This window comes from Camelus dromedarius, chromosome Y (genome assembly GCF_036321535.1).
Source record: "Camelus dromedarius isolate mCamDro1 chromosome Y, mCamDro1.pat, whole genome shotgun sequence".
Lineage (NCBI taxonomy): Eukaryota > Metazoa > Chordata > Mammalia > Artiodactyla > Camelidae > Camelus > Camelus dromedarius.
The window spans coordinates 13,873,374-14,009,309 of record NC_087473.1 but is presented as its reverse complement, the minus strand read 5'-3'; the positions used below and the strand labels follow the sequence as shown (position 1 = coordinate 14,009,309).

General features: G+C 36.7%; 1 protein-coding gene and 2 pseudogenes across 6 annotated transcripts; 2 read left to right on the top strand and 1 right to left on the bottom strand.

Annotated features, from left to right (window-relative positions):
* The first annotated feature begins 43,215 nt into the window (after positions 1-43,215).
* On the top strand, positions 43,216-51,508 carry LOC135320381 (ubiquitin-like modifier-activating enzyme 1; annotated as a pseudogene).
* Positions 51,509-65,864: 14,356 nt separating this feature from the next.
* Positions 65,865-111,989, top strand: LOC135320461 (lysine-specific demethylase 5D). Of its 6 annotated transcripts, XM_064483601.1 has the most exons (27): positions 65,865-66,135; positions 66,259-66,427; positions 67,309-67,386; positions 68,960-69,082; positions 69,550-69,720; positions 70,545-70,679; positions 72,842-72,965; positions 73,083-73,246; positions 75,227-75,385; positions 75,786-75,905; positions 76,022-76,180; positions 95,987-96,168; positions 96,264-96,426; positions 100,471-100,590; positions 100,712-100,906; positions 101,180-101,361; positions 101,446-101,570; positions 101,694-101,841; positions 103,459-103,555; positions 104,074-104,432; positions 104,826-104,964; positions 105,362-105,541; positions 105,704-105,841; positions 106,019-106,618; positions 106,885-106,963; positions 107,079-107,278; positions 107,387-111,988. In XM_064483601.1, the coding sequence occupies exons 2-27, from the start codon at positions 66,278-66,280 to the stop codon at positions 107,720-107,722; spliced, it is 4,626 nt and encodes a 1,541-aa protein (XP_064339671.1). In that variant the 5' UTR covers positions 65,865-66,135; positions 66,259-66,277; the 3' UTR covers positions 107,723-111,988. The 6 variants fall into 6 exon arrangements, with proteins under 6 accessions (XP_064339671.1, XP_064339672.1, XP_064339670.1 ...); XM_064483602.1 differs by lacking the exon at positions 105,704-105,841 and having other exon boundaries at positions 107,387-111,989; XM_064483600.1 differs by having other exon boundaries at positions 105,362-105,841; positions 107,387-111,989.
* Positions 111,990-112,725: 736 nt separating this feature from the next.
* On the bottom strand, positions 112,726-132,572 carry LOC135320380 (BCL-6 corepressor-like; annotated as a pseudogene).
* Between the last annotated feature and the right edge of the window lie 3,364 nt (positions 132,573-135,936).

Genomic DNA, 135,936 nt, shown 5'->3' with positions numbered 1-135,936 from the left:
TCCTTCCCCTGCTCTGGGATCTCAAATGTGGCTCCGCCATGGTTGCAGACACTTAAATGCAATTCTTTGCTGATCCTAAATAACCCATCTTTGCTGTGGAAATAGCTGGCAGTCTACTTGTTTCAAGTCGATACTCAAAATTTTCAGTTTTTTGTTATTCCATTTGTTATAGTGATCTGTAATCAATAGTCTTTGATATTACTACTATAACTTGAAGGCTCAGATGGTGGTTAGCATTTTTTAGCAACAAAGTCTTTTTAATTAAGGATTATACATTGATTTTTAGTTGCAATCCTTTTGCACCCTTAATAAAGTACAATATAGAGAAAACATAACTTTTATACATACTGGGAAACTGTGACTTGCTTTATTGCACTATTCACTTTACTGTAGTGGTTTGGAACCAAACCAGGACAATCTTTGAGGTATACCTGTATTGGCATTCAGAATTTGAGTTTCTCAGCTCCAACACATACCTGAGTCCTACCCCTCCACCAGAATCTTGCCCATCATTTACTTGTCTTGAGTTACCATGCAATGGGGACCACATCCTGTTCACTTGTGCTGACCTGCCTGGGCTTCATGTACAGTCCCCTGCAATTGATGAGCATTTATTAGTACTTGTTAAATGGATCCTATTATCTCCACTATCCATTTTATTACCTAAATTTATGACAAACTTGATTTGCTGAATCAATTTTTTCTTGATATGGAAATTTGCTATGAGGGCTTCTGAAGAATGCTATTTCCATTTGATGAAATCAGAGCTCCAAAATATCAAGAACTTTTTTTTGAGATATAAGTCACTCCAGAAAAATCACCATGTTAAAGTGTACAATTAAGTAATTATTGCTATACTATATTGTCACTGTATTTCCAGAGCATTTTTATCATTCTTCTATAAAAATCAGACTCATTAACAATCACTCTGCATTTTCCTTTCACTCCAGCAATAGGCAATTACTAATCTGTCTTCTCTATAAATTTGCCTGTTTTATTCATTTCACAAAGATGAATTATGACGTACGTGGCCTTTTGTCTATGGCTTCTTTCACTTACCATAATGATTTCAATATTATAGCTTCTGTCAGTTCTTCATTCCTGTTTAGGAATCCATAAATATTGTATTAATTGGATTTATCATATTTTCTTTATTCAGCCTGTTGATGGACATTTCGATTGTTTCCACTCTTTTTTGGCTACTATGAATAGTGCTGCCATGAACATTTGTGTACTAATATTTGAGTATCTGTTCGAATTCTTTTGGTTATATACCTAAAAGTAACATTACTGGATCACATGATAATTCTATGTTTACTTATTGAAAAACTCTCAGATGTGTTTTTTCACTTTTAAGTAGCTACACAATTTTATATTTTCCATTACCAACATCGAAAGATTCCAATTTCTTCACATCCTCACCAATACTTATTATTATCCACTCTTTTGATTGCAGCCATCCTAAAGGGTTGAGGTTATATCGTATTACGTTTTTTTATTTGTACTTCCATGATAGTACTATTGAGCATATTTTCATGTGCCTATTAGCCATTTATATCTCTTAGGGGAGATATTTGTTGAAATATTTTGCCCTTTTTGTCTTTTGTTATTGAAATGTAAGAGTTATTTTTACATTCTGGATTCAAGTCTCATATCAAATACTGTTTGCAAATACTTTGTTTCATTGTGAGTTATCTTTTCATTTCCTTTTGTCCTATAAAAGTTTCAAAACTGATAAAATTTTTAATACTAATTAAAGCCAGTTTATTTATTTTGCGCTTGAACTTTTGTATCAGACCTTAGAAACCATTGCCTAATCCTAGGACATGATGATTCATGGCTATGTTTTCTCCTAGAAATTTTATAGTTCTTATATTTATAACTTTGGCTCATTTTGAATTACCTTTGTATATGGTGTATGGCAAAGTCCAACTTTATTCTTTCACTTGTTGATAATCAGTAATCCTAGAACCATTTGTCAAAGAGCCTGTATTTCCCTCAGTTGAATTGAAAGTGGGGAAGAAAAGTCCTTCTGTTAAGGTGTTGTATTCATGCTGTCTCTCAGCTGCAGGCAACAAGATCAGAGCCAGCTCCTAAAACGCCATGACATAGGTGACTGTAGTTGGCAAGGACTTGTGTCCTGGGTGTTTAGTGTTCCAGTATGCCACCAGGATCTGATGAAGTGGGTAGCTAGTAGAACCTTCAGCAGAATAGGGATCTCTGATGGTAGATCCCTGTTTCTGAGATTGCCCTTTCAATCTCTTGTCAACACTTTAATAGTTCTGTATTAATTTCTTGCAGTGAGAGTAGCCTAGTGCACTCTTGAGCCTAAAGGTGCTTGGGATTCTGTGAAAAAACATCTATTTCACCCTGAAGCTTAATTTGTAGTTCCCAAAGACCTACTAATCTCCTACTGAGTGGAGTTAAACAGATTCACGTGCCACTTTCAACATCAGCTGCTCTAGTCATTCCTGAACCTGTTCACCATGTAAGGCAGATTTCTGCCTGGACAGATAGGAGAAAGTTGAGCCAGTGTTGCTAGCATAGAGAGAGGATCCTACTTCCCTCAAGGGAGAACCCATGGATTCTCCAGAACCTGAAAACCCACTCTGGCACTGCAATCCTTGCCAGTAATTGTTACTTTATGACTTCCTCTGGATTATGGTTCTTCATCCTACAAAACTGGAATAAACAGGTATGCAAAAGCACTCAAAACTTCGCTCTTCATGAGAACACTGGTCTCTAAGGACTCAGCAATATGGGTTGCCCTGTGTCTCCTTGCATTGTTTTTCTGCTTATAGTAATAAACTGAGATTCAGGTACAGAAAGCTGTGTTTCCACTAGCCCAGGCAAAATCTACCTACACTTTCGATTCCCATTCATTCCCCATGGGAATTATATCTAAACAGAGGGATCCCTCAGCCACACCAGGACTAATACTTGGGTTTCTCCAGGGATTAATTCCCTCACAGATCCAAAAAATATTTGCAGCATGCCAGAGGGTCTGTCCACAGGAATGACTTAAGATTGTTATCCCTGCAATAAATGAACAGAAACAGTTGTAAGACACAGCCCCTGCACTTCCAGGCTGTGGAAGGAGCAACCTAAAAATGTGTACTCCTGGGACTGCCTCAGAAACATATGATGGGGATTTCAAGCAGAGAAATCTCAGTATCTACTATATGGCACTAATCATCATAGCAAGTGAAGGCAGAAAGGAGCTAGTTTCACCTGGCTTCCAACAAAGTTCAATGAGGAATACCAGCTTCCTGAAACTTTTCTGGAGAGTTTCTTAATATATGTAATATGAGAATAATATCTTCATTCCCCAGACTTCAAATATATATTTGTCGTTATACATAAAGTTAAAGCACCTTGTAAACATAGCCTAACTTCTCCACTTCACTGTAATCAAACGTTTAGTCTTACTTATCCTGGAAAATGTCGTTTCCAAAGAAAGAAAGAAAGAAAACATAAAAGTTTTTGCAAATCTATGTGGGAATGTAAGAGATAGAGAATCCAAAGCAACTAATATCTTGAACCTCTTTCTATTACATTACTTTCAATTAAGTTTCTTAAGTAGTATGAGAGTGTATATGTTATAAGGACATTGGGGATAAACAAAAAGATCCCTGATGTCTTCAATGTAATACGAAGCAATATTTAAATTGCACTCTTGTAGGTTATCAAATTCTGTCCTTTCACTGTCTTGAGCTATTTTATGACTCTGTAAGTTATAGATAACTTATAGCAATGCAAAATAATTGTCACACAGATAAGTGAATTCTGTGCAGTGGAGTTTCCATAGACTTTCCCTCACTGTGCTAGCTATAAGCCCCAAATACCAAAGTTTACTAACAATTCTCTGAAAGCTGGGGAAAAGGCATGAAATAGATTCTCACTCAGAAGAAACCCACAGAAGGAACAACCCCTAACAACCCCTTAATTTCAGATCTAGCCACTAGAACTGTAGAGAGAATAAATATGTTGTTTTAAGTCACCTAATTTGTGATATTTACATGCATCTCAACATTCCTATAACTCTGCATTAAAAATGTGGTTCTTTGACTTCTCCTTTGAACTGTTTACAATCTCACTGATACCCTCATTATAATATGTTAACTACAACCTTTAATATGTTTTTTGTGTATTTATATAAACCATGTCTTTGTCCTTTAAAATATATCTTTTGACAGAATTATTTTTAAAAGTTTGTGGTAACAACAATATTTTATTTTTCATAAATAATAAAACTCATCCTAAAATTCATATGGAATCTCAAGGGATCCCAAGGAGCCAAAATAACCTTGAAAAAGAAGAAGAAAATGGAGTAACTCATACTTCCTGATTTCAAAATTTACCCAAAAGCTACAGCAATCAAAACATTGTGGTACTGAAATAAAGGTAGACATATAGATCAGTGGAATAGACTAGAAAATCCAGATTTAAACCATCACTATATGGTCAAATTATTTTGACAAGAGGGCAAAGATCATTCCATGAGAAAGGACTACTGGATATCCACATGCAAAATACTGAATTTGGACACTTGCCTAACACTATACATAATAATCAACTCAAAATAGATAAAAGAATTGAATGTAAGACCTCAAACAGTAAAATTCTCAGAAAACATAGGATTTGGCAAACACAACATTGGATTTGGCAATTATTTCTTGAACGTGACACAAAAGACACAGACAACAAAAGAAAAGACAGACAAATCAGATTTCATAAAAGTTAAAATTTTTCTGCATCAAAAGACATTATCAACAGCAAAAAGGCAATGACAAAATAATGGGAAATATTTACAAATTATATATCTGATAAGCGATTAATATTTAGATATATGGACAACTCCTAAAACTCAAAAAACTCCAAACAATCCAATTTTAAAATAGGCAAAGGACTTGTGTGGGCATCTCTCCAAAGATGATATGTAAGTGGTTAATAAGCACATGACATATGCTCAAATTATTAATCATCAGAAAAAGACAAATTAAAATGACAGTAACACTTACACTCATTAGGATGTCTACTATCAAAAAAATCACAAGTTTTGGCATAAGTATAGAAAAACTGGAATCCTTGTGTTCCATTGGTGGGAATATAAAATGGTATAGCCTCCATGGAAAATAGTATAACAGTTCCTCAAAAATTTAAAAATAGAAGTACCATCTGATCTAACAATTCTACTCTGCGTATATACCCCAAACAATTGAAAGCATGTATTTTACAGCCATATTCATAGCAAAATATGATATACAATGGAATGTTACCAAGCTCTCAAGTAGAAGGAAATTCTGAGACATGCTACAACATGGATGGATCTTGATGACATTGTACTAAATGAATTAAGCTAGTCACACACAAAAAAAAAAAAAAAAAAAAAAGACAAATACTGTATGATTTCTCTAATATGAAACATTTAGAGTAGTCAAAATCTGAGCGAGAAAGTAGAACTGTGGCTGCCAGAGGCTGGGGAGGGGAAATAGGGACTTATTGTTTTATAGGGTTTCAGTTTTACAAGATGAAAACAGCTATTAAGATGTATGGTAGTAATAGTACCACAACATTATGAATGTATTTAATACCACTTAAAAATAATAAAGATGAGGAGGAGCAGCCAAGATGGTGTAGTAGAAGGACACTGGTAGCTCACTCTCTCCCACAAGACTACACCAGGTCTCACATCCATGGGCCCACCCAACCAATCAGAATACCTGCTGAAATTTGAAAGAACATCGACTTCTTCAAAAGACAAAATATGCCATGAATCTGGTAGGAGAAAAGGAAAAAGAAAAGGAAGAAAAAGCAAAACAATGTGGACTGCTCCCATGGGGAGGGAGTGGCAAAGGAGGAATAGCACTTGCTCACTGGGTCTCCTTCTCTCCAGTGCAGAGCTCAGTGGGATGGAGGGGGAACCTCTGAGGCTTTGATCTGGTCAGAATAGCCTTTGACTGACAGAACTAAGATAAATGGGTACAAAGAGCCTCTGTGTCCCCAGTCCTAGAGGCACAGTGGAAAGTGGAGGATGGGACAGGATGCCCAAGCTGGGTGGAGGATTCCAGCAGGCTATACACAGGTGAACTCAGGTGACTACAGTGTACTTTGCACCATGACTTGGAGAGTATACAGAGCAGAACCTGGGTCCTCCATAAATTACACACACACACACACACACACACACACACACACACACACACACACACACTCTCTCTCTCTCTCTCTCCCACTCTCTCTCTCTCCCTCCCTCTCTCTCTCTCTCTCTCTCTCACTCTCTCTCTCTCTCTATCTCTATCTCTATCTCTATCTCTCTCTCACAACTTGTGTGCCCTGCAGAGAGGGATGCCCGGCCTTGGTCTCTGAAAACCCACTGAACTATTACCAGTACGTTCTCCAGAGAAAAGAGGCAGGGCTCAGCCATAGCCACCCTATCCTCTGGCATTTAGTGCCCAGGCAGGCTTGGGGTTGAAACCTGAATCCCTATCTAGCAGCTTGGAAACCTCATAGATGGGAGTGAGACTTGTTTATAGCCAGTGACACATAGGATCATTCTGCCCTGGTGCCTCTGTGAACTCACAAATCTGAGACAAAAGCACAAAATCTGCCCACCTACCATGCACAAGCACAATCCTCAACAGACAGAATTGTGGCATCAGGAGGAGGTGCAACCAGTCTGCCTACTGTGCAGGAGCTCAGCACCTGACTGTGGTGTCGAAAGAGGGTGCGACCTGTCTGCTGACTGGCACTGGGAGCAGCACAGACCACAGACATGAACAGAGGGCCTCTGGAACCAGCAAGCTGAGTTTACACAGCAAGGTGAGGGCAGGATTGGGGACAATCACAAAAGAAAGTGGAGTAACAAGGGCAGACTCTATCAGGTCAATGTCCACACCCATAACCAAAGCTAAAAAAGACTGGGCAGCCACACAAACTTAAGAAGGACCTACGGATAAAATCACTAAGACCATACTGTCTCCACGGGAACACATCCGCTTTTTTTTTCTCTGTTATATTTTCTTTTATTTTTTATTTTTAGTTTTTAGACAATTTTTGTGTCTCTATATTTAATCCCTTTAAAATTTTTCTTTTAAAACAGATATTATTTTTAAATTTGCCTCAATTTCATCTGTATTGCTATTTGTTCTGTTTTATTTTTAGAGACTAAACTCAGTTTACAAAGTTTTTTTCACTTTTAAGCTTTTTAATAAATAAGTCTCAGCTCGATTTTTATTTTCCTTCAATTGGTTCTTCTGTTATTGATTATACTCTGTTCTCAAGCCTTCTGTTCTTTTTTTCTTCTTTTTAAATTAAAAAAAAATTTTTAAACTTTTATTTCCATATCTGCTTTAGATAGATAAATAAATAAATTCCTTAAGAACCAGAGTAGATAACTGATACTCCATAAGCCATCCTGTCAGAATGAAATAAGCAAAATGAAGAAAAAGAACCAACAGCAATTAAAAGAATAAGAGAATCCCCCTGAAAGAATGATCAATGAAATGCACATTGATAGCCAACTTGATCAGGAACTCAAAAAAGAAGTGATCAAAGTACTGAAGGAACAAAAAGAGATAAGTGTTTAGAGACATAGAGTATGCAAAAAGTGAAATTGAAGCTACAAAGAGGAGCCAATTAAAATTGGAAAACCCATTGGCTGAGATGAGAGCTGACCTAAAGGCTGTACAAAGCAGGCTAGATAATGCAGAGGAACAAATAAGTGATCTAGAAGACAGGACAACAGAAAGCATCCAATCAGAACTGATGAAAGAAAAACAAATAAAAACCAATGAAAACAATATAAGGGACCTATGGGATAATATAAAGCATGCCAATCTGTGCATAATAGGGGTTACATAAGAGGAAGAAAGAACAAAGGGGGTAGAAAGGTATTTGAAGAAATCATGACTGAAAACTTCTCAAACTTAAAGTAGGAATCAGATATCCAAGTACAGGAAGCTCAGAGGGTCCCAAACAGGAAGAACTCAAACAGACCCACACAAAGACATATCATAATCAAGATGGCCCAGGTTACGGATAAAGAAATGATCCTAAAGGCAGCAAGAAAAAACAAAGAGTGAGTTGCAAGGAAACCCCCATAAGGCTCTCAGCTGATTTCTCTATACAAACACTACACGCCAGAAGGGAGTGGTAAGATACATTCAAAGTCCTGAATGGAAAGAAGATGCAGCCTAGGATACTCTATCCAGCAAGTCTATCCTTCAGAATAGAAGGAGAGATAAAGATCTTCACAGACAAGCAAGAACAAAAAGAGTTCAGCAGCGCTAAACACATGCTAAAAGAAATATTGACAGGTCTACTCTAATTAGAAAAGAAGCAGGATGCTGCAGAAATGAGAGACTCATAACTGGAAAGTGATCACTACCATGAATTACAAATGGAATAAACACAAAATTGTAAAAGAAAACATCTGAATCATTGGACTGGGAGAGGGAAGCAAGGAAAGCCACTGTGGAAAACAGTATGTAGATTTCTCAAAAGACTAGGAATAAATTTACCATAGGACCCAGGAATCCCGCTCCTGGGCATCTATCTATAGGGAATCTTACTTCAAAATGACACCTGCAACCCAATGGTCATAGCAGCACTATTTACAATAGCCAAGAAATGGAAACAGCCTCAATGTCTATCAGCAGATGACTGGATGAAGAAGAAGTGGTATATTTATACAATGGAATAGAATTCAGCCATAAAACCCAACAACATAATGCCATTTGTAGCAACATGGATGTTCCTGGAGAATGTCATTCTAAGTGAACTAAGCAAGAAAAAAAGAAAAAAGAAAGAAAAATACCATATGAGATCACTCACATGTGGAATCTAAAAAGAAGAAGAAGAAGAAGGAGGAGAAGGAGGAGGGGGAGGAGGAGGAGAAGGAGGAGGAGGAGAGGAAGAAAAATGCAAAACAGAAACAGACTCATAGACATAGAGTACAAACTCGTGTTTGCCAAGGAGGTGGGGGATGGGAAGGGACAGACTGGGATTTTAAAATGTAGAATAGATAAACAAGATTTTACTGTATAGCACAGGGAAATATACACAAGATTTTGTGGCAGCTCACAGTGAAAAAAAAAGCGACAATTAATATATGTAAGTTCATGTATAACTGAAAACCTGTGCTTTACACTGGAATGTTACACAACATTGTAAAATGACTATAACTCAATTAAAAAAAGTTAAAAAAAATATATATCGTATGTTGACGGGGTGTAATGTTCTGACAATATACACCAAATCTGATTTTTCTATTGTATCCTTTAATTTCTCTGTTGCCTTACTTATTTTCTGTCTGAAAGATCTGTCTGCTGATGTTAATGTGATGTTAAAATCTCTAACAATGATTGTATTCCCATTACTATCCCCCTTTCTCTAGGTTAGTAATTGCTTTATGTACTTAGGTTCTCTTATATTGGATTATATATATTAATGAATGTAATATCTTTATCTTGTATTACTTCTTTAATCATAAAATGTCCTTCTTTATCTTTATGTCCTTTGTTTTAAAGCCTATTTTGTATGAAATCACTATTGCTATTCCTGGTTTATTGGCTTTTCCAACGCATTGAATATCTTTTTCCATCCTTTCACTCTCAATCTATATGTGTCCTTCTCCCTAAAGTGGGTCTCTTGTATCCAGCATACTCAAGATTCTTGCTTTATTATCAAATCTGCCACTCTATGTCTTTTGATTGGAGCATTTACTCCATTAAGATTTACAGTAATTAAATAGATAGATATGTGTATATGACCATTTTGAACTTATTTTTGCAGTTGATTTGGTATTTCCTCTTTGTTTCTTTCTTCTTCCTCTTGTGGTATGGTACTTTTCCTTTTTATTATCTTGGATTTTATTTAGTTTTTGTGACTCACTTGTAAGTTTTTGGCTTGTGGTTACTCTATTTTTGTAAGTCTACTAACCCATTACCATAAATGTTTCTATTAAGCAGAGAGTAACATAAGCTCAAACCCATTCTAGTGAGAACAACAAATTTTTAAAAGAATGTATTTCCTTGCTTCGCTCTCCCACTCTTAATGGTTTAGATGTCTTCTTTTACAATTTTGTGTTTATTCCATTTGTAATTCATGGTAGTGATCACTTTCCAGTTATGAGTCTCTCATTTCTGCAGCATCCTGCTTCTTTTCTAATTAGAGTAGACCTGTCAATATTTCTTTTAGCATGTGTTTAGCGCTGCTGAACTCTTTTTGTTCTTGCTTGTCTGTGAAGATCTTTATCTCTCCTTCTATTCTGAAGGATAGACTTGCTGGATAGAGTATCCTAGGCTGCATCTTCTTTCCATTCAGGACTTTGAATGTATCTTACCACTCCCTTCTGGCGTGTAGTGTTTGTATAGAGAAATCAGCTGAGAGCCTTATGGGGGTTTCCTTGCAACTCACTCTTTGTTTTTTCTTGCTGCCTTTAGGATCATTTCTTTATCCGTAACCTGGGCCATCTTGATTATGATATGTCTTTGTGTGGGTCTGTTTGAGTTCTTCCTGTTTGGGACCCTCTGAGCTTCCTGTACTTGGATATCTGATTCCTACTTTAAGTTTGAGAAGTTTTCAGTCATGATTTCTTCAAATACCTTTCTACCCCCTTTGTTCTTTCTTCCTCTTATGTAACCCCTATTATGCACAGATTGGCATGCTTTATATTATCCCATAGGTCCCTTATATTGTTTTCATTGGTTTTTATTTGTTTTTCTTTCATCAGTTCTGATTGGATGCTTTCTGTTGTCCTGTCTTCTAGATCACTTATTTGTTCCTCTGCATTATCTAGCCTGCTTTGTACAGCCTTTAGGTCAGCTCTCATCTCAGCCAATGGGTTTTCCAATTTTAATTGGCTCCTCTTTGTAGCTTCAATTTCACTTTTTGCATACTCTATGTCTCTAAACACTTATCTCTTTTTGTTCCTTCAGTACTTTGATCACTTCTTTTTTGAAATCTTGATCTAGTAGGCCATCAATATCTATTTCCTTGATCATGCTTTCAGGGGATTTCTCTTGATCTTTTAATTCGGAGTCATTCCTCTGCTTTTTCATGTTGTTCATATCTCTCTGGCACCGGTGGGCAGGCGGTTCACTCCCCCTCCCAATGCCACAGTCAGATGATACCCTCAGGCAAGACAGGTGGGCAGATCGTGCCCCTTCCCTGCACCATGGTCAGGTGCTGCATTCCTGCCAGGAAGGTGGGTGCTGCCTGTCCTTTCCCGGCGCTAGTTGCTCTACTGCTCTGTGCAGCTGCCTGCTCCACCTTGGGTTGGCTCTCCATAGGTGGGCTAGGGGAAGACCACAGAACTGCCCCACCCCTGCTTTATGCCAAATCTCAGCTCCTTGTTTGTCTTGGCGGTGTGAGTTCTCTGAGTGACAAGGACAGAAAGATCCTATCTGCCTCAGGCTGTAAACAAGTCTCAGTCCTGCCTAGGAGGTTGCGGAGCCCCTGGGTGTGGTTTCAGGTCTAGGCCCCTTCCCAGCCCAGGCACCGCGCACAACAGGAGATGGTGGCTCTGGCTACACCCAGCCATTTTCTTGTGAGAAGTGCCAGTAATGGTGCTGCAGGTCTGAGGAGACAAAGGCTACAGCACCCCTCCCCTCAGGGCACACCAGCTGTGTTACTTTGCTTTTTTGTCAATTTATGGGGGACAGAGGTTTTTCTGCTCCGTATCCCCTCCCAGCCACAGTGTGCAGTACCCTGCAGTCTCCTGAGGCTGCCTCAGTGCAGCTGCCCCAGTCCTCCACCTGGCTTGTGTGGGCTGTCCCAGCCCCAGATGCTGGCTCACATCTCGGGCTGGGTTTGCGGGGACCCTCTGTGCCCATTTAACTTAGTTCTGTTGGTCAAGGGGTGCTCCAGGCAGATCTGAGCCTCAGAGGCTCCCCCTCCATCCTGTTGGCCTCTCTATTGGAGGGGGGAGACCCAGCAAATGAGTGCTATTCCTTGTTTGCTGCTCCCTCCTGGCAGGGTTGGTCCCACACTAGTTTGCTTTTTCTTCTTTCTTTTTTCCATTTCTCCTACCAGGTTTTTGTCATCTTTGTCTTTCCAAGAGGGTGATGTTCTGTTGGAGTTTAGCAGGTGCTCTGGTTGGCTAAGTGGGTCCATAGATGTGAATTTTGGTGTATTTGTGGGAGACGATGAGATATGAGCATCCTTCTACTTCTCCATCTTGCTTCTCAGGATATACATACTTTTCAAGTGCACATAGAACATTTTCTAGGATTGAACATATACTCGGGCACAAAAGAAGCCTCAACAATTTTAAGAAGACAGAAATCATCTCAAGCATCTTTACTGACTGCAATGGCATGAAACTAGAAATCAACTACATAAAAGAAAAGGAGGAAAAATAAATCACAGCATGGAGATTGAACAACATACTACTAAGATAATAAATGGGTTAATGATGAAATCAAAGCTGAAATTTAAAAATACCTTGAAACAAGTGAAAATAATGCAACCAACAAAATTTATGGGACATAGAAAAGGCAGTGTTAAGAGGGAAGTATACAGTGATACAGGCCTTCATCAAAAAAGAACAATCTCAAATAAACAATCTAACCCACCACCTAAAAGAATTAGAAAAAGAAGAGAAAAAAAAAAAAAAACCCAAAAGTCAGAAGAAGGAATGAAATAATAAGGATCAGGGAAGAAATAAATAAGAGTCTTAAAAAAAAAAAAAAAAAAGGAAAAGAAAAAATCAATCAAACCAAAAGCAGGGTTTTTGAAAGAGTAAATAAAATTGATAAACCTCTGGCCAAACTCAGAAAGAAGAAAAAAGAGAGAGCACAAATAAACAAAATAAGAAAGGAAAATGGAGAAATTACAACCAATAACTTAGAAATACAGAATATCATATGAGAAAATTATGAACAACTGTATGGAAGCAAAGTGGATAACCTAGAGGAGATGGGCAAGTCTGGAAATATACAATCCACCAAGACTGAATCAAGAAGAAACTGACCACTTGAAAAACTGATCACTAGAAGTGGAATCGAATTAGCAATAAAAAAAAAACCTCCCTACAAATAAAAGTCCAGAATCAAGTGGCTTCACTGGGGAATTCTACCAAATATACAAAGAAGAACTCATACCAGTCCTTCTTAAACTCTTCCAGAAGACTGAAAATGTGGGAATACTCTCAAATTCATTCTATGAAGCCACCATCACCCTGATACCAGGCAAAGACACTACCAAAAAGAGAATTACAGAGCAATATTGCTGATGAACATAGACACAAACATCCATACCAAAATATTAGTAAACAGAATCCAGCAACACATAAAAAAGATTACTCATCAGGATCAAGTGGGGTTCATCCCAGGGACACAAGGGTGATTCAACATACGCAAATCAATTAATATAATACATCACATTAACAAGAGAAATGACAAAAAATAAAATCTCAATAGATGCAGAAAAAGCATTTGATAAAATTCAACACCATTTATGCTAAAAACTCTCACCAATGTGCATATACAGGGAACACATTTTAACATAATAAATGCTATATATGACAAGCCTACATGAAGCACAGTACTCAACAGTGAAATACTCAAAATCTTCCCACTAAAATCTGGGACAAGACAAGGATGCCCACTATCACCATTTATATTGAACAGTCTTGGAAGTCCTAGCCACAGCAATCAGGCAAGAGAGAGAAATAAAAGGGATCCAAATTGGAAAAGAAGAGGTAAAACTGTCACTATATGCAGATGGCATGATACTATATATAGAAAACCCTAAAAGGTCCACACAAAAAACTACTAGAACCAATCAAAAAATTCAGCAAGGTTGCAGGTAACAAGATTAACATTCAAAAATCAGTTGAATTTCTTTACTCGAATGATGAATCAACAGGAAAAGAGAGTAAAGAAACAGTCCCCTTTAAAATAGCACCCAAAGTAATCAAATATCTAGGAATAAATCTAAACAAGGAGGTGAGAGACTTAGACACAGAGAACTATAAAACATTGATCAAGGAAATTAAAGAAGATGTAAAATAATGGAAAGATATGCCATGCTCCTGGTTTGGAAGAATCAATACTGTTTAAATGGTCACACTGCCCAAGGCAATCTGCAGGTTTAATGCAATCCCTATCAAATTACCTGGGACATATTTCACAGAACTAGAACAAATCATAATAAAATTTATATGGAACCATCAAAGACCTAGAATTGCCAAAGCATTACTGAAGAAAAAGAAAGAGGCTGGTGGAATAACTCTCCCAGACTTCAGACAATACTACTGAGCTACAGTCATCAAGACAGCATGGTATTGGTACAAAAACAGAGATATGGACCAATGGAATATAATAGAGAGCCCAGAAATTAACCCCCAAACTTTTGGTCAACTAATCTTCAACAAAGGAGGCAAGAACATACAATGGAATAAAGACAGTCTCTTCAGCAAATGGTGTTGGGAAAACTGGACAGCAGCATGCAAATCAGTGCAGCTAGGATACTCCCTCACATCATATAGAAAAATAAACTCAAAATGGATCAAAGACTTAAACATAAGACAAGATTAAGATAAACCTCCTAGAAGAAAATACAGGCAAAACATTATCTGATGTACATCTCAAAAATATTCTCCTTGGGCAGACTACCTAAGCAATAGAAATAAAAGCAAGAAGAAACAAATGGGACCTAATGAAACTTATAAGCTTCTGCATAGCAAAGGAAACCATAAGTAAAACAAAATGACAACCTACACAATGGGAGAAAATTTTTGCAAATGAAATCAACAAAGGCTTGATCTCCAAAATACATAAGCAGCTCATACAACTTAATAAGAAGAAAACAAACAACCCAATCCAAAAAAGTGCAAAAGACCTAAACAAACAATTCTCCAAGGAAGAAATACAAATGATCAATAGGCACATGAAAAAATGTTCAATATCACTAATTATCAGAGAAATGCAAATCAAAACTACAATGAGGTGTCACCTCACACCAGTCAGAATGGCCATCATTCAAAAATCCACAAGTGACAAATGCTGGAGAGGCTGTGGAGAAAAGGGAACACTCCTACACTACTGGTGGGAATGCAGTTTGGTGCAGCCACTGTGGATTACAGTATGGAGATTCCTCAAAAGACTAGGAATGGAATTACCATATGACCCAGGAATTCTGCTCCTTGTCATATATCCAGAAGGAACCTTACTTCAAAATGACACCTGCACCCCAGTGTTTGTAGCAGCACTATTTACAATATTCAAGACATGGAAAAAGCCTAACTGTCCATCAACAGATGACTGGATAAAAAAGAGTTGGTATATTTATACAATAGAATACTATTCAGCCATAAAAACAACAACATAATGCCATTTGCAGCAACATGGATGTTCCTAGAGAATGTCATTCTAAGTGAAGTAAGCTGGAAAAAGGAATGAAACTAACATATAAGATCACTCATATGTGGAATCTAAGAAAAGGAAAGAAGGAAGGAAGTAAAATGAACATAAACACAAAGCAGAAACAGACTCACAGACATAGAATACAAACCTGTGTTTGCCAGTGGGGAGCGGGGTGGGAAGGGACAGACTGGGAGTTTCAAATATGTAGATATTGACAGGCATGTGCAGAATAGATCAACAAGACTATACTGTATAGCAAAGGGAAATATATACACTATCTTGTTGTAGCTCACAGTGAAAAAGAATGCAACAATGAATATATGAATGTTCATGTATAACTGAAAAACTGTGCTCTACACTGGAAATTGACACCACATTGTAAACTGACTATAACTCAATTTAAAAGAGAGAGAGATAGAGAGGGTGTGTGTGTGGGGGGAGAGAAATTCCTATCATCTCCTGTTAGTAAAAAGAAAGAAGACTAATATGGAGTAGGAGGAGGGGACAGGAAGAGTGAGAGTGAGAATGAGAGGGAGAAGGAGAGGGAGAAGAGGAAGAGGCAGAAGAAGCGGAGGAGGAGCAAGAGAAGGGAGAAGGAGGAGAATGAGGAGGAGAAGGAGAAGGAGAACCTATGCCACCCTGAGCTAGTATCTTGCCTAATACATCTATTGCATTTGACTGTTCCTGAGTTGTATTTATATGATAACAGTAAACATAGGTGGCTATTGGCTGTTAGAGTATTGTCCCCTAAGGAGTGCACTGTGGGACTCCTTAATCAGCAGTTATACTTCTGCCTACACCTCTCCTTTCCTGGAAACTGTCTGCCTCATGCCTAGCCTTCTTTGAGTCTATGCTCACAAATTACATTCACAAAAAGTAACTCTGAAGTCAACCCTGAATCCTCGTATCTTTTCCTCATACCCTGCCTGTGTGCCATCTGAGGTAATTTTTATGATCCATTACCTTTATTGTTTATCATCCAACTGTCTCCCACTAGAATATAAGTATCTTGAGGGCAAAGCTGTTTCTTTCCCCAGGGTATGCAGAGTGCCTGGAAGACCATCTGGCATCCAGAAGCAGCTGATATTTGTGGATGTGGTTGTTAATATTGCCTGTTGTGTGGTAAGTGGACTGCAGAGGGCCAGTAGTGGTTAGGGAAACTCATTAGGAGATTATTAGCATTGTGTAGGCAAGATGTTGGATTAGGCAAGTGCTAAATTTAGAGGGAACGGATAACTCCTAGAGTTGCTTAGAGGAAAGTAAACAGGATTTGGCACTGGGTCATCAGGGGATTTGAGAGATGTTGGAAATGTCAGGGATAACTACAAGTTTCTTTTGTTGCATAACTAGGAGTTGGTGGGAAGGAGGAAGAAAAAGTTGGGTTAGTGGAAAGGAGGGACAAGAATTTTCCTGGAGGGGAAAATCCATGGGCAAAGATGGAGTTAACTGTCCTATTAATGGAATAGTGAAAAGCCCAGATCCTGCAAAGGAGAAGATGTGAAAGAAATACAGAGTTGGATTTCCTAAAATTAGAACTTTACTGCATGGGATGTACCTTCCCCAGATATTCCCTGTGTTCCACTCTGGCACTACACTCAAATGTTAGAGAGGGCTTCCCTGAGCACTTGTCTGAAGTATTAGCCCTCATCACACTCTTTCCTCTTCTCTATTCTTAATGTTTCTTCTTAATACTCATTACCACATACCATATTTGTTTAACCTTATGCACCACTCCCTCCATGGTTAAGTCCCTCAAGAGGAGTTCAGTTTATTTTGTTCATTTCAATTAATAGAATAGGGCACATTCTATTCAATGACTAGAAGGAAAGACAGCAATCAATGCCTCACCTAAACAAATTAGTGTGATCCTTAGCATTTTATAAGTTCATCCTAAGTAAGATTCTTTAGAGAGGCTTAGTCAGTTAAATGACTTGTCTCACTAATAAGAAAACTGGGGCCTAAAGACAAGCTCAAAGTCACATGGTAAGTATTAGAACAAGGATTCAAGTTCTGTACTGCATATCGTGTACTCATCCCCAAGTGCATGCTTTCTCTTCAGTTTGGAACATGCTGTAGTCTCACTCAACTCCATGAATGACAGAAAATTTTTAATCAGTTCATTCTGGTTGAAACTGGCTAACTAAGGATTTTAAGGGAAAAGACTTTATTTGATGTATAGTTTATTTAAAATCTTTCACTTTGGTATTAGAATGAATAAGGGAAATGATCACAAATGGTAAAACAGCTAACAGCTGAGATTCAAAGTCTCTGTCATGGTGTTACATATTTTACAAGGATCAGCATGATGATTACTCACAATCACTACCAGGGGCAGCACCATGGTCCCCATTTTACAGTTGGAGAAACCAAGGTCAGTGAAGGTTACATAATTTTAAAAGTAGCACAAGTAGCAAGTGATGGTCTAGTATCTGAACTTGATCAGTGTGCTTGCAGAACCAATGTTCTGTTGAATCAGAAAAGCTGCAGAGACTATTTACAATAGCCAAGACATGGAAACAACCTAAATGTCCATCAACAGATGACTGGATATAGAAGTTGTGGTGTATTTATATAATGGAATACTACTCAGCCATAGAAAAGAATAAAATAATGCCATTTGCAGCAATATGGATGGACCTGGAAATTGTCATTCTAAGTGAAGTAAGCCAGAAAGAGAAAGAAAAATACCATATGAGATCACTCATATGTAGACTCTGAAGGAGAAGGAGAAGGGAAAGAGGAGGGAAAAGGAGAGGGAGAGGGAGGAAGAGAAGGAAAAGAAGAAGAAGACACAAATGAACTTATCTACAAAACAAAAACTGACTCACAGACGCAGCAAACAAACTTATGGTTACCAGGGGGACAGAGGGTGGGAAAGGATAAATTGGGAGTTCAAGATTTGCAAATATTAATTACTATATATAAAATAGATAAACAACAAGTTTCTTCTGTATAGCACAGGGAACTACATTCAATATCTTGTAGTAAACTATAATGAAAAAGAATGTGAAAATAAATGTATGTGTATATATGTATGACTGAAACATCATGCTATACACCAGAAATGGACACCTTGTAAACTGACTATATTTCAATTAAAAAAAAGAGAGAGAAAGCTGCAAAATAAATAAATAAATCAGAGCTTTGGATCCAACCTGCATATTCTATTCTTTCATACTGGATTTCTGGGCCATGGGCAGGGCTGCTATGAAGCAATGTCATAAAATCTCAACACAAGAAAGACACATTCTTCTGGGTTACACTGTAAATAATTGGCTAACTTATGAAGCAGAGTTAATTTCATGTGATTTAAAATGTGTCCACAAATTGTTTGCAGAAAAAAATCACTGTCTAGTCCCTCTGCATTTCATATTCTACTCAGAATATCCATACCGTCCTTTTTATATACTGCATTTTCTTTATACATTCATTCATCAATAGACTCTTAGGAGTTTTTCATGTGTTGGCTGTTGTAAATAATGCTGCAATGAATGTAAGCATGCAAATATCCTTCCTTGGTGTTTTTGTTATAAGAGACCTCTATACTGTTTTCCATAGTAGCTGTATCAATTTATACTCCAGTAAACAGTGCACAAGTGTTCCCTTTTTTCTACATCCTTGTCACACTTGTTATTTTTTGTCTTTTTAATAACAGCCATTCTAACAGTGTATAGTGACATCTCATTGTTATTTTGATCTACATTTCCCTGATGACTAGTGATGCTGAACACATTTTCATATACCTCTTGGTCATCTGTATGACTTCTTCAGAAAAATGTCTTTTCAGATCTTCTGCCCATTTTTATTTGGATTGTTTCTTATTTTGCTACTGAGTAGTATGAATTCTTAGTGTATTTTGGATATTAACCTTTTACTAGATATATAGCTTGAAAATATTTTCTCTCAATCCTTAGGTTCTATTTTCATTTTGTTGATATTTTCCTTTGCTGTGGAGAAGCTTTATTATTTGGTGTAGTCCAGCAGTTCATTTTTGCTTTTGGTGCCTTTACCTTTGGTGTCAAATAAAATTTTTTTTTTTTTTTTTGCTGAGATCAATGTCAAAGAAATTACCACCAATGTTTTCTTTTAGGAGTTTTATGGTTTCAGCTCTTACATTCAACTCTTTAATCCATTTTTAGTTGGATTTTGTATATGGTGGAAGATTGTGGTCCAGTTTCATTATTTTGCATGTTGCATTTCAATTTTCTCAATACCATTTATTGAAAAAACTTTCATTTCTGTATTTTATATTCTTGGCTCCTTTGTTTTAAATTATTGTACCAAAAATTTGTTTATTTCTGGGCTTTAATTTCTGTTCTTTTCATCTGTGTGTTTTTGTAGCTTTTTCTTGCCTAATTGCTCTGATTAGAACTTCCACTACTATTTTGAATTAAAGTAGTGAAAGTAAGCATCCTTGTCTTGTGCCTGATCTTAGAGGGAAAGCTTTCAGTCTTTTGCCATTAAATACAATGTTAACCTGTATATGGTTTTTATTATGAGAGGTAGTTTTCTTCTATTCTTTGTCTTAATTACTCATGATTAAGAAGGACTCTTTTTGCTATCAAATGCAATGTAGATATATTGTTAATGTAGAAGTCAAATGGCAAAATTGAAAATACTCCAGTTGCCTATAGGTCAACTGTGATCAGAACCCACTCTTCTGGTTTTTGAGTGTCACAAAGAAAAAGACAATCTTCTACCATCAAATAAAGACCCAAGTTTGGAAATAGGCACAGTATTATGAAAAGGCTTTGATTTTTGGCTTCATTTTTCTCTTGGTTAGCATGTCCTTCTCTTATCTATTGGTCATGATATTCTGCAATAATAAGAAAAGATAGGGCTTTCAAGTAATCACATGTGCCCATGGGTGTCCCCTGGGCCTTCCCCAGAGGATCATGGATCTTCTGGCCTCAAACTTCACTTCTTACTTTTTTCTGATTCAATCCTTACAAGAACTACAAAAGCTTTGCCTGAAAATTCAGGCATTCCACTTTTCCTTTAGCACATATGTAGAACAAATTTTGTTTAGAACTCAGTTCCTTCTTTGCCCAGGGTTCATAAGCAATAGGTGAAATTTAAAGCCTCTGGCTTGGATGAGATGGTGGTGGAGGGGAGGAAGAAAGCACAAAGCAATGAGCAGAATTGAGAGAAGAGTAAGAAGGAGATTGAGAAGTGATCAGAAACCCAGGGAACAGAACTTAAAATAACTCTATTTCCAAATTTTGCAGTAAGACTACTTCTTGCCCTTCTTTTACATTCACATTTATTATCCAAGATGAATTTTCCAGCTGGTCTCTGTGTCACCCTCCTCTAGGAAACTAAAAAATTTCTTAAAAACATACCAGATGTACTGTCTCACTAGTACCCACTGCATTAGGAACATAATCCACAGTCCCTAGCAAGGCTTGCAATCTCTGCCACTTGTCAGCTTCTTAATAGGCTCTGAGAGCTCCTCCTTGGACAGTCATCTCACCAACAAGACTGGAAGCACTTCTGCATAATAGCAGGGTTGTGTATTCTGAAGCCTGAAGAATCAAATAATTTATAGAAGTAGTGGTCATGTACATTGAATGCTTCGCAAAGGCCACGTAAGGGGAGGTATGGGAGATGGGGCCAAGATGATGGAATAGAAGAATGCTGAGAGCTCACCCTCTCCCACAAATACACCAAGACTCACATCCACAGACCCATTCAGCCAACCAGAGCACCTGTGGAACTCTGACAGAACATTGCCCTCTTCAAAGACAAAGATGCCAAAAATCTGGTAGAAAAAAAGGTAAAAAAGAAAGAAGAAAAGGCAAAACAGTCTCTTCAGCAAATGGTGTTGGGAAAACTGGACAGCAGCATGCAAATCAATGCAGCTAGAATACTCCCTCACACCATACACAGAAATAAACTCAAAATGGATCAAAGACTTAAACATAAGACAAGATTAAAATAAACCTCCTATAAGAAAATATAGAGAAAAAATTATCTGACATACACCTCAGCAATGTTCTCCTAGAGCATTCTACACAAGCAATAGAAATAAAAGCAAGGAGAAACAACTGGGATCTAATTAAACTTACAAGCTTCTGCACAGCAAAGGAAATGTAAATAAAACAAAATGACAACCCAATACAAAAATGGGCAGAAGACCTAAACAAGCAATTCTCCAAGGAAGAAATACAAATGATTAATAGGCACATGAAAAAAAGTTCAATATCACTAATTATCAGAGAAATGCAAATCAAAACTACAATGATGTATCACCTCAAACCAGTCAGAATGACCATCATTCAAAAACCCACAAATGACAAATGCTGGAGAGGCTGTGAAGAAAAGGGAACCCTCCTACACTGCTGGTGGGAATGCAGTTTGGTGCAGCCATTGTGGAAAATAGTGGAGATTTCTCAAAATACTAAAAATAGACTTACCATATGACCAGGAATCCCACTCTTGGGCATATATCCAGAAGGAACCCTGTTTCAAAAAGACACCTGTACCCCAATGTTCATAGCAGCACTATTTACAATATCCAAGACATGGAAACAGCCTAAATGTCCATCAACAGATGACTGGATAAAAAAGAGGTGGTATATTTATACAATGGAATACTATTCAGCCATAAAAACTGACAACATAACACCATTTGCAGCAACATGGATGTTCCTAGAGAATGTCATTCTAAGTGAAGTAAGCCAGAAAGAGAAAGAAAAATACTATATTATATCACTCATATGTGGAATCTAAAAAAAAAAGAAGCAGAAGAAAATGAGTGAACTTAACTATAAAACAGAAACAGATTCACAGACATAGAATACAGACTTGTGGTTGCCAGCAGGGACAGGGGTGGAAGGGATAGACTGGGAAATTGAGATTTGCAGATACTGACTGGTATATATAAAACATAAAAACAAGTTTATACTATAGAGCACAGGGAAATATATTCAATATCTTGTATTAGCTCATGGTGAAAAATAATATGAAAATGAATATATGTATATTCATGTATGATTGAAGAATTATGTTGTACACCAGAAATTGACATAACATTGTAAAATCACTGTAACTCAATAAAAAATTTAAAAAATAGTAATTTCTGTGTCTTTTTGGTAACTTGAACCTTTAGAATTTTGCTAAATTAAATTATATGATGGAAATTCACTGGATGAGTGAATCAAAAGAATTCATTAAAATGAATCATTTAATGATTAATTAGCTATTAAAGGTGAATCATTAAATGATTAATCATTAAAATGAATCATGTTATGTAAAAACTATCATTTTTAATAAGATAAAATACTGAAACCTTGTTTCTAAAGAAATTGATGTTTACCTACATTACATTTGACCTCTTATTACAGAGAAACTAAACATGTTTGAAATTACTAATAAACAAATTTTGTCCTTTATTGAAAAATTTTAGTAGTAAATGATATAACTTTGTAGAAATTATTCTTTAAAAAAGAAAGCCTGAGAAAAAAGTTTTTTGAAATTTCAGGACTAATTAAAATTAGATTTAAATGTAAATTAGTGAAAGAATTTTAATATTAAAGGTAAAGTGGTCCAAAACTAGAATTTGGTTTTCCTTAAGTTAAAAGGAGAATTTTTTCTTGAAATATTGATACACCTTTGATAATATTATAAAATTTTATTACCCCTTAATGTATCAGTTGTAACTTTCTGTATTTGCTTTGAAATATTTTATTGTCACTTTGGTTAAGTAAGAAAAATTTCACAGTGACTTGTGACCGTACTTAACCATATATTTAAAACCTTTTGATATCTTTCACAACCTTTGTCAAATCAAATTTTAAATGAAGATTTTTTTACCTCTAGCTAACTTTGGGATGCTTCAGAGGGCAGCTGAATATCTCAAAAAGAGATATTAAACAATAGGCTCATTTGGTGTATTAAATTACATGGGAAAGTTTGTCAAATGAGTAATGATAAATCTTCCTAGGTTCTATTGTGGGTAAATATTATTACTATAAATATGCTAGAAATTATATGAAGTTCCAAAAATTTAAGTGTCCTGGTATGTTGTCAGTCATAGTTTTAGTTATTATCTTAAAATGTTGTGTCACAGAAATAATATTTCCTTGACAACTGTGTTGTAATGAGGTCTTCAACCATGCTTTTAACTCTTGTCATTTATAAAGAGTTATTGTCTTTCACTGTTTTTACAGAAGTTCTTGTAGAATACTTATTTTATTCTCAGAAACTAAACTAAATTCAGTAGCAAAGGAGTTGTCCCTAGTGTGAGGGTTTACTTTGATGTAATAAACTTAACCCTGAAACTTTTGCTTCCAGCATCACAGGAAGAAAAGAACCACAACTGCATTTTGCTAGCAGATTAACTTCTAGATCCCAGGAATGACTTATAAAAAGCCCCTATTGATAACAGTGGTGTAATCTCATTTACTGGTGTGTCCTACTTAAGGGATGAGCAGGGACACTACAAGCTGGATATGCAATAACATCCACAATGACATAATTGAAAGTGCTTATTTCCAGAAAGAAAGTCAATATCATAAGCTGAATTACTTGCCTTGAACTGAGCTTGTCTACTAACTAAAGACCACGTAACAAACATTTATACTAACAGTCACTATACCTTTGGAGTGGCACACAGTTTTGAGATGCTATGGAAACACTGAGATTTTTAACCTCTTCAGGACAGTCTATTTAAAAGGTAGAAAACAGGATGCAGAGTCATTAATTGTTCTACAATTGCCAAAACATTTAGCAATTATTAAAACATGAAGATATTCTAAACTGGACACAATGGAAGCCAAAGGAAATCAACTTTCTGATGTCACATGCAGACAAGCAGCTGTAAATACTCATCGTGTCCAGCTTTGAGAATGTACACTGCTCTCCATTAACCCTGCTAACTCCTTAAAATATTTCCTTCTACAGTCTCAAGAAATTGCCACTGAAGAAAAGAAACAAATGTGATAACAAAAAAAGGGGGGATTTTGACCTTATCCCATAAGCATGGTCTAGACTTCTTAAAAACAAAACAAAGCAATAAAAACTTACAGTGTCTGTTGGAGAACAATGACTATTACTTCATCATGTATATTCTTTAACTTGTTGGGCACTGATAAAATGGTTTCTGAGGAAAACAATATTTTTGGAAACATTTTTACCCACAGTAGTTCAAGAGAAATATATTTTCTCTAGAATTCTGTAATTCTCAATTTGATCTAATTGAGGCACTGAAAAGAAATTTAAAAACTGCTAGCTAATTTCTTTTGCAGCAAGCTCCTAGGAAACAAAAACCTTAAGGATTATGAATTACAATGTAGATATTTCATTTATTGGAAAATATTCTTGGCCACTATAATGGACTTTGACCCCTGTTTCTGATACCAGACTCAAACTAAGACATGCATCACCAAGCTAGGATGAAAGGAAGACAGAAACTATAGCAGATAGCCAATTCAAGAACCTGGACGAGACCTGTAAGTCCTATTCTACTATTTCACATTGTATTATTTACCAAATATCTGTCTGTGTGTCAAAATTGAAAGTTACTGTTTTATTTCTAGTTATACTTTCCCCCAAATGTTTGAGACTGGAGGAAAATTCCTTAGTAAAATTGTCACGAAGTGTATTTACTGAAGGCAATTTAACTGATTGTTGAATTTATCATCAAATTCCTTAAAAAATGCAATACCAATACTTGTGACTTATCTTTCAGATATTCCTAACATTATCACTTACTTAGATTGAACTTTCTGGAACCTAACCTCTCAGGTTCAAATTCTTCAATCTATTCATGTATCCCTCCCTTGTTTGATACTATCTTCAGTCCTTAGAGATCAGACGCAACTTACCCTAGGACCCCCAACTTAGTCCCTTACTAAATTAACAAATGTCTTGACAAATAAGTTGGGCCAACAACCTCCCTATGTCAAGTACCACATAGATGGTTTGCGACTGTACACTGGAAAGCTTGCAAGAGGAATGAGCTATGGTTTAATACTATGCTATAAAACCTCCAGTTGATGAAGCTATCAATGACAGCACTCTCAAAAGGGTTACCTGTTCTCTCCCAGGTTTTGTTTTTACATGCAATATTGGAATTGACCCACGTTTACCAAGTATGGGCACATAAATGTCCTAATAGCTGACAGGTAGAAGGTTTATGCTTATTGACACACTGTATTACTCCATCACCTATGCGGAGTTAAGAGATCCATGTTAGCAAGATACCAAGATACCTGATGTCAGTCTTTGGGGACTCTTGACTACTAATGCAAGTGTATGTGTATACAGAGATATGGTCAAAAATCTATCAGCCACCATTGCTGGCTGTAAAAAGCCTTGCAGCAGAACAAATATCCCTAAATTCCTTAGTGCAAGTTGTATTAAACAGCACAATTCCTCTATAAAATATGTAGCCTATAAAATGTTTCCCTATAAGCATCTATCTCTATTTGTTTACTATATTAATTTATTCAATTCTGAAGCTTGTATTATGGGAAAGTGGCATTGTAGAATCAACGCTTTTGGTTTTTAAAATAGCTGTGCAAGGGAAAACTTATTCTGTCGTTTTAAATGCCATTGCATTTAAATATAAGCTGAGCCCTCTAATATGGCTCATATAATGATTCACATGACAAATCTAATATCTGCTTTAGAGGAATCCCTTACTAGTCTACGTAAAATATTGGATAAATGATTCTGCTCTGGGATTTATAATTTAGAACTATTACATTGTTATATTTCTTGTCTATATAGACTGTGTTCTGTATTGTATATAGAGTAATAGTCTATTGTGCCTTGATGTATATTCAAAACTCCAGGTAAAATAATGATGTCTAAATATTGTGAAACTATTGATAGTATCTATAGTTCTATGTAATAATGGGCATTCACAAAGCACATACATAATAAAATTGGCGTAAGTTCTATTTACAGCCTGGGTTTGACTATCATTCCTTGCCAAGCATTCTACTAGACTAACTCCTACAAAGTAAAAAGTAGCCAGCTATTAAGACCTGGCATCAACAGACATAATGAATTTAGGGCAGGTCCGCAAGTGCCCTGGCATCAGGGACCAAATACTTGATCACCTAAAGCTTTCTATCAAAAGATTAATAATCAAAGGGAGGAAATTAATAAAATGAAATCTTATATCTGACTTACATCTTAAGTCAGAACAAGAAAATTTAAATCTAAAATTCTTTTTGTCCATTTGGGTCTCCTGCCACCCCTTTATGTGTACAATGTAGACATGCATTATAGATTAACCAGATCTCCTCAAAGATGGGAGGGTCTGCTCAACCATATAGATACATGTTTTTTCTTTCTTCTGTGACTAGCATTGTAACTTCCTAAAAGAATAGCAATCTTTCCACCTCTGTAGGGGACCATGGTCACTTGTTGCTTGCTTTGTACTTGCTTACTTGGACTGCATAACTTTGGTGAACTTTATGTAAAATTTCAGTATGTTATTTTAATGTGTGTTCCTTTGTCTCAAAATGTAAATTATGTGTCTTCAATTTCTAATGGTTGGAACAGATTTCAGAACTTTCTAAGTGTCTGTCTCCCTAGATGTAATCCTCAGTTTGGCGCAAATAGAAATCTCTTTTTTTCTCATTAATTTGACTGTTTCTTGAAATTGTTGTTGTCAACACTAAGGGATTTTATTCCTTCAAACCAACTATAAATGGGATTGTTTCCTTAAATTCTTTTTCTATTATTTCACTATAAGTGTATGGAATACAATAGATTTCTGTATATTAATTTATATCCTGCAAACTTACACAATTCATTGATGATAGCTAGTAGTTTTTGGTTGTGTCCTCAGGATTTTCTATGTGTCATGTTGTCTGCAAACAGTAACAGTTTTACTTCTTCCTTTTCTATTTTTTTAACTTTTTAACTGAGTTATAGTCATTTTACAATGTTGTGTCAAATTCCAGTGTAGAGCACAATTTTTCAGTTATACATGAACAGACATATATTCATTGTCACATTCCTTTTCACTGTGAGCTGCTGTAAGATCTTGTATACATTTCCCTGTGCTATACAGCATAATCTTGTTTATCTATTCTGCATATGCCTGTCAGTATCTACAAGTTTTGAACTCCCAGTCTGAACCTTCACACCCCCTGTCCCTTTGGCAAACACAAATTCGTATTCTATGTCTATGAGTCTGTTTCTGTTTTGTATTTATGTTTCTTTTTTTCTAGATTCCATATATGAGCGATCTCATATGGTATTTTTCTTTCTCTTTCTGGCTTACTTCACTGAGAATGACATTCTCCAGGAACATCCATGTTGCTGAAAATGGTGTTATGTTGTCGGTTGTTACGGCTGAGTAGTATTCCATCGTATAAATATACCACATCTTCTTTATCCAGTCATTTGTTCATGGACATTTAGGCTGTTTCCATGTCTTGGATATTGTAAATAGTGCTGCTATGAACATTGGGGTGCAAGACTCATTTTGAAGTAGGGTTCCTTCTGGATATAAGCCCAGGAGTGGGATTCCTGGGTCATATGGTAATTCCACTCCTAGTCTTTTAAGGACCCTCCATACTGTTTTCCATAGTAGCTGCACCAAACTGCATTCCCACCTGCAGTGCAGGAGGGTTCCCTTTTCTCCACAGCCTCTCCAGCTTCCTTTTCTATTTGAATTCCTATTATTTATCTTTCCTGTCTGATTGTTGTGGCTAAGATATCCAATACTATGTTGAATAAAAGTGATGAGAGTAGGCATCCTTGTCTTGTTCCTGATCTAAAAAATACTTTCAACTTTTCACCATTGAGTATATTAGCTGTACACTTGTCATAAATGGCCTTTATTATATTGAGGTAAGTACCTTCTGTACTCACTTTATTGAAAGTTTTTATCATGGATGGATGTTGAATTTTGTCAAAAACCTTTTTTTGCATCTATTGAGATGATCATATGATTCTTATTCTTCATTTTGTTAATATGATGTACTGCAGTGATTAATTTGCAAACATTGAAACATTCTTTCATCCCTTAAATAAATCGCATTTGATCATGGTATATGATCCTTTTAACATATTAGTTGGATTTGGTTTGCTTATATTTTGTTGAGGTTTTTTGCTGTCTGTTCATCAGTGATACTGATCTGTAATTTTCTTTTTTTATGACATCTTTGGTTTTGGTATCAATGAATTCTGATCTCAGAGAGTAAGTTTAGAAGTGTTCCTTCCTCTGCAATTTTTTGGATTTGAGAAGAACAATAATTTTTTTAACTCTTCTCTAAATGTTTGGTAGAATTCACCTTGAAGTCATCTGGTCCTGGACTTTTGTTTGTTGAGAGTTTTAAAATTACTGATTCAATTTCATTACTGTTTCTTCCTGTCTTCCTTGGGAGACTGTACATTTCTAGGAATTTGTTCATTTCGCCTAGGTTTTTCATTTTATTGGAATTTAGTTATTGTAGTAATCTCTTATGATTCTGCTAACTAAAAATTGGCCCTTGCCATCTGCCCCCACAGGGGTTAGATCATATTGGCACTTGCCATCTACCTCTGCTTAGATTAAATCACAAGCCACTGTAGCTGCTGACTCAACACACCCTGAAAGGAGTTCAGGGTGGAGATCAGGAATGAGGCATCTGTTCTGTGGGAAAACTGGGGGAATAGGCCTTCAGATAGTTAGATGTTTTCAGAAGAAGATTTTATGATCCCAATACTTGAGTCTCCTCACATCTAGAAAATCACTAAAATCATTAATGGTGACATCTGCTCCTCTTGACTAGCAGCAGGCCTCTGCCTAAAGTTATGTTTCCTTCAGCAAAAATAAGCAGCTTTGTGCATATTCTCTTATTTCCTTTCTTAAACAAAAGATACGATGATGTTTGCACTGTTTTTCACTTTGTAGTATATCCTGGAATTAATTCCAGATCAGTTCAGATACATCATCCCCATTTTGTTTTATCAGTGCACACACTTCATGGCCTGTACAAATAATGCTGTGTTGAAAAACTGTAAGCAGTTTTGGAGGTGATACTTTTTAGGGTAAATTTCCAGAGATGGGGTTACTATGTTGAAGGGTAAATCCATATGTAGTTGTGTTAAATACCGTCAAATTCCACTCCATTTCACATTTCCATCAGCAGTATTTAAGAATGACTCCCCACAGCCTTGCCAGATGAATATGTTCCCCAGCACATGAAATTCTACCAGTCTAAGGGACAAATCACACCACAGTGCATTTTTTTTAAGTGAAGTTCTATTATTCTGAGTGAAGATCCTTGTATATTAAGAATAAAATTAAGGGCCATGTATGTACAATGTGATGTGCTTGATTATTAACTGTTTTCAAATGGCAATTCAGTTAACTCAGTATGATTATTAAAATGCCCACTTTTACACCCAGTAATTTAAAATTTGCACATGTACTTAGGAGGCATTTTGGACTTTTAATTCTGTTCCACTGGGAGAAGTTTACTTTATTTTATTTTCCTTCTGTCTATCTCTCAGTAACTACCAAGTGTTCAAATATAGGCTTTGAATTCTGTTTGAGAAGTAGTGGAACTAATTTCTTCCATTCCCCTACACTTTCTCAAAGCTTTCTTTTTTTCATTTATTTTATTTATGTATTTCATTTACTCTTACATGTCTACTTTCATGTCTTCTTGAATACTCTTTAGTGGGATTTTATTTTTTTCTAAGTTGTAGTAGGATATACATAAGATAAAATTGTCTGTTTCAACCATTTTTTCTCTCTTTTCTTGTTTTTATGTGATACTTAAGAAAATCTTACTATTTAGTCATTTCTATGTTTAAAGTGGCATTAAGAACTCACACAGTGTTGTGCAACTATCACCATTATCCATCTCTAAAAATGTTTTATCATCCTAAGTAGAAAGTATGTGCCCACTAAACAAACACTCAAAGTTACCCCCTACATCTCTATAGTTGTTGTAGTTAGGTTTATTGGAAACATTTCTGCACTTTGCCGTTTCTCTTACTGGTTAAGTTTTTGCAAAAGTTGTGGTTATAGTATTCCAGGCTGTTTACCGTAGAGGTTGCAGTAGGATGCTGTTAGGCAAGTATTCCAATTACAGAAACCTGGTTGAGGTAAAAACAATTTAACAACAACAAAAAAAACCCAAATGCACTTTTTATTTTAGAATTAGTAGGATTTCAGCCCAAAAGAGAGATTCAGGAAGCACTTTGTACTCCACTAGTGTACAAAATGGAGGAAAGTTATAAATGCAAAACACGCAAGGCCATCGTTACATAAACTATTTGTCAAGAATTATAATTAGAACTAGCAAGAAATAAGCATGTTTGATAAGCAAGATTTTTTGAGATTTGAAACCTTTGTATAATTATGAGGGGGACCTTGCAATCATAAAGATGCAACTGGAAGATATTATCCCAAATATGTTTGGTGGTGTTCTTGGAATTAATACAGTTCAGAGAAAGTGTAAGCTCTCATGGTGCAGAGACATGTCTGAGACCAGATTCTCAAGGCTACCTGACTCATTTTGTGTGTGTAAACTGTAATTACTCCATTATAATATCCATCTGTCATCAGTGCATTGGTTAATTTCTCAAGAGGCTATGATTTAAATTACTTGACTGATTTCTAAAAAGATTGAAGTTTTGCTTCTTAGCCAGTTGCTGCAGAAGTTGTTTAGTGTTCCATTCTAGTTAGTACAGAGGTTGTGTTTCTTAGGCTGATTGCTTCAGAATTAGATCTTAGTCTTCCTGGGCCAATTGTTGCAAAGATTGTGTTTATGTCTCTAGCTCTTCCTGCAGAGGTTGAGGTTTGGTTCCTACCTACCTGCTGTAGAAGTTGTCATCAATTTTCCTGAGGATCACTGCAGAGTTTTCTGGGTCAATTGCTGCAAATGCTGTCATTAAACCTTAAAGTTTGTGGTCAAAGTGATTGTTGTTAGGCCTCCTATCTAGTTTATTCAGGGGTTATGGCTCACTCACAGCCACTGTACCAAAAATTTTTGGTTAGTTTTCCCGGGTAGATGGTCATATATTTGGTCTGCCCTCTTTGGCAGGTTGTTATGGCAATTTCTTGGTTTGATTATGTTTATATTCAATGGATATATAGTACAGAAGTTGCAGTTAGACTTCCTGTTTTTTTTTTTTTTAAATCTAGGTTTTATTATTCAGGTGTGGTTTGACCAACAGATCAGGAGATAACTGCCATTCAGGAGATAGTTTATTACAGTTCCAGAGAACAAGATCCACCCCATGCCTTAAGGAGGAGCTACTGGATACACATCATGCCTTAAACACCAGGGCTAGAATGTGAGCAAGAGCTTTTATTCTGTGGTTTTTATTCTGAGCTTTTATTCTGCAGGAAGAATAAGACAAGACAGAGTAATTGGCTGGAGTATAGTATTTTTCTTGAGTTGTCTGGTACTTAGCCCTGGGGTGATTAGGGCAGGGAGATATTAGCCTGAGTGTTAGAACTTGATAAAGGAGGTGATTGGGATATGGGCTTCAGATTGATTGGTTTCCATAAGGAAGATTTGTCCCTGGTCAGTGTGTTTGCTATCACTAGGCGGAAGCTAACTTTGGGAAGGGCAATCCCTTCCAGTCTTAGAAAGATCCTAAGATATCAAAGCATATGAGAATACAAAGAAATGCTTAATAAAATTGGCCCTGTGATAGTTTTACATCATATAAAGAATTTTTAGGGTATTGATATTATGTTCAGTGGTAAAGTTTTTGGCTGGGGTATATCATCTGAGGTGATACTCTCTTCAGTGGTAGTGGTGTCTGGGTTGTGGGAGTAGGTTCATTTTTAAGATACAAGGAGAAAAATCAAAAGGTAAATAAATAAATTATATATTAATATGTAATTTTGATATATATGTTGTATATAAACGTATAATAAATTTTATGTAACTAAATTAAAAAGATCCATAATTTCATAAAATTGGAAATCTTATATACTGAAATTTATGTAGTAAATATTTATAATAAATATATATACACAAATTCTTACATATGAAAATAGTTTATTTAAGGAAAGGTTACTTTTGTGTTTCTATGGCTTAAGTTCTACATTAACATTTACTTACACATATTATATGATAAAACTCCATTGACTTAATTAAGACGAGAGCTCTAATGCTTAGACTCATAGAGCACTGAACTTGGCTAATTTAGCCCTACAACCAAAGACTTCATTGACTTGCTAATCACCAATCAAACTAGTAAGTAAGGAAAAAACCTTTAGTAACTGACTAAATTTAGATGGTATTACCATAGAATAATGCTGGGCTCCAACAAACTCAGAGGGGGTCAATTTGTCAAAATGTGTAAGAATTATAAATATATGTTCACTTAACAAAAGTTCCCCTTTTAAAATTTCATTTTACGCTTTTAGCAAACTGAACTCAAGATTTTGACTTTTCTGTCTCTAGCTGATTGAAGGAAAAAGGGGATAGGAGAGAAGAATCCATTTGCCTGCCTCTGAACAGTGGTGTTTCTATAGAATGGCAAAATTAGCCCAAATCCTTAATATTAGCAACAGTTACATCAAGCACATGCCGGGAGTCAAGGGTACCCTGCCAAGCTACCACTGATGTTTGATAGAACCAGTGTAAGTCTGAAGGTAAACCATCCTGTTTGTTGCACCTATTGTTTTATATGTGTACTTTATTATTACATATGTATGCTTTATTATTACTCATGTGTAAGAATCAGAAGATGAAATCAATGAAAAGAGCTTGTTACTACTCATGGTTACCAAGAGGAGGGGCACATCATGCCATGCAGGATCACATATGGAGATATTAGGGTCAATCAAGAAACAGAAGGACTTAAGGGAAAATATAGGAGAAACCTTTTACTGAATGGGAATTCCTGTTAAGAAGTAGGTGAAGTGGGAAAAAAAGATTTAGGATTAGTTAGATTGAATAATTTCACCAGGTCTTGGAGCATAGGAACTATTTCTAGTTGTCTAGTAGATGGAAGTGGACAGTTATAGAGTAGCCTGACCCTGAAAAACTGAGTGGCTAGATATATCCTTTAGAATGGTTGGTTTCATTTGAAATGTGTGTTCCCAGGGGAGCTATTTGCTGTCTCTAGGAATTAGCTAACCATGAGAGAAGCAGTTCTTTCTGTGCTAGCTAGGCCCCAAGATGTCAAAACATCAGAACAAAATGACATGCTTAAAACACTGCAGTGATACACTGTGTTAATTACTACAAGTTCCTTTGTAGTTGATGACTCTGCTGTGGTCAACTTTAGAGATTGTAGTTGGTCCTCCTAGGCTTCTTGATATATAGATTGTGACTACCTTTCCTGGATTGATGCTGCACAATTTATGATTTGGTTAGTTCAGCTGGTTACTCTAGAGGGGTCTTCCTTCCTCCCTCCTTCTCTCTCTCTCTCTCTCCCCCTCCCCCTTCCTCCCTTCCTCCCTTCCTTCCTCCCTTCCTCCCTCCCTCTCTTTCTTTCTTTTTCCTTCTTTCTTTCTTTCTTTTCTTCCTTCCTTCCTTCCTTTCTTTCTTTTCTTTTCTTTCATCTTTCTTTCTCTCCCTCTCCTCCCCTCTCTCCCTCTCCCCCCCTCTCTCCCTCTCCCCCTCTCTCCTTCTCCTCCCTCCTTCTGTCTCTCCCTCTCTCCCTCTTCTTCTCCCTCTCTCTCTCTCTCTCTTTCTCTTTCTTTATTTCTTTCTCTTGCTTGCTTGCTTGCTTGCTTGCTTGCTTGCTTGCTTGCTATTGAAGCAGATTGCTGCAGAGGCTTTTGTTTGGGTCCTTGGCTAGTTGACACAAATGTTGCAGTTTGACTCCTGGGCTTTTTACTGCAGAGATTGGTGTCAGTTATTTTAGGGGGTAAATGCTACTGATTTACATTAGACTTCTTGGGTAGATTGCTGGAGAATTTGTATCTTGGCCTCAAAGCTGGTATCTGCAGACTTGCATGTTTGCTTTTTCTGGATGATATTCATAGAGTTGTGATTAAGCCTCCTGCTAGTTGCTACAGTTTGTCCTTGGTATTTACTACCAGCAGGATAAGGGCTACTGTAGTGACCACAACAAGGAGGTTTTCTATCCCATTGCTTGACCTGCAATGCCCTAAATGATGAAGACAGTATCACTTCCATCTTCTTTATAGTCTCTCTGTTCTCATCTCTATTTCCTATTTCCTTCCTTACTCTTCCTTAAACATTTCCAGGACACTTCACCCTCTGAACTTTTGTAAATTATTTTCCTTATCTGTTATGTTCTTCCCCAAGTATCTATATAAATCATCTACTCCAGATCTTTGCCAAAATGTGTTAAGGACTGAAAAGTCATCATCTGACTTCTCTGCTTAGATTTATAACCTTTCTATAGCATATTCCTTATCTCCACTCCATGATCTTTCTTAATTTATTTCTTCATTTTATGGAGTGTATGTTTGTTTGCTTACATGTTTGTTTAATGGAGGTACTGTGGATTGAACCCAGGACTTTGTTCATGCTAAGCAGATGCTCTATCCCTGAGTTATACCCTCCCCCACCTATGTATTCATCTTTATTGTCTGTTTTGCTCCTCATAATCAAAGCTCCCTTATAGATAGATTTTTTATCTATCTTGTTTACCACTATTATGTCACTGCCTAAAACAGAACCTGACATTCTAGTAGGGGTTTGTAATCAAATCTGAAAAGAATGTAAGTTATAAAAGAACATAGCATAACTATGCTATGAGTATTACTTTTATAAATTCCTGGAAAATGGCTAGTTTATAAAATATATTAAAAAACTGCAAAAAAAAAACTAAGAAAATACACAATTCAATTGGAAATAGACAAATAACATGACTAGTTTTGACAAAAAAGGAAACATCAATGACCTTTAATTATAGGGAGATGTTCAATTTCACTCTTCCTAAGAAAAATGCAAAAGAACACTAAGATATGAATTCTTGTTTATCAGATTGGCGAAAACTAAAAGCTTGACTGTTGACAAAGCTGTCACAAACAAGACTGCATGAATGACCCTATAGAGGACAAATTGGCAATATATACCAAAAATTACCTAGCTTTAAGTAAGAATAATGATCTTAAAAAATAATTAATTCAAATTATCTCTATAAATATTAACTTTTATGACACTTATCTTACTTCACTATTACTATGCCTTTGCACCATCTCTTCTCTTCATCAGAAATGTCTTCCTACAATAATCTTTTTAATTATAGTTGCAACCTGTTCCCTCAGATCACTCATACTTTATTCTGTCTTTTCCACAGTTAGTGTCCATATAACACACACACACTTAAACATATATTAACATTGATGTGTCAATAACAAGTGTGAATATACATAACATTTAAATATAAAAATACATGTAAGTAAAAAAGTATACAAATAAACTTACATAGTATATAGAAAAGTGAATGGTATACATTATAATAATGTATACCTAGGTTTTCTTCTTAAAATTTAATGTAAAAATACACTATATTACATGTATGTTTTATTCATTTGTTTTGTCACCTCATTTGGAATATTGCTCCAAGAAGCAGGGATATTTTTAATTAAATGCACTGCTGTGATGTTAATAGCATTGAGGAGCTGTTGGGCTGAACCTGACTGGCATATAAAACCTATACTCACCCAACTTCAAGACCAAAGGAAGAGCCTGGAGTCAGCAACAGGGACACAAATTATTCATGAGTGGGGGATATTACATATGTGAAGTGAGGACCTGGACTGAATCCTCACAGTGTGCAGGGGATGGTGGGTAGGACATGGTGGCAGCCCTCACTACTCAGGGAATTGACATCAGGTTGGCTCATTGGATACCAGGAAATCCAGCAGAGAAGCACATCCCTCACTGACCCTTTGATATGCTATCATTGTGGATTTGCTATAATCTAAAGCTAGAACAATTATTAATGGGTCCAGGGGCAAGTATGTAAGAAGGTTAGTCATGTGAGTAAGTACAGATGAAGCAGGGGTTGTGCAGAGAACAAGAGAACAGTCATCCTGGAAAGCCTGACCATATAGGAACCTATATGCATGTCTTCGTCTTCCTATCTCCTAGGCTCTCCTCATTTCCAAAAACACTTTGAATCCCCAGTCAGATACTTCACAAAGAGTACCATACGCAAAACGGACCATGCCCTGTGAAAGTAGATAGGTATGAAAGGACCAGCTTTAGGTCTCTTTTTGGTGGCAGTATGAAGGCACAATCCAGCCACTGAGACCCTCTTTGGCCTATTATTTAGAACCTAACTGAAACCAGATTCATGTTTTTAGTGGTGACAATGTTAGCTGCTTCTGTGCTGCTCCATGTTACCACCAATAAGAAGTTCAGCTTCTGACTTGTTAAAGCAGTTAGATGGAGTACAGGGTCTCTAAAACTCTAGACAGTATTTGAGGGAGGGATTAAAACTTCAGCAATCCTCCAACATATGCATTTAGGTCTATGGACCAGGCTGCCATATAGGGGATGTCTACTTTTTAGGGGGGACCTAGGAATATTGTGGTGGTACTAAGGGATTTTGGGGTGAAATTTGGGACTATCTTGGGGGGAAAACCCTTTTGAAATATGTTCTAGGGATATTTGGGGAGAGGTCCTTGGTTTTCACATTTCAATATCACACAATATTTGGGGTCTCCCCCAAAGGGACATACATTTGGGTAGAATTTGTGGTTTCTGGTCGAGGCAGGATTTTAGGAAGGTTTATTTTATTAGGATCATAGTGAAAATGTTTTAAAACTTACCAAAATGGACTTTGTGACCCAGGTTCCATGATAGGCTTCTTCTGGTATTTGGAGACCTAGAACAATGAAATTGGATACATGGGAACCCATTTCTTTTTGGTAAGACCAATCTTCAATTCAGGATAAGATGGATGCTGGAGTCCATTCCACTAGTATCTTGTTGATTAGCACGGTACCATTATGCCTTCATTGGCTAACCGTATTCACCATTCATAAGGTGATGGCACCCTACTTGTCAGGGGAAGAGAAAGAAGGGTTATGCTGAAGGGTCAGAGATATTATTGCATCAAAATATATGAACCAGTTGTTCATGATGGAGAGTAGGGTCCCAATTTAGAGAGCCTTTTTTAGATGTCTGTACATATGTCATGAAGAGTATAGCCTTTGCTTGTTCATATAAATAAACAACATATTTATTCCCCTAACAGATTATAGTTTTAAGCCTTGCGTTTAGTGAAGAGTGGATACTTCTGTATATAAGAAGTAAAAAGCCTAATGGTTCAGTACAATCAATTACCTACAAAGGCTCTAAATTACAAGTCCAGCTTTGTTTTTTGTAATGTGTGTAATCTTGGATATGGGGATGATGATAAGAAAAATAACATACACATTCACTTTACAATGTGGAGAAGTTAACCCTAGAACATAAGTCTTTATCAGATATCATAATTTCAACAAGTTTAATAGTACTTCAAATACTAACATTAATTATGTATCACTTACTGTGCGTCACACACTATTTTAAACACTTTATTTATATATACTCACTTAAACTCTACCATGAGGTTTAGTTACTATTATATTCTCATTTTATGGATGAGAAACTGAGGCCCAGAGAGGTTAGGCAATTGTTCCCAGGTCACACAGCTAATAATTATGGACAGAAATTACCATGAAGATCCAAGACACTTCTTGGGTCATATTTGTGATGAGACATGAAAGAACCTCTATTTCTTCCCCAGGAAGGAAAGCTAATAAGTAATGTCAGAAAATGATGGACTAAGGGCCTCTAAAAATTCTGTCCATTACAAAACTACAAAGTTGTCAGAATCTACTTGTTCAGATCTTGGGAAACTGACAAATTTTTGCATCACGTAGGGAAGTATTTATTTGTCGAAATAACTCAATCTTGGTAAAAGCAGTTAACTTTGTAGACTTTAAATTGTCCTAATCCCATCCTCCTTTTTCCAATGTCATGATACATTTGAAAAATAATAGCCTGCATTCCTTTTGCATTCAGGCAGCCACCAGAGGGAGAAGGTTAAAGCCAGAGCTCTTTTAGAACTTCACCCCAAAAGATTTTTCTGAGATGTTCATTGGGAGCCTCCACTTGCAATGCTGTCTATATTTTACCTGATTTGGAGTTTGTACAGTGCAGAAAGAAAATGTGAAGAAGTAATGGCAAGAAACATCCCCAATTTGATATAAAACAAACATACATACGTATGTACGTACATACATACATACATGCATACATACATCCATCTAATCTATCTATCATCTATCTATCTAATCGTCTATATTAAACCATCTAAACACATTGAAACCAGGATAAACAAAGAGATCCATACCAAGACATGTTATCATCACTCTATTAAAAATCAAAAACAAAGGAAGAATTGTGAAACTAATGTAAAGTAATCCATAACATACAAAATATTCTAAATTAGACTAACAAACTGATTTCTCATCTGAAACCACATAGTCAGAAGGCAATTGAATGACATATTTAAAGTGCTAAGAGAAAAAAAAAAAACAGTTAACCAAAAATTTTAAATCCAGCAAAACTACTTTTTGAAAGTGAAAACAAAATTAGGACAATCCCAGATAAACAAACAAACAAAGAAAAAAACAGAATTCATTGTTACAATATCTGAATTATAACATGCAGTAATTCCTAGAGGGGGTCCTTCAGACTAAAATGAAAGAATATTTTACATTAATGCAAATCCATAGAGAGAAAGAACATCAGTAAAAGTAACTATTTAGGCAAATACAAAAGATAATTCAAATGTATTTTTTGTTTGAATGATTGTAGGCTGAATAATCACTCTAAAATATGCCTATATTTTAATCTCCAGGAGCCCTGAATGTTACTTTTCATGTAGCAAAGGGAACTTTGCACATATGATTAAATTAAGAGTCTCCAGGTGGGAAATTATGTTGGGTTATCTGAGTAGGTCAGGTATAATGAAAATGTTTCTTAAAAGAGGAATGCAGGAGATATCAGAGTCAGAGGAGAAGGCAGTGTGATAACAAAAGTAGACAAGAAATATATTTGACACCATAGGGGACTCCTAGCCAAGGAATACTGGCAGCGACTAAGCAGAAGAGTGCAAGGAAATATATTATCCCAGCAGAACCCCATTTGGAGCCAGTCCTGCCAACATCTTGATTTTAGACCAGTAAAATGGATTTGTGATTTCTGATATTCAGAGCTGTAAAAGAATAATTTCTAATGTTTTAAACTACTGAATTTGTGGAAGTGTGTTATAGCATTAATAGAAAATTAATGTAGTTACTTTTTTCTCTTATCTGATTTAAACAACTCTGTAGAGAAATAATTGTAAATCTGTGCTGATGGAAACAAGGTATAAAGATGAAATTTGTGATAATAACAACACATAAAAAAGGGGAAGCAAAGTTTCCACATATTTTTGTAATTGAACTGGTATTAATGTGAACTAGATTGTTATAAAGAAAACTCTCAGTTGTAATTTCCAGAGCAAGCACTAAGGATCCTGTAAAATATATAGTAAAAGAAATAACAGTGTAATTAAAATGTTACACTAGAACATGTTCAGTGAAAACACAGGTCATCAGAATGAAGTTTTTAAAAGCATGACCAAACTACATGCTGTCCACAGGAGACAAATTTTAGAATCAAAAAGATTTTAAGTAAAAAGATGCAAAAAAAGAAAAATTTCAAGCAAAAAATAACCAAAAAACAGCTGTTGGGGCTATAGTAATAGCAGACAAAACAGACTTTAAGTAAAAAAATTTTACAAGAACTAAAGACATTATATATTGATAAAAGGGATGGTCAATTTGTCAAAATGTATGAGAATTATAACCATATGTTCACCTAACAAAAGTTCAAAACACTTGAATCAAAAACCGCCAAAATTTAAGACAGAGATAAGCAGTTTGACAATAAAGGATAGAAGAACACAAAATCACCGAGGAAAGGGAAAACCTAGACAACACTATAAACCAAGTGGACCTAACAGACATGAAAAGGGCACTCCACCCTAAAAGAGCAAAATGAACATTTCTCTCAAGTACACTAAGAATATTCTCCAGGACAGACTTTATCTTAGGCCACAAACTGAGTCTCAGACATACAGAAAATCAAGTATGTTCTCTGATCACAAAGGAGAAAAACTAGAAAGTAATAATGAAAGGAAAGTTTGGAAATTTGTAATTATATGGAAATTAAGCAACACATTTCCAAGTAACCAATTAGTCAAAGAATAATTCACAAGAGAAATTAGAAAACACTCTGAAGTGAGTGAAAATGAATACACAATACACCAAAACATAGGATGCAGCAAAAGCACAACTCAAAGGGAATGTGTGAGTGTAAAAGCCTACATAAAAAGGAAGAAAAAAATTCAAGTCAGTAGGTGAATAGTTTGTCTTGAAAAACTAGAAAAAAATAACTCCAAAGCAAAAAGAAAGAGGAAAGTAATAAAAGTTAGTGTGAAAATAAATAAAACAATATAAATAGAAAAAGAATAGGAAAAAAAACAATGAAAATCAAAAGCTGATTCTTTGACAAGATTAACAATACTGAAAAACCTTAGGCAAACTGAACAAAGAGAGAAGACTCAATTACCAAAACCAGAATGAATCACACGACATTATTATTAACTCTACAAAAATAGAGGATTGTAAGGAATTACTATGGACGAGCATATATGCCGGTAGAATTCTTAACCTAGATGAAATAGTCAAATTACTAGAAAAACACAGTGACTGAAACCAATTAAAAAAAAAAAAATCCAGAAAATCTGAAACACATGAAACAAACAAAAAAAGAGAGATTGAATTAGTAATCAAAGTTTATACAAGTAGAAGCAAGGGACCAAATCTTTATTTTGATGAACTCTGAAGAATATTTTCCTGAGGATGCCAATGGCAATATATAAAAGACAGGGCCTAGCATCTGGTAAGAATCAGTTAATATGATCTTTTATCATTGTGGGACACAAGTGCATTGGGTGCTTTCTGTGTATCCTGAGAATTTTTAAATGGTCGTGTGTGTGGTGATCTGGTATTCTTTCTTATTTCATGAGAAAGAATTTGTAAGATTAGTGTTCTGCTTTTCTAGTATTCTTCTGTGAGAATATTTTAAGGCCTTATTTTGAAATAAGGCTCCAAGTTGGGGGTTTCTTTACTGCCTGGACATATGTTTGTTGTAGCTCAGTATTATAGCTCAGTGTTATAGCTCAGTTGTGACAGCAACCTGGATCTGGGCAAGAGACCAAGCAGCTCTCAGAGGGTTGAACTCAAGGTTATTACACCAGCAGGCCCAGAGGAGTAAACATTCCAAGTTCTGGACCCTGTCTATAGTTTTACACAGACTTTTACAGGCTACCAGTCTAGACTTTGCAACATTTTGGAACATCATATGCAAATAAGGTATAACAAAGCTGACTAATTAGAAACAAGCTTTGTAGAAATGGATGAATCAGGAGTGAGAGAAATGGACCAATTAGGAGTGAGCTCTGGGAACCAATAGACTCTTAGGGGTAAGTTCCACTTTCCTAGCAGTAAGCCATTTCAGAGTTTAAAAAGCAAAATAACAACACTGGGCCAGGGAACCGAATGGTGCTGGCAGAAGGGTGGTGGCCTTGCCTGGGGGTCCTGCTGGTCTTTTTCATGGGGTTTCCCGCCTCATTCCCCACTTTGATGCCCTTAAACATCTGATGTGAGCATCAACCTTAGAGTGGTGTCCCTTATTCATAACTGGGTTTTTCCTGGTCCAGAGGCCTTTACTGAGTGAGTAGTAGCTGTAGCCTTAGTGACTCTATTCGTAAGCTAATGAAATGGGTAATGAGGTTAAGGATACAGGGACCAAACAGCAGTGCTGGAAGGATCATAGGGAGGGGGCTTGCTGGGGGAGGCGCCAGGAGGCCCAAATCCAGAGGTTATCCCCCTGTGCCCAGGAATTTGCCAACTCGCGGTTCCTGCGTTCAGCTCAATCTCGTAGTTGTTGCATCATATTTCTGATGATCCTGATTGATTTACATAGAAACAGCATTCCTCATTTAGGAAGAGACAGAGTCCCCCCTTTTTGGCGGTGAGCAAGTCTAAACCCTTCATGTTCTGTAGGACTATTACCATTAGGGATTCTAACTGGTTTAGTAGAGTCATTCAGGACTCAGCCACTTGTTTTAAGTCTTCAGTGACCTCAGTGGATAACTGCTGGTAATAGTAGGATGATGAGGCTGTTCCTCCCATTGCTGTGCCCACTCCAGTTGCTATTCCCAGCCCAGTGAGTAGTGGTATCAGTTGGATGGCCCATTTTGATTATGTGCCATCAGGGGTAGGGACGTCTCTGGTTATTAGGCATTATGTCCATCTGAGGGGTAAGGAAGGCCAGTGTGCATGTACCTGTCCAACTGGCTGGCAGGCACCGGTAGGCGTGCGTCCTGCATACAAAAAGGTTCCTGGGCTCGGTGTGCACCAGGGCTTGGCAGGCATACAACCGTAAACAGTTGTGCAGTTATGGGCTTGAGCACACTGGGCAGTGGCCAGACTTCCTACAGAATCTTTTGTCCCCAGGTTGTGGATGCAGTCAGGAGCTGCGTGGGCCAGCTGTACATTAACTGACTTGGGGCTTACATCTGCAGGGTCTGGGGACCACCCAGGGCAGCCATTAAACTTGGTTAGATCTGAGAGGCCTATTAGGCTGGCTACATGCTGAGGGGCTGGCACACAGGCAGAGCCAGCAATCACTTGCTGGTTGTGGGTTAGTAGCATTAAGAAGGTGATGGACCTTGCTTCATAATGGACTTAATTGGGGGTCCTGGTTATAAGGCATGGGCCAAGGTCTATTTCTTTTTTCCAGTCCTTACCAGGTGTATAGAAGGACCCTCAGCGTGTCGGCCTGGGGGTGTTTTCCTGGGGAGAAGGTCCCTGCCAAATGCAGATCGGTGAATGGGTCCCATTGGAACCCCTGCCACTGAGAAAGATATGCTTGCAGTTACTTTTACAAACAGCAGAAGGGTTTGGGGTTTCATTTTATTATTTTTTTTTTAAAAGGAAGGTATGGTTACTATAGCAGACACAGAATGACCATTAGGCTTCCTACTGTAAAGAGACAGAGTACAGCCAGTATTAGCTTCTGGCCTGTGTTCCAATCCTGGGGTGCAGTGGCCATAGGTCCTACAGCTAGCAATACAGCAACAATACTCAGTACTAAAAGTCAGAGCGGCAGTTCATTTTATGTCCTGATAGGTGGTTCCTTGAGCTTCTGCTGTGCGTTGACTAGCCTGCTTCCAAGCGTGGCTAGAGGAAGGCTGGGTGCTCTCTGGCAGGTGAGGAGGGCATCTCTGGTCCTGATTTCAAGTGGCTCCTCAAGGTCTGGGCTGATTCTCCAGATATCCTCATCTTGAGGTGGTGCTTTTCTCTTTAGTCTGGTGTGATGAATCCACGGGGTGATACCTGTCTCTTTAAGAGCTGTCAGGATGGTTGGTATAACTGAGTATGGGACTATCCAACTGGGTTCGAGGGGCTCCTTTTCCCAATCTTTAACCTAGACTTGATCTCCAGGCTCATTGTGTGTAACATTGTTCTCAACGAGGCTGGGATCCTGTCAGTTACCCACCTATGGACTTTCCACATAGTTTTTTCAAGGCCCTGCATCTGCTTATGAAGTTCTAAGCTTTCCACCTCTCTAAATTTTTCTCCTATTAACATTGGGGGGGGGGTTCCCATATAGGATTTCAAGAGGGGAGATTCCCATCTTGGACCGAGCGGCACAGCATACCCACCGGAGAGCCAGGGGCAGAGTGTCAGTCCAAGATAGTAGAGTTTCTCAATGGAGCTTTATCATCTCCGGCTTTAGGGTCTGGCCCATGCGCGCTATCCTCCCTGAACTCCAGGGTCCGTAGGCCACATGTAGATTCCAGCAGGTGTTTAGTGTTTTTGCCACTTGTACTATTTCCACCATGAATGTGGGTCCATTATCTGACCCTGTGGTCTGTGGCATCCCGAATCTGGGAATAATGTCTCTGAGTAAGGCCTTTCTTACTTGTCTTGTTTCCTCAGTCCGTGTTGGGTATGCTTCTGCCCATCCTGAAAAGGTGCAAAGACTTGTATCCTCTGCTGGGCCCCATTTCTGCAAAACCCATTTCTAAAGGAGCCTGGCCACAGCACTGGATTCCTCTTGGTCCAGTTGATCCATGTTGTGCATTGTTCTGGGCACACATGAGGCAGCGCTCTGAGACTGAGTCACAGAGGGACGGAAGTTGAGGGATCAGAGAGTACCATTCCAGCAGGGCCTCTAGGGCAGTCTTTCCCAGGTGGGTGAGCTCATGTTGCTGAAGGACCACCTAGCAGGCTAATTGTTCAGGTATATATATCCGTTCATCAGGCATCACCCATCATCTTTCCTTTCCACTGGTTCCTCCTTCAGTTTTGGCCCATGAGTTTTCCTTGTGGCTGTATGTCGGAGATGTTGGCAGCAGTTTGGGTGCTAGTCGAACCTTTGGGATGGCCCTAAGATCTCTGGCATAGCCCAATTCACTTGCTGCTTTGTGCACAGCCTGATCTGCTAGTTGGTTTCTTCTGTTTATGGGGTTATTTCCTTTTTTGGTGTCCTTTATAGTGAATGATTGACATCTCCGTGGACTCCCAAATTGCCTCTCACAGAATTCCATGGGGGAGCTCTCTGGGTTTGGGATATAACTTAAAAGAAATTGCAGGAATGTAAATAAAGCTTCACTCTTGTCATTGAATTTTTGTATTGGAATTTCTTTTCATAATATCTGTACTATAATGGAATTATTCCATTTTTAAGTAGAGTAGTATTTTAAGATTTCTCAGTTTAAATGTCTAATAGAGTAAATATTGACAGCTGTGCATCACATTAAAAAAAAACACCTCTTTTTAAGACCAGAATTTTTTCAGAATTGCTACAAACAAGAAATACAGTAGTAAAGTATATAGTTGAAACATCAGAGGATTAAAAGTATTGTATAGAGAGGCAAGAATGAAAAATAAGATAAAGAAGAATTGAATGTGCCATGGAAGGTGGTTTGCAGTGTGGTAAAGGAAGTTTTCATTGGAAAACTGGTATTTCCACAGAGAATTAAGGATGATATAGAAGAAGAGGTAGAAATCTCAGGGAAGAATATACCAGGTGAAGGTAACAGCCTGAGCAAAACCCTGAAGTTGGAATATGCCTGCCTGTGTTTAAGGAACAGAGATAGATTATGGTAACAGAGTAGGTTGTAGGAGTAATAGGGGCCAACTCATTTTACCCTTAGTGAAAATGGGAATCAGTATAGAATTTTGAGCAGAAGAACATTAACTGTCTTGGGCTTTCAGAGGATCCTGTTATTTTTGTAAATCAGAAGTCTTTGGGGTTTTTTTTCTGGGTGAATGCACCAGAAGTGTGCATTTCTTTTAAAAGAAACACTGGATTTTGGGTAGACAACAGATATTTGATTCCTTGTCTCCTGTTACACCATTGTTTTCTTTTTCTACTCATTCCCTGCTCCAACCCATGTGGCATCTGTCACAGACTGCAGAGCCTCCTGAATTCACAGCTTAGGTCTTGTCCATCATTACATAAATCAGTTCTCAGAATAGCTCTGTAAAGTTTATTGGGAGAATATATGAATGACAGTTCTGTTCATTCATTTGTACCCAGAAATTGAAGTCTGATACAGCTGTGCAGCTGTGAGCCAAATAAATCCACATATCCAGGTGATAAGCCATCAGAACCATGTGAGCCCTGACACAGAACAGGTCTATAATGATGACTTCTTCCAAACTTGGATGGTATGGCCAATGCCTTGGACAATGTGGATGTCCGTAAGCTTGGGGCATGGGTAAGGATGAAGGCAGAGTCGTGTGTGTATTTTGAGGAGTGTGTGTCACTGTGTTGTATTCTGATGTTATTTTCCCCACCCTTCATCCCCTCTCCCCACTATCTTCTTACAGGCATGTACGTGGACCACCGCTTTGTATACTACTGTAAGCCACTGTTGGAGTCAGGCACACTGGGTACCAAGGGTAATGTGGAAGTGGTTATCCCTTTCCTGACAGTCATACAGCTCCAGACAGGACCCTCCAGAAAAGTCCATCCCTATCTGTATATTGAATAATTTCCCCAGTGTCATTGAGCATGCTTTGCAGGTGATCAGCCTTAGAGGGAGAAAGGTGGCGTAGACAGGCACTGGGCAGTGTCTCAGCAAACAAGCCCTTGTTATTCACATGATGCAAACCTCAACATATGTAACATATGTCCTTTCTTCAAACCTCTTTTCCACACTTTAAACCCAGGAGCCTAAGCTTTTCAACATGATTCATTTTTTTTAACTTGAAATTTTTTTTTATTTTGGAAGCAAGTATTGTTTAGAATGTATAAAATATTTTATGTAATACATATACATCTGTAAAGTGAGAATATGTTTATGCAGAGTATACTTTATTTTCTTGAACAACATTAACTTCTCAATATCATTTCTGCTAGTTATTTAAATACCTCAAATATTAAGTCCATATTTAGGACTAATTTTCTATTTGTTTTAGCCATAATAAATTTAATGGGTAGTTTGTTGGGATAATTCTATTTATATCATGCACATACATACAGGGCAGCATACCTATTATCTAGATTGGTAATGTAAAAGCAACCCATTAACTGGCACTTATTCCAGTCCCCTTTCAACCCATCTTTATTATCAGAAGAATTCTTAATGCAGTCTTTCGGGCCATGTTTAGGAGTTACAGTGGTAGGAAGGAAATGAGAAAAAGAAACGGTTTAGACTATCAATTTTCCTTCCAGAAGGAATGAATTTATACTTGTGAATTCAGTATAGTATGTGTCTCTCTCCCAGTCCATGTCTTCCATGTTCATGTGTATTCATTTGTGTGTGTATATGTAGAGAAAGAGATGTGTAGATGTATGTCTGTGTATGTATTCATTACTATATATGTGTATGTTATTATATATTAAAAAGTTATATTCAGCTATAGTTTCATTCCTCTGGTACTCTCTGCCCAACATGCAGAAGGGCCAAATGCTTTTAAAACAAATAAACAAATAAAGTGACCCTTGGATTTAACCTCTTTATGTTTCTGATTCCTCATATGTAAGAGGAATCCTCATATGTAAGCCTCAAGCCTTTTGTAAATAAAGCATTTACCTCATAATATGTCCATGTCACTGTTCAAATAAAATTTAAATATATACATGTTTGCTCATTCCTTCTTATCAACCCAATGAGGTATAGATATTACTGATACAGCATGTGTTTTTGAAATGAGGATACAGAGGTAAAGTTATACCTGAAGGTCACAAAACTGTGGCAAGGCTAAACTTGAAACTTCAGCATTAATATGTCCCAAATCAGTTCACCAATGACTTTATTTATTGACCTATTAATTCTCAGAGGGCAAAGCCTGTCATAGAACCTGCAGAGAGATCATTCATTGTTTTATTGTTGGTGTGAACTTTTTTTTTAATTGAGGGATGTCACTTAGGGTAAGGTGTACATCTTAATAATAACTTTTCCATGAAACTACACTTGTGTAGTAGCCTCTGCCCAGAACAAGATTGTTGGGTTTTAAACCAAAGTCATAGGGGCTTGTTAAGTTTGACTGGTCACATTTGCAGGATTTTCTTCCTCTCTTCTTCTACAGCTGCCACGCTCTTCCTGTGTTCACTGGTTGTCTGTCTGATGTTGACCGAAACCAATTTTGTTTCCCATTACCTAATGTAATGTGTATTTGCTATGTCTGCAGTGGGCTTGGGATGAGTTTGAAGGACTCTTCAAGCAGCCTGCAGAAAATGTCAACTAGCATGTCACATGAGTAATACTCTCCAAATGCTCAGTCACCCTACCTCTGCGTGTCAGTCAAGGCATTCTGTAACCACTATTAATGCCTAGGACCTGGCCTAGTTTTTGGATAAATTAATGACTGCTTGAGCCTTATGCTTTTAGTGGTCAGGACTAGGTGTCCATGGACTCACTCTTGAGAACACAGTGTAATTCTGACTTTGTGACCTCTGTAATTGTTGAAACAGACTCCAAGTTTGTGGAGCGAAAACTGCAGCTAGCAGGTACCCAACCCCTGGAGGTGCTAGAGGCCATGCAGCACACGGCTTGGTGTTGCAGTGGCCACAGACTTGGGCTGAGTTTGTGAACTGGGCTTACCACCACTGGCATACTCAGTATTCGAAAATTAGACAACTGATGCACAACTTTCCTCCCAACCAGGTATTAAACACTTGTTGGATCCATTTTTCAGAATAGGTTTACAGTAAACAGGTTAGTATGGGATTTTAACATGATTCATTCCAGTTAATCTAGCTGTGTGGCAGGCACACCAAGACCTGGAGATCTCATAAAATGATTAAGCAAGTGATTTTTCAAGTCAAATACCTGTTTCTTTTTGTCCTCTCCTCCCCTAGTCAGTGTTCTTTTAAGGAAGATACTTAGTATATATCCACCTTAGGTTTAGGAAGAGTCATACCCAATTATCAGTCACGGCTATGGAGATTATAGAAGAGAAATTTGGGAGTTAAGAGCATAAGATTTAGGTAGGTTCAAGCCCCAACTGCTTTTGATTTTCAGAAAGTCATGTATTTCGTCTCTGCACCTCCATATCCTCATCTAAGAAGTAGAAATAATGATGACCTATTTCATGAGAGTTTTGTGAGGATTAACCGATAATTATTAAGTTAATAAGGTAAGTTAGTACAATGCCTGGAAATCTATAAAAGGTTCATAAACAGCTCTGCATCTAGTCAAAGTGAGTGGACAGGGATGAAGAGTTGAGACTTCTGGGCCTGAGGTGAGGAATTGTAATTCTCAGAGAGATTTCCTTTCTCATACCCTGCTCCCGAAAACCTTTTTATTTCACTGGCTTACAAGCTCAGGAGCTCCTTTCTGGTGTGGGCCTAAACACTGTCCACATCCATTCATCTTTGATGTTGACAATGTAAGTCTACTTTCCCGTGTCTCCTGGGGTTGAGTGGAAAGTGAGTGGATGGATGAGAAAGAGGCTGAGGCTCCCTAGGTGAGGACTGATGTACTTACTCCTCCATACCTTGCCTTCTCTTAGCCCTTGCATCTGGGCTACATGACAGCTGCTGCCAACCTCTTTGCCCAGGCCTATGGGCTGATGGGCTTTCAAGACTGAACTGCTGAGGTTATACTCAGTCTCTGCAGGTCCCCAAGTTCACACCTAAATTTGGCATCTAGATCCATGTGTCTGACCAGGAGCTGCAGACTAGTTCCTCTATGGGTGAGGGTGCCTTTACAGTTGGCCTGGAGTCACCACCCCTATTATTTCTCCATCTGTCCAAGCCTCTGCAGTAGTTTTTTGCCACTGGCTTTGTTCTTGAGACCTCAGGTCTGAGGTTTATCCACACTGTCCTTTGGTCCTTCCTTCCTCCAATTTAAAGTAAGGATGGTTGCTTGAGGTAAATTCTTTCATGCTTTCTGCTCTACCTTTCCACCTTCCTTCATTTTCACAATATCTCTCCTTTTAAAATTCTTTGTCTGCCTGAATATAGCTGCCTCATCCTGGACTTATGCTTTTACCTCAGACTGTGGCCTGGGATATAACATGTATTTAATGCCAACATAACTTCCCTTTCTACAGATGATAACCACCTACAGGAGCTCAAGACCATGCTTCCCAGCCTGGAGAACCTACATGGGTTCAAGATGTACCCCATCAACTTTTAGAAGGTGCTGTGAGAGGGACTCTTAGCAGGCTGGGAGGATGTGCTGGGCTATCCTAAGCTTTTGTGGGGATTATAGGCCTACCACCTGGCCCAGTTATCTTTTCTGGTCTGGCAGACTCTTTGGCTGGTCTGGCAGGTAATTAATGGGAATGTTCCTGAGTGCCCAGGAACTAGGAAAACTTTTATTCCTTTAACCCTGTCTCCCTTACTCTTTTTCCATCTCCACTCATGACACGATGATGACAGCAACTTTCATATGTATTTCATTGTGGCTGTATCCAACCTCCAGGCGGAGAGCTATAACATTCTCCCTGCAGATTGCCATAAGGTAATAATAGTCTTGAGCTTAGCTTTCACCCTTTCTCAAGTTTGAATCTCTCACATTTGATCTCTTTTGGAGACCATGAACTTGTCTAACAGCTACCTGTCCTGGTCATCTTCTGTCTCACAGACCAAGCTGATTGCAGGGAAGATCATCCCAGCCATTGCCACAACCAGAACAGCTATAGTTGACCTTGTATGTCTGGAACTATACAACGTGGTGCAGGGATATCAACAGCTTGAATCTTATAAGAACACCTTTATCAACTTGGCCCTGCCCTTTTTCAGTTTGTCTGTGATCCCGTTACCCCACCTTATCACCAGGTAGGGTCTTGCTTGTGTAGAAACCTTTGGTGTTTACCTGTCAGTGACTGAATCTGTGTGTGTGTGGGTAGGGTGTGGGTGTGTCTTATCTCTGTAGACTGGATCTCATTTTCATACCAGGTGAGGCTTTCTTTTATTGAAATACAAAATACGTATTTTGTGTATCCTTTGTTCATTCTTTGAACCTGACTAAAATGGAAGTGTAACTGACATGTTTGAGAAATAATGTGTAGAGGATACTCTGCGGTCACTCCCATTTTACTCTTTTACACTTTGTCCCACAGTACTATAACCAAGGGTCAACATTGTGGGATCACTTTGACATAGAAGGGCTGCAACCTAATGGTGAAGAGATGACCGTCAAGCAGTTCCTTCACTACTTTAAGGTAAGACCCCTTCTTCACTCACTGGGGTGATGATAGTCCACGTGACTGATAGTCTCATCCTAGTGACACTATTGCTTCTCCTTTCCACCTTTTGCAGATAGAGCACAAATTAGAGATCACCATGCTATGCCAATGTGTATCCATGCTCTACTCCTTTTTCATTCCAGCAAGCAAGCTCAAGGAACAGTTAGACCAGCCATGAGCTGGGCCACTCGGTGGGCTGAAAGAGGTCCTTTGTTAGGTGAGAAGTTTCAGTTTCTAGTGATGCAACTCATGTTCACATTTTCCCTGCTTTTTTGCCCCCATAAGTCCTTTCCTCTCTTTCTACATTCCTGATCCTCTACTTCCTCACCCCAGGATGGCAGAAATCATGAGTCAAGTGTTGAAGAGAAAGCTGGGTTAGCACATATGAGCATTGGTGCTTGAACTGAGATGTAGCAAAGAGAGTGGCAAGGATGTTAAAGTCCCCTATGTGTGATACACTATCTACTGAGCCCTCTACACCCCTCTACCTCATTTCTGGTTAAGTCATTCTGTTTCCAGTTCCCCTATAGTTGTATGCTAGAAGCTGAGCCCAGTCACACACATAAGCCTTACATCTTTTTGAGAACCTTTCCCCCACCCTACTTTCTGCCATTTAGAGTTTGAGTTCTTAATAAACAGTTATTAATCCAGATGTGTCATGTCCTTGTTTTGTCAGGGGCCCAATGCCCTGTTATTTTTAGGAAAGAACAGTCTTCCTATAACTCTGTAGTTTGAGGAGATAATTCAGACAGCTCAAGCCCAACTCATGAGCTTGGAATTTGCCACAAACTGAAGCTTTTGAGACCAGGTTACAACCAACTATTCTAGCAAGTCATGGGTTTGCTATTTCTTCCGTCCTCTCTGCTTAGAATGAATTTTGGGCACCAATAGGCCACAGAGCCTACCCTTGTCCTGTGTGTTAAATCTGATTCAGGTTTTACTCCAGGCTTCCCTGCCTTCAACTACTTGCTGTATCAATTTTGAGAGGTAGTAGAGATTCTGGACCTGGACTGTGGGTCTCAATACCAAGTCTTGCTGATCTGCATAATCTTTGTTAGATCTCTTAAAGAGATAAGGAGTTGTTAGGAGGAATAACAGGATTTAATATTTATAAGATGCTTAATACCATATAATATGTGTTACACATGCATTTTATCATTATTTGAGAATGTATTTTATCTTCTCTAAATTTTCTTTCTTGTGCTAAAGGTTGGTCCTGTCCTACCTTGCCTGATGCACTTAGATCCTTTATAATCATGGTTCTCTGCAGTAAGGGGACCTGACCTTAAAAACCCTACAGAAATTACATACCTGATTTACTTTACTCTGCCTCCCTCAAATCCAAGTCTGCCTGCTTTTCCCTTGATACTCTTCAGCTGTCTATCAGAGCCAATGGCAGGAGTATCAACATAGACCACACAGGTACTGCAGGGCACAAACGATCTAGATAGTCAAAGGCACCATTCTTTTTATCTATCTCCATATCCATGCTTTCCACTGGTAGCTGGCATCATACCGAAGCCTCACTCTTGTTCTCTCAGTTAGGCAGGTTTGACACTTAGCAGTGCATGTAGCAGGTTGGTCTTGGTGAGTGGAAGTCTGTGTTGCGGAGCCGAAGCATAAATTCTATCCCTGCCACTGAGGCCAGTTTGTTCATGAGTTCTGCTGGGTGATGACAGTAGGGCTGGGAAAAGGGATGATTGTATCCACAGGACCAGTCATCCTATGTATTTCATTACTGAAATTTTCCTCTTGTGAAGTAGCACTTCAGTGAGCATTCACATGGGATACAACATCTTTATGTTTTTGCTAGTTTAGACATGTCTATCCACAAACCTCTTTGCTGAAGATCCTGTCACCAATTTTCTAATCATGTTCCTTCCAAGACCCTGACTAGCCAACCATTGGCCACAGAGGAATTAGTTATTTAATTGCATGTCTGCTTATTTTTCCTTCCAAACACAAGCAGGTGCTGTGCTTGAAGAGTTGACTATTGAGATTTTGTTTAGCACTGTTCTTCAGAGATGTCCCACAGAGGGGCTCAGCTGTCCAACTTCATGATGAATTAGAATGAGGCTGAACCATGTATGCAGGCCAGAATCTTCTTTCCCTCTCCCTCTGTCAGCTGATCATAGGAAAGTTCTTATGGGCCATACATGCAGGCCAGGAAAAAGAAGGCAGTGTAGCAAGAGAGGGAGCAATGGGGATTTAGACCACTTCATATAATTCCTTGTGCCTCCAGGGCCTGTTGGGACCTGATCAGTTAAATACAGCATCTATTTAATGATGAAGTCTTTCTGTATATGGTCATATTTATGTTTTAATGGGTTAGATAGATCACACACTAACTTGCTGACTGATTGTTAAGTGATCAGTCTCTGCTAAGGCCCAGAAGAAGCCCAAGAGTTGTATCTCAGAGGGAAAGTAGTTTCCCATGGAGACCTGACAGAGCTTTGCTTACCACCAGAGGCTGCCAATATCTCTAGATAACTTCCCTGTCAGTCACTGATACTTGAAGCAGCATCAGATCTGCTAGATTGTGGTTGGTTAAAGGGCCATGTTCAAATTTTAAGGACTTCTTATGAGATTCACTCCCACTGAAATTCACTTCCACATGCTACAAGGGCTTCAACAGTATCATTATCAGGCCCCAATGCTTAAAACATTAGATCTGCTGCATATTCAGTGGATGATTATCAAGGCCTTGTCCTAAATTCCAGACTCCTGTGATGAGGTTCATATCCAGAGGGTGCCAAATTCTCCTAACAAGTTCTCTTTCAGCCACTGACAGATGAAGGAGCATTAGCACTGCTAGATTGTCTGTGGATGATTTTGAGATTAATCCATAGGACTGCCAAAGTCTCCAAATCTCATTGTATCAGCCACTGACAAGCAAGGCAGTATTAGACCTGTGTTTTTCATGTGGCCATTGCTTTTTCATAAATGAGGTATTAAAATTGTTATCTTTTTATTTAAAAAAAGAAATTAATGTATAAGATCTAAACATTCTTTAAATGAAATAAAATGTCTAAATCTAAAAGCCCTGTGTTTTATTGATCTTTTCTATTTTGTCTGTTCTCCATTTTCTTTATTTCTGCTTTGATCTTGTTATTTTCTTCCTCTCTTATTTATGGATTATTTTGTTCTTTCCTTTCTAGTTCCTTAAGCTGTAAGATCGTTAATAAAATTTTAATGTCATAATTTATCACTATAAACTTTTTTAGCACTGCTCTTGCTGCATCCTCCAAGTGTTGGTAGTGGTAGGCTGTGTTTGCATTTTCATTTTTTCAAGATATTTTAAATTTCTTTTTTAATTTTCTGACACATTTAATTGTTCAGAAATGTGTTGTTTAATTTCCACAAAATTGTACATTTTCTAATTACTCCTATGTTTGATTTCTAGTTTTATTATCTCCTTGGTCTAAAAAGATTCTTGAAATTATTTCAGTCTTTTAAAAATTTCCCAAGATTTGTTTTGACTTAATATATGGTCTGTCCTAAAGAAGTTCCACATTCATTTGGGAACAATGCATCTTCTGCTGCTCCTGGATAGGATATTTGTATGTCTGTTAATCCACTTGATCTAATATATAGTTTAATGATTCCTTGTTGATTTTCTATCTGGATAATTTATCCATTATTGAAAGTGGGCCTGTGAAAGTCCTCTATTTTAGGTCTATCCTGGTCTACTTATTCTCTCACATGTGTTATTATTTACTTATACATTTCAGTTCTGGAATATTAGGTGCATTATATTTACAATTCTTATATTCTTGATGAATAGACTACTTTATCACTGTATAGTCATCTTCTTTTTCTCTTACTGTGGTTTTGGATTTACTCTGTTTTTTGTTTTTTGTTTTTTACAGATATAATTTCCCCTCTGAAATTTCTTTTCTCCACCCTTCACTTTGAGTCTATGTGTCTCTTTCCAGCTGAAGGGAGTCTGTTGTTAAGTTTTATTTCATGGACATTTCTGAGGAGTTCAGCCTGGAATGCACCCACTCAGATTGCTCTGATGAACTGTTTCAAAGAGGTAGGGGATGAAACAGGATATATAGAAGTATTTTTTAAAAACAAAGACCAGGTAGTCAGAAGCTCAAAAAATTACTGTTAATTAAAGAAAACCAGGTATCTCGTTAAGGGATTTAGCACTTTTCTATGTATGGGAAGGAGCAAATGCCTGGGCTAATTTAAATCATTCCTTTGATCTGTACCTATGACATATCTATCAGCAATATCTTTCTATTTGTCATCCTGAGTTCCCTCAGGGGGCACTACTGGCAGTGGCAGCAGAGGCTGGGCTGCCCACTTGTCTGCATCCTGAGTTGCCTCTGCTCACTGTTAGGGATGGCAACAGCAGCTGATGACTTGATGTAAGCAGCATTCTTTGTGTACTGATATGGATGGCAATTATTTTTAATTCACAGTGCTCCCCCTTGGTCCTAAATTTGACCAATATTTTGGGAGACATGTCATGACAAATTTTGTCTCATGGTGCTAGAAATTCTCATTACTAGTTCAGGTTACCCAGCTGGAGAAAATAAATTTTGGAGGAATCAGGTAAAGAGAAAAAGATAAGTGTCTCATCCTTGTTTACAAAGGCATATTTTGTTGTAGGTCATGGCATATGAGAAAAACTTTTCTGGAAAGCAAACAGTAAAAGTCAGTGTGTTTCCCCAAAATTCATAATTGTGTTAATTGGTTTATTCAGTCTCATATAATTAATTCCTGTTGGTATGAATGAAATCATTGGGTTCATTAGAGTTTAGAGTTTTGTAACTTACCTGGCTCAGTGGTATGATCTAAAGATTATCAGAAACTTACATTTATCAGACAGTATATGAATCTTCTTAAAGACCTTCATTCTATAAAAGCATCAGAATAAAATAATTTTTTTGTAAATGACAAGATTTAAAATGGCATGGTTAAAGATTTGATTACAATGCAATTGACAAGCTACTTGGATATTTCTGTGACATACATCATTTTGAGATAATAACCAGAATTGTGACTGATAGCATTAAACTAGGACCTACTAAATTCTAAAAATTTTTATATAAATTTTAGAATATCTGTATTAATTACTTTCATCTATACAATATAACCTAAGGTTCACCTCAAATCCATTAACAATGTTTCTCAAGTAATTTAGCATACCAGATAATTCTATTTAGTTTAACATTCCTCTCTGAGATGTCTCAGGTCTCCTTTTACACAAACCTTCCGTTGTCTTCTGTGTCCACATATTTTGTTCATTAATTCTCCCTCTAGAAACAATCAACTCTTAGATAACAAAATGCAGTTCCATCCTTAATACCTTTTTTAATAAAAATATACACCTGATTTTCCTACTGGACGCTGAAATGATTCCTTTATTATTTCTAGTAGTTTTAATTACATATTTAAATTAGAATCCTTAACTCTTAAAATCCTTAATTTCCAGTGAAAACTAGGAAATAAACAATTATGAGCTGGCTTCTACTTTTGTGTTTTGTAGATTGGTAAGCATAAATATCAGTAATAATTTCTAAAAAACTTGAGGTTTCTTACAGAAACTATCTCAGGGTGGCACCAAATACATTTATCAGTATTCCTAAATGCCTATAGTTTTTCTGTAAAAGTTTAGCAATTATATTCTTTGGGAATTACTCACTATTCAATAAATTCCCATCATTTAACTTAATTTAGCACAACTCTAGAATTTTAAGCTACCAAGCATCAAAAGAGATCATGTTCAAGTAGACATTCCTAAAATATAGTTATTTCTAAAGCTCTTCTCTCATTTGCATTGGCATTTACTTTCCTATATTATGTATATAGTAGTGTGTGTCTATTAATCCCCAATCCCTACTTTATCTCTCTCCACATTTTCCCTTTGGGTACACGGTTTGTTTTCTATGTTTGTGAGTTTGTTTTTGGCTTATGAATAGAATTTGTACTTTTTATTTTTTAGATTCCACATATAAGTTATATCATATGATATTTGTCTTTCTCTGACTGACTTACTTCACTCAATATGATAATCTCTAGGTCCATCCATGTTGCTACAAATGGCATTATTTCATTAATTTTTGTGGCTGAGTAGTAGTCCATTGTATAAATATACCACAACTTCTTTATCCAGTCATCTGTCAATGGACATTTAGGCTGTTTCCATGTCTTGGTTATTGTAAATATTCCTGCTATTATCATTGGGTGCACATACTTTTTTGAATTAAGATTCCTTCTGGATATATGCCCAGGAGTGGGATTGCCAGATCATAATGTAAGTCAATTTTTAGTCTTTTAAGGAATCTCCATACTGTTTTCCATAATGGCTGCACCAAACTACACTCCCACTAACAGTGTAGGAAGGCTCCCTTTTCGCCACATGCTCTCCATCATTTATCCTTTGTGGACTTTTGAATGATGGCCATTCTGACTGGTGTGAGGTGATATCTCATTGTAGCTTTGATCTGCATTTCTCTTTAATTAGCTATATTGAGCATTTTCATGTACCTACTGGTCATTTGTATGTCTTCACTGGAGAATTGCTTGTTTAGGTCTTCTGCTCTGGATTAAGTTGTTTGTTTTTTTCTTATTAAGTTTTATTCTGGAAATTAAGCCCTTAGCAGTCTCATCTTTCACAGATATTTTTTCCCATTCCATAGGTTGTCTTTTTGTCTTGCTGATGGCTTCCTTCGCTTTGCAAAATGTTGTAAGTTTAATTAGGTCCCATTTGTTTATTTTTGCTTTTGTTTTCTATTTCTTGGGTAGACTGCTCTAGGAAACATTGTTCAGATTTATATCAGATAATGTTTTGCTTATGTTTTCTTCTAAGAGGATTATAGTGTTTTGTCTTATGCTTAAGTCTTTAAATCATTTTGAGTTTGTGTGTGTGTGTGTTGTAAGGAGTGTTCTAACTTTATTGATATACACGCAGCTGTTCAGTTTTCCCAACACTATTTTTGTTGAAGAGATTGTCTTTTCTCCATTGGATGTTCTTGCCTCATTTGTCAAATATTAATTGGCCAAAAGTCACCATTTCTATTCAATATAGTATAGGAAGTCCTAGCCATAGTTATTAGAAAAGAAAAAGAAATAAAATGGATCCAAATTGGAAAAGAAGAGGTAAAATTGTCATTATATGTGAATGACATGATACGATATATAGAAAATGTTAAAGGCGACACACAAAAACTACTAGAGCTGAAAAAAGAATTCAGCAAGGTCACAGGATACAAGATTAACATACAGAACTCAGTAGCATTTCTTTACACTAACAATGAAATATCAGGAAAGTAAAGTAAAGAAACAATCTTTTTAAAATGGAATGCCCCTGAAATAAAATACTTAGGAATAAATCTGACCATGGAAGTGAAAGACTTATACATGGAGAACTACATAACCAAGGAAATTAAAGATGACTTAAAGAAATGGAAAGCCATCCCTTATTCTTTGATTGCAAGAATTAATATTGTTAAAATGGCCATACTACCCAAAGCAATCTACAAATTAAATGCAATCCCTATCAAATTATCCAGGACATTTTTTCACAGAACAAAAACAAATAATCCTAAAATGTATGTGAAATCACAAAAGACCCAGAATTACCAAAGCAATACTGAAGAAAAAGAATGCAGCTGGAAGAATAAGACTCCTAGATTTCAGACAATGCAGTACAGCTACAACAATCAAAACAGAATGGTATTTGTACAAGAACAGACATTTGGATCAGTGGAACAGAATAAAGAGCCCAGAAATTGAGGTTTTTAAGAGTTGAAGACTCTATTTTAAAGACTTAATTAAAGCTATTAGGAAAAATAAAGGAAAGATTTCAGTATACAGTAGGAAAATAGGACATGTGATTCAGTAAAGAAGGTATGAGGAATGGACTTGCATTTTGTTAAGAGAAAAGTGCAAGTAGGTTTGTCCTATAGTTGACTGTTTCTGAATGGAGAAAAATTGGGAGTAAACTAATATGGGTATAGAAAGTGATGAAAGTTTTGTGGAAAATGAGGCCTAAGAAAAGAGCTTTGTGCATGATCGGGATGGGTTAAATTTATATTTAACTTAAGTAAGTAAACAGATTTGGTTGTTAAAAGTAAGCTGGTGTAAAATTTGAATTTACTTTTTCTCTCTGATAAGAGGACATATTTTTCTTAAAATGTTGATCTGTTTTTGATGATAGAGTATAAGTTTTCTTTTACCTTTAATTATAAATCTGTTATAACTTCACATATTTGCCTTTGAAGTATTTTACTATCACTTTAGCTAAGTGAATGAGTATTATTTTACAGTGATGTATGATCCTATCTGGCCAAGTGTTTTAAAATCCTTTTCATATTTTTTGACATACTTCTCAAATCAAATTTTAATGAAGTTTTTTGAACTCTGGCTAACATTGGGATGCTTCAAAGGGTACCTGAATCACCCTAAAAAGAGATATTAAATTAATTAAGTTCATTTAATATGTTAAGTTGAATGGGAAGTATTGTCAAATAAGTAACCTTGGGTTATATAAGGAAAAATATTAATATAGACATTCAAGAAATTATATGGAATTATTTTTTAAAATCTGGTATATTTTGGTAATTGCATTGTAATAAGATTTTTAACTGTGCCTTAAGTTTTTTTTACCATTCATAGATAGTTATGGTTTACTCTGATACCTTTGCAAAATGCCTCCTTTTCAAGAAGGTTTATAGAAAAGACTTCCTTGATAAGTATAGGTTTCTAATAACTTTCAGACCATAATATTGAACTGGATAAAAAATTAAAGAATTCTAATGGGAAAACTGATGGCTTTGTAAAACTGTTAACAAAAAGGATTAGTTACATAGGACTAAATGAACTGGTGAGTAATGGTTATAATTTTTTATGGTTCCTATCTGAAACATTACTGGCTTTTAATCTGTGCTTTTCAATATAAAGAAATGCTTTTGTTAAGCTAATTATGACTCAGCCATATGGTAAGTTATACCTATGTAAGCAGACTTGGATTAGTTATTTTTTCTCTCCCTTCAGAGATTGGAAACTCTTCGGTTCCCAGTGGATTTAGACCACCTCCTAACAGGCATAGGAATCTCACTGTATTTTGGGGACCTCAAAAAGAGAAGAATTCTCCTAAATCTGTAAGGTAGAATCTGTGACAAGACTTTGACATGGTTTTCCTAGCTTTAGGAGACCTTATTAAAATGGCAGCTAATTTAGAAGAGCCTGTATGATCAAATAATCATACTTAACTTGTGGACAAATTAATCTTGAATTGTCTATATTTGATAAAAGTGAGGGTAACTTTAGAGAGAAAAAGATTATTTCAGTGAATATTAAATTCTAGTTTTGTTAATGGAGGTTTGTATTTATGGTCTAAGACTCACTTCCCAGATAATTTCTTGCTGTTTTATTATATTACTATAAACTTCAATTGAATTATTAAAAGGATACTCTAAGTTTTTTTCTTTTTCTGAAGCTTATCTCAGAAATCTATCTTTGGATAAAGATCCAAGGCCTCATCATCTGCAATCAGAAGACTATGCATACTAGAAAGGACTCTCTCCAACTGAGATGGAAGGACCTTTGTCAGGTACTCTTAACCATTTTATGCACAATGGACTGAAGGAAATTGACTCTTGGATTAATGTTCCCACTTACAAAGGGCCTTTGCTTTGGAGTGGCCTATGCAGAGGACTACTGCCATTAATATCACCTTAAAACAATGCTCACACAAAGGAGAAGCTACCAGATCAGGATGAGAGGAAGACAACATCTAAGGCAGACAGCTGACCCAAAACACTGGACCAGGCCTGTATACCAATTACTTTGATAACTGCTCACACCTTTACTTATGAACTAAGTGTATTTCACAGTCTTATGCAGAGTTAAACTTAATCCAAGTATTAGGTTTGTGGTCAATTATCTATAACCAGTACTTCTGGGTTATGTTGGTAGGTTTCCCCTTTCAAGGCTCTAACTAGATAGTCCTTAGAAAATTTATTCTAGAAGAAAAAAATTATGGTTCTACTTACGCCAGTATTGATATTATTAGGTGGGATCCCCTCACCTGGCCAATTAATAAGAGCTACTCTGCGTCTGGCCATAAATATGAATTTTCTCTTAAGGTTTCTCAAGCCAATTCAAGGCAACAAGCAAATTTCAGCCAGAGAATATAACCTCTCTCAATTATGGTTAATACCAGGATATGGACATTTAAGTGTAAAGGTTCCTTATGTTGGAAAAAATTAAACTATACTAAGGATAACCACTCTAATAACACTAAGAAATTTGGCTGGGTGTCTTATGAACAATGCCTGTATAACATCTTCCTTAAAGATAAGGATCAGTACAGAACAGACTAAGTCAGATGGCCTGGGGATACAAATTCTTAGCTTAAATTCTTACTTATGACTTTACTAACAGTACAAACTATATTATTTATATTTTGGCTGTTTTACAAAATTTTTGTTTCTTGCATTACCAAATGTGTGACTGAGCATCTGATAAAATAATAACTATGTGACTTGAAGCAGTAGAATATATATATACACCTTTGTGTGAGACCAATGATTGTAATAGTGTAATTCTAAATATGGGAAGAATCAACAAGAGGGAATATTTTCCTGGATCATAACGTAGACTAGTAAGACAGGTGGTCCAGAGAATTTTAGTACTGTCAATAGGCCTAGTCCTGTAATAGCACAGTGGGTGGCTTATCAATGAAATCCTTGCCTCACCTAGGAATAAGCATCCCTAGCACTGTGGGATGAAATGGTCATGAAATGCCTCCCAAACTATGGTCCAATTTGTGACCATGAGGGGGCCCTGCTAACTAAAAATTGGCTCTTGCTATCTGCCTCCATAAGGACTGGATCATAGGATCACATTGGCACTTGCCATCTACCTCTGCTTGGATTAAATGAGAGCCACTGTAGCTACTAACCTTCAACACACCCTGAAAGGAGTTCAGGGTGGAGATCAGAAATGAGGCCCTCTGTGCTTTGGAAAAACTGGCTGAACAGGCCTTCAGATGGTTTGATATTTTCAGGAGAAGATTTTAAGATCCCAATTCTTGCATCTCCTTTTACCTGGAAAAGCACTAAAATCATTAATGGTGACAACTGCTCCTACTAATTGGCAGCAAGTCTCTTAAACATGTGTTTGACTGCACGTACCCCCTTCACTGAAATCATATATAATACTGACATTCCGCCTGTCTCTTTGGAACAGTTTCTCAGAGCTCTCTGAGATGTTGTCTTCTGGGCTATTTTGCCCCAAATAAAACTTAACCCACAACTCTCACATTGTATGATTTTATTTTAGTCAACAATATCAATGAATCATACTATTTTTGCTACTGGAGGGTTAGAAATATTGTGAGAATTACCAAAACGTGACTACTAATGAGTATGATGTTGCTTGTTGAAGTGATAGAATGTCCCGGGATTTCCAGAGTGCAATTTATTTCTCTTCTTGGATTCCACAAAGACTTGACGTCTGAAATAGCAACAAAGTTCTAAGAAATTTTGGCCTCCACTATGCAATAGCAGTTACATTCACAATGAAGCAAGGAAGGTCCTAGGAGAAGGTTTTTGGCTTGGAGGAAATGAGAAGTGGGAGATTTTTAAAAATGAAATAAATGTCATTTATAGCAAAATGGATGGAACTAGAGATTAGTAAATTAAGTGAAGTAAATCAGATAGAGAAAACAAGTATTCAGTGGAATCTTAAAAAATGATACAAATGAACTTATTTATCAAACAGAAAGAGACTCACAGACATAGAAAACAAATTTATGATTACCAAAGAGAAAGACAGGCTGGAGAGAGAAGTCAGAAGTATGGGATTAACAAATGTATAGTGGTATATATAAAACAGAGATATAACAAGAACCTACTATACAGAACTGGGAACTATATTCAATAAATTATAATAAACTATAATGGAAAATATTTTTAAAATAGGCATATATGTGTGTGTGTGTGTAAGTGTGTGTATATCTATATATCTATATCTATCTTTATCTCTATCTATGAATCACTTTGCTGGACACTTGAAAGTAACACATTATAAATCAACTATACTTAATTTAAAAATGAAATAATAAGTCTACTATTTGGAGATTTATGAGACACACTTCCAGGTGTGACATAGATTATCTATCATTTTGACAATATTCAAACATGAATTTGTCTCTGTTTGCTCATATTCAAATATTCTTTATATACACTAAAGGCTGTGGCAGCCTGAAAGCCATGTTATCCCCAGGTGCACATCCAGCATCATTTTGGAGTAATATGAGTTCAAAGCCAGCAAACAGCTTGGATTTTATATCTCATGATAATCTTCATTGAAACGGTCAATCCAAAGGCTGAAAATTTGACAAGTGATAAAATTAACTGTGGCCCAGACATATAGCTCAATGTAACATGTCACTTTGGTTCTGGTCATTTTTGTAATATGGAAACCTGAGGTTTCTTAGGCAACTATGGGAAACTTTGGGGGAAAGAATGGTAACTCCTCTTAGATGTAAATCTTTAGAGGCAGTTCAGGAAACTTGTTTCTTTTACTTTATTGGGAGTTTTGTAGCTTCCATAATCTTCAGACTATTTACCAACACATTTCATAAGAATCACTACAACTGTGCTTCCTAGAAGAAGAGTACGGGTGCCTGAGCCCCATCTCTTCAGAGATTCTGATACAGTAGGATGGGGTGAGAGCCACAGGGTGGATTCTGACAGGTAGTCCAGAGAGATGACAGGTAGTCCAGAGAGATGACAGCTTTTTGCTTAAGTGTTCCTTTGTAGTACATATGTATATTTCTGATGCATTCCTCTTATCTCCTGGACTTTTGAGCCTTTAAGTTGATAAGAAAGAAAAGAAAGTTTATAATGTTTTTTTCTTATTATGAGTTTTTTTTTAAAAAATCATTTTACTTATTATAAAAACAAATATGCTCACTGTAGAAAATTTGGAAAAATCAGAAAATTCTTTAAAAAAAATTACCAGTAAGCCCATACAAAAAAAAAGTTCTAAAATTTGATAATAGAGTTGCACAAGGCTGTAAATGTACTAAAACCACTTGATTGTATACTTAAAAATATATAATTTTATGCTATGTGAATCATATCTCAATAAGGCTGTTATTACAATTTTTCCTAAAATTATGAGAGGAGTAGATCTAATCATTTGAAAGATGAATAGAATTGGCTGAACTATGGTAAATGTGATTTTGTGAAACAAGAAAAAAAAAAGATAAAACTCCCACAAGATGAGAAAAGATAGAAACAAACATTTAAGTACAAACATTTACTCTAACCTAATAAGCTACTGATGTTAACAACGTAGGTCAAGTGGATAAACTGAAAAAAATTAAATGCCAAGAATGGTATTAAACAAAACAATATTCAAATCAGACCAACAAACTTTAAAGCAAAGATTTCTTTCCAGTTACCCTCAAAATGGAGACTAACAGTTAAAAATTTTTAAGCAATTCTTAAAAGAACCAATGGATACCTCCTGAATTTTGCAAACTATGCAAAAATATATAGGATAAGAAAGCAACACACAATGAATTTTATAATGTAAAATTGACTTTAAGCTAACTGGAGAAAAGCAAATGATGGCAAATTTTACTGATTTAAAAGGAAAAAACTAAATAAAATTATGTGTAACATGTGAAGTGTAAAGTGTAACATGTTTTAAAATAAAACATCATGAAGAATTATAATTTGTTTTCAGAAACAGGGAAGAATTCTGCATCAGAAAACTGACTACAGCAATTGCATCCACTTAAAGAATAAATTAGAAGTAACAAGGGACAAACTGTACTCTGAGTAGTCCATCTAACGTACGATTTCCTGAGGATTATGATCAGATCAATTTCTCTTTCATAAAAAATATAGTATTAGTATGAGAAAAGGAGGATCTATTTTATTTGATCCTTGAGATCTTTTGTTCACTATGTGGTCAGTTGCTATGTTTCATCAAGAAGTCTGCATGCCTGTCACAGTAAACAGGCAGTGGGAAGGGATAAATTTCGGAGTTTGAGATTTCCAAATGTTAACCATCAGATACAAAAATAAATTTAAATAACAAATTTCTTCTGTATAACATAGGGAACTCAATTATGCTGTACACAAAAAAATTGACACAATATAAGTGACTATACTTAAAAAATTTTTAAAAAGAAGTCTCTGGTTTTAGAGAATGGGAGCAGGGTTTTTGTTTGGTTTTTATTTCTTGCATTTATATCAAATTGTAAATTTTTTGGCAATGTGTTTATTTTTGTTGACTTGCGGACGACTACAACGTGTCTTTGAAGAGTGAGTGTCCTTACTTGTTCAAGTTTTTGAAAACGTTTTTTAGTTAAGCGTGTTCCTCAATAACTTTTAGGATTCATGTGTGGTTATAATTTGTTTGAAAGATTCTCGCGCTTTTTTGTGTGTACCATTAAGAAATGTAATGTAGCGCTTGCAAAAATAATAATAACAAACATGTCCACGGAAGGTGCGTCGTGTCTTTGTTGAGTAAAACAGCGTCCATGAACATAAGTAATTTATGTAGTATTATTGTCCCGGGATTGTAAAATTCTGTAACAGATTCTTCACCTACAAAGCCAGGTAGGTAAGTGATAAACCGATAGGCTCTAGGAACTGCTTTCGCACTAGCATTAAGGTGGTTTGTATTGGTAGCGAATAGAAACATTTAGGTTGTAGAGTCTTAGGAGTATTTCCTGCTTGGGGCGGGGCGGTGAGGTGGTGGACAATGGAGTCCTTCCTCAATAGCCGTGCGGTTTTTTCTCAGGTCTTCTTACTGATAGTGCGCAAGCGTAACATGCGCAGTTGAGACCTTAAAAAAGTTCCGGCCGTTCTGCCGTTGTCTCTCTGTTGCGTTGAAGAACTATTTGATATCACGCGAAGTGATGGATTTGTGATTTTACTGTGGTGAGCTCGGTTTTGCAGCTTCATCTTCTGTCTGGCATTGAAAAAGTCTGTGTTAGGTTTGGAGACAAGGCAACGCCTGAACAATCGATGCGCGGAGTAACACTGCATGTAAAGACACCGGAAAAGGTCGAGTGCCAAAGATGGTGGTTTTAAGACTCAGGCTTCACTACTGGTAAGCAGCTACACGGATTAAAATAACTTTGGAGTTTAGTAGAAAATTAAGTGTGCTTTAACCTAGTTTTTAGGTCGGTATGATACATGCGGCATTAAAGAAAGAGCAAATTGCATTTTAAAGATTACGTTTCGGGTCCACCATGGAACCGGGGTCAGATGACTTCCTGCCGCCGCCTGAGTGTCCGGTGTTCGAGCCTACCTGGGCAGAATTTCGAGACCCGCTTGGCTACATCGCGAAAATCAGGCCCATCGCGGAGAAGTCGGGCATCTGCAAGATCCGCCCACCTTCGGTAAGGCTCGGAAGCAAAATTCACAGTGAAGGAGGATAGTGGATTAAAAGCAGGTACACTGTACTGCTTACCAAGGCCTTACATTTAGAACAACAAAAGCGTAGCAGTTAATTGAATCCTCCACGTGGCTACTGATTTCTCATTTTTAAAAAATGTCTCACTAAAACTCGCTACTGTAAGAACCTAGTTATTCGGTCGCTAGACTGCATGTAGTAACAAGTATTTATTTTAGTAAATAAGTTATCTCATCCTATATTGGTTCTTAACAGTGGCACTATTACACTTACAGGTATTGTAGGGTATTTGTCTTTTACACTTTTCTCCAAGGACTTTTTAGTAGTCATAAGCAGTTGATACGTAACTGAAGCTAGGAAAATTTATATGAATTGTGATGTTACTGCGCATTGGTTCTTTCATTTCATTTCTTACAGGACTTGTGCTGTTTGTAAGAATCATGGGTAAAAACAGAGAGTTACAGAAATGCTGCTACCAGTTAAATTGCTATTATTTCACTTAAACACCTCATCTTGCTTTGAATTACTCAAAACTGCTCACTCAAACTTTTGTTTGGCTCAATTGTAAATGCAAAGTTAAATGAGCTTATGCTATCATTTTAAGCAAGTAATAAGATTCCTGACGTACATGTCCACTCCGCAGCATACTGCTTATTCGTCTTGTGCCCTACCTGACCTGACTATAACAGTTCCTTTATTATATTTCAGTGCTAATCTTTTTCTCTGTATAGTAGTTAACTTTTCCAGCCATCTTTTCCAGGCCGCCAGGAAGAGTCTTAAAAGGGAGGGTTATTAAGGTGAAAACGTGATTTTAGATCTCACAGTCTTCATCTTTTACTGTGCCATAATAACCAGGTTGTTTTACAGGACTGGCAGCCACCATTTGCAGTAGAAGTTGACAACTTCAGATTTACTCCTCGCATCCAGAGGCTAAATGAACTAGAGGTAAATGGGGATTAATTCTCCTAGGGTGCAATCTGACCTCTGTTCTTGTTTCACTTGTAGTGTTAATAGCAATGTAGCTAAGAACATGTTTTGAAATCAAATATTTTTTTATTGTAACCCCAGCTCCATTATTTTGCAGAATGTTGATCTTGTAGGAGTCAAAATGTGCACAATGACAGGATATTAAGACAACTTTAAATTTCTGGAGGTGGATGATATATTTTTTCTGCCACAGAATAGGCTAAAAGTAGAAAATAGCTACTACCTTTCTCGTTTTTTTTCTCCCCATTCCCACACATTTTATCATTTAGGATTTTTCCTGATTTCTTTAACAAAAGCAAAATTCAGGACAGGAATATGGCCTAAATTTCCACGTTATGGCATTATGGTATTATATTTATGACAGTATTTAGAAATGGGTCAGAGTAAGAGAATGCCCATATTCAGTTTATTATTTTTGGAATGCATATGGTTTTTCTTTTTTTTCTTTTTTTCTTTTTTTTGCTGGTAGAAGTTTTCATTCAGTCAGTGGCCAAAAACTCCAAAATGATTTAGGGTAAAAGAAGGATCATTTAAAAACTGACTTCATGTCTTAAATTTTTCAACATAGAAAGGAAAACTATTATACTCCCTGCAGGTGTGTTTCTATAAATTTTGTTGGTGTCTTAATACTGTCCACTTTATTCGGTTCTCTTTTCTGTGCTATAGGATGTTGCAGATTATAAATCTAAAGGAAAATCCAGTAACACAAATGAGGCGTTTTGTACTCCTTTAAAAATAAAGGAAGGGGGTGAAGAGAATTAGAAAGGAAAAATAATGAATAGAATTCATATCTTGTTCAGCATATGACTTAGAGGAAATGCTAAGTGAGCATCTCTGATTCTGAGATGTTATTCTGTTGATTTCACAGGGTTAACATGAATTATGCTAAAGTAATTGTTATAAGCTAATTACAGCTTTATCTAATGCTATATATTACACTTTCAAAGACTTTTAAAAATAAATGCTACCCATGTATTTTCTTTAAACATGTAATTAGCTTTAATGCAATAGGTATTTAAAATGTTCTATGAATGCATTCTTAATTTGTAAGACACATGTAATGTGGCCATTGATGGCTAACCTGAAACACATTGATGCATTCAAGCCCTCGTCTCATCCCTATAAAATACAGAGGAAGGAAAAGTTTGTTATTGCATAGAACATTTACAAATAAGACATTTCCAGACATTTTGTTAAAAGTGTTTGAGGATTTTTTTGGTAGCCATTATTCAACTCATTTTATGTGAAATTTTATTTCATAATTGAAGATGAAAATTGATCTTCTTTGGAAAATAAAGAGCAAATCCAAGTTATTACAAATTTAAAACTGTAATTTGGAGGGATATATTTTCAATCCCTCTTGGATTAAAGAATCATTTTATTTAAGCTTTTTGTAGACACCAGTGATGGGATAGGCAGTGTTCATGAAACACTTAGTAGAAAATACCAAACAGCTCTTACTCTTCCATTTCTCACTGGACCAAAGTCAAGATAAGTAGTAAGCAACCTTATAGGGCTCTCTACTCTCTAGGCTCAAACCAGAGTGAAACTGAATTATTTGGACCAGATAGCAAAATTCTGGGAAATCCAAGGTTCTTCATTAAAAATTCCTAACGTGGAACGGAGGATCTTGGACCTCTACAGCCTTAGTAAGGTAAGACTACTTCTGCATTCAAAAGGAATAACAAGTAAAAATCCTTGCCTTGGAGGCTTTCTCTGACTGAACATTGTGTCTCAGGCAGGAAAGGAGATAACACAGAGCTTGTCAACTTTCTTTTTTCCTTACTGCATTCCAGTAATGATTCATTAGATTGCTGTAGAGATCAGGTACTAGGGAGAGCCACTGGTTGCATGCACGTTTTCATTGTGAAGGGAATTCCTGTACCAACTAATGCTAGGTAAGCTAGTGCTCAGACTTCGAGATGATAACACTACTTTGGCTATTTGAAGTTTCACTTGGGACCTAGTCCTGCCAACATTTCCTGATACACATTTTGAGTCCTAAAATGGTTGATATTGGGTGGGTAGCATAAAATGCTGAAATACTTTAAGCCTCATTGAAATGTTTTAGGACTCTCCAGTCTGGTCACAGTTAATCTATACCCTTTCATATCCTTTCAGATTGTTTTGGAGGAAGGTGGTTATGAAGCCATCTGTAAGGACCGACGGTGGGCCCGCATTGCCCAGCGCCTCAACTACCCACCGGGCAAAAATATTGGCTCCCTGCTACGATCTCACTATGAACGTATCATTTACCCCTATGAAACGTTTCAGTCTGGAGCTAACCTTGTGGTGAGGGCCTTTAGCTGGTTTTGGGCCTGATGTGATTGTCCTCTTTTTTTGGGTTGACTTTGTCCCATACAGTCATGCTTTACAGAACCTCAAGTTCATTGACAGAACTAGAAGTTCCAGGAATGGCCCTGTAAAGCATTTTGTAGCCTATGTGAAGAAGGGTCTGTCCTTTCCCCTAACTTAGAGGGTTACTGTCTATTAGGATGTTTTCATGAACAGTGTTTTAAAGTATAACTTAGAGAAAACTACTCACTCTCCATAAAAAGATAATTATCTTAAGAATTACTAAATTTCCTGAGGGTAGTTTACGTAAAGAGAGTTTAGGAATAAAACTACAATGTTACTTTGGCATAGCTCAGAAAGTAGTTGAGAACAATTTAGCTGGGTTTCTTAAATAACGGTAAATTTTTAGGTTTTATTATTTGCAAACCACTTTTTAAATCTATGTGTATATATGTATAAACACCTTTAATTTATATAGTTCTATTATATTTGATGTTCTAATTACCCCTTTTTTAGACAAAGAAGTTAGAACAGAAAGAGAAATCCAGTGTATTTGCACAAGGAACACATATAAAAAGATTTTTTAAAAAATCCAGATTCAAATATTGTAGACTGGTTCCAAAGACTGTATCTTCACTATAAGCAAAGATGTACAGGAATTCTCACAGTATATTCTGTCATTCCAAAGAAGAGGGATATATGTATGTAATTTAGATAGAAGTATAGCTTTTGTTGACAGATTTAGGATGAAGGAATTACATAGTTGCTGACTGTGAGTATGACTCCATTCCTGATTTTTTTTTTTTTTTTTTAATCCCTAGAAGTGTGACACTCATCAATTTGACAGTGAGGAGAAGGACAAGGAATACAAACCTCACAGCATTCCCCTTAGACAGTCTGTGCAGCCTTCCAAGTTTAGTGGTTATAGTCGGCGGGCAAAAAGACTACAGCCTGATGTGAGTGCCTCTTTTTTTTCCTCCTACAAACTGCCAAAATTCATCTAGGACTTGCTTTGGACGGCAGTTCATTTCTATAAGAGATTCTTTTTTCTTTTTTTTTTAATCTATAGCTAGTTCACAATTGAATTAATTGAAAATGAGTTATGCTGTTTCACAGGCAGGGGATAAAGTTTTTTTGTTTTTGTCATTTGCTTTTACACAGTTTAAAAGGAAACAGTGTAATTTTAGGGGTTAACTTTTGTGCATCTTGGGATGGTTTTAAGAAAACATACTGCAGTTTTTTTAAACCATTGTTTTTCATACTCCGTGTTTTTTGATGAGATGATCAGTCAGATTCTGCCATGATAGTCTCAGGAAGACAAAATATATTATACTCAGGAGATGTGGCTTGGCACAGAGTGTTGCAGCAAAATGGGAGCATGGGGCAGTAGAGAGGTGTGAGCTTAACCCACAGCCTTTATTGGGGTTTCCAAGGGCAGGACAGGATAACAGGTTGGGATTGTCTAATTTGTACAATTTTGGTGAGCTTTAATCTATAGGGTGGTTACTAATTACTTGGCACCTGGCCCTGGATGTTTAAGGCAGAGAAATACTGCCTTTTGGGGTACAGGAACAAGAGATAGGAGGTATGTTTCTGGATTGGTTAGTTTGCATATCAAAGGCATGCTCTCTGCTGACTCTTGCTGTCTTGAAGAATTGGCTAGCATGAAAGAGGCAGTCTCTTCCCAGCCAGAAAGCTTTTCAAGATAAACATCATAATACTCAAAAATTAAAAATATGAATAGCATGTTCTTATTTTTTATCTTGCTTAGCCTCTTTTGTATGTCATCACACATTTTTATAAATTTTGAGCATGTTTTCTTTTGAAATACCTTAAATTAGGATAAAGTTGTTTATCCTTATAGGGGTTCTTCATCATTGTTCCCTGGCCCAGGGATTAAGTCAAGGCAGAGGAAATGCTGTCTTCATGTTTGTTAGATAAGGAGGTGGTTGAAGGTATGGACTTGGGTTATTTAGTTTGTATATGAAAGGCAGACTTACCTACAGATTGTTTACTGCCTCTCAGAATTACCTAGCCCTGGGAGGACAGGTCTCCTCAGACAGCAAGGCCCCCTAAAAGATGTCAAAATATATAGAAAATATAAAATATAATTAGTACAGTTAATCACATCAATTGTTTATAATACCAAAAAAAAAAGTAGGTTAAATTTTAACTGAAATAGTGTTACAATAGAATAATTAATTGTGGGACAGATGTATGTTGATGGTCCTTCTATTTGAAGTTCCAGAGTATTAAGTTTAGTGTCTTTTAATCATTTTTACTTGATCACTGAGACATAACCTTCTCTACCACCATCTTGTTCCCAGTTGACCATGTGTTTGTCATGAGTATTGTTATACAATATATATCGACTGCATAAATTATTTTGGAAATTTTTAAAAAACAAAATACATTATCATATGTGTCTGTATGTATGTGTAGAATAAAACCTTCAAAACCTCAGACTTACAGATGGGATGGAGAAATGTAATAGAACTTAAATTTAAAAATAGAACAAAACTAAATAGTTGATAAAACCTATTTTGCAGCGCTCACTAAAAAGTGATAATGCGCTGAAAATGGTATATGATGTATGAACTTTTCACACATGACATGTTTCCAATTTCTCAGGTCTTTGGTTACATTCTGTGGAGAAAGGAGTTGTTTCTGGTGATCTCAGTTCAAACAGAACAGTAGAATAGGATGAATCCTACTTTCCCATTTGGATCTTCAGTTCAGTTGCAGAAGGGGGCTTATTTACAATTTATTTATTGAATTCTTTAATGTAAGTTATTTATTTTATGATATTTAAGCTTAACTAGCTTTGCAAGTACAGAAGTACTGTGTCTTTTCTTTAAAGCATGAAAAAAATTGAGGAAGAGGTATTATGTCCAAAATTTCACCATTCATTTGCTCCTACCTGGTCACACCCTTACCCACAGATAAAAATACGTCATCAGTAAATAAAGTGGAGGCTGTTGATTGATTGTAATCTATGTAACTTCTTTCTCATTTATACAACTAAAGTAATTTGCAAACTTGAAAGTCTAGATCTTGCCTAAAATATTATTTCTGCTTGTATAAAACTCACTTCTTCCTTTGAACCGTCTTTCAATAGCCAGAACCTACAGAAGAAGACATCGAGAAAAATCCAGAACTGAAGAAGCTACAGATATATGGTGCAGGTCCCAAGATGATTGGCTTGGGCCTCACGGCCAAGGATAAGACTTTACGAAAGAAAGGTGAAGCATAATAGGCTGAGAGGCAAAGTGAGGGGTAAAGTACTTGCATAAGACAGTTTGTTAGTCCTGATGAAAGACAGATGTGTTTGTTTTCATGTTTGTTTCTGACACCCCTAGATAAAGAAGGGGTCATAAGCCCCTCCACTGTTATGATGAAGGAGGAACCAAGTGGCCATGGGAAAGTGATGTCAACAATGCCCAAGGAGGATCTGAGTCACAGCCTAGAGCCTGGCACCAAGATGACCATGCAGCTACGGAAGAACCACAGCAGTTCTCAGTTTGTAAGGACTCTTAACACTATTTATGAGCTGTCAAGACTAGATGGAACCTTAAGTTATTTTATCCCACCTTACTTTCTCCTTCCTTCAATTTACTTCTGAGTCCTTTATATATGAAGAGTCTGATGGCTGTAAGGGAGAAAGAACATATTCAAGGTATTGTAATAAGTTAAGAAGCAAAATTTATATTCTGTTTTTTTCTGTCAGAACTTTCCTCCAAACTGCTGTTATCTTTTTAATTCCAGTGATAAGCAGTTTCTGAACTTTCGGATCTTAATATTGTAGGAAATGATTGATTAAATATGAACTATGTAAAAGAGCTATATATTTCTGGCAAATACTTCAGGACTCTCACAGCATCACATTTTATACACTAGTGCCTCTCTTCTGTGATCTGTGTCACTTATGTTTTCTGTGTATATAAATCCTCGTTTTCCTTTTTCCTACATCTTACCTGGAATATTTTTTATAGTCTCTTTATTATGCTAACATTTCTCTGTTTTTATAAAGTGATAAATATCCTTTCTTGATTTCACTTTCATTCTTCTCTTAATTATCTCTACCTGATTACTGGGAAAGTATCTTTACTACCAGCATTGTGTCACCAGTTAACCATAGATCTTACAATGTCATAAAATCTTGTCATTCAAGTGTGAAATCTCATGGTCATTATGACTTTTTCATCCAGTTGGTCACTTAGTTCTGGTCTTTTTATTTTTATTGCAGTATAGCATACGTTCTCAAAAATAAATAGGTTAGTTTTGCTTCCTTTTATACTTTAAAGTAGCAATATCACAATATGTACTCTTGTATTGGCTTTTTGTTTAGTGTGCCACCTCAATTCAAATTCTTAATCTGTTACTGTTCATGGATATTTTAGCACTTTCTAGTTTGAGGCTACTGTGGATGATGCTACTATTAAAGTACATCCATTTAGGTAAGCTATGTAGGCACTTATATGACATATATAAATAAGGTTGCAATTCCTCTGAATGTCACTGCTACACATGTATATCTAAGTATATACAAATACACGTGTGTAAATATTTATATGTGTGTATTATGTATTTACATATGTATACATGTGTACATTCATGAACATACAGGTATACGTGACAAATTAGAACATCTACAAAATAATAAGAGAATTTACATGTGTCTGTGTGTGTTTACTTCCATACATTCAGCAAATTTTTTTCCCGCTCTGAGTCACCTGTTTCCTCTCTCTACTTACCACATTACTTCTCTATTTTTCCAATGTAGCCTATCCTCACTGCAAGTAATTTTTCTAGTATGTAAATCCATCCTACTAAAACTCTCAGTGTGTCTTCTTTTTTAACTTTACTTAATGCTAAATTATATCAATAATTTATGTAAGAATCCAAGTTACTTAACCTTGCCTTAATCTTTTTATTCTTATGACCTACTAGTTAGGTAACTATCAAATTCATTATATAAATTGAAGACACATTTTAGAATGAAAAGGACACCTGTTCAACTTCATATTAGAACAGGAAGTACAACTTACTGGTAATTTGATTATTTATATTCTACTTGCAGTCTGTACCAGTTGTTATTAACGTGTTCATCACCCAATGTGAATCAGGTACCCCTGAGGAAACACAACTGTCACCCAGATTTGAGTGACATGGCAATGATCATGTTAACTGTATGTAATTCTCAGCTTTATCCATGCTAATTTATACCTTCATCATTGGGGTTTGTGTCATTGAACCTTACATAAAAAGTATACTTTGTTGGACCCAAAGCATCTTAATCATGGTTTGTTTCTTAATATGTTACATTATTTAGTAATTAATTATTTGTCCTATTTTTCACCAGATAATGAATTGATGAGTCAAGTCATGAGTAGGACTCTGCATAGTATTTAACTGGTGGTATGTTTTCAAAACAAATGGTCTGGAAACCTGGAATAAAGTTTCATGGAACAAGCAGCTTGTACTATTTTATTTTCCCTGGTAGATTGACGCATATGTTTGCCGAATGTGTGCTCGAGGGGATGAAGATGAAAAACTTCTTCTCTGTGATGGCTGTGATGACAGTTATCACATTTTCTGCCTATTGCCACCCCTTCCTGAAATCCCCAGAGGGGTCTGGAAGTGCCCAAAGTGTATCATGGCGGTAAGGCCTGTCCACCACAGATGTTTTAAATTTAGTTCTTGGTAATTGTTTTTTTATCTAGCCTCCTGACTTTAGGGAAGAATAGAATAGGTTCCTCCCCTTTTTTTAGTTAATACTTTTATTAGGCTTTGATTAACTATCAGTGACAAAGTAAGTGACAGAATGATTGTACAGACTAGGTGTAGGATGGCAGTGACTTAAGGCAGACAGAAAGGACTAATTCAGTTGATGTGACTCAAAGAAACAAAAACAAATAGGTTGAGTAGGTAGAGAAGATTACAGATTTTTCTCAGAGAAATAAGAAAAGGTGGAGGTATAGCATAAAATACACTTCTAGCTGGTTTGGGGTTGGGGTTCTTTGCCTATTGTCTCTCTCTTGCTGAAGTGTTTTCTATTTCAGGAGTGTAAGAGACCCCACGAAGCCTTTGGCTTTGAACAGGCTACCCAGGAGTATACTTTGCAGAGCTTTGGTGAAATGGCTGATTCATTCAAGGCGGAATACTTCAACATGCCTGTACATGTATGTGATTATGGAGTTGGGGTATAGGGAATGGTGTCTAATAGTCTTAGTGCTTATGGAGACCTGGGGGCCAAAGTTCACTGGGCCGTGATCATGTTTTACACCTGTTATCACAGATGGTACCTACAGAACTTGTGGAGAAGGAATTCTGGAGGCTGGTCAGCAGCATTGAAGAGGATGTGACAGTTGAGTATGGAGCAGATATTCATTCCAAAGAATTTGGCAGTGGTTTTCCTGTCAGCAGTAGCAAAGGGAACCTGTCTCCTGAGGAGGAGGTAATATTGTTGGTAAAAGTGTCATATTGTTCACTTTAACAATATGACTACAGAGCTTCTGTCCTTGTAAGTCTTTCCTCATAATGCTATTTTCACATTATTAGAGATAAAGGTAAAATTTAATGGTACTGGAAAATCTGTCAGTGACCCAGAATTGACAGCTGCTGTTACTATCACATAAGGAACAATTGTTAGTTAGGAGCCACAGTGGTCTCATATTTTTCCAAATACAAATACTGGAAGGTTACCACCTTTTAGTTACCTGAATGATAGAGAAAAACAAATGCTATGACAGGCTTATTCATATTTGTAGTTTGGAAGGATGAAGAGCATCAAGAAATGTCCTCACAGAGCTTAGCAGTTTGTGTACATCATGTGTAACAGGTGGAATACAGAAAATACTTGTTTTATGTTTTAATACAAAGTTATCTCTTATATTGCCACAGACCAATTAGATGTTCTTAATTCTGACTAAATCATATTACAAATTTCTCCCTTAGTGGAAAGCCAAAAAATATGATTGATAAAGCAGCTTTATTTGGGGAGAGGAATTTAATTAATTGATTTTTAAGTTAATTTATTAACTTTAATTTGTACTACATTGCTGTATGTATGTGTGTGTACATACGTATAAGAGCATTTGAACTATCTGTTTTCACAGAAAAATCATTTCCTTAGTGGTTTTTTTTTTAAAATAGCATTATGTATCAGTTGTACAAAATTGAAAATTGTAACTGTAAAAGCAGAAAAATCACCCAGAGTCTTCCTTATTAACACTTTACTATTCATACTTCAAATTGCTTTTTGGAAATTGGAAAAAAATTGTGATATTTTGGAACCACACCAAAAAAATCTTGATATTTTGAAACCCTTTTCTAATTACAAAGCATAACATTAAATAATATTCTTCAACTATTACATTTGAATCTACTACTGATGATTCTAATATAATTACATGTATTTCCATACTTATCCCTGAGTCATATCTCCTTATCTGTCCTCACTGACCCCAAAAGGAGACAGTCAAGAATTTTGTTGTCATAATTTTCTTAAAATGATTTTACACATACCTCATTTCACAGATGGTGTTTTTTTTGTAAATTGGAGGTTCACATATGGTGTCTTTTTTTAATTAATTGAAGGTTTGTGACAATCTTGTATAAAGCCAGTCTGTTGGCACCATTTTTTCAACAGAATTTGCTTGCTTTGTATGTCTGTGTCACATTTTGGTGTTTCTCACAGTATTTCAGACTTTTTCTTTACCAGTATATTTGTATGATGATCTGTGATCATGATATTACAATTACAAAAAAATCAGAATTCACTGAAAGCTCAGGTGACTGTTACTGTTTTTTAGCAATAGTGTATTTTTTAATTGAAGTATGTACACTTTTTTAAGACGTTATGTATTGCACACTTAATAGAGTACAGTAGAATATAGATATAACTTAAATGCAGTGGGAAACCAAAAAATTTGTTATATTACCGAGTGTATTGCAATATGCACTTTACTAGTGGTGGTCTAGAGCCAAACCCACAGTATTTCTGAGATATGCTAATAATTATGTACGTATTTTTAAAAAGCACGTTATTTAATTTTTAAGTTTTTTAAATGTTAATGCTGTGTATACCTCTGACTTGCTTTTTTCAGTCTGTGTTGTGTTTTGAGAAATCATCTGTGTCATTTCTTATGCTTTCATTCATCAGGTTTTAATTATACTACAATATTTCATTGTGAGATTATATCATCATTTATTCTTCTGTTGGTTTGCTCCCAGTATCTGGCTATTACTGACAGGTTTGAGCACTTTTTAAATGTCCTGAAGCAAGAATTTCTAGGTTATATATTTGGGAGTGGATTGGAGATCTACCAGTCACTCAGACTGTGAGAGAACTAGCCATTTATTTCTTCATCCACTTGACTTTTTCTAAGGTTATTCCAAGTGTAGACTTCTAACACATACAATTTATATTGCTTATAAACTCTTAGGAGCCCCTAGGTAGTTATACATTTAATACTTACCTATACATGTATGTTTATATGTGTATATAAATATGTGAATCCATGCAGTATTTTGGTATATAATATCCCCTTCCTTGATGGATTGTAGCCCCATTAATTTTGTAACTTATGCAAACAAATACAGTGGTATCTTTCTTGACACCTAAATCCCATATCTGTAAGTTTTTCTTGGGTCCTAGATTTGGTTTTTACTTGGTACTTAGCTTTCTGTGTATTTAGGGTTTATGTGTTTTCCTTATAATTAAAAAAGAACTTAATTTTTTTTAATGCAGGTGAAGGGTTTTTTTCTTTAGAGTCAGTTTTCACTTACTGTGATGACTTCTGATTTGTTGCTATTTTTACTATCTTAGAATTTAATTTGACTACCTTTTAGGTTTTCTTTCTTTTATGCCTTTTGCTTATTCCATTTTCAATCACCTCTTTGTTTAGCATTTACATATATGTGAATATGTACTTCTATCTATATATATAGTGTGAAAATATATACAGTTTGTTTTAGGTGTAACTTAACATTTAAATTTATTTGGTATTTCCCACTCCTAGTCAATATTAGACTATTAACTATTCTATGCACCTTTCTCTGACAGTATAAAATTGGTGTGTGTATGTGTTTATTTATTTATTTATCTGAGTAAAGGCGGGTTTATTCAGAGAGCTACACACTCCATAGACAGAGTACACACTCTGTAGGCAAAGTGCAGGCTGTCTCACTCAAAAGTGAGAGGGGCTTTGGTGAGCTTTTATTATTTTATATTTTCAGGCTAGATTTATCCGTATGTATACCTTTTCTTTTTTGTTTACCATCTTGAAACTCAGATTTTCTTCTGTAGTCTGTTTTTCTGTTTTCTAAAATTCTTTAGAAATTTCTTAAATAGAGGTATTTATGGGTGTTTTTCTCTTTTTTGTCAAAAAATGTGTTCCTTTATGTTCATTCTTAGGAAGGTATTTATCTGGTGTACATAACTCTGGTTTGAAAGTTACTTTCTCCAAATACATTAAAAATATTTTTTGGCTTCTAGCTTTTGAGACGTCAGCTGTGAATATTACATTATTCTATAAGTAATTTAGTCTGTTTTTCTTCTCTGCTTTTACATCTATTTGTTTTGGCTTACTGCAGTTTTCTCTTGAAATAGAAGATGTGATTTTTTAAATTTAACTGCAGATTCATAGCATTTCTCAAATCAGAGAATTCAACTTTATTAATTCAGGAAAATTACTAGACATCAACCTTCTAATAAAATTTCTTCCCAAGTCTTTCTATCATAAGATTTTATAAGCTGGACCTTCTTATTCTAACTTTATCTTCATGATTTGTAATCTGTCTTTTATATTTTTTTCTTCCACTGCTGTATTTTGGGTGATTAGTTTAAACAATGTAAAAACTCATCAGCTATCCCAATAACTAATTACTATTAAGCCACTCCTTGAATTTCAGATTTCTAATACTAATTATATATTTTATTTTTAGAATTTCTGATTATTTTTCAGATTTTTGTAGTCAGTATTAAGGAACTCTTTCTTCATGCTTCTTTTAGTTTTTTTTTTTTCCTTTAGTATATTAATTTTTTTTATAGTCAGCATCTAACATATTGTCTGTAGTCTTTTTAGATCTCTTTCTGCAATTTGATGTTTGTTCAACAAATTTACTACACTCATTTCACTCACAGCCCCCTTTTTGTGGCTTTTAGTAGTATATTGTGAATTTGTGTTTCTTTGATGTATATGGGACTTTTGTCTGAAGCCTAACTTAAAATATGTTTCATTTAAGAATAATTATACTGTTTATGTTAAATGCCTAAGGACATTACACTGCAAGACTACAATACAATTTTAGCTTGATGTTTTCAAGTAAGTGTGATTTCTGTCCTGTACTTCTATATAGATAAGAACTCTTGTTTTCCTATCTTACAAAGGCAGAGCTACAGCAGGGAAGTGTACTCAGCACTTTTATCTTTAGGTGCTTTGCACCTTCTTCATTTCTTCACCGCCAAAAAAGATAGTTTTGGTGGGAAATGTCATAACTTTAATGTTGAATTCTCTAATACTTAAAATTTTGTCTTCTGTCTTAACTTTTGGCCGCCAAAGTCATATATGATACAAGTCAGTGCCAGAAATTTTCCTTGTATGTGTGCTTTCCATTGTTTTAGGTTTTGTTTGCTAAGAATTCCTCCTGTTTTCTTAGATGGTATCTGTCGTAAAGTATGTTATGATTTCTTTCAATATCTGACTACAGTGTAGTAGAAAATTGGAGTTATATATACTAAATTTTGTAACTGGATGTTTTTGAAGGTATATTGTTCAGGAATGCTGCTAGTGAGTGTAATCGTTTCACTTTTTTTAGTTTTTTTATTTTTTCTTTTCTCTGGTTCCTTTGGGTGGTGTTTCTAAATCAATGGTAGATAATGAAATTGTTTAACTTTGCTTTGATATTTAACTAAATGTATGGGGCATTTAGTACAGTGGATATTATTTTTATCAAGGAATTATTCATGTAAATTATTTTTAAAACGTTTTAGGCAGTATGGATATGAAATTCATGTAGTCTTGACTATCCTTAATTCTTTTTTCTCCCATATTTTTGTTTATTTTGGCTATCTGGTATGAAATTTGATTTTATGTTCTGTAAAATAGAGTCCAATTAGTGATCTTCAGTTTTGCTAATGTTTTTCTTTGTGTTATTAAATTACCGTAATTAAGTCTGCATTATCTTATTGACACCTGAAAGCAAAATGAACTATGTAAGAGTTGTTAAGTTTTAAGTTTCATTTAAGGGCCTTACTGCAGATTAGAGCCTGGGAGATAACTGCACAGTAGCTCAGTGGAATCTGTTTTGAAGATGTAGCGGAGACCAGTTTATATGTGATTTTTGGCTAGAGAATATATGCACTCAAGCATATACTTTGGCAAAAGATTACTTCTAGACACAATGAAAGAATATTCCAAGTTAATGGTTTTAGTGCTTCTCTCTGGGATGATGCAAGAATCTGGGTTTATTAAAATTCTTCCTGAGGTATGCATCTTAACTACTAAGGTTCCTGCTTGTCCAAAGCACAGAGCATCCTGTTGTCACCCTAATTTCCTCCTAGAATGCACTATCAATCAGTGACTGCAGAGCAATGCTCTTTGTTCTTCTTTGTTTACATTACAAGTCAAAAATAAAATGGAACAGAAAAATCTAAAGAAACTCGTCAGATCATGGGTAAGATGTGGTTATCTGAGATATTTACACATAAGTGCCACAGTCTCTTTTGGTAAAATAAAATCAAGAACTATATTGTATTATAAAACATGAATTTTCAGTGGTGCTATTATAGTATAATATGGACTAAGAATGTCTTATGTTTTTACTGATCTGTAGGAGCTGTGGAAAATTAATAAGTAAGAACATAAATTACATTGTTTTATCTTTGTCCAACTATAGAATAAACTGTCTCAGATGGAGAACTCAAGCTTTTATATAGTGAAAATGGGATATAGTTTTAATTCTGGCAGAGGAATAGTATTCTCCAAACCAAGAATACAAGATTAATAGTTACCTGATGGTATTGTTGGGTCAGATGTCAAGAGATACCAAAATATTTATATTCTGGTTGGAATTGACGTGCTGCAGTTTATCTGTTGAATGATACTTTGTTTCCAGATTATGACAGATTTAACAGAGCTTTAATAAACTTTCACTTATGGGTCTGTGTGTCATATAGTCTTCTCCCGTGGATAAATACCAGTTTATACTCAGTTTGAGTGTATTTTGACTATAAGAAACTGCCAAGCCATTCGTCAGAGTGGCTGTTCGCTAATTTTATTCTCCATCAGTAGTGTATGAGAGTTTTGGTTGCTATGCATCCTTTTTACCATATTTGGTATCATTGGTATTTAATCATTCTGTTTCATTGTGATTTTAATTGGCATTTTTGACATTTCTATTGAAATTGAGGAGTTTTTCACATGTTTATATTCTGTTTTTACATCTTGTTTAGGGAAGTGTCTATTATACTACTTGCCCATTTTTTGAAAAATTGAGATAGTTATTATTCTTTAGAGGCTTCTTTATGTATTCTGAGTAACATTTCTGATTACCAAATATTATCTTCCATTCTGTGACTTAAAGCCCAGTCTGTTACATTCTTCCTTTAGAGATGCTGCTTTTGATGACATTTCTAAAAGCTCATGTAAACCCAGATGAGGGAGTTTTAGCCTAGTTCTGTGATTCCTTGTAAGTTAATGTTTGTATAAGATGTGAGGTTGATTTGTTTTCATACTCTTTTTCATTAAAGATTATTACAAGATATTGAACATAGTTCCTTGTGCTATAAAGAAGAAACTTTTAAAATCTATTTTTATATGTAATGGCTAACATTTGCAAATCTAAAACTCCCAAATTTATGATTTCTGACTCCCCTCCCCAATAACCATAAGATTGTTTACTATGTCTGCAAGTCTGTTTCTGTTTTGTAGATGAGTTTGTAGTATCTTCTTTTCCTTTTTTTAAGATTCCACATATGAGTTATACCATATGGTATTTTTCTTTCTCTAGCTTACTTAGAATGATGATCTCTAGTTCCATCCATGTTGCTGCAAATGGCATTAATTTATTCTTTTTTATGGCTGAGTAGTATTCCATTGTATAAATAACCACAACTTCTTTATCCAGTCATCTGTGCATGGACATTTAGGTGGCTTTCATGTCTTGGCTATTGCATATAGTGCTGCTATGAACATTGGGGTGCATATATCATTCAGAATTAGAATTACCTCTGGATATATGCCCAGGAGTGGGATTGCTGGATCATGTGGTAAGTCTGTTTCTAGCTTCTTGAGGAATCTCAAAGAACTTTCCCGTAATGGCTGCACCAAACTACATTCCCACCAACAATGTAGTAGGGTTCCCTTTTCTATGCACCCTCTCCAGTATTTACCATTAATGGACTTTTGAATGATGGTCATTCTGACTGGTATAAGGTGATACCTCATTGTAGTTTTGATTTGCATATCTGATAATTAGTGATATTGAGCATTTTTTCATGTGCCTATTGGACATTTGTATGTCTTCATTGGAAGATTGCTTGTTTAGTCTTCTGCTCATTTTTGGATTGAATTGTTTATTTTTTTTCTTATTAAGTTGTATGAGCTGTTTGTACATTCTGGAAATTAAGGCTTTGCCAGTCTCATCTTTTGTAAATATTTTCTCCCATTCCATATGTTGTCTTTTTGTTTTGGTTATGGTTTCCTTTGCTGTGCAAAAGCTTATGAGTTTAATTAGGTCCCATTTGTTTATCTTTGCTCTTATTTCTAATGCCTGGATAGACTGGCCTAGGAGAACACTGCTAAAATTTATGTCAGAGAATGTTTTGCCTATATTTTCTTCTAGAGGATTTATCATGTCTTGTCTTATGTTTAGGTCTTCAAGCCATTTTGAGTTTATTTTTGTGTATGGTGTGAAGGAGTGTTCTAACTTCATTGATTTACATGCTGCTGACCAGTTTTCCCAACATACTTTGTGAAGAGACTGTCTTTTCTCCATTGTCTGTACTTGCCTCCTTTGGTGAAGATTAATTCACCATAGGTATATGGTTTATTACTGGGCTCTCTGTTCTGTTCCACTGATTCATATGTCTGTTTTTGTACCAATACCATGCTGTTTTGATTACTGTAGCTCTGTAGCATTCTGTGAAATCTGGGAGAGGGTATTCTTCCAGCTTCATTCTTTTTCTTCAGTATTACTTTGGCAGTTCTGGGTCTTTTGTGATTACATGTATGTTTAAGCTTGCTCTAGTTCTGGGGGAAATGTCCTGGGTAATTGATAGGGATTGCATTAAATCTGTAGATTGCTTTGAGTAGTACAGCCATTTAAACAATATGAATTACTAATTACTCCAATCCAAGAGCATGGGATATCTTTCCATTTCTGTAAGTTATAGTTAATTTTCTTAGTCAGTGTTTGTAGTTCTCCATGTGTCAATCTTTCACCTCCTTGGTCAGATTTATTCCTAAGTATTTTTTTGTTTTGGATGTAATTTTAAAAGGGATTTTCTTTATTTTCCTGATATTTCATTGTTAGTGTAAAGAAATGTCACTGATTTCTGTACGTTAATCTTATATCCTGCTACCTTGCTGAATTCTTTTATTAGCTCTAGTATTTTTTGTGTGGTGCCTTTAAGATTTTTCTATATATAGTATTATGTCATCAAGATACAGTGACATTTTTCCCTCTTCTCTTCCAATTTAGATCCCTTTTATTTCTTTTTCTTGCCTGTTTGCTGTGGCTAGGACTTCTAGACTATGTTGAATAGGAGTGATGAGAGTGGACAGCCTTGTCTTGTTCTAGATTTCAGTTTTTCACTGTTGACTACTATGTTGGCTGTAGGTTTGTCATAAATAGCTTCTATTATGTTGAAATATGTTCCCCTCCTACCCACTTTGGTGAGAGATTTTATCATAACTGGGTGTTGAATTTTATCAAATGCTTTTTCTGCATCTATTAAGATGATCATGTGATTTTTGTCTTTTTGTGAATGTGGTGTATCACATTGATTGATTTGTGTATGTTGAACCATCCTTGTGTCCCTGGGATGAATCCTACTTGAGCTTGATGTATGATCTTTTTTATGTGCTTTTAGATTCTGTTTACTAACATTTTGTTGAGAATTTTTGCATGTATGTTCATCATTGATATTGGCCTATAATTTTCTTTTTTGGTAGCGTCTTTGGTTTTGTCTTTTGGTTTTGTTTTTTGGTTTTGTTGTCAGAGTGATGGCTTCTTCATAGAATGAGTTTGGGAGTATTCCTTCCTTTTCAGTCCTTTGAAAGAGTTTCAGAAGGACTAGTATGAATTCTTTGTATGTTTGGTGGAATTACGCAGTGAAGCTGCCTGGTCCTGGACTTCTGTTTGTAGGAAGGTTTTTCATGTCTAGTGATCAGTCTGTTCAAGTGGTCTATTTCTTCTTGATTCAGTCTTGGACTGTATGTTTCCAGGAAGTTGTCCATTTCTCCTAGATTATCCATTTTGTTTCTGTATAGTTGTTCATAGCATTCTCTTATGCTATTTTGTATTTCTATGGTATTGTGTAGTTTCTGCATTTTCCTTCCTTATTTTGTTTATTTGTGTCCTCTGTCTTTTCTTCTTGGTGAACTTGGCCAAATATTTCTCAATTTTGTTCATACTCTTGAAAAACCAGTTGTTGGTTTGACTAATTTTTTTTCTATTGTTTTTAATCTCTGTTTTAATTATTCCTTCCTAATCTTTATTATTTCTTTCCTTCTGCTGACTTTAGGTGTTGTTTACTCTATTTTTTTCTAATTCTTTTAGGGAGTAGGTTGTTTATTTGAGATTAGTCTTGTTTTTTCAGGACTGGCTGTATTGGCTGAACTTTCCTCTTAGGATTGCTTTGTTGCATCCTATAGATTTTGTGTAGTTCTGTTTTCATTTTCGTTTTCTCAAAGTATTTTTTAATTTGTACTTTCATTTCATCATTGACTGATTCATTTTTTAGTAGCATGTTGTTTAATTTCCATGCTGTCATTTTTTTTCTTCTTTGTTTTTCTGTGGTTGTTTTCTACTTTCATAGCATTGTGATAGAAAAGATGCTTGAAATAATTTCTATCCGCTTAAATTTGTTGATGCTTCTATTGTACCTGAGTACGTGATCTGTCGTAGAAAAGGTGCCATGTGCACTTGGAAAGGATGTATTCCGTTTTGGGGACATATAATTTTCCGAATATATCAACTAAGTCTAACTGTTCTATTGTATCGTTTAATTTTTCTGTTACCTTATTTTCTGTCTGAAAGATCTGTCCAGTGATGTTAATGGGGTTTAAATCTCTTACTATGATTGTGTTCCCAACAATTTCTCCCTTCATATACGTCAGTATTTGCTTCATGTATTTAGGTGCTCTTATTCTGGGTTCATATATGTCAACGTGTGTAATATTCTCATCTTGTATTACTCTTTTATTCATTGTATAGTGTCCTTCTTTATCTTTCTTTATGACCTTTGTTTTAAAGTCTATTTTGTCTAAAATCGGTATTGCTGCTTTTGCTTTTTTGTTGTTTCCTTTTGCATGAGATATCTTACTCCATCCTCTCACTTTCAATCTATGTATGTCTTTGGCCATAAAGCTGGTCTCTTGTATGCAGCATACTGTAGGTTCTTCTTTTATTATCCAGTCTGCCACTCTGTGTCTTTTGTCGGAGCATGTAGTCCATTGACATTTACAGTAATTTTTGATAGATGTTAATTTAATGCTAATTTGAACTTAGTTTTCCAATTGATTTGGTATTTCCTCTTTGTTCCTTTTTCTTTTTGTTTTTCTTTTTGTGGCTTGATAATTTTTTTTATTGGCTTGATTTTTTTTTTTGTGACTCTTACCATGCCTTGTGATTTCTGTGTTTTTCAAATATATTAATCCATTACTATATCTGTGTGCTTTAAACTGATTATCATATATGCTCAAACACATCCTAAAAAGAATGAAAAAAAGAAAAAAGCCTATATTATCTTGCTCCCCTCTCCCACATTTAATGATTTTGATGTCCTCTTCTACATCTTCATGTTTATTCTCTTGCAGTTCACTATTATTGTATTTCCAGTTATGGCTTTCTCATTTCTATAGCTTCCTATTTCTTTTCTATTTAGAGTAGACATTGTAATACTTCTTTTAGTATGGGTTTAGTATTGCTCTTGCTTTTAGTTTTTGGTTGCCTGAAATCATAAATCACTTACATTGCTTTCATTGATTTTTACTTGCTTTTCTGTCTGCTCTTCTGTTGAATGACTTCTGTTATCCCATCTTCTAAGTCACTTATTTGTTCCTCCGCATTATCTGGTCTGCTTTTGACTGACTTGCTTGGCTTTTATATCTGCCATTGAGTTTTCTCTTTTTAATTGACTCCTCTTTATAGTTTCTATTACCTTTTTAGAGCATTCTGCACATTTATTTATACTTGCTCTTATTTCTTTCAGTGCTTTTATCACCCCATTTTTGAAGTCATGATCTAGTAGACTTTCAAGATGTATTTCAATGATTGTTCTTTCAGGGGATTTCTCTTGTTGTTTTATTTGGTAGTGGTTCCTCTGCTTTTTTGTTTTACTTATATTTCTCTGGTACTGTGGATTATGAAGTGTCAGTTATCTGCAGTGGTCTTAAAGGAATGTTGGGTTTTTTGTTTGTTTTTCTAAAATATGTTCTTGTGTAGACTGTGGACCTCTAATAATTTTGTTGCAAGGTCTATTTCAGAATGGATGGTTGCAACATGTATCTTCTGTCTGTGTTGGCTGTTATCCCTTTGACTAGGGGTGTGGCTGGTGTTGTGGCCAGAGTCAGCCCTGGCTGTTGAGTGGGGCCTCTTTTTGTTCTGTGGGTGTTACTGCCCTGACTGGGGAGGGTCTGTTTTCCTTTTGTTGAAATAGAGGCTTCCGGACCTGTTTCTGAGCTGTGGTACATAGTAGGCTGGATTGGAGTGCTTTAAGTACTCTTTGTTGACTCTACTCTTGTCTATTGTTTCGCCGCAGGAATGTCAGTGCACTGCCCTGGTGTCCCCCGTGTTCTCTGTCCCCAGAGCCACCAGTGCAGTTATGCATATTTCTGGGTCACACACCTGGACCGTGGTGCACTAGTCAATCAGCTGCTCTCCCAGTGCCAAAAATCATTCATGCACTTGCCCTGCTGCATGATCTCTGGTTGCTCACTCCAGAAGCCTGTGGGTTGCCCCACTGGGTCAGCACTACTTCCAGTGCCCTGTCCACACACAGTAGGCAGGCTCATAGAAAAACAGCTGCACCAGCCCTCGCCCCACATTGTGTGCCAGTACTCCATTCCTTGTTCATTTGTCTCAGAAGCACCAATGGAGCAGAAGGGTCCCATCTGCCTGGGGCTGTAAACAAATCTCAGTCCGGCCTACAAGGTTGCAGGGCCCGGGGTACGGATTCAAATTTCAACCCCACCTCTGCCTGGGAGCCATGAACCGCACTGGTGAATGTGGTGGCTTATGCTGAGCCCCTCAATTCTCCCAGGACTGTGCTGTAATGGTGCTGTGGGTCTGCGGAGACGAAGGCTGTGGTGCCCCTCCCTTCAGTGCACACTAGCCATGTTACTTGTTTGCTTGCTTGCTTGCTTCCTTCCTTCCTTCCTTCCTTATGGGAGAAAGGTAGTCTGTTCTGTATACCCTCCTGGCCACAGGACAGTACACTCCAGTCCCTGAGGTTGCCTCCTTATAGTTGGACCCAGTCTTTTGCCTGGCTTGGGCAGTCTGTTCCAACCCACCCCCACTGGCTTGTGTCTAGGGCTGGGGGTCACCGGGACCAGTTGTGCCTGTTTCACTTCAACCTCTTGGTCAAGATCTGCTGTGCACAGAGCTGAGCCTCAGGGGTTCCTCCTCCATCCCTGCTGATCTCTCTGTTGGAGACGGGAGACCCTGCATGTGAGCGCTATTCCTCTTTTGGTGCTCCCTCCATGACAGGTCTTGCACCAATTTCCTTTTACTTTTTTTTTCTCCTTGCACATTTGTGAGGAATTTGTGTTTTGAAGAAGGTGATGTTCTGTCAAAGTTCAGCAGGTGTTCTGAGTGAATGGGTGGATCTGTGGATGTCTCTCTTGATGTATTCGTGAGAGAGGGTGAGCTAAGAGCATCCTTCTACTCTGCCATCTTGGCCACTCACTTGTTTTCAGTTTAAAACCTCAAGGTTTGTATGTTGTAGCATGTGTCATAATTTCCTTTCTTTTTAAGAGAAAATAATATTTCATTATAGGTGTATGCCACATTTCAGTAATCTCTTCATTGGTTGATGGCCATTTGGATTTCATTTGAATTTTGGCTATATTGAATAATGCTGCTGTGAATATAGGTGTATAAATATCTATAAAAGACCATGTTTCTATTTTTCTGGGTATAGTATACCCAGATTTGGAATTCTTGAAACAAATTTTAATCCTTTGAGGAGCAACCGTATTATTTTTCATAGTGGTTGTGCCATTTTACATTCCTACCAGATGGTTTCAGTGTCTCCACATCCTTTAAAACACTTATTTTCTACTGCTTTAATAATAAGTATGTTAATGGATGTGAAATATCTCATGGTTTTGATTGCATTTCCCTAATTATTAGTGATGTTTTCAATATTTTCATTTGCTTTCTGGCCATTTGTATATTTCCTTTTGGGAAATGTCTGTTCAGATCCTTTGCTCAGGAAGTTAAGAATATAAAGACAGTCTCTTCAATAAATGGTACTGGGAAAACTGGACAGCTAGCTGTCAAAGGAAGAGATCAGAACTTTTTCTAGCACCATATATGAAAATAAACTCAAAATGGGTTAAAGACCTAAATATAAGACCAGATATTATTAAACTCCTAGTGGAAAACATAGGCAGAACACTCTTGGATATAAATCACAGCAGTATATTTTTGAACCAGCTCCTGGAGTAATGGAAATGTAAGCAAAAGTAAACAAATGGGATCTAACTAAACTTAAAACTTTTGCACAACTAAAGATAACCAACTAAACAAAAAGACCCTACAGAATGGGGGAAAATACTTGCAGATGATGTGACCAAGGGAGTAATTTCCAAAATATACAAACACCTTATACATCTCAATACCAAAAAGCAAGCAACCTAATCAAAAAATGGGCAGAAGACCTAAAAAGACATCTCTCCAAAGAAGACATCCAGATGGCCAACAAACACATGAAAAGATGCTGAGCGTCACTAATTGTTAGAGAAATGCAAATCAAAACTACAATGAGATATCACTTCACACCAGCCAGAATGGCCATCATTAAAAAGTCTACAAACTATACATGCTGGAGAAGGTGTGAAGAAAAGGGAACCCTCCTACACTACTGGTGGGAATGTAAATTGGTGCAGCCACTATGGAAAACAGTATGGAGATTCCTTAAAAAAAACTAAAAATAGACTTACCATATGATCCAGCAATCCCACTCCAGGGCAGATACCCGGAGAAGAATATAATTTGAAAAGATACATGCACCCCTATGTTCACAGCAGCACTATTTACAATAGCCAAGACATGGAAGCAACCTAAATGTCCATCAACAGATAACTGGATAAAGAAGTTGTGGTATATTTATGCAATGGAGTACTATTCAGCCATTAAAAAGAATGAAATAATGCCATTTGTAGCAACATGGATGGACCTGGAGTTCATCATTCTAAGTGAAGTAAACAAGACAGAGAAAGAAAAATACCATGGTATATCATCACTGATATGTGGAACCTAAAAAATAGGACAGAAATGAACTTACTTACAAAACAGAAATAGACTTACAGACATAGAGAACAAAGTTATGGTTACCAGAGCGGAAAAGGGGTAGGGAGGGATAAATTGGGAATTGGAAATTTGCCCCTCTTGGGGAGTGATGGAAATGTTAGCCCTCTTGATTGTAGTGGTGGTTTTATAGATCTATACAACTATCAAAATTCATCATATTGTACATCTGAAATATGTGATGTTTACTGTACAGGAACCATACCACCATAAAGGTGTTTTAAAAAAAATTTCTTTGCTCATTTTTAAATTACATTGTTGTTTTACTGAGTTGTAAGAGATACTTATATATTCTGAGTGTTAGTTCCTTATTAGATAATGGGGATTGCACACGTTTTCTCCTATCCTGTAGGTTGTTATTTTCACTCTTCATAGTATTCTTTCATGCACAAAAGCTTTAGTTTTAATGGAGTTCCTTTATATCGATTTTCTTTTTAGTTGTCTATACTTTTGGTATTGTATCCAGAAAATCATTACCAGAGCCAATGTCATGAAGATTTTCCTCTGGATTTTTCATGAAGAGTCTTACAGTTTTAACACTTACTTAGGTCTGTTTGGATCTGTTGGGAGTTAATTTTTGTGTATGATGTAACTGTCTGACTGCATTCTCTTGCCTGTGGATATTATTTTCCCAGTGCCCAGTTTGTTGAAGAGATTGTCATTTCCCATTGAATGGTCTTGATGTTGACACTCTGCCAAAGACCACAAGGATTTATTTCTAGGCTTTTATGTTGCATTGGTTTGTATGTCTGTCTTTGTGGCAGTACAACACTGCTTTGATTATGAAAGCTTCATGGTCAGTTTTGAGTCAGGCAGTATGAGACTTCCAGCTTTGTTCTTCCTTTTCAAGACTGTTTGGCTGTTTGGGATCACCTGCAATTTTATATAAGTGTTAAGATTGTCTTTCCATTACTGCTAAGAAGGTAATCGGGATTTTTATTGGGGTTGAATTTGAGTAACTTTGCTGTGTTGATGATATTAAGCCTTCTGACCTGTAATTGTCTTTGTCTTCTTTAATTTTGTCAACAGTGCTTTGTAATTCTCATTGTACAAGTTTTTCATCTCTTTGGTTAAATATATTCCTAAATATTTTCTGCTTTATAATTCTGTTATTAATGGACTTGTTTTTAAAATTTCCTATTCAGATTTTGTTCCTGGTATAAACACAACTGAGCTTTGTATTTGTGTATTCTGCAGCTTTGCTGAATTCCTTTATTAGCCCAGTTCTTTCTGGATAAATTCATTAGGATTTTCTATGTATTAGAGCATGTGATATGCAAATATAATTACACATCTACCTTTCATTTCCTTATTATTTTTAAAATTTTCTGCCTAATTTTTTTTTTTTTTACTGAAATTTATAGTACAGCTTTGAATGGAAGTGGCAAAAGTGGGCATCCTCCTGTTCATAATCTTAGGGGGAAATTTTCAGTCTTTCATCATTAAGTATGATGTAAGCTATAGTTTTTCACAGGTGCTTTTTAGTAGGTTGAGAAAGGTCTCATTTAATCTGAGATTTTTGAGAATATTTATTATGAAAGGATGTTGACAATTGTTAAATGCATCTCTGATCCAGAATCATGAATTTTTTCCCCTTTTATTCTATTTACATGGTGTATTACATTGACTGCTTTTTATATTTGAACCATCCTGCATTTCTGGGACAGTTTCACTGGATCATGATGTATAGTCCTTTTAATAAGCAACTGAACTTTGTTTGTTAGTATTTTGCTGAAGTATCTTGTTTTGTTTTGTTTGTTTTTTCCCAAAAAATTTGAGTCAGCTTGGTATGATTCTTCTTTAAACATTTGGTAGAATCCACCAATGAGATAATCAGATTCTGAGCATTTCTTTGTTCAGAGCTTTTTAGATTACTGATTAAATCTTTTATCTATCAGTCTTCTGATTTTTTGTTTCTGGAGTCACTTTGGGGAGGTTGTCTGTGTTTAGTATTTTGGTTCATTTTTACCTAGATTATATGATTTATTGGCATTCAGTTGTACTGTTCTCTTCAGCCCTCTTTTCTGTGTGGTTTATAGTAAGGTACCCATTTTCATTTCTCAGTTTACTCATTTGAATCTTCTATTTTTTTCTTAGGCTAGCTAAACTTTTCCAGTTGTGTTACTCATTTGTCTCAAAATATTTTTCGTTTGTCATTTCATTTTGGACCTATGATTTTTAAAAGTGTCTATCTAGTTTAGTTTTCACATATTTGTAAAATTTCCAGTTTCTTTTGTTACTGATCTCTAGTTTTGTTCCATTATGGTGAGAAGAGATTTTATTATTTCAATTTGTTTACAGTTTATTGAAATTTGTTTTGTGGCTTAACATGTTTTATTCTCAGAAATGTTCTGTTTTATTCTTGTGAAGAATATGAATTCTGCTGTTGTTGGATGGAGTAGTCTGTGTCTGCCTTGGTGCAGTTTGGTTACAGTATTGTTCAAATTTCCTATTTTCATATGGATATCTGCTCTAATGTTCTATCCACAATGCAATATTAAACACTCCAGTTACTATTGTAGAATTGTTTATTTGTCCCTTCAGTTCTGATTTATACTGAAGCAAGTTTTTAGGTGTATATGTAATTATTTTATCTTCTTGACTGATTGACCATATTTATGTATAACATCTTTTGGTCTTGAATAATTCTTAGGCTATCTTTTCTGATACTAATGTAATCACCCTATCTCTTACTTTGTTACCAGTGCTTGCAGTAAGTTTTTCATGTTTTTTTCCTTTTAACCTGTTTATATTTTGGGCTTTGATCTGAGTCTCTCCAGGACTCACTTTATAATACACCATGTCTTTTTCCTTACTCTGCCAATCTCTGCCTTTAGGTTGGAGAGTTTAATCTATGTACATTTAGAGTATTTACTGATAATAAAGAATTCAGTTCTGTTTTCTCTTAGATAATTTTTCTTCCCAATTCCCACATCTTCATTTTATGTTTAATTTTAAATTATTTTTCTCCTTTGTTACTTACCATTGCTCTTTTATTTTGTATTTGATTATTCGATTTTTTCCTTAGTGTATAATTTCCTTTTGTATATTTGTTAGCTTTTTTTTTTAGTGGTTACTTTATACAGCTAATATATTACACTAGGTTGAGTTAATACCATCTTAGTTTCAATAATGTACAAAAGTGTTATTCCTATACAGAGTCTTTTCTATCCCTAGGTTGTTATGTTATTTATGAATTGTGTCCCCATTAATGTAGATGTATAATTATTGTTTTATACATTAATATTTATATCACTAGGTAAAAAAAGTTGCAAATCAATAGTGAAATAGTACTGGCTTTTACATTTACATATGTAGTTATCTCTGTCATATTTTCTCATAGAACTTTGAGTTGCCTCTAGCGATTTTTGAATCTCTGTGAATAACTCTTATTTCTCATAATGCAGATCCCTTGGTTTTTGTTTAAGACTGTAAGCTTATCCTTAATATTTGAAGGATAGTTTTACCAGTTATAGAATTCTTGACTTATCTTATTTTTTCCTTTTGTGATTTTCACTATGTAATCCTACTGCCTACAGTCCCTTTAGTTTCTAATGAAAAATATGCAGTTTACTGACATTTAATTCTGCCTTTCAGATCTTTTGAACTCATGTGAATTTTTTACTTCAGTGGATTATACTTTACAGCCCTAGAATTTCTGTTTGAGAACATTTTCTTTCTTTCTCTTTTCAGTCTCTGTTTAAGGAGACATTGTTCTCCTGGTTTCCTTTAATTCTTTTGTCTATGGTCTCCTTTAGCTTTGGGGGCATATTTAAGATAGTGAAAGCTTTTATCTAGGAAGTCCAGTGTCTCTACTCTGTCAGTGACATTTTGTCTTTTTTTTTTTTTTTTTTAAACTTTCATTGAATGGTTCATGCTTTCTGGGTTTATTTTGCACACATCATAATTTAACAGGACATTTTGAATATTTTAATGTAACCGCTCTGAAAATCAGATTCTCATTTCCCTCTTAGTTTATTGATGCTGCTTCTTGGGGTGGTATTTCATTGTTTTAAGTGACTTTTCTAAACAATTTTGCAAAGTGAATTTTTTGTCAGAATTCTGAATACTCTTTCATTCTTTGCAGGTTGGCTCTGTGTATGACCTTTCAGTGCTTATATGGGTTATTTTCATTTCTTCCTACAACTTTTCACTTTCTGCTTGCTCATAACTTGAAGAGCAATGAGAGTTGAAACTTTAGTGACTTTTTCTGAGTTTGTTCCTTACTTGTGCCCTTCTAGTTTCCTTGGAATATAAAACTTTAAAACTGTTTTTGTCCAAATCATCTTAGTCCCAGTTTTTTGTCCAAGGTGTATTGTGGTGTCTGTGTTACTGCTATTCTTTACTCTTGGAGGGTTTGTTTGATTCATTTGCTTTTTAGTATTTTCAACAAATACCCTCCATAGCTAATTCTTAACTCTGAGATAGTTCTGAGTTAAGCAAAATTAAGATAAACCTTCTGCATCAGATCTTCAGTATATCCCCAAACAAGTCAAAACACATTCCTTTAAGAACAAGGTCTGTGTTCTTTTCTGGAACCAAGAACCCACTTGGGCAATATAGGCTGCTGTTTTCAAGATTACCACTGGGCCACAGGGTGGGTGGTGGACAAAGGTGAGTTAAAATATCACTAAGCTTTTCTGCTACGTCTACAGTTGTTTTGTTTGTTTGTTTCATGATTGTGTTGTGTTTTGGTTTGGTTACGTAAACCTTTGACTATTATTGAGAGTTGTGATAAAATGAATCTGCAAATTTTTGCCGGTTTTTTTTAGTGTTTCTGTGAAGGGATGGGCCATTGGTTTCCTCCTGAGATTTCACTGATGTCTTTCCGCAGTCAGCAGTTTTTTGATACTACCCCAAAATATGTTAATAACTTAGGTCCTAAAAGATAACACAGAAAAAAATGAGATGGGGTAAAAAGTGTTAATAGTTCAGTAGTTTGGAAGTAAGAGAGAGTCTGCAATATCCCATGACAAATACCCAGTTATAGTTCTAAGATCTGGGTAAGACCAAGAGAGCATAACATATTTTGTGGTGGTTTTTTTGTTTGTTTGTTTGTTTTGTTTTTTTTGTTTGTTTTTCTTTTGATAAATGATACAAAGACATGTAAAAGAAAAGTATCATAATAATATTTAGAAGATGTAAATAACCTGAGAACTAATACTGAGTATTGTTGTCTATAAATTTTAATTAGAGTCCTGACAGAATGCCTGGAGTTAGAGATAAAGGACTTTAAAGAACACTTATGAAGAGTATTAGTTTCAGGGGCAGCTGAATGTTAATGTGGATTATGGATAATTAATATTTTGAGTTAGTTTCTTTCCCCAGAAAAATGTTTTTGTTCAGATATCACAAGGGACTTCCTGAGGGCCTGTGACTAGTAGGTTTACATTCCCAAAGTAGAGCAAACAGCATTCCCTGTGAACACAGTTGTCTTCGTATTGTATTTTATGTTTTTCAGTCTAATCCTGCTCCTTACTCTGCCAAATCCCTGCCCTGACAGGAATATGCAGCCAGTGGTTGGAACCTAAATGTGATGCCGGTGTTGGATCAGTCTGTTCTCTGCCACATTAATGCAGACATCTCAGGCATGAAAGTTCCCTGGCTTTATGTGGGCATGGTATTCTCAGCATTTTGTTGGCATATTGAGGATCACTGGAGTTACTCCATTAACTACCTACACTGGTGAGTGGGGTCCAAATGGCTGGTATGGGTATCAAGACTCCTTCCATAAGCAAGGGTATTCCCAGAATTCGTATGTGTTGTCTTTACCTGAGCAGGGGTGAGCCGAAGACCTGGTATGGTGTACCTTCACTGGCAGCAGAGCATTTGGAGGAGGTCATGAAGAGGCTAACACCTGAGCTGTTTGATAGCCAGCCTGACCTTCTACACCAGCTTGTCACCCTTATGAATCCCAACACCCTTATGTCTTACGGTGTGCCAGTGAGTACCTGGAAATAACGGACAGATTTAATATCTGACCTAGTGGGGAGTAAATGAGGAAGAACTTGGCTTTGGAGGAGATAGTTATATGCATTATAATGTGGAGACTAGGTTTAGCATCACATCTCTCCCTTTACATGCTGCTGTTAAGCTGCAATCCTATATAGATGACTAGGATAGGGCATCCTTAAGGGGAAGAGAAAAGATGGATTAGATAATTAACAGTGTAAAACTTAAAATGTGATTTCTGGCTTTTTATTCTGCGTCCTAATTTAAGACTGGTTTTTTTGTTAACATTATGTTGTAAAAATTACAATTTTATAAAGTCTAAATAGAGGTGGAAGACGTGATCTCAGACTTGAGAGTTTCCAGGATTAATTTATATTAGCCAATTTTGCAAAAGATAGGAAGCTAGCAATTTGTAGGATGTAAAGTAGCACACTCCGTATCTCAGCAAGACTACACATTTTTTCATTTGTACTTCTATTAGATTTGGATTAACCTCTGTAGAACATTTATGAGCCTTTATGTCTGTCTGCCTCAGTTTTTCTATCTGCATAAAATGGACTTGGCAAGGTCTTACCTGAACTTTTTTCTTTCTTTCTTAATGTCAGTATAGTCTCATAGAAAAAGATAAGCCTTGAATATTGTTTATAATGAAATTATTCAGCTATCTAGTTATAACATTTGTCTTGCTACATGATTCTTGCTTATTTTTTTCCCCTACTCAGGACTAGAATCTGCATTTTATCTAGGTTATCTAACTTGCTGATGTACAATTGTTCTTTGAATTCTCTCACTATCCTTTTTCTGTAAAGTTGGTAGAAATAACTCCAGTTTCATTTCTGATTCTAATTGGAATCTTCTCTCTTTTTGTCACTCTAGCTAAAGGGTTGTCAATTTTGTTAATCATTTCTAGGACCTAGCTTTTGGTTTTGTTGATTATCTATTGTTTTCCTTTTCTCTTATTTTGTCTATTATTACTGCAGTCATCCCTACCTGGAATATATTTTTCCATTCTATTACTTTTAGCCTATTTGTGTCTTCATAGGTAGGCAATTTTCTTCTAAATAACTTATACATGAATTAAATTTATTCTTTCTGCTATTCTTTGCTTTGTGAAAGTTTAATTTTAAAGTTAATCTAATTGTCAGTGTGTAAAGTTTACTTCTATTATTTGTTCCTTTTGTGCATGTGCTGTATTTTTTGTTCCTCAATTCTACCTTTATTTCCTCATTTGTGATTAATTGATTGATTTTAGTTTAATTCTAGTTATTGCCCTTCTTTGTTGTTCATGTTTTAATTATTTTCTTAATGCTTACCTTGGAGACTAAAATTATTACTTTAATTTTTAACAATTTGGTTTGACTTAAATACGAACTAACCTTCATTAGTAAGTTTTAAAAAAACTTGGTTGCTGTGTAGCTCTGTCTGTCTGTTTGTCTTCATTTATGTTATTATTATGACAGATTACTGTTGTGTTCATTGTTTGCCTTTAATGTGGTTTTATAATTCTTTTATGCACTTTTCATTTGTAGAGAAAATAGGTGACATAAAAAATGCAATATGGATTTTTATACTTGCCAGTATAGATAGATGCCTTTTTCAGTGTTCTTACTTTGTATGCATTCTAGTTATATCTAGTGTCATTTAATTTCTTACAGAGCATAACTCCAAGAGGCAAGCGCCCTCAGCTTTTGATTTTCTAGAATATCTTTATTTCTCATTCATTCTTTTCTCTTTCATCACTTTAAATATGTTATCCCTTTGCCTTCTGGCAACCCTGATTTCTGATGAGAAATCTCCTGACAATTTTTTTTTGAGGATTTGTTGTATATGATGAATTGCTTCTCTGTTGCTGCTCTCAAGATTCTCTTTGTCCTCAGTTTTTGACAGTTTGATCATACTTGTGTCTCTTAAAATTTATTCTACTTAGAGATTTTAATTTTGCGATGTGTAAATCTTTGTCTAAAGTTTGGGAATTGTTCAGCCATTAATTTCTTCAAATATTCTTCCCACCCCTTTATTCCTCGCCTCTTCTTATGGGACTTCCATTATTTATTGTTTTGCCTGCCCAAATCTATTGAAACCAGCCAGTGACTTTTTCAGTTTAATTATAATTCTTCTCAACTTGTATATTTTTGTATTTGCTATTGCTGCTTCTTGTGGAGGTAGTGGGTGTTTACTGACTTTCCTGAAGAAAAATTTTTTGTAGGGGGACACGTTTTGAGACAATATTGACGTAATAAAAACTAACCATTATAAAGTGAATTAGTGGGTTACTACATTCACAGTGTTGTCAAAATACCATCTGTACCTAATTTCAAAACATTTTCATCACCCCCAAAAAGAAATTCTGAATGCACCAAGTCAGTCTCTATTCACTTTCTCCTTCTAGTCCCTGAACCACAGACTTATTTTTGATTTTTGTGGAGTTACCTATTCTGGATATTTCTTGTGAATAAGTATGAGGCTTTTTGTGTCTTACCTTCTTTCACTTACTTAAATTTCAAGATTTATCCATACTGTAGCATGTGTCAATGCTTCATTGTTTTTCGGCTGAAAAATATTCCGTTGTATGTATATATCACATTTTGTTTATCAGTTTGTCTTTTATTAGACATTAAGGTTGTTTCCAGCTTTTGGCTATCATGAATAATGCTGCTTTCAACACTTCTATACAAATGTCTGTTTGAGTCCTTGCTTTTAGTTCTTTAGGTTATATAACCAGAAACGGAAATGCTGAATCATGTAGTTCAATGTTTAACATTTTAAGGAATGTCCACTGTTTTCCATTGCGGATTCACCAGTTTACTTCCTCCCTTCCAGTAAGATTCTTGTTTCTTCACATCCTTGTCAATCTTGTTATTTTCCTTTAAAAAATTATTCTGGCAATCAGGTGTAAGAAATAGTGCCTCATACGGTTTTTTTGATCTGCATTTCCATAATGACTAATAATGTTGAGCATCTTTTAATGGACTTGAAGTAATATTGTAAAGTCTATTCTTTTTCTCCATTCTGTTAGCATGGTGTTTATCGAGTAATGAGATTTCTATAACCCAAAAGAAAAAGAGAGAAAGAGAGAGAAATCTTCCTAGGCTGGCTCTCGTTTGGGGGCCCATTTTTAGTGAAAGCTCTCCAACTCTTGCTTGAATGGAGCCTAGAAATCAGCCAGATGTGGGAGCCTTATTGTCTTCACAGTTCTTTTCTTAGCATGCATGTAACCTTCTCAATTCTGAGAAACAAGTGGCAGCTTTTCAGTGCCCTTATTTCCCACATTATCTCTTTTCTCCGACTTTTCCTTGCCAGGCATGTAAAATTTCTTATTTTGTGCTTAGTCTCTTTTCTCATTCGTGGCTATGCCTAATACATTTTCCTTAACATACTTTCAATAAATGGAGCTTGGGAAGCCACTTCTATTTTGGAAAAATTCTCAGACAGATAAAATGAGGTCAGATCTTTGAGCTGCTTTTTTTAGGAAGACATCTGATAAGTTGAAAACACACCACTTCAGTTTTTTTAAAACAATATTTACATTGTTTTCCATGGCAACCAGCAAGCTGCGCTGGAATCTTAAACTGAAACTGCTATTCTCAAGGTAGCTATTGAGGTAGGTGGAGGAGCTATAAGCAGAGAAGTGATGATACCATAGTGCACTCTTATGAAAATAAAATTTTCTTTTTCTTTGTTTTTGGGTTTTTTTTTTGGTTTGGTTTTCACACTAGTTTTTGTAGTTTGTGATTTTATTGCAGGGTTTTGAAAATGCTTGGACACTTTTTGCCAACTTAATCATTGTTTTACTAGACAGGCAAAAATTTGTTTTACCTTCCATCATTTGTGATGATATAATTTCCAGCATTTTAAATTTACATTTCTCTCTTTATTGAAGAAATTAAGAATTGTCTTCATACATATATGAATGAGTCGTGTGTTTGTTCTTGCATTGTGCATTATTTTTCTACATGCTTTTCTCTGACTGTCACTTTTAACCATTACATTGTCATTTTGTCCTGTAAGGCAACCCCTCTTGTCTCTTCTTTTTAGGTTGTGCGCACAAACCAATGTGCCGGAGAATTTGTCATCACTTTCCCTCGTGCTTACCACAGTGGCTTTAACCAAGGCTACAATTTTGCTGAGGCTGTCAATTTTTGCACTGCTGACTGGGTGAGTCTAGAATGTGGTAGATTTGTAGATAGAAAGGCATTAAGAATATACATAGCAGTTATTGGAGAAACTCAGCACCGTCGTCTCTAGGTGGCCACATACAGTTTTGAACTACTTGCAGCTACCTGTTGGACGCCAGTGCATTGAACACTACCGCAGACTTCGGCGCTACTGTGTCTTTTCTCATGAGGAACTCATATGCAAGATGGCTGCCTTTCCAGAGAAGTTGGACCTAAATTTGGCTGTGGCTGTACACAAAGAGATGTTCATCATGGTGCAGGAGGAGCGACGTTTACGAAAGGCTCTATTGGACAAGGTGGGTAGTGAGGAGCAGGACTTTGGGATTCAGTATAACAGACTATATGGATGGGAAACATAGACAGAAATTGAATAAGCATTCTGTGCCTTATCTCTAAGTCACACATTTTGAATTTGAAAGAGACTATATCTGTTTATATTTTTTTCTTCCGATTTCTCTACAGCTGTTCTTACAAGGTTGAGCTCACAGCAGGGCTCACTGTTGGCTGAGGTGGGGTGTCCACAATCCTGCTCCTAGTCTTTACAGTATATGTGGGTTGAACACCCCCAGGGCATCACGGAGGCTGAGCGAGAGGCTTTCGAGCTGCTCCCAGATGATGAGCGCCAGTGTATCAAGTGCAAGACCACCTGCTTCCTGTCAGCCCTGGCCTGCTATGACTGCCCAGACAGCCTTGTCTGCCTTTCCCATATCAATGATCTCTGCAAGTGCTCCAGTAGCCGGCAGTACCTACGGTAAGCATAAGCCTGCTTGGAGGACACTGAAGAGGTTATAGAGCTGTGCCAGATGATGTGCTTTTCTGTGTCCCCTTCCTCCAGATATCGGTACACTTTGGATGAACTCCCTGCGATGCTCCATAAGCTGAAGATTCGGGCTGAATCCTTTGACACCTGGGCCAACAAAGTGCGAGTGGCCTTGGAAGTGGAGGATGGGCGGAAGCGGAGTAAGTGCTAAGAGGTGTAAGAACCCTGGGGTAAACTCTTTCTTTTTCTTCAGCACTCCCAACCTGTCTTCTCCACCTGGACATGACACGGCCTACCTCTTATAATTTTAACTCTGTCTCCAGGCTTTGAAGAGCTAAGGGCACTGCAGTCTGAGGCCTGTGAGGGAAGGTTTCCTAACAATGAGCTGCTTAAGCAATTGACGGACTGCTTGAAGGAAGCAGAGGCTTGTGTCTCCCAAGTATTGGCTCTGGTCAATGGCCAGGAGGTCAGGTATGTTACAGAAAAACTCAAGAAGGATGGTAGTATGTAAAAATTGGTAAAAAGAAATGGGTACACCATAAATAAAGACTCTGCATAGCTAATATCGTCTATGTCATTGTATATATAATGTGTTATATATATTGGTGACCAATATTTCCATAGGTAACGTAGTTGAAGAAGGATGGATTCAGCACAGGGTAAATTATAGTGAGACATTATCAAGACATGAAAACAATGTAATGAAACAAGAAACTGTTGAAAGTGGACAGTTTCAACCAAGATGTAGTTCAGAATTTCATCATGAATGACAATGGGAATAAAGATGCCACAGAAAAATTGCACTCTTGCCCTACTGTTAGCAAATTTCATGAAAGTATTCAACCATCAGAATTTCCACAAAGTTTATTCTTGGCTAGGTAGATTTATAAAATTTTAGAGGTTAGAAAACCCTCACATTCTGTTTACCTATTGGTTGCCAAAAGTATGTGATAACAGATATACATCTGCTTTTATGACTGAAAAATCAACTGAATGATTATATATATACACTTTGTAAATTTTAGGTAAACTAAGGAGGAGCTATTAATGAAAATGTCAAAGTCATACTTGTTTTTAACTTAAAAGAATTTTTTTGGAAATTAAAGATAGTTGTGGTGAATTAACTTTATGTCATTTTTCCTTTGTCTACTTCAAAGAAAATAAAGAACTTTCCTATCTTGAGCAGGGATACTCATATTCAGTGCCTTTGGGTTTTAATACTTAATCTGTCTTGGTTTCTCAACAATCTAACTTGATGGCCTCTTCAGTTCTTTCCCATATAGACAGTTTATAGCCAACAGTACATTGTAGGAGTTACCATCACTTGCAGCTGTTTCACTTATGACACACTGAACAGTTCTTATTTTTCCCTTTTCTAGAGAGTATCTATTATTATTTAACTCATGTGTCATCACGCAACACTCCTGGCTTCTTAATTTGTCCATGTATTTTTAAATGCTGATACTTAATTTCAGTTATAATTAATAGGTTTATTATCTTTACCTTTATTGTGAAAGCTACTACTCATATCCTGTTGACAGTATACTTTTTTGCCTTCTCACTTTTCATATTGGTCTCCTTATGTCTTAACTGAATATTATCCAGAGGCCATCTCACATTTTTGTTCTGTCAAAAAGAAATCTGTATTTATTTTTATTTTACTGACTAATGATACTCACCCTAGACATCATACTATTAAATTTCCTCAAAAACTTGGATTCTCTCTTTGGTATCTTCAGTCTGTTACTTAACAGTTTCTATCAACTGTAAAATGTCTTCAGGTCTTTTTTTGTTTTCTTTTTTTTTTTTTTATTGAGTTATAGTCAGTTTACAATGTTGTGTCAATTTCCAGTGTAGAGCACAATTTTTCAGTTATACGTGAACATACATACATTCATTGTCGCATTTTTTTCCTCAGGTCTTTTCTTTTATCTTAACTTATAGGTTCAGAGTCCTAGAACTTTGAAAATAACTTTTGAGGTCATTTCTATAACATGGAATAGGAATAAGGATGATGTATTTTTTAGAATGCATGAAGTATAGCTTAGTAGGTTCACTGAGTCAATCCTTTTTCTCTGAGTCCTGCAGGATTAAAACTCCACAACTGACACTAACTGAGCTACAGGTCCTTCTTGAGCAGATGGCCAGCCTCCCCTGTGCCATGCATCAGATTGGGGATGTCAAGGTGAGGAGTTACCTGGCATGAAATCCTTGTTAACATCAGATACTAGCAAAACTGAGATACCATGTAAGCATGAAAAGTGATTATTTTACATAGCTCCTTATAATACATCTTTCTCAGAGGCTATGGAGATAGCTAATCCAGTACTGTCTATTCTGATAACTTGTATAAACAGATATCCTTCCAAATAGAAGCTAATATAGATACTAAGCAGAGGGCCACATAGAGGGGTGTAGGAAGGATTTTTTTGGACTTCAGAGTCTCAAGAAGCTTTCTAGAAGGTAAATAAGATGGCGTTAATGTAAACTTGGAAAAGTAAATTTCAGATAATTAAAGGAGAAGCATATTTATGGTAAGTAAAGTGCTTTTATTGGTGTCAACTAGATTATGTCCTAGAATATGGCTGAAATTAAATGGAAATCAACAACATACACCTAAGAAAGAAAATGAGGAGATCAAAGCTGGATGATAAGAGTATATAGATGACTAAAAAATCTCTTCTTTTTACTGTACCTCTGCAGAATTTCCTGCAACAGGTGGAGGCCTACCAAGCTGAGGCCCGGGAGGCCCTGGCCTCATTGCCTACTAGTCTGGGACTACTGCGGTCCCTGTTAGAGAAGGGACAGCAGCTGGGTGTGGAGGTACCTGAAGCCCAGCAACTCCAGCAACAGATGGAGCAAGCACGGTGGCTAGATGAAGTAAAGCAAGCACTGGCTCCTTCAGCTCCAAGGGGCTCTCTGGTCATCATGCAAGGGCTGTTAGTTACAGGTGCCAAAGTAGCTTCCAGCCCTTCTGTGGACAAGGCCCGGGCTGAGCTTCAGGAGCTGCTGACCATTGCAGAACGCTGGGAAGAAAAGGCTCACTTTTGCTTGGAAGCCAGGTGGGACCCATCCTTTCTTCAAACGTACTGTGACTCCAGTCCTTGGAGTTTGACTCCGGTGTGTTAACCTCACACCAGACTGCCACTTAGGCATGTGCTAGACATGTTGTCTAGTCCCATACATATACTTCTGCTGTTTAAAGGCAGTGATTGAGGAAGTACTCCTGGGCTGAGCTAGTTCATGGATCAAAGATACCAGGCATGACTTCTAACAGACTCACATGTCTCCTACCGTGTTTAGAGAGTTCCTCAAAATTGGGGAGTTGTTTCTCACTTACTCTGTCAGACTTTTTGTTGCTTGTGATTTTGGTAAAAAATCTAGGATGCAGCCCGAAAAAGGTGTATACTCATTAATATTTAATGATATATTCATTTTTTCCCCAACATTCTTAGGCAGAAGCATTCACCAGCTACACTGGAAGCTATCATTCATGAGGCAGAAAACATCCCTGTTCACCTGCCTAACATCCAGGCACTCAAAGAGGCTCTGACCAAGGCACAGGCTTGGATTGCTGATGTGGATGAGATCCAGGTGAGGACCTTGTTTCTTTCCTTCTGCTGACTCGCAGTTAGAAGACAGACAGTTTTTATCTTAGACATCTCAGTTGGGTTATACCAGAAAGTGAAAGCAGCAGGTTGGAGGGAGTCATGAAGGAGCTAAGGATACCAGCATTAGAACAGTAGAAGGAGAAATGTATTTATGGGCCTAGAGCAGAGAGTGTCAACATGGAACAGGGCCAGACAAACCAAACCAGAAAGACTAAGTGGCCTGTTAAGTGGCTGTCTTTCTTCCTGCAGTAGGAAAAGTACTTCTGGGAGAAAAGGAGTTTCTCATGGCTATACAGCATGACACTCAACATTACTGACTATGTCTAGACATAGCAGTTGTTGACACTAATCACCTGACCTTTTTCTTGCATCCATGCCAGAATGGTGACCACTACCCATGCCTGGATGACTTAGAGGGTCTGGTAGCTGTGGGCCGAGACCTACCTGTGGGGTTGGAGGAACTGAGACAGCTAGAGTTGCAGGTAATAAAAGCGCACTCCTGGAGAGAGAAGGCCTCCAAGACTTTCCTGAAAAAGAATTCATGGTACACGTTGCTGGAGGTGAGGCCTAGGACCCTGACCCATAACCTCTTATGTCCCTGGCCTGGCTATTGTGAGATGACTCATATGAGAGCATGCGGGTTTGAGGGATGCTGGGACAGGAGGAGAGGAAATGTGAAGCAGGGGAATCATGGCCATTCCCCCTCTGTCTGCCTGCCTCAGGTGCTCTGCCCATGTGCAGACACTGGCTCAGACAGGACCAAGCGCACCCAGTGGATGGAGAAGGAGCTGGGGTTGTACAGATCTGATACAGAGCTGCTGGGACTGTCTGCACAGGATCTCAGGGATCCAGGCTCTGTGGTAAGGAGCTTGGGCAGAGAGAGGGTGAAGAACCTGCTGATAAACACCTGAGCTGTGTCACCATAGGTGACCAGCTGCTTCCTGAGCCTCAGTACTCCTGGCTTAGGGTGTAAATGACACCAGGATAGGTAGGGACTACACTTCTAATCTACTCTCCTTCTGTCCTGGGCATGGCAGATTGTGGCTTTCCTGGAAGGGGAACAAAAGGAGAAGGAGGGAATCCTGCAGCTGCGTCGCACCAACTCTGCCAAGCCCAGTCCACTGGCATTATCAACCACAGCTTCCTCTGCAACCTCCATTTGTGTGTGTGGGCAGGTGCCAGATGGGGGGGGAGCTCTGCAGTGTGACCTGTGTCAGGACTGGTTCCATGGGCGATGTGTGTCCGTACCCCGCCTCATCAGCTCCCTGAGGCCCAGTGCCACCTCATCATCTCTTCTGGCCTGGTGGGAATGGGACACCAAATTCTTGTGTCCACTGTGCATGCGCTCACGGCGTCCGCGCCTGGAGACCATCCTGGCACTGCTGGTAGCGCTGCAGAGACTGCCTGTGCGGCTGCCTGAGGGCGAGGCCCTGCAGTGCCTCACAGAGAGGGCTATCAGCTGGCAAGGCCGTGCCAGGCAGGCTCTGGCCTCTGAGGATGTGACTGCTCTGTTGGGACAGCTGGCGGAGCTTCGCCAGCGGTTGCAGTATGAACCCAGGCCCGAGGAGCCCCTTTCCTACGTTTCAGCCCCTGCTTCTGGCCCTCTCAGAGAAGGCAGTGGCAGGGACATGACTAAGGTTAGCAGCCCACCCCTAGCTCTTATCCTTAAATTTTTATCTCATCTCCATATCCCTATTTAGGATTCAGCCCTCTTTTCTCTGCTATTCAGTCTCCTTAGTTTAGCCTCGATTCCCCATTCATTTTGTCCACATCCTTAGACAGCCCTATTACATTAGTCTGTGATTGCCTTCCTGTTGCAGAAAGTGGAGAATCACAAGTTTGGGGTTTGGGGAAGAATAGGGCCTGGTACTACCATCATCCTTTTTCTTGCTCCCCATGGCAGGTCCAAGGATTGCTGGAGAACAGAGACAGTATAAGCAGTCCTGAGAAGGTAGCCCCTGGGCAGGGCTCAGATAAGAGAGGTAGGTGTAGGTGTATGTAGGCTGTTGACCAGAGTAGAGTGGGCCTGAGCTCTGTTAAGGTGTTGACTATAAGAACAGGAACTGCCTCTAATCCAGCCTGTCTCCACAACCCCAGACCTGGAGTTGCTGTCCTCACTACTGCCACAGTTGACTGGCCCGGTACTGGATTTGCCTGAGGCAACTAGAGTTCCCCTGGAGGAGCTCATGTTGGAGGGAGATCTACTTGAGGTGACCCTGGATGAGAACCATAGCATCTGGCAGCTTTTGCAGGCTGGGCAGCCTCCAGACCTACAACGGATCCACACACTTCTGGAGGTGAGGGGATGGAGGTCATGCACAGGGGAAGGAGATCAGGCAGAGCAGGAAGTCCAGGCCTGACCACTGATCCACAACTCCTTTCTGCTTGTCTGTGTATAATTGTAGCTGGAAAAGCCTCGGCGTCAAGGAAGTAGGATAAGGGGCCGGATACTGGAGAAGCGACAGCGACGGCAGCAAAAAGTAGGTCTGGGTAGAAAGAGTGAGGATATTGTTCAAGAAGAACTGGCATCAAAAAAAGCCCGGAGCTCAGATATCAAGCATGAGGAAGGCGAAGAAGAAGAAGAGTTTGAGGAGGAAACAGATTTTGAAAATATATTTCTGACACCCCCTGTAGAAGATAACCCCATTTTGAAAGTGAACCAAAATAACCTAAAACAAGATTCAGGTACCACAACATATTTTCCTCCTGTAACCCCTTTGGCTACACCTGTCTTACCCTGAGCAGCAAGAGTTATGACAGCAACACAGAACATTTTTATGTAATGTCACTGCCTCCTGGACCTTCCTAGATCCTGTACCTTCTTTTGTATCAACTTTTGTCACCTCAGAAAGTTTTGAAATGCTGACTCCTAAAGGTGATGTTTTAAAGGTGATGTTTTAAGCTCAGTTTCTGCAGACAGTGCCTGTGTCCTCTTCCCAGTAACGTTTACTGAGACTACAATACAGAAGATAGTTTTTTAAGCCAGTTTTTTTCTAAACTGAGGCAGATAAAACTTGAGAAAGGCAAATTATCATGTTTCTTCTGATTTTTCCCCCCTAACTTCCTCTATTCTTTTTTTCCTCCTCCTGATACCTTTGAAATATTTTGGTGCTTCAAGGCTTCTTAACATCTTAATTCTACCTTGTTTTTGTTTCTCTCCTTTATTTGTGTCGTAAGAAAAGACATTACTGATGTGTAATTACTTGTTGAGGCCAAAAAGAATAGAGCAAAATAAGTTCTTATTTCCAGCTACAGTCTGTTTTTAATTCCTTTAAAATAAAACAATGGCTGTGTTTTAAAAATGTGAATTTTATTTGCACTTTTTGGAATTTAGAAGTGAAGGACTCAAGTTGGGAAACAAAAAATGTTTTAGAATGTATGATGTCTTATTTGGTAGGGGTGAAGGAGTGAGTGTTCATTTGTAAAAAGGTATGAGAGTTTTGTGTCGTTTCTTTTTTTTCCTTATAGATGCCAATTGCTTCAGGTGTATTTATTGAGAAGTAATTCTTTTTCCCTTAAGTTGCTTTATTCATTTTGTCAGAAATGTTGGTTGTACTGTCTCTGTATCTTGATCTATTCTATTATGTCCATTATCCCTTTGCCAGCATTCCATTGTTTTCATTAATACAGCTTTCATTAAGTGTAACAGTAGGGTAGAATTGTTCCTCTCACTTTATTGTTTTTCAGATAGTTTTAAGAGCCTGATACCAATCTCTCTTTTTCCACATGTGGTTGGTTTTGAATTCTATGTCTGATAGATTTGAACTTGAAAAGAGTTATTTAAAATGATAAATATAGTATGTGATTTAATAGCATTTATTATAAGAATTTAGTGAGATCACTATGTTAAGTATTTCAAGCAATACCATCACTCAGTTTATTTTCTTCTGTCTCCCTGAGTGATATAGACATATAGGCTGTATGGTACTTCTGTCATTCCCTTTCAGGAATCAAATTCTGTTGACCTGTTTTGAATCTCTTGTCAATGCTTTCCCCTCTCTTTCTGGTACCCCACCCAGTGTAGGCTCTTTGTTTCTCTGTATAAAATTTCATGCCACCGTCCCTATTTTCCTGTCTTTTTTTTTCATGTCGGTAGGTGATCCTTAAGCATAGCTTTGTTATCAAGAAACCTATTCCATCTCCTTACCTCGTTTTTAGCTTTTTTACCGGTCAAAACAAAGTAGAAAACAAACAATATCCAAGCGTTACTCTACTGCAACGTAGGAATCAGGTCAAATAAATAGAAAGTCTTAATGGTATTTCATCTAAATATAAGAATTACTCCTAAACTTCAGTGTCTTTTCTCCTTCACCACAATGTGGCAAAAGAGTCTGTGATTCTCGATGGGCCTCTGAAATTTTATATTCTCCCAGGAGTATCTTATATACATCATTTGCTCCCTGTATTTGTTCCCTTGGAGTTTGTATATGTACCTCAGCATTTGAAAATTAACTATTTAGTGGAAAATACTGATAAGGTGAAAGAATTCAGGTTTTGTCTACTCATAATCTCACTAAGCACTTCACAAATTATTTACCTCCTCTCCATTAAGGAAACAACTCAAGGTCAGACAGTTGTGCATCTTTTCTTAGGTCACCTCTGCTCATAGTGCTTTATTTGTTTTACTTCATGAGTAAGTTGTAACAATTGAAATCAGACACAAATGCAACATTAAATGTTGTATGTATGCTAGTTTATCATGTGACTATAGGTTGAATTAATTAAGAAACATGACCAAATCTGCAGCAAAATCAATATACAGAATCATTCTGTAATACTTATTGAGGATAATTCTTTTTCAGGAAAATTTTAATCTTGGTCTCAAAAAAAGCATACTAAAGCTTCACTATGCCATTAACTGCAGTGCAGTAGAGCAAATACCTATTCAGCTTCTGTTCCTGGTAAAATTCATGAAACTGATGATTTTCACATTCATGACTGAGTTAGTGTCACCACTGACATTAGTACAATAACACATGATTCACATATTTTCTGCATAGCATCTGCAGATGACTAATACAGTAAATAACCAATGACATTAAACATGTTGTATTTTCTAGTTTTGTAAATTTGTCTGATTCCACACACTTTTTCTACCACCAGTTGTAGCACATCTTAGAAGATTCTAATTTAGGTTGCACTAAATTTGTGTTTCCTCAACTACTGAAAAAATAATTGTTACCTATAGTGGTTCCATACAGACTATTATAAAGGCCCAGACTTTAGGTACTTCCAGCTTGTTACTGGTTTCTCAAAACAACATACAAGTATTAGTAATACCTGTCACCTTAGCAATTAAGTCAACCCAGTTGAAATAATTTGCTTGTTTTAATTGACTGTTGGTGCTCCCACTGTCCTCAACTCCTTTACTATTCTGAAAGACTATCTTAAATTTACTTTCTCTCAAGATTTTTCTTCAGCTGCTGCTGTCAAACCCAATAAACTCAACATTGGTAAATGGCCTTCTTTATCTGCTTATCAGATGAGCCATTGAAAACTTATTTTGGTCCTGGTCATTCTGATATTTATTATTTTTATGAAGAAGTTCTGCTGTGATGAGATATGCTATTTAAATGTTCTACTTTTCCTGACTATTATTTTTGTGTGGTTTTGAAATAGTAAGTGCTTAATCTGATAAAACCAACATAAATGCTTTTCTTTTAACAGCTATTTTGTCAGTGCATAATAAGCCATACTTTACCATCTAATTCAATAACGCATTCCTGCACCATATCTGACATTTGGCATCCACTTTTCTTTTTGTGATGTTTACAGTAATAAGCAAAACATAAGATGAATCCCTATAGCAATAGATAATGGTATTTGAAAACACTATCTAAACTTATAACTGCCTGTGATTTGCAGTATGCCAAGGAATGCATACCTTCATATACTCTTAACTACTCAGTTCTCCACATGTAAATGAATGGGAATGGCTATGTACCAGTATAATTTCATAAAAGGTTTTTGTGACATAAAATATTTTCCCCCAAGCACTTAAAAATGTAAAAGCAGCTGACTGGCTTTAGGTAATAGCTTGCTGACCCCCTTATCTAAGAGGCCAGAAAAAAGAATGATATAATTAAATGTGGCTGAACTTTTCTCAAAAGTCCAGATTTCTTAAACCTACCCACTTTGTACTGTTTGATATTTTGTTTTGTTTTGTTTTGGTTTTTTTTGGTAGAACTAACAAGTTGTTTTGGGTTATGGGGTTTTGTTTTGGAACTTTTATCTTCACCTTTTTTGTATCATAATTGGACACTTTTGTGTGCAGCTTTCTTACATAATTATTTTTACCTGCAGTTGAAATAGATGTTTTCCTTGCCCTTGACAGTTGCTTCTCAATTTTTTCTCCTCTAAGTATCCCTGTCTTTTTAGCTTATGCCATAAATTCTGCCCTTTCTCATTCTAATTATCTACATATAATAAAATCCCAACTCTATTTCTGCATCCTTTATTCCAGTCTTTACCACTCTTGCTGTTTTCCCTCTATGATAACACTGACCAACCTATTTATCCTAGTCTATGCTGTGTTCCCTATCCTACCCCTGACTACCATTCTGTTTATCACTTCCAATATAACTTGTTACATTAATGAACCGAAGATGTTCTTTGTGTTTTGACTCCTTTATTTTTCACTATGGTAGCTTAGAAGCCACTGGTATCCAAGTTAAATTCATACACATCCTGTTACTTTTTTTTAATACCCAAAATAAGCAGAATTTAGCCATTTAGATTTTTCTAGTTTCTAGGTACTGTAAGTCTTCATCCAGCATCTGCTGAGTGATAAAATAGGAGCTTTTGGATAAAATTCCCTGAGCCATAATTGTCCTTTGCAACTCTCTGATGCACAGAATTCCTGCAGCATTGCTGAGGAATTATCACCTACGCATATGCACACAGTCCTGAGAGTTGAGATTATACAATCCAAGTCTAGAACTCCTAGGACAGGATAGGAGTATTTCCTCTGAAATCTCCAGTTTGCTTTGATTTATATAGACAGATTTGATTTATACTGACAGAAATATAATTTTAGAAATTTTATCTTTTTAGAAAAGTAGTAAAAAAATCATATATTTTAGGAATTCACAGCACAAAAGTCACTTAAATTTTCTCATTTGCTGAACAGTTTTATTGCCTTTTCAGGACATTTTTTGGTAAAATTATCAGAAAGGCATAAAATTTACTTATAAAATTAAAGTAGAAGTTAAAAATACAATTCAGAAAAGGCCAGTTTATATACATTTTAAGCAAACTTCAACTTAGAATAATTGTCAATATTCTATTTAGTAGATAAAAAAGAGCTCTTGAGTTTTCTTTAAGACAATAAAAATACATAAGCAATCCACTTAAGGCATGAAAACTAATTTCATAACTTTTAAGTTACAAAATATAAAGTTTATACAATTGTTACTTACAGATGTGGTTTTAATTTGAATTTGTATCCAACTTCATATACCTGACCATTAGCATACATTCTCTAAACAAAACAAAATGTTCTCTCAAATCACCTTTTCAATTTTGATGACCTGACTTAACTGCCTCTGTCATCAAGACTTTATTTGAAAAAAGTTAATGGATGAGGCTCTGATGTAATTTTTTTCCTTAAAAAAAAAAAAGTTTCAAGTAAAAACAAACTTATTCCAAAGTAGCCTTTGTATATTTAAAACACTTAAGCAATTCCATGAAAAAAAAAAAAAAAAAAAGACAAGCTTGTAAGTCTTCCAAGTGGAGTCTAAAGCAGAGAGAGATTTTCATACATAATAATGTCTTTTTTTTTTTAAAACAGGAATAGCTGTGTTTAAACAATTATGTACAGAGTTAACAATACACTGTACACGTGGTATCAGACTACTCATCAGTATTTCTCCAGAGTCACATCACTGGGATTTAACCATTTCACAGAGGAGCCAAGCAGAGTCTGAAATTCACTTGTAAATTCAGCCAAATATAATAGCTCTTTGCTTTTGAGATTAAAGGCTTCCAGGTCTTTGGAGCAATAGAACAGAGACTTGCTGAAATTTGCCTGTAAAACTGCGTCTGCAACTGACAATTTCCATATTTGGAAAACTGCAGTGGAATATACAAGATGACATTTTCAATTTTTTAAAAGCACATTAGAAAGCAATAACTAGTTTTGCAGCCTACAAAATAAAATTGATAGTGGCTCAAGTTTTTGGCAAAATTACAGGTGCTCCCAATAACTGATTACCATCCTGAGAAAACCGTAACAGGAGTCCTGTCACCGGACCATTACTGACCAATGATATCTTTCTAAGGTGAGAAGTTTATACTTTCAGTGGGAGTAACTTTGGACTCATCTAGCTTTAAGAGAGAATCTAGAAAAGGCTGTCTGATTTTTAGAATGCAAGAGGAACAGCTTTTCTTTTTTTTTTTTGTAAGAGGAGATACCAGGGATTGAACATGGGACCTCATGCTTATGAGGTAGGCGCTCTACTGCTTGAGCTATACCCTCCCCGTAGGAGGAACATCTTAATAAGATTCATCAAATGCTCTCTTCATTGCTCTCCCCGCTAATGGAAACTGGTTAAGTCCTATTCAGTCAGCTCTGGACACAATTTAAGTTCTAACTCCAAATATGTCCTGCTGTAATCACTGAGGCAAATCTGTATCCCAGTTTAAGAGGACTGATTATATGTTTTCCATCCCGCCTCCTCCCCTGGCAAAAGTAAATACCCACTTTTAATACCACATTTCCTTTCATACCACCCCAATCCTCATCTCTTTTGGAATTAACTAACTTTAAGTGATTTGTGACATTCCTTATGTACGCACGGCAATGTAATTTTATGATTTCCATCACTAAAAAAAAATTCACTGTTTATAATGACATACACACTTCCATAGCTTCATAAAATGAAAAGGATGTTATTTATTAAGAACATTTGTTAACACACAGCAGAGGATTATTCTGTGTGTATACCCCAAGAGACTGGGCACAAGGGCACGGTGGCTTAATAATGCAGAAAAGACCGGATCTAAGCAAATATAATGATATATAAAGTCTCCAGGGACAATAATTAATGCTTTTCCTTATCCTACATGAGAAGGGATACTGTCACTACTGTGGCATGTTGGGAGCTTCTAGGACTTTTTTCCAAAGATTTAGTGACTGAAGCCTTAAAGGGACCAACTATTCTGTAAAATTCCAGTGAATGACAACTTCAGCACTTTGGGCTCTGGGGTCATAATTTGCCTTGGCACTGTTCTGTTGAGGACAGTTTATACTGTGCTATTAATTTGATCCCCAGTACATATAATTTATCTTTTGCAGAAAATTTCATTAAGTGAGGTTCATGGAGACTTACAAACCACTCACCTTCATCTGCTTTTTAAAAAGGGTGAAAGAAAACTACGCTAAGAAAACTACGCTAACATATTTTTTCTACGACATGATATCCATGCTTACCTCTGAGTAACAGACGCTTGGATGTCATAACATGGTAAGAGAGGACTATCTGGAAATTCAAATTCAAACACATCACTTAAGCCTTATCTTCATCATCCTGGTCCTCTGCTTCAGAAGGATTTGTCAAAACACTGTATCCAGCCTTATTATCTCACTCTAATGAAGAGTAAAAGAGAAAGCAGTCAGTATGCTCTCCAGGATTTCATTCTCACAATTAACTACCAAATTAAAAGCACTCATGACCCATCACCCCCAGAGAAATGTTTTGTAACTCATTCACTTTCTAACAAATTCAAACAAATAAAATTGTTTCTCACCACATACAGACCTTCCATAGAACTCTTAAGGGCCATTAAATTCTTCATCATTGTGATTCTATAGGTCATTTAAATAATCTAGAGAGGAAAAAAAATTAAATTTTTTAAAAATGTTAAAAGTAATAAATGATTTCAGAGGAGTTGCAGGATACCTAGTCCATGTATAAAAATATACTATAAAAATAGTCTATGTATAACAATAAACAATCCAAGAAGTAAATACAAGATTTTTTCCAAAAATAGAAAAAGTTCTAAAATTCATATGGAACCTTAAGGGATTCTGAATAGCCAAAATAATCTTGAAAAACAACAAAGTTGGTTGCTTCACAGTCCCTGATTTCAAAGCATACTGTAAAAAGTAATCAAAACAATACAGTATTGTCATAAAGACAGACAATATACTAAAGAGACAGAACAGAGACACTAGATGAATTTGGATCCTTACCTTATACCCTACACAAAAATTAACTGAAATTGTATTAAAAGACCTAAAAACAAGACCTAAAACCATAAAGTAAATGAAGAAAGCTTCAGGAAATTGCATTTGGCAATATTTTCTTCGATATGACACCAAACACAAGCAACAAGAGGAAAAGCAGATAAATGTGACTACCTCAAACTTAGTAACTTTTGTGCATCAGAGGAACTGGAGCAAAAAGACAACCTACCTACAGAATCGAGACAATATTTACAAATCATATATCTGATAGAAGTTTAAACCCAGAATACACAATTAACTCCTGTAACGCAACAAGAAGTAAATAACCTAATTTTAAAACAGACAAAGAACTTGAATAAACATTCCTTAAAAGAAAATGTGTAAATGGCCAACAAGCATATTAATGATATTCAGCAACATTCATCATTAGAACAACTGAAAATAAAAACTAAGATATTGCCTCACGTGAGTTAGAATAAATCATGAAGCAGCCTAGAGAGAGATGAGCAGTGAGATTAAACTTGTGTGCACATGTTTGTTTCTGGAGTTATTTCCTTTGTCAATAGCAAAATAAGGAGTGTGTACCATGTGTGATAAGCCACCTGCATGCAATATTTCACCAAGTATATACTATATTTTCCTTTTTTTAAACATTTTTTAATTGAATTATAGTCATTTTACAATGTTGTGTCAAATTCCAATGTAGAGCACAATTTTTCAATTATACATGAACATACATATATTCATTGTCACATTTTTTTCTCTGTGAGCTACCACAAGTTCTTGTATATATTTCCCTGTGCTATACAGTATAATCTTGTTTATCTATTCTGCATTTTGAAATCTCAGTCTGTCCATTCCACCCCCATCCCCTTGGCAACCACAAGTTTATATTCTATGTCTGTGAGTCTATTTCTGTTTGTATTTATGCTTTTTTTTTTTTTTTGATTCCACATATGAGCGATCTCATATGGTATTTTTCTTTCTCTTTCTGGCTTACTTCACTTAGAATGACATTCTCCAGGAGCATCCATGTTGGTGCAAATGGCATTATGTTGTCGGTTTTTATGGCTGAGTAGTATTCCATTGTATAAATATACCACATCTTCTTTATCCAGTCACCTGTTGATGGACATTTAGGCTGTTTCCATGTCTTGGCTATCATAAATAGTGCTGCTATGAACATTGGGGTGCAGGTGTCATCCTGAAGTAGATTTCCTTCTGGATACAAGCCCAGGAGTGGGATTCCTGGGTCATATGGTAAATCTATTCCTAGTCTTTTGAGGAATCTCCACACTGTTTTCCACAGTGGCTGCACCAAACTGCATTCCCACCAGCAGTGTAGGAGGGTTCCCCTTTCTCCACAGCCTCTCCAGCATTTGTCATTTGTGGATTTTTGAATGGCGGCCATTCTGACTGGTGTGAGGTGATACCTCATGGTAGTTTTGATTTGAATTTCTCTGATGATTAGTGATATTGAGCATTTCTTCATGTGCCTATTGATCATTTGTATTTCTTCCTTGGAGAATTGCCTGTTTAGGTCTTTTGCCCATTTTTGGATTGGGTTGTTTATTTTTTTCTTATTAAGTCATACGAGCTGCTTATATATTTTGGAAATCAAGCCTTTGGTTATATTTGCAAAAATTTTCTACCAGTCCATAGGTTGTCATTTTGTTTTACTTATGGTTTCCTTTGATATACAGAAGCTTGTAAGTTTCATTAGGTCCCATTTGTTTATTCTTGCTTTTATTTCTATTGCTTAGGTAGTCTGCCCAAGGAGAACATTGCTGAGATGTACGTCAGATAATGTTTTGCCTATATTTTCTTCTAGGAGGTTTATCTTAATCTTGTCTTGTATTTAAGTCTTTGATCCATTTTGGGTTTATTTTTGTGTATGGTGTGAGGGAGTGTTCTAGCTTCATTGATTTACATGCTGCTGTCCAGTTTTCCCAACACCATTTGCTGAAGAGACTCTTTATTCCATTGTATATTCTTGCCTCCTCTGTTGAAGATTAGTTGACCAAAAGTTTGTGGGTTCATTTCTGGGCTCTCTATTCTGTTCCATTGGTCTATAGGTCTGTTTTTGTAGCAATACCATGCTTTCTTGAAGACTGGAGCTCTGTAGTATTGTCTGAAGTCTTGGGAGAGTTATTCCTCTAGCCTCTTTCTTTCTCTTCAGTAATGCTTTGGCAATTCTAGGTCTTTTGTGGTTCCGTAAAGATTTTATTATGATTTGTTCTAGTTCTGTGAAATATGTCCTGGGTAATTTGTTAGGGATTGCATTAAATCTGCAGATTGCCTTGGGCAGTGTGACCATTTTAACAATATTGATTCTTCCAATCCAAGAGCATGGGATATCTTTCCATTTTTTAAAGTCTTCCTTAATTTCCTTCATCAATGGTTTATAGTTTTCTGTGTAGAATTCTTTCACTTCCTTAGTTAGATTTATTCCTAGGTATTTTATTACTTTGGGTGCTATTTTAAAGGGGACTGTTTATTTACTTTCTTTTTCTGTTGATTCATCATTAGTGTAAAGAAATGCAACTGATTTTTGAATGTTAATCTTGTAACCTGCTACCTTGATGAATTCTTCAATCAGCTCTAGCAGTTTTTGTCTGGACATTTTAGGGTTTTCTATGTATAGTTTCCTACATGTCATCAGCATATAGTGACACTTTTACCTCTTTTTTTCCAATTTGGATCCCTTTTATTTCTCTCTCGCCTGATTGCTGTGGCTAGGACTTACAAGACTATGTTGAGTAGGACTGATGAGAGTGGGCAGCCTTGTGTTCGCCCAGATTATAATGGGAAGGTTTTGAGTTTTTCACCATTGAGCACTATGCTGGCTGTAGGTTTGTCATATATAGCTTTTATTATGTTGAGATGTGTTCCCTCTATACCCACTTTGGTGAGAGTTTTTATCATAAATGAGTGTTGAATTTTATCAAATGCTTTTTCTGCATCTATTGAGATGATCATGTAGTTTTCGTCCTTTCTCTTGTTGATGTAATGTTTTACACTGATTGACTTGTGTATGATGAACCACCCTTGTGTCCCTGGGTTGAACCCCACTTGGTCATGCTGTATAATCTTTTTTATGTGCTGTTGGATTCTATTTGCTAATATTTTGCTGAGGATTTTTGCATCTATGTTCATCAGTGATATTGGTCTATAATTCTCTTTTTTGGTGGTGTCTTTGCCTGGTTTTGGTGTTAGGGTGATGGTGGCTTCATAGAGTTTGGGAGTATTCCTACAATTTCAGTCTTCTGGAAGATTTTGAAAAGGACTACTAGAGTTCTTCTTTGTATGTTTGGTAGAATCCCCTGGTGAAGCCACCCAGGGATTGGACTTTTATTTGTAGGGAGGTTTTTTTTAATTGCCAATTCGATTTCATTTCTAGTGATCAGTTTGTTCAAGTGGTCAGTTTCTTCTTGATTCAGTCTTGGTGGACTTTATGTTTCCAGAAATTTGTCCATCTTTTCTAGGTTATTCATTTTGGTTCCATACACTTTTTCTTAATATTCTTGTATGATATTCTGTATTTCTATGTTATTTATTGTAATTTCTCCATTTTCCTTTCTTATTTTGTTTATTTGTGCTCTTTCTTTTTGTTTTTGTTTTTGTTTTGTTTGTGAGTTTGGCCAGAGGTTTGTCGATTTCATTTACTTTTTCAAAAAACCAGCTTTTGGTTTGATTGACTTTTTTCTATTGTTTTTAAAACTCTGTTTTATTTATTTCCTCCCTGATCTTTATTATTTCCTTCCTTCTGCTGCCTTTTGGGGTTTTTTGCTCTTCGTTTTCTAATTCTTTTTACTAGTGGGTTAGATTATTTATTTGAGATTGTTCTTCTTTTTGAGGAAGGCCTCTATGCTATAAACTTCCCTCTTAGCACTGCCTTTGCTTCATCCCATAAGTTTTGTGTGGTTGTGTTTTCATGTTCATTTGCCTCAAGGTATTTTTTAATTTCAACTTTGACTTCATTATTAAGCCACTGGTTTTTTAATAGCATATTGTTTAATCCCCATGCTTTCCTTTTTTTCTCCTTTGTTTCTCTGTAGTTGATTTCTAGTTTCATGGCATTGTGGTGAGTAAAGATGCTTGAGATGATTTCTGTCTTCTTAAAATTGGTGAGGCTTCTTTTGTGCCCAAGTACATGATAAATCCTGGAAAATGTTCCATGTGCCCTTGAAAAGAATTTATATCCTATTTTGGGGGGCAGTGTAATGCTCTGAAAATATGCATCAAATCTATTTTTTCTATTGTATTATCTAATTTAACTGTTACCTTATTTATTTTCTGTCTGGAAGATCTGTCTACTGATGTTAATGTGGTGTTAAAATCTCCAACAATGATTGTATTCCCATCAACATCCCCCTTTATCTCTGTTAGTAATTGGTGGGCCTATATTGGGTGCATATATATTAACGTGTGCAATATCCTCATCTTGTATTGCTCCTTTAATCATTATAAAATGTCCTTTATCTTTCTTTATGGCCTTTGTTTTAAAGTCTATTTTGTATGAAATCAGTACTGCTACACCTGCTCTTTTGGCTTTTCCATTTGCATGGAATATCATTTTCTACCATTTCATCTCAATCTGTATGTGTCCTTCTCCCTAAAGTAGGTCTCTTGTATGCAGTATATTGAAGGTTCTTGCTTTATTTTCCAATCTGCCTCTCTATGTCTTTTGACTGGAGCATTTAGTCCATTAACATTTACAGTAATTAATGATAGGTTTGTGTTTATTGCCATTTTGAACTTATTTTTGCAGTTGACTTGGTATTTCCTCTTTGTTCCTTTCTTCTTCCTTTTCTGGTTTGGTAATTTTTGTTTGTATTATCTTGGATTTTATTTAGTTTTTGTGGCTCCCTTGTAAGTTTTTTGCTTGTGGTTACCCTTTTTTGTAAGTCTTTTAATCCACTACTATAACTGTTTGTATTAAACAGATATTAATATAATCTCAAACCCATCCTACTGAGAACAAAAAATTTTTTGAAGAAAGAAAAACAATCCCAATATTTTCTTGCTTCCCTCTCCCACTCTTAATGATTTAGATGTATTCTTTTACAATTTCATGTTTATTCTATTTGCAATTCATGGTGGTTATCACCTTTCCAGTTTCTCATTTCTGTAGCATCCTGCTTCTTTTCTATTTAGAGTAGAACTTTCAATATATCTTTTAGCATGGGTTTAGTGTTGCTAAACTCTTTTAGTTTTTGCTTGTCTGTGAAATTCTTTATCTCTCCTTCTATTCTAAAGGATAGCCTTGCTGGATAAAGTATCCTAGGCTACATCTTTTTTCATTCAGGACTTTGAATATATCTTGCCACTCCCTTCTGGCCTGTAGTGTTTGTGTAGTGAAATCAGCTGAGAGCTTTATGGGAGTTCCCTTGTAACTCACTCTTTGTTTTTTTCTTGGTGCCTTTAGGATCACTTCTTTATCCTTGACTCTGGCCATCTTGATTATATGTCTTGGTGTGGGTCTGTTTGGGTTCTTCCTGTTTGGGACCCTCTGAGCTTCCTGGTCTCAGATATCTGATTCCTTCTTTAAGTTTGAGAAGTTTTCAGTCATGATTTCTTCAAATACCTTTCAATCCCTTTTGTTCTTTCTTCCTCTTATGGAACCCCTATTATGCATAGATTGGCAAGCTTTATATTATCCCATAGGTCCCTTATGTTGTTTTCATTGTTTTTATTTGTTTTTTTCTCAGCTGTTCTGATTGCTTGCTTTCTGTTGTCCTGTCTTCTAGGTCACTTATTCGTTCCTCTGCATTATCTACCCTGCTTTGTACGGCCTTTAGATCAGCTTTCATCTCAGCCAGTGAGTTTACCAGTTCTACTTGGCTTATCTTTACAGCTTCAATTTCATTTCTGACATACTTTATATCTCAATACTCTCTCTTTTATTTCATTTTTTATTTCTTTTTTCTTTCAGTACTTTTTTGAAATCTTGATGTAGTAGGCCATCAATGTCTATTTCATTGATCATTCTTTCAGGGGATTTCTCTTGCTCTTTTAATTGGGAGTGGTTCATCTGCTTCGTCTTGCTCATATGTCTCTGGCACTGTGGCTTATGGAGTATCAGTTATCTATTGTGGTCCTTAAGGAGTTTATTTATTTATCTATCTCACACCTATGCAGGAATAAAACTTAAAAAAGAGTGAGAGAGAATTTTAAAAGAAGGGATAAAGAAAGGTTTGAAAACAGTGTATAATCATTAATAGAAAAGCAATTTGAATCAGACTAGCAATCAAGTTGAGACGTCTTTTAAAAACCTTTAAAAAGGGGGAAGAGGGAAAAAAAGTATTTGAAACCCCTGTATAATCAATAACAGGAGATCAAAACCAAGAGAAATAGAAATGAACTCAGATGGATTTTTAAAAATATTTTAAAAGAAAAATTTTAGATGGATTACAACTGGAAGCATACACAATTGTTTAGAAAGTAAAAATTAAAAAGGTAATAGAAAATAACACAGATTAAAAAAGATTGTTTTAAAAAGGGGGGGGTGTTCTCATGGAAACTGTGAGCTCTTAATGATTTTTATCCAAAAGTCTTTCTGTCTTCACCCTGTTTTGCAAACTCAGCTTGCTGTTTCCAGAGGCTCTCCATTGGTGGCCTCGTGTGTGCTGCTCCCAGTGCCTGTAGGCAAGCAGATGGCGCCCTCTCCCAGCACCGTGGTCAGGTGCTGGGTTCCTACCAGGAAGGCAGGTGGCCACCTGCCCTCTCCTGGCACTGGTCTGTCTGCTGCTTTGTGCAGCTGCTTGCTTGCCTTGGGTCCGCAGTCCAGTGCTCCATAGGTGGGCCTGGGGAAGACTGCAGAACAGCCCCGCCCCTGCTCCATCCCCAAACTCAGCTCCTTGTTTGCCTCTAAGGTACCAGGGCAGAAAGATCCTATCTGCCTCAGGCTATAAACAAGTCTGCATCTGGCCTTTGAGGCTGCTAAGCCCTTAGGTACAGATTCAGGTTTCAACCCCACCCCTGCCTGGGTGCTAAGCATGGGAGGATATGGCAGCTGTGCCTGAGCTCCACTTCTCTTCACCCAAAAACCTTCCATGGGTTTTCAGAGATGGGGATATGCACCCTTCCCCCCGGGGCACATCAACCAAGTTGTTTTATGGAGGGCCCAGGTTGTTCTGCCCTCAATACCCACTCATCCACGGTGCTCAACACCCTGTAGTCTCCCAAGGCTGCATCAGTGCAGCTGCCCCACTCCCCTACCCAGCTTGTGCAGCTTGGCCCATTCCCTGGCTGCCAGCTCACGTCTCAGGCTGAGTGTTGCAGGGACCCTTTGTGCCCATTTACTTTAGCTCTGTTGGTCAAGGGGTGCTCCATACAGCCTTGGAGGTTCCCCCTCCATCCTGCTGGCCTCTCCGTTGGAGAAGGGGAGACCCAGCGAATGAGCACTGTTCCTCCTTTGCTGCTCCCTCCCCATGGGACTGATCCCACAGTATTTTACCTTTTCTTCCATTCTTTTTTCATTTTTTCCTACCAGATTTTTGGCATCTTTGTCTTTTGGAGAGGACAGTGTTCTGTTGGAGTTCTGCAGGTGCTCTGGTTGGCTGAGTGGGGACATCGATGTGAGTTTTGGTGTATTTGTGGGAGAGGGTGAGCTATGAGCATCCTTTTACTCTGCCATCTTGGCCCCCATCCTCTATACTTTAAAGTCATTCTATAAGTATGGAAACTGAAGTGTGATGCCTGATCTAAGATCAAGTAATAAATTACTGTTATTTCTATACCAGTCATTTATAAGACAGGTAAACAATTTCAGAACTAATTCTCAAGTGCAAATTCATTTTAATCTAAGACCTAATTCAATGCAGAAATGAAAAATTTTTGAAGAACTTAATTAGTGACAGACTGTATAATGGTTAACTGATAGGGTAAAAAAATCCCATTGTGGAAACCAACTGTTACACAGTTTTTGAAAATGCATACTGTAGTTTTAAAAGAACCAGGGTACAAAAGTCAGTGATTAGTGGAGAGTCTCTTAGAGCCTGGGATATAGGAACTTATAGAGTTTAAAGATCAGCTGACTGACTCAGAAACTTAGGAAATGATGGGGAGAGAATAAACATAGTCCAGTATCAGCCTAGAACCAGAGTAATGGTGAATTCTCATGAGGGTACAGACTTCTCCCATCCATTCCTACTAGAGGATAGAACATTGCCTGCATTCCACTCTGAATGAATATTATTTTGAAATTATGAAATACTACAAACATTTCAGTTTCACTGATAACTGTCAGAAGTCCTAGTACATTGCCTCTTGGTAGCATTCCATATACACAAGTACAAATTTGGGCTTTGGGCTAATAAATTATGATCATGACAGGGTGTGTGTCAGGCCTGAGGATGTGGGTTATGACAATTGGTTGAAGACAAAGCCAATAGTTTTCTGTACTCTGTGGGTGACATATATTTTAAATGAAGTAATTTAAATAAAAGATAAAGATTCATGGTATTGAAAGGTAACACCAGTATTTATTCATGTAAACCTTGAGAATTTCTGGCATTTTTAAGCTACAGGAGCATTATAAGACTGTCCTAGATTTCATGCTTTGCCTCTACTAGCAAAATGAAGAGAAGAAACACACACACACACACAGAATTAGATAGAAAGCATACTGCAAATTGCCACTAAACGTCCAAGAGGAAGCCCCAAAACAAATGTTGAAGGCAAAGGCTGGAGTGAGAGCTTAGAATTACTGAAAGCATAGGCATAAAGTGTGGAGAAGAACTGTGAAGCCCAAACAGGTCTCATGGAGCAGGAAGTTCTGCTGGACACAGTGGAAAGTTAAGGAAATTTTACAAAATGGGCAAAATAATTTCCCACTGTGCCAATCTAAACTGTATGTTAATTTTTTATTGGTTTTGAACAGTAGGATAGCTTAGTCACTGACTTTTGGGGAAAAAAAATTCAAAGACCAAAATATGTAAGTAAAAATTTCAAGGTTTAAAAAAAATAAACACTAGTATTATAAAAATAGAAATAAAATTATAAATTATAAAAAAAAAATCAAATTACTTAAAGCATAACAGTGAAGCATACCCAACTGGCCTGAATAAGTACACACACACACACACACACACACACACACACACACAAACAAACTTAGCAACTTAGAAACTATAATCAATCCTATGAGGTATGTATGGAATTCTCTTTATCAATTCTTTTTAGATGTAAAGTTTTTAAATAATTTCTCCTGTTCTATTCACACTTGCTGATTGTCCTTTGATGAACAGAAGTTGATGTACTCACATTTATCTTTTTTTGCTTTTACTGTTTACGCTTTTGATGTCATATCCAACAAATCAACACCAAATCAAATGTTGTAAAGCTTTATATTTATCAAACATTGTAAAGCTCTATCCTCTAAGAATTTTATAGATTTTTGTCTGATGCTTTGGTATTTAATGCACCCTGAATTATTTTTTGTATATGGTGTTAGTTAAGGACACTATTTCATTCATTTGCATGTGGATATGCAGGATTCCTTGCACCTGTGCTTGAAGAAATGTTTCCATCACATGACCAATCTGGGCACATTTATAAAAGATCATTTGCCCATTTACACAATGGTTTATTCTGAGTTCTCTACTCTATTACATTGGACAATATGTCTGTCTTTATGCTAGTAACACATTGCTTTGCTTACTATAGCTTTGTAGTAAAATTTCAAATCAGGAGAAATGAGGATCAAAAAACTTTGTTTTTTTAATCAGATTTGTTCTATTATTCAGGGTTCCCTGAGATTCCATATGAACTTCAGGATGGCTTTTTGTATTTCTTTAATAAATGCTGTTGGGATTTTCATAAGATTGCATTAAAAACATACAACTAAGTAACATATACAGGATGGAGGAATTTGAAGTCTCAGGCCTTCATTCCCCCCACCCAGAGACACTGACGTAACAACCATATACAGACCTAACTGCTTTTTTGAGAATGCCAGAAATCAGTTAAGAGGTTGCACCAACCCAGGGAAGGGCAAAGTCAAGAAGAACCATGGTGAAGCAAGTAAGAATATTTGTTGCATTTACATGTGATAGCACCTCCAACCCAGACTCAGCACCATGCAAGTACAATGAGGAAAAATTTCTCAGCTTGTCCGTAGAGATAGAAAGACAAGAGTGGAATGTGTGTCAAAGGTTTAGTATTGTAGGGGGGATATGTGATGGATTGGTTGAAGGACTGAGTGAATATTCCTGACTAAGAACACTAAAGTGAACAGAGGTATTCTTTGGATGCTATATTAGTCTGACCAGGCTAGTTTGACTGAATAAAGTAGACTGGGTGGCTTACTTACAGCTATGGAAGCTAGGAAGTACAAGATTAAGATTCTGACTGATTTATTTCCAGTGAAAATTCTCTTTCTGACTTGTGGGAGGCCACTTTCTCACTGTATTCTTACATGGTGGAGAGAAAAAGAGATTCCTCTTTTTACAAAGCCATAGTCCTATTGTATTATGGCTCTACTCATAAGACCTCATTTCCTTTTGTTTATCTTCTATTGTTTTTTCTTTGTTTCCATGGGAATTACATCTTCAGTTGATACCATACAAAAAATGGATGACATGAAGAGCTGGTTTTTGAAAAGATCAACAGAATTGACAAACCCTTAAGAAGACTCAAATAAAATCAGAAATGAAACAGAAAATGCTATCACTGATGCTACAGAAATAAAAAGAAATAATTTGCTTTATAATTATTTAATATAAACAGTTAAATGTCCACAAATTGAATAACCTGGGGGAAAAAGATAAATTCCTAGAAACACACAACATTTCAAAGTTGCATCCTGAATAGGAAATCTGAACAAACCAATAATGAGTGAGTAATCAAAACCTTCCCATCAAAGAAAACTCCAGCATCTGATTACTTTATTGGTGTATACCACCAAACATTTAAAGTCAAATTAACACCATACTTTAAAACTCCCTCCAAAAAAAGGAAAAAATGGATCAATTCCAAATTCCATGGCCTGGCTTCTCAAGATCAAGAGAAGACATAAAGCTTAAGAATTCTCTATTTTATATAATTAGTATGTGCATTATTCTATACACCAGATGTTGATACATTGTAAACTGACTATTATATATATATATACATATATATATACACACACATATTTTCTTTTCTCCTTCCTTTCTTCTTTCCTTCCTTCCTTCCTCCCTCCCTCTCTCTCTCTTTCTCTTTCTTTCTTTCTTTCTTTCTTTCTTTCTTTCTTTCTTTCTTTCTTTCTTTCTTTCTTTCTTTCTTTCTTTCTTTCTTTCTTTCTTTCTTTCTTTCTTTCTCCCTGCATCTATCTATCTATCTATCTATCTATCTATCTATCTATCTATCTATCTATCCATCTGTATATCTATCTACCCAAAAAATAAAAATTAAAAAATTCTGCTGCAAGAAATATGTTGAAGCATGGAAGTGTATGCATATAAGGTCAAAGGAAGCATCAGAACCCATAGCAAGACTGACTAAAGGTTATTTCTACTCTCAAGGCAATGAGGAAAAGTTGGAGGACTAGACTGCTACTTCAAATGTGAAATGAGCACCATAAGATTCCAAGGAATGTAAAATTCAAGGAAACAAAACATTACCAAAGGAGCTCAGTGATTTTCCAGTAATGAACCAAAAGGTACAGAGATGTGTTATTTACTATTTAAAGAATTTAAATGAGCTGTTTAAGGAAACTCAATAAGCTATCAGGAAAAATAGGAAAACAATTCAGTGAAATCAGTAAAACAATACACAATCCAAATGTGAAACTTAACAAAGATAGATATAAAAAGAATCATACAGAAATTCTGGAGCTGAAGAATTCAATAAATGAAGTTTGAAAAATGCATTAGAGAAAACTAATATCAGTAAAGACCAAACAGATGAATCAGTGAGACAGACTTACTGATAGAAAAAAAAAAAAAAAAGAACAAACCAAGAGAAGAAATCCTACATGATCTAAGGGACACTGTAAAAACAATGGTGATATCCAAATCATTGGAAAATTCAAACTTGAAAGAAAGGGAGAGGGAAACAGAATACTGAATCACTATGCTGTACATCTGAAACTAATACAACATTATAAATAATATACTTCAATAAATAAATGAATGAAAGGCCAAAAACTTTGCAAACCTGAAATCCAGTGTCATTAAGATAAATATCACCTCATTATTTTAGTTCAAAATGATCTTCTCTGAGACGGATTCTAACAAACTGGCAAAAATCAAAGACAGCAATTCCAAAGAGGGCAAGAAAAAAAAAATTGTAACCTAAAGGAAACCCCATTAGGCTACCAGATTTCTTTGCAGAGTCATAAGCCAGGAGAAAGTGGAATGATGTACTCAAAGAGCTAGAAGAAAAAAGTTGCCGATTAGAAGTACTGTATCCAACAAAGTTATCCTTCAAAAACAAAGCTAAGAGAATTCATCAGCTCTTGATCTTACAAGAAATGCTGAAAGGAGTTCTTCAGGCAGACATGAAAAATGCTAGCTAGTAATGAAAACACACGAAAATATACAATAAATTGATAAAGGCAAATAGATAGATTGAGATACCCTAATACTGTAACATAATTGTTTGTTAATCATTTAATTATAATAAAAAGACTAAAGATATCAAAAATAATTAAAGTTACATAAACACTATACAGTATAAAAGGCAAACTGCAACACTAAACACATAAGAGAGGGCATAAAAGAATAAAGTTCTTGTATGTGATAGATGTTATGCTGCTATCAGTGTAAAATAAACTGTGATATCTATAAGATGTTTTACGTAAGTTTTGTGGTAACTGAAAAGCAAAACTTACTGTAGATTCACAAAGATATAGACAAGAAATCACAGCATACAAAAAAGAATCAATAACTCACAAAGACATGTACTCAAAGAATAAGAAAGGAACTAAACAACATTCAGAAAACAGTAAGACGGCAATAGTAAATTGTTCAATGAAAATGTACAAAGTGGATGCATGCATAAAAACAAGACTCACCTGCACACTGTTTATAGGAGAGTAACTTCAATTTTAAGGTCACAAAAAGCTCACAGTGAAGGTACTGAAAAATAAATTCCATACAAGAAAAACAAAAGAGAGCAGTGGTAGTTATACTTACAGAAGAAGAAAAAATATCTCCCAAAAATGTGTTTGCCTGAAACCATCCACAATTTATGAAATGAAGCTCTTTTACCACATTCTTTTCATAAAATGTGGCATGTAAATATATATGCTATATGTATGTATATTAACAAATAGACTGTGCAAAGAAACATTCTCTTTTGGAGATAAATAAACAAAAACAATCAAAGATAAAAGAGAACAGTAAGAAGAGATGCACAATGAACAAAGATGAGCACAGACTGTTAATTTCAACTTGAATATTTAGTAATAAAATTTAATTCTAAAGGTTTATGTAATAGTCTAGTAAAAATAATCTTATTCTGAAACTGACTTTTGGTGACCAGCAGATATAAGATACTGGCCTTCTATAATCCTTCCATTCATGTAATTTAAGTTCTCAATGGGTCACTTAAGTGGCTTCATGCATTTTTATAAAAATGAATCAACTTTTTTCATAACATTAGAAAAACAATTTGGTTTTATTCACCTTTTAAATAATAATAAAAGTCTTGATAAATTTATGTATGAGTCACAATTCACTACCTAGCTAATTATATAGTATATCTCATACAATGGGCGTGTGCTATGTGAAGGCTGTATGAAAGCCACAGACATGTAGCTGCAATACACCAAAACCAAGTATTATGTAGGGCATTATAAACAGCAATTCTAGGTATATTAAAACTCAGTAACAACAGAGAAATCAAAGCAATTAATACATAAACATCATGAAAGCTTTAGATATCCTTCGCAATAACTAAAACTTGTGATATTAACATTTGAGTGAAATTCCTTTATAATATATAGGATAACTTCAAGTACCTGGATATACGAACTCCTCAGTGCTACCACGCAAGTCCCTTTGCCTAACACATGTGATATATTTAAATTACCATAAGCTTCATTAACCAAATCTGCCCAGTGTCCTCCTGTACCATATTCCATACCCTAAACTTCTTTACACATTAAAAAAAACTGACCGATAAAACTCCAGAAATTCAGGTAGGGGGCTCACCTGCAATGCCTGCTGCTCCTGGCTGAGCTGACTAGAATCTGCATACAGTTCAGTAGTAACACACTTGAATCAGTCACCAGTGTAACCAGCGGGTTTGCAATTCTCTTTGCCAGCTTAGATGACTCTGGTTTCGGAATTTTACCATCACTTAACTTGGACTCATCAGTTCTCTCTTTAGTATAGGTGGAGGTGATGTCCACATCTGAGAGGGCACTGCCCACAAAAATGTTTTGGGATCCTCTTGGATTTTACTGAAAGCAGGGTCATCATTCCCCAGGGTTCGCTCCAGAAATGGCAACACCAGGTTCTGTTTGTTGGTTCCTGCTGGAACATTCTCCTTGCTCAAGCTGAAGACTGACTGGCCTGGAGCCTGTTTGAGAGTATAGCCTTCACAGAAGTCACTGATGTGCTCCAACTCCTCTTTCAGGGCAATAAAATCCTGGTGTGACTGTAGGTCCAGCTCAGTTGGGGGCTTGATGGGCTCAGTGCTCTGGCAAAAACTCAGCTGCAAAACCAGGTTTGGACACATTACTCACATCTGGCTCTTCCTGAAGAAGGTCTACATAGACAAACTTGTCACTCTTGATGAGTTTTCCTTTGATTCCAGCTGGGGCTGGGCTTTAAGTTCTTGTCAGTGGAGATTTCTGGATGAAACTTGGTGCTGCTAGCTTTCAGCAACTTGGAAAACTGATTCTGGAGGGTTGGGTCCTCACAGCAGGCTCTGCCATGGGACCAGGACCACTTCTCTGGTTTCTCCTCTTTAGTGGTCTTTATGGGTGTAGCTGGGATACACCATGCCTTGGTAAGTCACAAACTCTGGCTGTTTGGGCTGTGGGGCCAGGTGCCTAGGAAATAGAGTGCTGTTTGGCAACAAAACTGGCTGAGGGCAGATAGGTTCCTTGCCATGTAAGGAGAGGGAACTTAGAGGAGTGCTTTCAGCTGCTGGGTAAGGGAGGTAACTCCTAGGGTAGGGAATTGTTGAGGACCTGAATGCCTCATTGTAGACAGAAATAATGAGCTTGGTGGGAGGCCACTGTCATTTGCTTTAACATTCTGGTGTTCTGGGTTGCTGGCTTTGGCATCCTTGCTTCTGGTGCCAATGCTATGTTTGGCAGCCATGGTCCAGGGCTGGCTCATATGTTGCTTAACACCTGATAATCGTATCCATGCAGCTATTGCTGGTCCTGCTGCCATCCACACTGACATTTTAGGCTGGTGCCACAAAGGCTGGGTAGCCTATGCTCAACACTGACCCCAAATAATTAGTGACCTTGGCACAGATGTGCCACCCATGTAGGAATGTGAAGAACTGTGCTGCTGCAGTATCAACTGGTCCAAGGTCTTGTTTTTTCACAGTTAGCTTCTTGCCACTGTTCTCTTCATTAGAACTTGGCCCAGGTACCACCCAGGATGAGGGAGCCATGCTTCCAATCTATAGATAGCACAGGTGTTACCTGGAGGATGTAAAACTTCTTTCAGAATCTCATTTCTGGAGAACACTGGGCCACTTTTAGCTTTGCTATGTACCAGGATCATGGGAGCCATCTTTTTCATCTGGTCATCTTCAGAAGCATCCACACCATCCAGTTGAGATAAGGCTTACTGGTGATGTCTTTGGTAACTACCTGCTTCTCCAGTAGAGAAAGAGAACTGCCATCTTTGCTCTCTTCACCTCCTGTTTTCCAGTTAAGCCCAGGAACTAGCTGGGCACGTCTGGCCCCTTCTGGAATCTTCAGATATTTGCTGCTGCAGAGCCTGGCTGTGGGTAAGTTGCCATTGAGCATCATGCATGGCTTTGACACAGTGACAGAGGGCAAAGTGGAGATCCTGACTTAGTGCTTGTGGAATTCTGCATAGGTGTCTGCATTGTGCTGTGAAGTGAAGTGGACTCTTGGTGAAGGCCTACATGAGGTGGGCAATAGGACAGCTGTGTCCCCTGGCAGTCTACTGGTGACTGCCTTGGTGGAAGGCACCCAATGCTGCTTACTGTTCTGGATGTGGGGATATGCATGGAAATCACCTGGATTCCCAGGACAAGTGGCCAACTTAAAGGGCAGGTTTTTGTGAAGTGGACTAGAGGTTGGATGGCTGGAGAGGCTGAAGGCATAGAAAGCCTCAAAGGTGAAGCCATAGATGATAGGATGCAGGAATTGATGTAGAGAGGTGGTGGCAGATAAAGAAAGTGCTCATTTGTGCAGAATGGAGAATAAAGAAGTTGGGCCAAGCTGTAGGACTGCTGAGGTCACAAGGACTTGTACGCATTCAGTGAGTACTTATTTGGTGAATTATGGAAAGAGTAGGTGGCTGGTGTGGCATCCTCCAAGTAAAGGTTGATCCGAGGCAGTTGTAGGTAATTAGCACCACTGATGTTGAGAGGGCTCTGTTTGTCACTGGCAGACCTTACAAGCTCAGTGTTTCTGCTGTAGGTACACTACTTTTTTTGTATTCTGGGTGATATTCTATAAACAGCATTGAAGCCATGTGATGGTTTTCCAGAGACAGCAGAAGGCTCCACTGCCTCAGGTGTATTTGATTTGAACTGCATTTCTGGATTTCTTTCTGAAGAAAACCCAAGACCACCTAAACAGCTCATGGCAGCCTCCTGACCTTCCTCTATACAGTTCATACAAGCCAGAAGAGACAGTGTCTTCAGGGATGCAGAGCCTTTCCTGGATCAGGCCAGTGCCATCCATGCTCAGCTCTGCTAAGCCATCAATCCAGTGAGCAGCACTCAGATATGCCTTTACATAAAAGCAACAACAACAACAACAACAACAACAACAACAAAACCCCCAAAACAGTGTTACTTAACACTCTTTCAAAGCAGCAAAACTCATACTAAAGGGAATCAGCAAATTAATTTACTCCAACAGTAGCCTACACAATAGAGCAGGCAAGGTTAAAGATGGACTAAAAATAAAACATTCACAGAACATGCTTTCTCCTCTTACACAAACTGTATCTCAGGGCAATGAAAGATACTGCCTGCTTTATTCACCACTGTGCTCAACTAGTAGCATATAAAATGTTGATCCATTTATACTTAATATACATTAAGTTATTTATTAGCTCTCAAAATTTCACCTTCTCAACAAAAATTCTACATTGCAACTTAGAAGACACCATCTGCAACATGCTGCATGAACCTCAACAAACAAAAGCCACATATGAGAAACCAACAGCTATAACACACTCAGTGCTGAAAGACTTTCCTCTAAGATTAGGAACAAGAGAGAGATGCCCTCTCTCACCACTTTTATTCATTGTGGTTTTGGAAGTCCTACCCCTAGCAATCAGACAAGAAAAAGAAATAAAAGGAATCTAAATTGCAAAGGAAGAAGTAAAACTGTCACTGTTTACAGATAACATGATACTGTACATAAGAAACCCTAATGACTCCATCAAAAGACTGTTAGAATAAATAAATTCAGTAAGGCCTCAGGATAAAAAACCAATATACAAAAATCTGTGACATTTCTATACACTAATAACAAACTCAGAAAGAGAAGTTAAGAAAATACCATTTGCAATTGTATCATAAAGAATAAAATATTTGGGAATAAATTTAACCCAGGAGGTCATAGACTTACACAGTAAAAACTATAAAACACTGATGAAAAAAACTGAAGAAAATACACCAAGTGGAAAGATATTCTGTGCTTATGCAAAGAAAAACTGATATTGTTAAAAATGTCCCTACCACCCAAAGCAATATACAGACTCAATGCAATCCTTATCAAAATTCCAATGACATTCTTCACATAATTTGAACAATTAACTGTAAAATTTTTATGCAACCAGAAAAGAGCCTGATAGCCAAAGCAATCTTGAGAAAGAAGCATGGAACTGGAGGGATCACACTCCCTGATTTCAAAAGATACTACAAATGTACAGTAATCAAAACAATATGGTACTGATTTTTCCAGTCAGGATGGCGGAGCAGTAGGACAATTAGCTTACCTCTCCTTGCAACTACATTGAAACCACAACCGACTGCTAAACCACCATTAAAAAAAAAAAAAAAAAAAAAAAAGGCTAGAACCTAAGAAAAAAGATCTTCTTCAACTGGAAACATAAAAAGGAAACCACAGGGGAATGGTAGGAGGGGCGTGCTTGTAATACAATAGAGCTCCATACAACCCATGTGGGTGACCCACAAGCTGAAGAAAATTAAGTCACAGAGGCCCTCCCACAGGAGTGAGAGTTCTAAGCCTCACATCAGGCTCCCTAGCCTTGGGTTCCAGCATTGGGAGGAGGAAGAGACCCCAGGACATCTGGTTTTGAAGGCCAGGGGGGCTTAGCTCCAGGATCACCCCTGGGACTAGGGTAAACAAAGACTTCATTCTCTTGGGAAGTGCACACAGAATCTCAGTGTGCACCAGGTCCAAGGGCAGTGGTAGTAATTTCATAGGAACATAGGCTAGACCTGCCTGCTGCTTTTGGAAGGTCTCCTAGGGACACAGGGGATAGCTACGGCTCACCCAGGAGATATAAAAGCTGGTGGCAGACATTCCAGGAGTGTTCACGTACATGAGCTTTTCTGGAGGCTAACATCTTCATTTGGTCATTAGTACCAAGACCCAGCCCCTCTAACAACCTGTAGGGAAGCCTCAGGCCAAACAATATGCAGGGTGGGAACACAGCCCCACCCATCAGCAGACTTCCTGAGCCACAAAGGCCTCTAGACACGGCCCTACCCACCAGAGGGCCAGGACCAAGCTCCACCCAGCAGTGGGCAGGCACCGGCTCCTCCTGCCAGGAAACCTGCATAAGCCTCTAGTCCAGTCCCATCCACCAGGGGCAGATGCTAGAAATCAGAAAACAACAATCTCAAAGCCTGTGGAAGGAGTCCACAAACACAGGCCAGATTCTGCACTGGGACTGGTTGGACCCTGGCCCCTGGGTGACAAGAGAGGAGTGCGCTGCTGGGACGCAAAGGACATCTCCCACAGAGGGCCACCTCTCCAAGGTTGAGAAATGTAACTAACATAATTAGAAAGACAGACAACATGAGGCAGCAGAGGAATATCTTCCAGTCTAAGGCAAAAGTTAAAATTCCAGAAGAATTTAAGTGATGAGGAGATAGACAATTTATCTAAAAAAGAATTTAATGCAATGATGGCCAAGATGTTCAGAGAACTCAAGAGGATTATAGATGCACAGAGCGAAGTCTTTAGCAAAGAGTTGGAAAATATAAAGAATACCCAGAGTTTAAGAATAAAATCACTGAAATGAATAACACACTGGAAGGAACCAAGAATAGACTAAATGAGGCAGAAGAATGGATCACTGATCTAGAAGAGAGATGAGTGGAAATCACTACTTCAGAACAGAAAAAGAAAAAAGAATGAAAAGAAATGATGTAGCTCAAGAAAACTCTGGGACAACATGAAGCATGTGACAACTAATAGTCACATTATAGGGGTCTCAGAAAGAGGAGAGAGAGAGAAAGGACCTGAGAAAAATTTTGGAGAGATAATAACTGAAAACTTCGCCAGCTCGGGGAAGGAAACAGTCACCTGAGTCCAGGAAGTCCAGTGAGTACCACACAGGAACACACCAAAGTACAGTCATCAAATTGACAAAAAAATAAGGAGAAGGAGAAAATATTAAAATTAGCAAGGGAAAAGCAGCAAATAACATACAAGGAAACTCCCCTAAGGTTATCAGCTGATTTTTCAGCAGAAACTCCGCAGGCCAGAAGGGAGTGCCATGATATATTTAAAGTGATGAAGGGGAAAAACTTACAACCAAGAATACTCTACCCAGCAAGGCTCTTGTTCAGATTTGATGGAGAAATCAAAAGCTTCATAGATAAACTTCATAGAAGCTAAAAGATCTCAGCACCACAAAACCAGCTTTACAACAAATATTAAAGGAATTTCTCTAGTCATCAAGTCATAAGTGAAGAGAACAAAAAGAAGAAAGAGGGAGGAAAAAGATCTATAAAGATTGCTTTGTCTATTCAGGGTCTTTTATGGGTATATATAAATTTTGGTACTGTTTGTTCTAGTTCTGTGGAAAATGTCATGAGTATTTTGACAGGGGTTGCACTGGATCTGTGGATTGCTTTGTATAGTGTGGCTATTTTGATAATGTTGATTTTTCCAGTCCAAGAGCACAGGATATCTTTCCATTTCTTTGTTCATTTTTAATTTCCTTCAATGTTTTGCAGTTTTCAGAGTTTAGGTAACCTCCTTGGCTAAGTTTATTTTTAAGTATTTTGTTGTTTTTGATGCACTGGAAATGTTTATGCCAGTTATAAAATTCTGCTTTTTTAAAATTTTTGTTTTATTGTATTTTTATTTTTTCTTTTCTTTTTTAAAACATTTTTATTGATTTATAATCATTTTGTAATCATGTTGTATCATGATTTTTACAAAATCATGTTGTATCAAATTCCAGTGTAGAGCACAATTTTTCAGTTATACATGAACATGTATATATTCATTGTCACATTTTTTTCTCTGTGAGCTACCACAAGTTCTTGTATATATTTCCCTGTGCTTTACAGTATAATCTTGTTTATCTATTTGACAATTTTGAAATCCCAGTCTATCCCTTCCCACCCTCCGCCCCCTTGGCAACCACAAGTTTGCATTCTATGTCTATGACTCTATTTATGTTT

Excerpts from the sequence above, each read along its gene's own strand:
- LOC135320461 (XM_064483600.1), top strand. The coding sequence starts at position 66,278 with ATGGAACCGGGGTCAGATGACTTCCTGCCGCCGCCTGAGTGTCCGGTG. Across the intron at positions 73,247-75,226 it reads ACCACAGCAGTTCTCAGTTT|ATTGACGCATATGTTTGCCG; the intron begins GTAAGGACTCTT and ends TTTCCCTGGTAG. Across the intron at positions 106,964-107,078 it reads GCAGGGCTCAGATAAGAGAG|ACCTGGAGTTGCTGTCCTCA; the intron begins GTAGGTGTAGGT and ends CCACAACCCCAG.